The sequence below is a fragment of the Haliotis rubra genome, unplaced genomic scaffold, assembly GCF_003918875.1.
Source record: "Haliotis rubra isolate DU_JTF1 unplaced genomic scaffold, ASM391887v1 Scf16, whole genome shotgun sequence".
NCBI classification, from domain to species: Eukaryota; Metazoa; Mollusca; class Gastropoda; order Lepetellida; family Haliotidae; genus Haliotis; species Haliotis rubra.
Genome location: NW_025765558.1, coordinates 1,398,645 through 1,520,540, shown reverse-complemented (window position 1 = coordinate 1,520,540; position 121,896 = coordinate 1,398,645). Strand labels below are relative to the sequence as shown.

Sequence of the window (121,896 nt, the reverse complement as noted above, 5' to 3'; positions counted from 1 at the left end):
CAAGGTTGTAATGTGGTAGTGTTCAGGGTGACATTTGATTTTACTGTTTTATGTATTTTTAAATATGATCTTAGTTTCTGGAACAAAAAGCTAGTGAGGTTGGTAGACAGGGAGAAGTCCTATACAGTATCTGGGCTGCAGATGGGGCAATGATGAGGAGCATAAACACGCCTTATTTGCTGTATTTATCATTAAATTTAATTTAATCTATAAAATAATAATAGCAATAACAAGAACAACGAACACGTCGACGAGGTCATCATCAATAATAATGCTCGTGCTGACAAACCCGCAGTGTAATTGTAAAAATAACTTCAAAGAAAAAAATACTATTATATATTTTCATGTTCACAGCAATCAAAAGCTTTGCAAATTATAGTCAGTCACGGGTAGTTTTATTAGAAAATAAAAAAAACAAAACACGTTTTCAGTACTAAGTAACGAGGAATGTTCGTGCTAAATCCATGGTCATACAGAATACTATTTGTACAGAATATGTTTGGTACAGCATTTTAGCAAGGTCTCTACTGATAGTTCAAAGCCTAAAGAAAATCAGACTATATTGTTCCCATAGATTCTTTCGAACCTAATATTGTTTCAAAGACGACAATACGTCACATTTGCACAGTGATGTGTTTTATCACGTATGAGTGGATGGTATATTACGGCCGGTGCTATCGTTCACCACAACATACCGGAGAAGATGAAGTTTCTCGTCGTGTGTGCTGTTGTGCTGACGTCGGCGTTGGTCCACGGGCAGGAGGCGGAGGAGGATGGTAAATAGGTTATTTATTTCGTATTTTAATATTCATATTTGTCGATGCATTGTGACAAATCTTCGGGGATTACATGTTATGTTAATTTCTCAATACTAAAACGAAAACCTTCAGTTGTTGGCGATCAACAGCATTTTATATTTGTTGTTTATGGTTTTAAATTTACTGTTCCTTTTCCACGGATTTTTATATTCTGATTTCATGTGTCATGAATGTATAATTTGTTTTACTCGCGATATGGCTGAAATGCTACCGATGTGACGAAAAATTCTAACTCACTCACTCACTAAAACGGTAAGCGCAGTTTGTACATTTTATCCCCAGTATATGTGCTTTCTATTGCAAAGTTTTCAGTACACTGAAATGATTGTATCAGTGTCTCTACGGGCATGGTCGGGGCATGGTGGCGAGCTGTCTAAGGCGCCAGGCTAGTGATCCAGTGATCTAGAGGTGCCGGGATCGAGCCCACCTGTGACCGGGTGTAAAAGCCTTGGAGTTAACTTTCTGTGCAGACTCTTTCAGTGTTGTCATATAGTGTACAGTACACAACCCTGTGCAGCTTAAAAGAACCCACGAATCCGTTGGTATATGACCAGATTGTGGCCACATGAATACGTGCAAACACCTAGTTGCGGGTTCAGCAACGTGCAGTAACACTTGGACAAAGTACTGTTTAATATGTGTCCCAGTCCACCCAGCTGTGAATGGGTACCTTGTAAGGATGGGAAAAGCTACATTAAATCGGTGCGCCTAGTGGCTGCAAGAGGTGTATGATTCCCAGGGAGTTGAGATTGATAATACAATGTGCCATTTGAGATTGACATCCAGTGATCGAGGGAAAAACAAAGCGCCTTTGAGCAGGTGATCTGGATATTGGCGCTATATAAATATACATAAATAAATGTATAATAAATATATAAAATACAATACGGTTCGTTTGTTAAGAGCTACATGTCAGTGAAACCATGTTTAGTAGTTTGGGCCGTATATCCGCTTGATCATTATCCTAATTTCACACCCATTTCGTGAGTGAGTATGGTTTTAGCAACATTCCAGCAATGTTACGGCAGGGGGCACAAGAAATTGGCTTCACACACAGTCGCCGCAGTTGACGCAATTCAGTGTGTAGAGTTGCGTCCCGTGAGCTCATAAGCGACCCACGATTTTGGGTTACGTTTCTAGGTAAGCCAACACAATACCTGTGTTTGCGGGTTTCACCAAAAATGACAATTGTTTGAGACCTGCATTACTCCAGGTTTTCGTCCCACATAAAGTTGACATGTCGTGATGTCACTACAGTGTTTAAAGCGGCGTTAAGCCCCGCTTTTCCGAATCTTTGGGACCCCAGGGCCCAATCCACAATGCGTTCATAGCGCTACGATATTCTTCAGCCTATGGTAAACTAGAGAGTTACGACAGGTCGTAACGTTACGGACGCTTGGTGGATCAGGGCCCGGTACGGGTTTTGTATGTTTCAGCAGTACTGTTTCCAGAGTCAGAAGACGATGATCTTGAACTGGAGAATCTGGAAGACAGGGTGGCAGCCCTCGAGGACAACAGTAAGTGAAACTGATATGTGTTCATTGTTACATATACCTGAGGGCAAAAGACTTTCCACAGGAGTCCCTGTTTGAGAATATGGCGAGTGAGTGAGTGAGTATGGTTTTAGCAACATTCCAGCAATGTTACGGCAGGGGCACAAGAAATGGGCTTCACACACAGTCGCCGCAGTTGACGCAATTCAGTGTGTAGAGTTGCGTCCCGTGAGCTCATAAGCGACCCACGATTTGGGGTTACGTTTCTTGGTAAACCAACTCAATACCTGTGTTTGCGGGTTTCACCAAAAAATGACAATTGTTTGAGACCTGCATTACTCCGGGTTTTCGTCCCACATAAAGTTGACATGTCGTGATGTCAGTACAGTGTTTAAAGCGGCATTAAGCCCCGCTTCTCCGAATTTTTGGGACCCCAGGGCCCAATCCACAAAGCGTTCATAGCACTACGATATTTTTCAGCCTATGGTAAACTAGAGAGAGTTACGACAGGTCGTAACGTTACGGACGCTTTGTGGATCGGGACCCTGTTTTGTATGTTTCAGCAGTATTGTTTCCAGAGTCAGAAGACAATGATCTTGAACTGGAGAACCTGGAAGACAGGGTGGCGGCCCTCGAGGAGAACAGTAAGTGAAACTGATATGTGTTCATTGTTACGTATACCTGAGGGCAAAGACTCCAGAGGAGTCCCTGTTTGAGAATATAGTGAGTGAGTGAGTGAGTGAGTATTGTTTTACGCCGCTTTTCGCAATATTCCAGCAATATCACGGCTGGGGACACCAGAAATGGGCCTCACACAATGTACATGTGGGGAATCGAACGCGGTCTTCAGCGTAACGAGCGAACGGTATAACCACTAGCTTACCCCACCTCCCGGTTGAAAATATAGAGGAAAAGCCCAAAGGTTAAACTTTTCTGTACCTTCCAGAACGGTGTCCAAATATAGCACAATTCTAAATATAGCACACCCCCACTGTACTATGTTACAAACTAGGAACATTGTTCCACATTGAACAACACTGTCTCACAAGTTTATTTTATACATTGTAATACCCGAGTTAGAATTGATCTTCAGTATCCCATGCTTGTCGTAAGAGGCGACTAACTGGATCGGGTGGTCAGGCTCGCTGACTTGGTTGACACATGTCATAGTATCCCGATTGCGTAAATCGATGCTCATGATGTTGATCACTGGGTTGTTTGGTCCAGACTCGGTTAGTTACATATGTCTGGAATATTAGTGAGTGCGGCGTAAAGCTAAACTTACTCACTCACTCACTTATATATTGTAGTGAGTGAATGAGTATTGTTTTGCGCCTAATGAATCGAACCCGGGGTTGCACTTTAACAACTAGACTTCCTTACAACCCTCACTTAAGTTAGTAATATGAATATGTTAGCCGAATGAATGATCTATCAATGCCCAAGTTTAATGCACATGTGCAGCGTATGTTTTATCACGTTGTGAGTGAATGCGTTTGGTTTTGCTTATATTTTATCGAACCGGGGTTGGGGTGTGCCGAACGGAAGCCTTAACCACTAGGATATCCTAAAACCCTAAGTATGCTCAGTGTACTCATTATGAATTCAAGAACGAAGATTTAAAAATTAGTGCAACTTCCATTTTCAAGATCGTTAGGATGAGAAGGCCACAATAACTCGGTGCGCCTAGTGGCTGCAAGAGTTGTATGATCCCCAGGGAGTTGAGATTAATAACACGATGTGCCGTTGAGACTGACATCCGATGATCGAGGGAAAAAATACCAGCGCCTTGAGCAAGCACTAGTTGCCTGGATATGTGCGCTATATAAATATCATATAATAAAATAATATATGTACAGAATTATCCCTCTCCGGATTAAAGTATTGAAATTTAATTGCAGAATACTATAGTCTGTTTGCAGTGAAAACGTACCGATGAATTTCACTTTAAACAAAAAAGTAAATCAAATTAAGTGATAAAAACCAATAGTAGTGATTGGAATCTGTGATCGTTTGTTAAACAACTTTTATCCTAAGTGGAATAAAATTCTGAGATTTAAATGTTCAACTGGCAAGGTAAAATTATGAAGATCTGCAATCATAATTTCACTTAATTTGATTTACTTTTTTGTTTAAAGGGAAATTAATTGGTACGTTGTCACTGCAAACAGACTATAACTGAATAAGTAGGGTTAGCATGCATTCAGCATTATTCCTACCACAGCAGGACGGGTGACCAAAAATTAGTTTCACATGTTTTAACCATGCAGGGAATCGACACCGGGCGTTGGCGTGAAGAGCGTTACCACATGACTACACTTTAAACCTTAAAGTGTTATAGTTATGAACATTGTGAGAACACCATTCCTGTAACATATTTAGTGTTCTAATTTAGACACTATGTGTTCTGCCGCCAGAGCACTAGTGTTCCACTTACAGAACGCTCGTGTTCTAGATTTCAGAACACTATTTGTGTGTTCTGTATGTGTTCAACTCAGAACACCCCGGACGCTGTAACAGATTTAGAACGCCCTTTGAGTGTTCTGAGTGTTCTCAACTTCCACCAGCCTAACATGAACGAATAAAAACAACAATATGAAATGATTCAAAACTTTAGTTACACCTATACTGACTACGAAAACGAGTTATTGTTATCATCGTGGTCCTTGTGCAGCTCTAAACTTAAAAAAACCGACATGGATATAACATATTTACACATGTAAGCATGTTCTGTATGGTTTGCGTATGTTATAAATGTAAGTTATGTGTTCTGCGTATGCTCTAAGTGTGTGAATATATGTGCCCTTACTGGATTTATACCCAATCCTACTTACAGAATATTGAAATGTGTATAATATATATCCTAAGTAAGCTTAAAAAATGAGAAATAACAATGTTCCATTAAAATCTCCTCATCTAAAGCTGATTCCTCATAACTCGTTTTGCCTACCACAGTCACAGTGAATGAGATGTTGAGCGTGGAGGTCCCTTCCCTGGCGATGGAGGTCGAGAAGATGAACCATGCGCTGAAAAAGATGGATGACTACATTGACAAACTTTACAAGTACACCAAAGGAATCAAGAAGGAAATACAGGAAGGTTATGCATTTCATTTAAACTTTGACACTTCACTGAGTATGTATTTTAACAATGTTCAAGCAATGTTACAGAAACACCATATATGGGCTTCACACATTGTTTTCCATCAAGCCCAGGTCGTCGGCATGACGAGCAAACGCTTTAACAACTAGGTTGCCCGCTTCCTATGACGCTTAAACGACACATGAAGGGTTAAAGAATGTTTTGACAACGGATGCCAGGAACAACTCAATTCTTGTGTCTATCATATGAACCCGTGAAGATCCGGGTTAGAATTGATCTTCGGTAATCTATGTTTGTCGTAAGTGGCTACGTACGGGATCGGGTGGTCAGGCTCGCTGACTTGGTTGGCAGATGTCATCGTATCCCAATTGCGTAGATCAATGCTCACGAACGCTTTGACCACTAGGCTTCCCCGCCTTCCAATTATCATAAAGAGGTCACCACACTGAATGATGCCATCGTAACACCAATGTGGGGCGGGATTTTGAGGTCTAATATAACATCTTACTAACAAACAGTTCACGTTACAAGTTATATATAGAATACACGAGTCCTCTTGAGCCAGAGGGGTATCTGTCTTCAAATTTGGAATCACTGGATTGTCTGTACCAGATTCCACCGCCATACAGCTGGAATATTGCTGAGTGCAGCGTAAAAGTAAACTCACTCACTCACTCCATCATACGATGGGTTATGTTATCAATACAGTAAACCAATTCGATGAACATATTATTCTGATCACTGATCAACTAAACATGTAAATATATACGGGGTATATATATATACCGCCAAGCTGACGAAAATATGCACCTTTTTTGATGATGGCTAAAATGATACAAAATAGAGATGTATTTTCAATGGCGATACATTTGACGTGGGTTGACGTCTTGTTTTTCACCCTTTGCAATATTGTGACGATTGTTTTCAATCTTATAACGGTTTGATAACGTTAATGATTTGGTCACAATATGAATTTGTAATCTACCATACTTTTGAATACACAATGCCATTTAGAAAGTAGTCAAATGTAACATATGTTATATTTGAGATTACACTCTGTCAGTGGAAGCCGCGGTGGCTGAGCGGGTTAGGCGGTTGACTTTGCGTGCTGGCGATTAGGTGCCTGACTCTGGGGGTGTTGGTTGGAATCCTGGATGGGAATCAACCCAACAAAAGTACAAGAATCTGAGAAAGTGTAGTCCCAAATATAACATATGTTATGCCATACTGATGATACAATGTTGGCATACACTGCCAGTCAAAATAAGGTACACACCGAAATACATTTGGGTATTCGAGTGTATTATTGTCACGGTATGGAAACACTCAAATGATCATCTATGGATTGCTCCTTTCAAATATCAATAACTCCGTTTTGTATTGATTTCAGGCAAAGAAGACATAGCAAAATCAGTGAAAGCGAATCAGGACCGAATCGCCAAGCTTCCTAGACAGATAGAAGACCTGAAGAAGGACATAGAGAACAAGGGTAAATATGACAGTCTTTATCAACCCACAGGGGCTTGTAACGCTAAAAACTGCCACCAAGGTATATACTGTCACTGACGGGGTTTTAGTACTATATAAAAGGAAAGGGATGTAACGAGGTCAACACACCAGGTTCGTTTCAGGGCGAATTCAACAATGTTCACTGTATTTATCCCATTTAAAGTATGCACACATTTCAAGCCAATAGATTTACCAACAAAATGAGACATACAACACAAAAATCGAAGCAGTAGTTTGGGAGCTAGGGTCTTCGGAAGCTCGAAAAATCGTGATTTCTCGATTCCGAGCCAAATTCCTGCTCAGAATTTGTAGCGGTAACTCACCCATTTTCTTGTTTATTTCACAGTATACACAAACGACATGCACCAAAACATGTTGAACTGATGGCACCTGTCAGCGCGCTAGTCGCCATTCTTTCGAAGACACTTACATCTCACTCTCATAATGAGTTTACGTACATTTATTCATTTATTATAATTTTAGAGTATTATAACAAGGACATCAGATCAGTTTACGTACCTTTATTCAACGGAAACAGAATTGTGTCGTGCCCGTTCGCTATTGACGACCTATCCTTAACCTGCACTAAAAAGAGCAAGGGAGCTAATTGGCTAAAAATTAATTATGTCCCATCAAATCGCTGACTGTTTTCAGTGCGGGGCAGGTTAAGGCCAAGTTCGTCAATGGCGAACGGGCACGACACAATTCTGTTTCCGTTGAATAAATGTACGTAAACTGATCTGATGTCCTTGTTATAATACTCTAAAATCAACTTCCTCTTCTCTAAATCATCCATACTGAGGATCACTGAAAATGTTGTCTGCTAGCACGTAAACAAAGGGGGATAACTCGCCACAAACTAATGAAAAAGTATTAACGGAGTTGTCTTTCTTGAATGAAACCAAGCACTTGATAGCTGGTCAAGGTTGTTTATACTAGAAATCGAATTAAACATTTTCCTTAAATTCTCAATAATTTCTTGTCATACTATATATAGTATTAAGACCCCGTTAGTGACAGTATATACCTTGGTGGCAGTTTTTAGCCTGACAAGCCCCTGTGTATCTACCAAGTCTAATTATACTACGCTTTGTTTTCATATAAAATCTTTGAAGGGCATTTAGTTATGATACACACCAGTGGGAGAAGTTAGGGATCTCAAACCTCTTTATTATGGGGAACACACCATTTAAAAATATACTACTCACACTTTGCTAAGGATCACAAAAATCACAACTTTACTAAAACGTAGATATATTATTTTAAATTGTATCCATTTAAAACTGGATAAATAATGACATGGTAACCCCTCTTTAGGCAAACAGCCACTTTAATCTAACCTTATGCACTTGATACATGAGTAACCATAGAAATGGTTTTCATGGCACCAATCAACCATTTTGCAAATCATGGAACGAGTCATTGGCAAGTACACAACACCTGTCAATAGCAGGTATGGGTTCCACAAAATGAAATGACAAACTGAAACCTAGGATCCATGCTTACAATAAGCTTAGATATTTAAACCAACTTTGACCCCACATCATAGTTTTCTGTTGAATCCATGAGTTGATCCTTAGCAAAGTGTGAATAGTATATATGCGTATGTGTGGAAATGTACCTGATGAGGAGTTGGCTTATTGTAAGAGGCGACTAACAGGATCGGATGGTCAGGCTCGCTGACTTGGTTGACACATGTCATCGTATCCCAATTATGTAGATCGGTGCTCGTGATGTTGATCACTAGATTGTCTGGTCCAGGCTCGATTATTTACAGACCGCCGTCATATAGCTTGAATCTTGCTGAGTGCGGCTTTAAACAACAAATCAACAAACAACCTAATGTAACAACTGTTCCGACTGATTTCAGAGGACAAGCACTCGCCTGAGGAGACAGAGAAATACCTTCGCGGCCTATGGACAAACTGGAAGGAAGGGAAATTCGGAGTACCCGCAGAGCAGCCCAAAAAGGAGGAGCTGACGGAACAAGTGACATCTCCAGCGAAAAATGGTAAGGAGTCCTCTCCTGTGTCTTTGGGGATATACCTGTGAAGCTCCGGGTTAGAATTGGTCTTCTGCTTGTTGTAATAGGCGACTAACGGGATTGGGTGGTCAGGCTGGCTGACCTGGTTGACACATGTCATCGTATCCCAATTTCGGCGATTGATGCCCATGATGTTGATCACTGGATTGTCTGGTCCAGACCACCGCCATATAGCTGGAATATGGCTGAGTACGGTGTTGAACAACAAACAAACCAAAGCTTTGGGGATAAAACCGGGACACAGTTATAATCAATATATGATTACTATTATTTTGGTCTGATTGATATTATGCCTAATATCTTTCTCCTTATTTTATGCTGTTTTGTCGATACATCTTTGGTGTGTATGTTAATACATGTATGATCTATTCTGGAGAGGATCCAGTAATACAGATGTGCCTTTCCCTTAACCAGGCTGCCATATATATCTTCAACTCTCACAAATTGATAACACCCAATTCTATGCAAACACCTCATGTCATATACTCTTAAAAAAGGAACTTCATCTTCGATAGGAAGTATAAGCGTCAGCAAACTTTCCAAAGACAGACATCTTATGAACGCACTATCATTTCTCTTTATCGCCACCCCTAAACACAACGTATGGGGTGTCATTCTTGTTTTGACGGTTTTCAAGAAGGTCGATAAATCACTGTAGACCATTAATTTCGACAATTATCTTGAATCATACAGTTGTTAGTGTTTGTTTCTAGTCGGGTTTTTGTTTTGTTTGAAAATCCTACACATGCAAATTCCACGTCAAACACCAATCATCTTTCGAGAGCGATTACTGTACAAACAACTATGGTCATAAGGAAGTGCAAGTGGTGATGCACTCTCTAAACATTCATTATTAACATATCAACATTGATTGACTCCGCTATATTTCCCAATTTTTTTAATCGTAAATTAGCAATGAGTTCCCCTACTTTTTAAGAGTATTTTATACCTGCCAGAAAATCTGCAGAAAATCAGTCGAATGCCACACAATGTGCAGACTGTGTAGCTACAAGTATGGATAATCGCAAAAATAGTCCCAGACTAAAAGTATAAAGTGTATTTTTAACATTTGTAAAAACAATCTTTCACATAAGTCATCGCCTTGTCATCTGAGGCATCGCAATTCGCTGTGCAGAGTCGCCTCCCTTGGTCACGAGAGAAACCTATAATCGTAGATTCGACTCCCGGTGCACTATAAGTATGTTTCAAGATTTGCCAGCACCCAATCTGTGCTCATGGATTACATTAAAGTGGTAAACGTCTGATAGGCCGTCATATCATTATAAGATATTATTTAATGCGGCGTTTAACCTATAGGTACATTGCTCATTTTGAATATTGTTTTAAAAATGATTTTGCATATGTCCTCAAGAGTTTAAAATTTCAACAGTCAGAACAAATCAACAATTTACTGTCAAACATTAAGAGTGAGTTAGTGACTGAGTATGGTTTTACGCTGGTGTTAGCAATATTCCAGCAATATCACGGCAGGGGACACCAGAAATGGGCTTCACACATTGTACCCATGTTGGGAATCGAACACGGGTCTTCGGCGTGACGAGCGAACGCTTTAACCACTAGGCTGTCCTCCGCACCAACACCGAAGATAATCTGTTGACAAAATGCATGTTAAGACTGACACTATGTTACAAATGATATGGAATGATAAGTACAATGAACATAAAATAGACAAACAGACCACGTCAAAAGCTCCTTTGAGTTTCGGGCGGTGAACTGAAGATGGAGTATACAAATTCAGAATTAAATTTCAGCTTGGAGAGGACTTCGACACCACCAAAGAAGAGGCCACACTAGACATGTTGGTGGTCACAGTCGTCATGGTGGTGGTGGTGGTGGTGCTTTCGCCTGGACAGAGAACTGGTTAGCAAAGAAGAAACAAGAATGGCAGCAGAAGCACCAGGGTGAGAATAATATTACTCGCGATCATACACATTGGGTCTTGTGGCAGCAGAGGCCCCAAGGTGAGAATAATATTACTAGCGATTATAAACACTGGGTCCGTTCTGGCAGCAGAGGCACCAAGTTGAGAATAATATTACATGGAGGCTCATGAGAATCACATCATTCACATTGGGTCCGTTCTCGCAGCAGAGGCTCCAAGGTGAGAATACTATTACACGCGATCATTCACATTGGGTCCGTTCTCGCAGCAGAGGCTCCAAGGTGAGAATACTATTACACGCGATCATTCACATTGGGTCCGTTCTCGCAGCAGAGGCTCCAAGGTGAGAATACTATTACACGCGATCATTCACATTGGGTCCGTTCTCGCAGCAGAGGCTCCAAGGTGAGAATACTATTACACGCGATCATTCACATTGGGTCCATTCTCTTCGCAGCAGAGGCTCCAAGGTGAGAATACTATTACACGCGATCATTCACATTGGGTCCGTTCTCGCAGCAGAGGCTCCAAGGTTAGAATACTATTACACGCGATCATTCACATTGGGTCCGTTCGGGCAGCAGAGAATACTATTACATGCGATCATTCACATTGGGTCCGTTCTAAGCAGCAGAGGCTCCAAGGTGAGAATACTATTACACGCGATCATCCACATTAAAGTCGTTCTTCTCAGCAGAGGCTCCAAGGTGAGAATACATTCACATTGGGTCCGTTCGGCAGCAGAGGCAGAGAATAATATTACATGGATCATTCACATTTGGTCCGTTCGGGCAGCAGAGAATACTATTACATGGATCATTCACATTGGGTCTTGTGGCAGCAGAGGCAGCAAGGTGAGAATAATATTACATGGATCATTCATATTGGGTCTTGTGGCAGCAGAGGCAGCAAGGTGAGAATAATATTACATGGATCATTCACACTGGGTCCGTTCAGCAGTGAGAATACTATTACATGGATCATTCACATTGGGTCCGTTCTCTCAGCAGAGGCAGCAAGGTGAGAATAATATTACATGGATCATTCACACTGGGTCCGTTCTTGCAGCAGAGGCAGAGGTTAGAATACTATTACATGGATCATTCACACTGGGTCCGTTCGGGCAGCAGAGGCAGCAAGGTGAGAATAATATTACATGGATCATTCACATTGGGTCTTGTCGGGCAGAGACACCAGAGAATAATATTACACGCGATCATGGCCACATTTTGTCCGATCATTCACACTGGGTCCGTTCGGGTGGCAGCAGAGGCAGCAAAGGTGAGAATAATATTACATGGATCATTCATATTGGGTCTTGTGGCAGCAGAGGCAGCAAGGTGAGAATAATATTACATGGATCATTCACACTGGGTCCGTTCGGGCAGCAGAGGCAGCAAGGTGAGGCACCAAGGTATGAATCAGATTCGGCATGATCATGGATGGGTTTCTAGACACAGGTTGGCTGTGGCCTGAAAATATTCGTGTTGGGGTCTCAGCCAAAATACATTATTTCTCTCAGAGAAATGCTCACCCATTGGTTGTTGATTTTGTTTGTTTACAGCCGAACGCAGCAATATTTCAAGTAAATGACGGTCTGCAGTTAGTGAGTAGGTATGGGTTTACGACAATTTTAGCAATATTCCAGCAATATCACAGGAGACACCAGAAATGGGCTTCACTCATTGTACCTATGTTGGGAATCAAACCCGGGTCTTGACGAGCGGACGTTTTAACCACTAGGCTACCCACTGCCCCGACGGTCTATAAATATAAGATTCTGGCCTAGACATGTCAGTGAGAAACAGCATGAGCATTGTCCAATGCAATTGGAATATGTTTTTCAAAAGACAAATCTTGTGGATAGCAACTTCTATATTTGTTTACCACGACGTTTCGGGGCTAGTTCTTGCCCCTTCTTCAGGTAGTAAACAAATAAAGAAGTTGTTAAAATATCCATAAGATTTGTCAGTGCTGAGTAACGATGTATTTTTGTAATTTGGAAGTTTTTTGAAAGGGAAATAACTTTCGTTTAACTCTTCTTTTTGGAACAGAAAAACCTGAGACAGAAGACACGGGGAGCGCAGAGAGCGAACCGAGAATTGATAACACAAATGAAAGTGCAGGTATGTAAAATGGACAAATGTTTTTGTGCGCTCTTTTGTACGCTAAAATTGATCAGTAAGGAACAATGTTTCATACTCACGGCTCTACTCTGTCCCGCTCTACTACGAGCATGCCCCATTAAAGTGAGTGAGTGATCATGAAATCAGTTTTACGCAGCACTCAGCAATATTCCAGCTATATGGCGGCGGTCTGTAAATAATTGAGTCTGGACTAGACAATCCAATGATCAACAGCATGAGCATAGACATGCGCAAATGGAAACCGATGACGTGTGAACAAAGTCAGCGAGCCTGACCACCCAATCCCGTTAGTCGCCTTTTACAAGCATGGGCTACTGAAGATCAATATTCTAACCTGGACCTTCAGGGATATGCCTCTGCAAAACAATTTGCCTCGGAATGTAAGTATTTAAGCCTGACGCCATACAGCAGTACCAGTGGCATGCGACCTGTGAACAATTATGTCAGTATGGTCAATAGTCAATAAATTCAATACAGTCCCAAAATTCAATACAGTCAATAAATTCAATACAGACAGTACATTCAATACAGTCAGGACATCCAATACAGTCAGGACATTAAATACAGTCAATAAATTCAATACAGCCAATGCAGTCAAAACATTCGATACATTCTGGGTGAAACAGAAAATTGTTGTTAATTTTGAACAGTTGAAATTTTGGTATCAATGAACTATATATGAGGCGAAGTACCAACTGCTGAATACATACAAGCGAAAACACGCTAGCGTCTGAAGATCTGACCCGTGAAGATCCGGGTTAGAATTGGTCTTCAGCAACCCATGCCTGTCGTAAAATGCGACTAACGGGATCGGGTGGGTTAGGCTCGCTTACGAGGTTGACACATGTCATCGTATCCCAATTGTGAAGATCGATGCTCATGATGTTGGTCACTGGATTGTCTGGTCCAGACTCGATTACATCCAGACCGCCGTCATACAGCTGGAATATTGCTGAGTGCAGCGTTAAACAACAGCAACTACAACAACAGAAACGTGCACGGAACTGTCACTTACTTCTCATTTCAGATGAAGAACAGAACAAGCTAATATTCCGTTAGCAGACCAAAACAGACCAATGTAACGGTAGGATACCACAACAACAGTGTAATAATGAATTGAAACTGTCTTCTTCAAAATATAAACCGTCACGCCAGTGTCGACTATTCATCGAAATATACTGAGAGAAACAAATAAAGGATCACAGGAAAATGCAAGCTAGCGTTCCTTTAATAGTTTCCAGTTTTCATCACCAGCTTTGAATAGCGCTGTGGTGATGAAACCTGGAAAATAATAAAGGAACGCTTGAATTTTTCTGTGATCCTTTATTTGTTTCACTCAGTATATATTGTTTGTAAAAGTCAAAATAAAACACAACAGCAAAACAATTATGACCGGACCAGTGATGACACCACATGTTCCCGCAAAGGGAAGGAGTGAGTGGGTCGGGTTTTACTCCGCCTATAGCAGTAGTCCAGCAATATAACGACGGGACACCAGAAATGGACTTCACACATATGGAATCGAACCCGGGCATGACGAGCGAACGCTGTAACCTCAAGGCTACCTCGCCGCCCCGTTGCCGGTGGAGTTGAACAGAACATGGTTACTCATTTGGCAAACACCCGGTGTCATCACTAAAGTTTAGGCATCCGTTTATATAATTTTCACCAATAGTTTGTCTTTTACGACCAGTGGAATAAATTTCAGTCTGTAACCATAACTGATAATACTTGATAATATTTATTGGTCCCGATCCACAAAGCGGTCATAACGTTACGACCTGTCGTAGCTCTAGCGTTTACAAACGAATGTCGTAGCGCTACGTATGCCATGTGGATCTCCTGCCCCCCGTTCCACAAAGCGATTGTAAAGCTAAGGTGATCATTACTCCCACACGATCGCTTTGTGAAACGGGCGCCTTTATATCAACTCCCGGATGTTCAGACATTGCATCGCTTTGCATTTTTTCCTGTCTGTGTCAGGATGTTATGAGTGCTATGAATCCGTATGCATCTAAATATATTATGAAGCAAGTTTACACAGTGCCTCGCACTATATTGTTTTGTCTCTGTTTCAGCACGTTGCGTCCGCTGTGCATCAGAAAATAAATAAATGATGAAGCAAGTCTCATTGTTGTATTCTTGGTATTCGTGTTCCTGCTTTGTAAGGGAAACCTGATTACCTGATTATGTAGTGGCGTAGAGCTGTAATTCCACTCTGTATGCAGGAAGTCCAATTTCCCTTATCTCAAAACGAATGTTTAGATATTGCATTTAACACGGAAGTACATTTAGTGGACATTTAGTGTCTCGTATCGTTGTGTTTACATTTTAATATTAGGTTTGTTGGTTGTTTGTTTTTCAACGCCGCACTCAGCAACGTTCCAGCTATTTGGGGCGGTCTCTAAATAATCGGGTCTAATAATCGACCAGACAATCCTGTGATCAACATCATGAACATCGATTTTGGGATACGATGGCATGTGTCAACCGGTCAACCTGTTAGTCGACCGCCTCCGTGGTGTAGTGGTTAGAGCGTCCGCCCGGAGAGCGGAAGGTCGCGGGTTCGATCCCCGACCGCGTCATACCAAAAGACGTTAAAATATGGTACTTGTTGGTCCCTGCCTGGCGCTCGGCATTAATGGGTACAACAAGGACTGGTCGGCTCGGAGTCAGTATAATGTGTCTGAGTGGGGTATTCATGCTTCACTGCGGCATGGTATCTCAGTGAGCTAGCACTATAAAACCAGCTTCAGTCTGGGCTAGTACAAGCAGCCGCACATACACATACACACGCATGCACGTCGTCATATGAGCGAAATATTCTCAAGCACGACGTAAAACCCAATTTCACATCACATCACATCAACCTGTTAGTCGCCCCTTATTATGAGCACTGGATGCTGAAGACCGACTCCCCTGCTTGTGCACGGGTAATATTCTTCAAAACATAACAACCTCGTTCAGCTGTCTCAGATTTTGATCTTGCAAAAGGTCGAGCAGAATGGCAAAATGTTATTTATACAGGAAAAGAAATACATATCACACAACAAAAATAATTATTATTTCAAAGGGAATGTGTGTGAAGGTTATATGTATTGGGATAATTCCATAAACGCTAACATCCATCTGTATCGAACCTAATCCTCTCGTGTACTTATATAAGCGTTTACAGTGAGATAATATCAAAACCACATCAATTTCACAAATCACAGTTGAGTGATCACAAATTTGATTCGTAGCAGAATAACCGAACCCTAACACACTAACGCTGAACACGAACGGGTCATCGTGTTTTATTCCAAGAACGTATCGATTCAAATGAGTGATTATGGGTTTAAATAATGTTTTGCTTGAAATACTAAGCATTAACGCAAATACATGTGAATGGGTAAATACTAAAAGTTGGAAGAAGAAAACCTTCATGTGCAAACTGCGTTATGATGCGTACATCATTACACAGAGACCAGAATGATAACATATTACATATACAGGAACAGAAATACACATTAAAACACATTTCAAGTGAATATGTTTGAAGATTATTTCAATTGGAGTATATTTGTGCTCATCAACCTCCATCTGTATCGAACGTAAACATCTTACATAAGCTGACTGACTGACTGAGTTTTAGTTTTTACGCCGCTTTTAGCAATATTCCAGCAATATCACGGCGGGGGACACCAGAAATGGGCTTAACACATTGTGCCCATGTGGGGAATCGAACCCGGGTCTTCGGCGTGACGAGCCAACGCTTTAACCACTAGGCTACCCCACCGCCCTCTTACATAAGCCTTTACAGAGGGATAATATTTAAATCACATCGAAAAACCTCATGCATATTTCACGGCTGAGTGATCACTGACAGAATAACCAAACCCATAATCAATAATCAATAACCAATAATCAAACACGAGTGAGTCATCATTTGGTACTTACATAAGGTATCGATTCAACTTAGTGATTATGGGTTTGAATATGTTTTAAAAGAAGTTCCTAACAGTTGACTGAGTATGGTTTTACGCCGCTTTTAGCATTATTCCAGCAACATCACGGGGGAATAGAACCCCGGGTCTTCGGCGTGACGAGCCAACGCTTTAACCACTAGGCTACCCCACCGCCCTCTTACATAAGCCTTTACAGAGGGATAATATTTAAATCACATCGAAAAACCTCATGCATATTTCACGGCTGAGTGATCACTGACAGAATAACCAAACCCATAAACAATAATCAATAACCAATAATCAAACACGAGTGAGTCATCATTTGGTACTTACATAAGGTATCGATTCAACTTAGTGATTATGGGTTTGAATATGTTTTAAAAGAAGTTCCTAACAGTAATGACTGACTGAGTATGGTTTTACGCCGCTTTTAGCATTATTCCAGCAACATCACGGCGGGGGACACCAGAAATGGGCTTCACACATTGTACCCATGTGGGGATTCGAACCCGGGTCTTCGGCGTGACGAGCCAACGCTTTAACCACTAGGCTACCCCACCGCCCCCTAACAGTAATGAAAATATATGTTTATAGGTAAGCATAAAACAGTCAGCAGGTGAAACTCTTCATCAATGAACAAACAACGTCCGGATGAACATCATTACACATATATATACAAATATACATGTATGATTTCTTAATTACAATATTGACCATTCAGAACGTGACTGGCAACATCAAGATAAAATAACCCACATCTATTTTAAAACGTACAAAACGTGGCATGCCGATAGTGTCTTATTGTTATAGTCACGTGACTTAATAGGTACGTTGTGCAACGTAATGCTGTCATTAACTCTTTTGTACCACCAATAACACAGTCTGAACGGAACATCCAAATAGTTTCTATTAGGTAAGCCGTAAGCTGCACCTGCCAAAAATCTCTACGATTTTGGCATCACAGACACCTGGATGATTTAAATAAACGGGACCAAAATGTGATCTTTATGTTACAGTGAATATGTAAAGCCAGGGATTATGTTAGAGTATAATCCCTGAAGGTTTCTGTGATTATGTATAATGTCTGATTCACTGTATTTTCAGGGATTACACAATCACTGAATATAGACTAGAATTTTAGACATATTCCCTGAAATCTCTTTTTGTGTTGTTTAAGGTATATTTCTTCCAAAAAGATGTGGAATTAGACTTTTGTATTAAGCAGCATAGAGACGTTTCTTTGCTACAATGGTATCTTCATGCAACATAATAAAATTTATATATGATTGATATACATAGGGAAATGTATGATGGACATGTTCAGTGTATAATCACTGAGTGAATCAGACATTATACATAATCACTGAAAATTTCAGGGATTATGCATAATCCCTGGTTTTATATGTTCACTGTAACATGAATAGCTGAATCAGCGTGTACTAGTTGCAACGGGACGTAACTCCTCTTACAAAAAGCGGACGTCGACTACCCATCCAAAGACATTTTCACAATCTTGAATCTTCGTCATTTTTTTACCAATGATTACGCGGCATGTCAAAGCAATTGCTTGAGACTACATGAAAAATATTAATCTCATAATAGCAAAGAGGCAGTGACAAAACCGCAAGCTTTAATTATTTTGAGTTACCTATGCTTTGCATAATAATTAAGTAAGTTTTATTTTTTTATCAGAACATCAAATAGAGCAAGTGCAAAATCTTGTTTTTCATTTATCACCATGTTCTGTACGATCGTCAGCCTCACACACCTCAACTGGAGACACCTTGACCTTCTCCATCCTGGTCAACTCCTTAGCATCTGAGGTCCTGGAAGCGTACGAGTAGAACGTGACAAAGTTGTCCACCAACAGAGGAACTGTCAGAGCCAGGGTCATTATACCCATACACGCACACAACACGCCGACAAATCTGCCCTCGTGGTTAGAAGGTACCACGTCCCCATAGCCCACTGTTGTCATGGTGACCATAGCCCACCAGGCAGCAAACGGCAAATCTTCCATCTTGTCGGCGTTGACTGTGTACGCAAGAGTACCAAACACAATGGTATTGATGAAAATCAGAAGGATTATGAAACCAAACTCTTTGTAGGAAGTGAACACGGTGTATTTTAACACCTTAGCTCCTGTGATGTGTTTCGCAAGTCTGAAGAGTCTTAAGACTCTGACTATCTGGAACGCCCCGAGGTAGTCCATCGAGGTTTCCTTGAACTTTTCCGACCGCCTGAAATGATGAAATATCGAATCAGTGCAAGCAAATGCAACAGACAGAATGTCCACCCAGTTCATGATTGACTTGAAGAATCGGATGATGCTAGGGCACGTCAACAGTCTCAGGAGGAGCTCCAGCAAAAAGAACAATGTGAGTGATACCCCGATAATGTCGAATACCTCATTCTCTAAAAACACATTCGCAGGAAGTGTAAAGTTGTGCATGAGTTCCTTGGTAGTTTGATTGTGTTTTTCAAGGATTTCATTGACTTCAGCAGAACTGGAACTCGTCAGGACTCGTATCCGGTCTTCATGTTCTTGGAACTGAGAGCCGTAGTACTCCTTCCACAATTCAAGTGTCATGCCTTGCTTGAATGAATCCATGGACTGTAAAAACACCACCAGCACTGACAGGATCACCATCAGCGAGGACACGGCGAAATATATCTGAAAGTATCAAAGTGACTGTAACATCTATCTGTTAAAAGTGGTCGTGACATACTAACCGTAATGAACTCCTTTATCGTCGTTTTATCTTGAAAACATTGGAATTTGACTTCACGTTACAGTTAAAGAGTGAGTGAGTATTGTTTTAGGCCCCGTTGTAGTAATATTCCTAGAATATCAAGGCGGGGGACATCAGGAATGGGCTTCACACACTGAACCCATATGAGGAATCGAACCGGGGTCTTCAGTTTGGCGAGCGGACACATTAACCATTAAGCTATCTCACAGCCCATCTAGGTAGGGTTGTATAGATGCACGTCACCTTCTTTTAGGAGAACAGTCACAAGATGGCCCAGCTCGAGGTCTCGTAGGATAAAGCAAAGCGCAAAGAATACCCACTCGTGACCGTCAATGTGTGATTTCACGTAAAAATGTAACGATGAAATGTCGATTATATAATAATTTAATGAGACTGCCCAACACCTTGTCAGTGGATGTCCAGCGTTGGCACAGGCACAGTATCTTAAGCGACACAATGGCGTTGCTATGTCTATTTACTACCGTCTTCACCGTGCCTTTAGGTTTGACCCCAAGGTCCATCCATGGTACGACCCTGAATATGTTCAGGGCATCACGGAAAATGACAATTACAAAATTCGTTGGAAAAGACCCATATACAGCCTAAGACAAATCCTGCCTACAAACTTGGTCTTGTATTTTTTTAGGAAACCAGTGAATTTATTTCTATGATTTTCTTCCCCTTGTTAACAGCAATGTGATTGGAAAGGTTCAGGAAAAGCATAGAAATTGTTCTGGGTACGTATAGGTTAATCACCCATACAAACAGGCTAAAGCCCTCGCAGAGTTTATTTAAAAAACTACCGTAGTGAGGGTGATTAAACGGCTTACACCACGAGGGCATACTTATTTAATACGCGTGTAATGTATTAGGCATGATGACGATTATCAAAATAAGTACAATTGTTCTGTTTTTAGATAGAAATAATTGCCCGAGGGCAGCTAATCAGTTATGCTAATAAAACACTTCCAAGAACAATGGACATAACTTTCCCTAGTGGTTTAACCTTGGTCTAGGAGTCTCTATTCTTCAGAAATGTTCTTAGTGGGTTCGACTTGGTATTCACAGTCTGGGCTGCCCGCAGAGGGGCGAGGGCCCTGAGCTGATGATGAGCATAACGAGCCTGACTGTGCCAGGATCACCCGAACCCATTTTGTTGCAATTTATTTTAAATCTATAAATATAATAATAGTAACTAATGCTCCCGGTACATACCGAGAATAAAAAGTTAAGCGCCAGCTTATTTCAAAACTAAGATGTGAAGCTGTGGAAATGTTAGACTAACATAATTGGGAAGACCAATCCATATTTAGAGAAGGTTCATCTGGTAACTGATTTAGGGATATCATAAACATTTGTATTTACATTTAAAGGAAATATTGTTAAAGATATGATGGCACTGCTTTTTAAAGCAAAATAACTATTCCTATTCTGCTCATACAATAGTATTAAACGTAGGTTTCACTTGTCAAAAATGACAATCATGTGACCATATAACAGTCATTTCTGAGTTTCACTTTTCAAAAGAAGGTAACCTTTTTGAGGAAAGCAAAATGCATACATCCTGTTTATAGTAAAAGATAATTTCCATAATGGTTTTGTTTTTAAACTAAAAGTACTAAACCAAATTATGATAGTTGTTTTTTTTCTGAAAGATTTCCTATGAGACAACCTGTATTGGCAATATATACTTTTTATTCACAGTATACTATTTGCCAAATTTATGTGAGGTATATGTACAATAAGCTTTATATCTTACATCTATTGGTTTTTATAAGTGGTAGTATCTTAAAAGTCATGTCATCTTCATAGCATTGTGAAAATGTCTTACACGAGCAGGAATGGAAGAAAACGGGTGATCCAAGATACTCCAGATACGTCGCTTCGCGTTTGCAAAACGGGTTCCGGGTAACTGGCAACAGCTGCTAGCGTTGAAAGTGTCATTATCATCCTTCATTGACCTTTCGAAAGATTCTAAGTCCTTTTGAAGTTTGTTGAATTTGGTTAGGTTTCTTTTGCAACAAGGTTCAAGATCATTTGCAGCGAGACCCCAGAATTCCAGTTCTTCCTGTTAAATATAAAAAATACACAATCTGCTTTTTACATGTGTAGATGTGATTCATACATGTGAAAATACATCCTGAGTTGAATTTGTAACAAACGACATGTGTACAGTCTGACAAAGACGAACCTGCCCACAGACGAACACAACCCTTTTACTTCTCTGTACAGCCCAAAGACACAGAAAAACTGGTGCATGCAGGTGCCCTGTGTGATGGTACCTTAGAACAGACCTAAACGCACACGTGTACACGCTTCACTTCTCTGTACAGCCCAAAGATAAGATGGTACATGCAGGTGACTGGTTTGATGGTACCTTAGAACAGAACTAAATAGGGTTCACTTATCAGTACAGCCCAAAGACACAGAGAAGCTGGTGCATGAAGGTGCCCTGTGTAACGGTACCTTAGAACAGAGCTAAACACACGTACACGCGCTTCACGTATTTGTACAGCTCTGACACACTTAGAAGCTGGTACATTCCGGTGCCTGGTCTTATATATGGTACCAAAACAGATTTGAACAGACATGTACACACGCCTTCACTCAGACGTACACAACCCTTCCACCTACCTGTACAGCTCCGAGACACATAGAAGATGGTAGATGCAGGTGCCCTGTCTGATGGTATCCAAGGACGGACTTAAACACAGCTGCGGGTCTCTGGAAGAAAACCTCCTTCTGTGTAGATGACGTCAGTCGCCCTAGAGTAGAATCAGGGAACCTGGACAAAACATCTCGTCCGATCTCGAACCTACGTCCGCTCACGTTGACGGTGATAATGTCCGCCATGATTTGATGAACTGCACAGTCCTGCTCTATTTGCGTTTGTCCTTAGGGTTGATGGTTTCGAACACCTGTTCGTCTGGACAGAAACTCAATTCCTATAGATGGAACCCGCCACCAAGACTGGTTCCATGTGTGTATCAGTTTCTATTGACGATCGATCGTGACGCAGCAGAAATATAAAACAATCTAACTAAAATACTACTGTTCGATTACATTGTCATCTCGTCTTTCACTCACAAACACAGTACCAATTATTACAACGTTTGTCAGCATCGGATTATATACGGGCAAAGGCGGATGTTTCTCGTGGGTCCGTTGCCATCGGTTGAGGTTCTCTTCTGTTTACACTGACAAAACCGCTTGCTTTTGAACTGTGTCGTTTAATTATTGATGGGTTTAAGAAACTTCAGTATAATACCATTCAGTCTCTTTTCACGTCAATTGTTTTTGACGAAGTGCTACAGTGGATTCATAGTCAAAGACAGTGTTCAAAATGTATTAATAATTACCTTCGTTCTCATGTTGGCTTTTCAACAAAGAAAAATATTTCCGTGGTCGATAACTATTTAGCCTTGATGAAGTAGAATATCGATCACATTCTGTTAAGCATATACCGAGAATGTAACAAAGCGGAGACGTGACGACCCAGGTATCATGTGCTTAAATGATTTATAAATGAGGCCCGTGCGGATAGCAATACGAACAATGCAAAATAGAGCATAATGCTTCGTTAACAAGGTAATGCAATGTGTGTATTTTGACATAAGTACAAAGAGTGAGTGAGTGAGTATGGGTGAGTGAGTGAGTGGGTATGGGTGAGTGAGTGAGTGGAGTTATACGCCGCTTTTAGCACTATCGCAGAGGGGGACACCAAAAATAATCTTAACGCATTGTACCCGTCTTCAGCATGATAAGCGAATGCTTTAACCACATGGCTACCCACCGTCCTATTATCTACGGTTATAACGAACTCAAAGGGCCACTTGTCATAGTTCGTTTTAATCGTGGTTCGTTATACGGGATTCGACTAAATATTTATAAGTCCCAGAGACACCGAAGAAGTTCGTTATATCCCTCTGTTTGTTATTTCGATACGTTATGGATTTCGTTTCCTCGCTAATTAGCATTTGTGCTGTATGACGGCTGTCGACGGAGTGTCCAGTGATTGATATTTTGGTCAATGGACGAAGCCTTCACGTTACACACTCTTTCGAATACCTACGTCGCCTGATGCTCGTAAAATTCGAAATATATCCTTGAAGGTGCCTGTTCATTCACGTTTCAACATCATCAAAAATGTATTACGTATGAAGACCCAAGGCCCATATATATATTGTAAACAGGTATGAAGGCGTGAACGAAAAGAGGAAACAATTACTTAAAACTTCATAGCATCATCTTACACCCCCTGTGAAAAATATCAGTAACACACACACAAATATCAGTAACACATATATATATATATATATATATATATATATATATACATATATATATATATATATATATATATATATATATATATATATATATATATATATATATATAGCTGTACTGCAGCTTTTAGAATTTTAATACTTATTTCTATTCTAACTTTTCTCTCATTTTGTATGCATAATAGATAAAACGAGCTAGATTGTTTATGTCTTCAGTTTTGTGTGATGTGTTATATTTAGACTTGCGCTATATTTGGACAAGGTACACAATTTCCAAATAAGAACAAGGATAGGTTACACAAAAAAGTTGTTCTCAACCAGGGAGGCGGCCGCGGGATAGGCATGTGGTTAAAGAGTCCGCTCGTCACGCCGAAGACACGGGTTCGATTCCCCACATGGGTACTGTGTGTGAAACTCATTTCTGGTGTCCCCCGACGTGATATTGCTGAAATATTGCTAAAAGCAGCGTAAAACCAAATACTCCCGATCTTCATAACTAGAACTGCGTTGTGTTTAGCGAGAACAATTGTGTGGTGTGATGTTGAACAAGTGTTCTGTGCTTGGAAGCTGTTCGCCTCGAAGTTTCAATTATCGATGTCAGGCCAATTGCAAGGAATAATTAGTCTTTTTATTGCATCAATAGGAAGCTGGTGTGTATATATACCCCACTATATATAATATAGTCCAAAGTATTGTCGAAAATTTGAGAAATTGTGCCTTTTACTCTAAGAACCATGCATGACCAAGAGTACCTGGAACTCATAATAGTGGTTTATATTTGAATATCAAATGATCGTATTTTAATTAAATTAGTCCAAAAAGAACTACTGGTATATCAGTTATTGGTGTTGACAGAACGCATGCATTTCTCTCCTTAATAAACACATCCTACCTTCGGCAGCACTGAAATGTCCACTGTGTGTTTTACTAAAGCACTAATATCGCTTTAATGCTGTATGCCTGAATAAATAATGAACGACACAGACAAACACCGGAATTTTGACAATACGTATATGTCAGTTGTCGCAGCGTCGACTGTCTAGGAGGCAGACTCATGTTAACAGCCAACTAGCATCCACTGGTGATCAGTCTGCAACTATAAGTGATCACTGACACAGTTTCTATTCACGACTCATGTTCGACTATCAACTATTAAAAGTTTGTCGTTTTAGGTTAGGTGAGAACAAGATTGTGTAACGTTTGTTCGAGGGTAGTGTTCCTCATTATTTTGTTCATGATTAATGACACAAAGGAGACTGGCATCATGTCTATCTAGTTCATTTCCATTATGAAGTCACCTGGGACGAAAAGCTTTCATGAACTTGGTTTAAACATATTTTATTGTCCAAAAGACAACGGGATTAGGCACAAGTGCACCACTTATGATCGCCTTCTCCCTAAATACAATTAAACATATTACATAATACAATGTACAATTTACAGTGGAAGCTTGACATTGGGGAAGACATATGATTTCATGAACTTGTGCATGGTATGAATCTATGGTGCCTTACAAATTCATATTTCCGTTTCAGCTGTGAAGGTTTTGTCCTAAATTGTCCAGTTTCAAATGATATCGGTAAAATATAATGTGTGAATTTATTCCAAATCAATCATATTGAACACCCATTATGAAGATGAGTTAGGGATCGATTGCTGTTTTGAAAGCCGATTTTACGTACAGTTATTCATTTACTGTTAATCAATCAATAGATCAGGATTAGAATTAGCCTTCAGCAGCTTCAGCTTTCAAGTGTTTGTTGTTAGAAACGGTCAACGGGGTCGGTGGTCAGGCCAGCTGACTTGCTTGACACATGTCTTCATATCCCAGTTGCGTAGATCAATGTTCAGTCAATGATGATATCAATCATCGAATTGTTTGGTCCAGAGTCGACTAAAAAGACTGGGTGGAAGTCGCACTAACATGTTAGTGCATGTCATCATAACCCTGTAGATCGAAGCTAATTAAGTGTGTTGTCTGGTCTTGACATGAGGCTTTAAACAACAAACAACATACGATAAGGATGGGTAGCCGATGGCCATTTTCAACGTGAATGTTGACGGGTAAGCCTTATATTGAAACAGGCAGTGGTACACCAACAAACTGCCTTGTAGTGAGGCTTTAAAGAAAAAAGAAAGAAATAACATACGACAAAAATGGGTTGCCCAGGGCCAATTTTATCATGAATGTTGACGGGTAAGCCTTTTACTGAAACGGGCAGTGGTACACCAGCAAACTGCCTTGTAGTGAGGCTTTAAAGAAAAAAAAAATAACATAACAAATAACAATTTTATCATGAATGTTGACGGGTAAGCCTACTGGGTGGTACCCAGCAAACTGCCTTGTAGTGGTGGGCTTTAAAGAAAAGAAAGAAATAACATACGACAAATATTGGTAGCCCAGGACCAATTTTATCATGAATGTTGACGGGTAAGCCTTTTACTGAAACAAGCAATGAGACCCCAACAAACTGCCTTGTGGTGGAACAGACAATGTTAAATGATCATCACACATTCTGCATCAACACACATTCTGCATCAACACACATTCTGAGTGGCTGTTGGTGACTGTAGGGCACGGCAACCATTTTACAAATACATTATGTCGTCAGTGATTTGAGTGATCTAATTCATATACTTTTCATGCTGATTTGTCTTTTATAACCAGTGGAGTCTGTTTCTGTGGATGGTCGTGACAACGTATTCAACGTATGGAGTCAGATAGAACACAATCTACTGATGAGCATTGGTTTTGTTCATGGTAAATATGACACTTCCTTCCATCAGCGGCTGTAGCTTCTCACAGAAAAATCTCCTTCCTTCATCAGTCTTCAAAAAACGTCCAAACTTCAAAGGATGAAAGAAGTAATCGTCGGGTGTAAACAATTCCTGGAACCTGTACCTGTCCTCTCCAAATATCAACTTCCCAGGAATGTATTCAATATTCTCGCGACTATCCAATCCCTGCAGTATGGTAGGAATCCCCATTTCAACAATAACTCTGTGCTTCTTCAACAATGATGTGAGATACACAAACATCTCCTTCAGCCTATGGGGAACATAATAGAAGTCACATGTGGATCCAAACATCAGATCCAGTGATTTTCTGTTCCGAATATACATAGTGTAAAACCTATTAACCAGCTCAGCGCCTTCGGACCCTCTTTGAGATATGTCCTTCATTTCAAGAAGCATCTTCTCATAATGGTCCCTTCCTTCCACGTCCTTCCACCACCGCCAGGGAGTGATCAACACAGACCTGTTATATGGACTCAGTATACTACTAAACCATGCATTTTCTCGTGGCAGCTTATGGAGGTTCCATATTTGTAGAAAAGTGTCATCACCAATATGAAGATACCCTTTGACTCGGTAGTTTATCTTCATAGCATAGGAAACACAGTCGTACAAGAAATGCCATCCATCAAGTAGCCCTTCTAAATGGGATACTTCCTTACTGCTGGATCCAAGAAACGCGCCCATACTCGGACCACAGAAGAGTATATTGGGGAAGTATCTCCTATACACCGACTCTACGATCCATGTAGTCCAGTAAAGTTTCGGGTAGTTTATCTCCACAATCAGCAGCACATCGGTGAACAAGTACTTCGCGGGAGATCTGCTTCTCAGCGCTTCTTTAACCTCATCAGCTTCTGGGCAGACGGGCTTGTTGTCCCAGGGTGGCTTTGCTACCACGGACATTGACGTCAGATTGTATATCTTATGATTGTGTTGACTCGGGGTAAAGTACATCTTGGTACAGTTCATACCTTTAGAAAAGTGTTTCCCATCACTGAAATCCATTCGTCGAGTATCACGGAGGAGATTCATTAAGCGTAAATCATTTATCCATGTTTCCACCGCAGCAACGTTAGTTTTAGGTATGGAATGTTTATCCACAATAAACCGTACAAGACTATCGAAACATTCCAGTAAAGTTTTAGAGGAATCACATTTCCACTTCTGTAATTCCTTCACTAACATATTGACAGTATTCGATACTAATTTGTCTCTATTTTCAATCTTAAACCCTGGACTACTATTTCGCATTGCCGTAACTCCCATACTGCCAATATAATTACCAGTCTCCCATAGCAGCCTCTGAGACAAATAGCCTCGAATCACACCATCCAATACTGAATCTCCTGAAGACGGAAGAAGCATTAGCCAGAACGCTTTACGAGTAAAAAGTGTATTACCGGATGTGACTACAGAAAATCTTCCCGGAGGGAAAAATGCAGGGGGTGCCATTGCATCGAACTGAAGATCCAGAGTCTTTTCTCTGCTGATTTTTAGTACTTTTTGTCTCTGTTCATGGTAAAGAGGCGTTTCCCCACTAGCGATGCCTTGTTGTATTGGAGGTGTGGGGACGTAGCACAGATCAAACCGTTTAGATTGTGCCTCCTTAACAGATGTAGGAAATCCCATTGGATGCAAATACGGTTGACCAAAATGTTTGTAGTGGTGGAATGTGGTGTTGCCAGCATAGATAAGGCCATGAGTATGATCACTGTAGATGAAGTTGTCCATTGGAACAATGGGTTTGACGCCATATTCCAAATCGTAGATAACCTCCGCCGATTTCGACATTGCATAGAGGTAGGCTAGGTTCTTCAAGGGGTAGCCGTTTTCTCCGACGTGCTTCAATGAGGCGAACGGTAATGACTTGATATTTCCGGGGTGAACGTAGGTGCACCTTGGTTTCCTGAAATGGAAACCGGAAAATAACAACCAGAAAACCTGTATTAAAGCGTTACGGAAATTGCTCTCTTTTCACCAAGTGAGTGAGTTTAGTTTTACGCCGCACTCAGCATAGTCCAGCTATATGGCGGCGGTCTGTAAATAATCGAGTGTGGACCAGACAAACCAGTGATCAACAGGATGAGCATCTATCTATGCCATTGGGATACGATGACATGTGTCAACCAAGTCAGCGAGCCTGGCCGCCCGATCCCGTTTGTCAAGCATGGGTTACTGAAGATCAATTCTAACCCGAATATAAAAAACTAATTCAGGAAACAATTATTAAGAAGTCATTCTGTTTATGCATCTTAGCATAGAGTGAGTGAGTGAGTATGATTTTACGCCATTAGGATACCCAACCACCCTAGTAAAGTGTGAGTTAGGGACTGAATTGGAATCCCGTGACGTCTGTTTCAGCTAACACGGGATCTAATGGTCAGGCTGGATGACCTGGTTGATGATTGTCAGTTGAGTAGATCGTATTCTGACGTTAATCACTGGATTGTCTGGTTGGAATGATCACTTGGCTGAACGTACGTTTCTTAAACATTGCGTGATGTCATTTTCCTTTGTACAATCTATTGATAGTATTTTATTCCAAATAATATAATATTTTGTCTTGTCCTGAGTATTGTCTTTCATTTTGTCTGCAGAATGTGAATATCGGGACTGAAGAGTATATATAGCTACTAACACATGTTGAATAGCATAAATGTCCATTTTGTATTCCTTGAGTTGATGCTTCTAATCACAGACAGATCCAAAATACATGGTCCCTGTTTCACAATAGTGTACTTTTCAAATGCAAAAGATTCACATTATGAAGCGACAAATCTTTCAAACGACGGCACCCAACGTGTCTGGCCTGTAAGAGCCATGAAAGATCTGTTTTCCCGAGTGAGCGGGCATCCCATAGTGAACTACTTGAAAGAAATTGATATCAAAAATTGTAACCATATAATGTGTATGACAAACTCCTTGCTTTTAAATTTCTTACTATGACTTTTATGTTCGTAAATAATAATTTAATGAATATATATATGTATTTTAAGAAACTCCTTTATACTGTGTACTGAAAATGTGTATGTGTGCAGATGTGGTCTCGTCGCTATATGGCTGAAGTAATGCTGATGCGGTGTAAACTTTTAACTCACTCACTCACAAAAGTGGGCCTGAAGAAAGCCATTTGACGTACACCGTAAACGAGTACATGGCTGAAATCTATTTCAACCATTTTACAACATAAATAATCACACCATTTGGCGCAATATAACACCGTAATTGTCTGAATCAAACCCACACAACGCCTCGTACTCGACACCTCCCTGCCTCAGCGGAATATCGAGTCCGACGTTCAACATTACTTACCGGCAACCATCCAGGTATCGCTGGGTACCTGATACCACTATATTCCAGCCTGTGACGTCATCAAGGTAAGACACGTTGGTCTGATGGACAGAGTCGACAGACAGAACAATCCATCGGCCACTGTTACGGGTGGAAGAAGAACACGTGTTTAGACAATAATTATATGGTAATCATACAGTTCAACCTCTACACTTATTTTACATGAGAACCTAGTAATACCGGACGTGTCGTAAAAAGTTATATTTTGCAGGTTTGATTAGTTCATGATTTTCGAAGATTTAAGTAATCACGGTTTTCGCTTTTTAGTATAATCGCGCCCATAATGCCTTGTGTACAAATACGTAAACTTCATTGTATATATAAGTATTATGATACATAAACGCATGTTCGCAGTGAGCTCAAAATATGTAGCAAAACACAACCACGTGCTCAAGGTGAACAGAGTGTTTAGATCAGTCAGGAGGCATACGTGAATTGAAGGTTTCAAGTCTCTCTCTATCAGTATCAGTGTGGAAATCTCTCTCTCCCTCCCTCTCTCAATCTCCCTTTCTATCCCCATTCCTCTCTCTATCCCTCTCTCTATTCATGTCTATCCCTCTCTCTCCTCTACCCCTCTCTTTTAACCCTCTCTGTCCCTCTCTTTCTACCTCTCTCTCTATCCCTCTCTCTCTATCCCTCTCTCTCTATCCCTCTCTCTCTCTCTCTCTCTCTCTGTCTCTGTAAATGCATATAGATTTGGGCGGCTTCATGGTCAACTATGCTGTTAACAAACTGCTGGTACTGTCGATGGCAAATAGCGGTTATTCAACCGGGCATATGTCTAATACTCATATCTTTATTTCAGTCTTTAAAATAATCTGACCATATTTACCCCTTGCTTCTGAATCGGGTATGCCTGCGGTTTACATAGGGCCGTGCCAAGTCGGTATCTCGAAAGAGTAGTTTGTAGTTCCAGCTGACCATGATAAACAGGAGAGTGACGCCCGTGACCAGCAGAGCAAAGAACAACCTCTTCTTTCTCATAGTGAACAAGACCTGGAATTAAAATACACAGCAATAAACCAAAATGTGGAGGGAAGATCAGACAAGCAGACAGACAGGCAGTTTTTTCTTTAATTATCGCCCCACGGTCCATGCTACAAGCATAAGACGATGAAAACTTTTGGTGCGCATATAAAATGCAGCTATAACTAAAGGGACATAACTCGAGGACATCCAGCCATTGTAAAATATTCATATCGTACAGAACAGAGCGTTTATCCATATTGTGCAGAACAGTGCCGTTCTCCATATTGTGTAGACAGAGCGTTTATCCATATTGAATAGAACAAAGGGTTTGTCCATATTGTACAAAAAAAAGTGTTTCTAAAACATATTTCTAAAATGGCTGACACCTGTAAGACTCTTCTGCACAATCTATTTGTACTAGCAACGACGCAAATTATATTCTTCCTTTTGTCCATTTTGTTGATAAACGGATCTGTGTACTTGTTTCTTAGTTCTTAATACATAATGTAGGGGCGGTGGGGTAGCCTAGTGGTTAAAGCGTTCGCTCGTCACGCCGAAGACCCGGGTTCTATTCCCCACATGGGTACAATGTGTAAAGCCCATTTCTGGTATCCATACAGTACAGAACACAGCATTTATACACATTGTACAGAACAGAGCGTTTATCAATTTTGTACAAAACAAAGCATTCGTTTCAAAGTAAATTTCTAAGATGTCTGACACCTTTAAGAAAGCAACGTAGACTCCCCCCGTACGATCTATTTGTACTAGCAACGACGCAAATTATATTCTGTGTACTTGTATCTTAGCTCTTAATACATGTTGTAGGGTTGGTGGGGTAGCCTAGTGGTTAAAGCGTTCGCTCGTCACGCCGAAGACCCGGGTTCTATTCCCCACATGGGTACAATGTAAAGCCCATTTCTGGTATCCATACAGTACAGAGCACAGCATTTATCCACATTGTACAGAACAGAGCGTTTATCAATTTTGTACAAAACAAAGCATTCGTTTCAAAGTAAATTTCTAAGATGTCTGACACCTTTAGGAAAGCAACGTAGACTCCCCCTGTACGATCTATTTGTACTAGCAACGACGCAAATTATATTCTGTGTACTTGTATCTTAGCTCTTAATACATGTTGTAGGGGCGGTGGGGTAGCCTAGTGGCTAAAGCGTTCGCTCGTCACGCCGAAGACCCGGGTTCTATTCCCCACATGGGTACAATGTGTAAAGCCCATTTCTGGTATCCATACAGTACAGAACACAGCATTTAACCACATTGTACAGAACAGAGCGTTTATCAATTTTGTACAAAACAAAGCATTCGTTTCAAAGTAAATTTCTAAGATGTCTGACACCTTTAAGAAAGCAACGTAGACTCCCCCCGTACGATCTATTTGTACTAGCAACGACGCAAATTATATTCTGTGTACTTGTATCTTAGCTCTTAATACATGTTGTAGGGGCGGTGGGGTAGCCTAGTGGTTAAAGCGTTCGCTCGTCACGCCGAAGACCCGGGTTCTATTCCCCACATGGGTACAATGTGTAAAGCCCATTTCTGGTATCCATACAGTACAGAACACAGCATTTATCCACATTGTACAGAACAGAGCGTTTATCAATTTTGTACAAAACAAAGCATTCGTTTCAAAGTAAATTTCTAAGATGTCTGACACCTTTAAGAAAGCAACGTAGACTCCCCCCGTACGATCTATTTGTACTAGCAACGACGCAAATTATATTCTGTGTACTTGTATCTTAGCTCTTAATACATGTTGTAGGGGCGGTGGGGTAGCCTAGTGGTTAAAGCGTTCGCTCGTCACGCCGAAGACCCGGTATCTATTCCCCACATGGGTACAATGTGTAAAGCCCATTTCTGGTATCCATACAGTACAGAACACCGCATTTATCCACATTGTACAGAACAGAGCGTTTATCAATTTTGTACAAAACAAAGCATTCGTTTCAAAGTAAATTTCTAAGATGTCTGACACCTTTAAGAAAGCAACGTAGACTCCCCCCGTACGATCTATTTGTACTAGCAACGACGCAAATTATATTCTGTGTACTTGTATCTTAGCTCTTAATATATGTTGTAGGGGCGGCGGCGTAGCCTAGTGGTTAAAGCGTTCGCTCGTCCCGTCGAAGACCCGGGTTCGATTCAAATGATACATGAATTAATTTTCCATTTTACTTCAATCAAATCTTTTCCATGTAACTTACAGTAGGAACTGCTCGTGTGGTGAAATTGACATGAACTTTCAACATGCATGCAAATGATACAACAGCAATTTCATGCAATTCAACAATTCAACGATATAAAATGTACTTGCATAGACAGGGAGAGATAACGTGCTACATTTTAATGCTTGTAGTTGACAAGGTATTGAAAGGCATTTAGAAGTTGGACGAACATGAATACATGACACGTTTTATGGATACAAAGTTTTTATTATTTTCTCACGACGTTTCAGGGCTATTTCTTGCTCCACATTCCCCATTCACCTGATAAAAGAGCAAGAATTAGCTCTGAAACGTCGTGAGAAAATAATTAAAACTTGGTATCCATAAGACGTGTCAAGTTATTTGAGAAGGTTGAGAAGAATGAGAAGGCTGGTGACGGATAAAGGCCAGGTTTGTTTCAGAGTATCAGACAGTCTCAGATCACAGATATCAATGGAGTACCTGCAGTCGCTGATATAGTAAGCAAGGGAGAAAACAGCTATTTTAATGTAAGCAGCCCGTATCATATTCCACACTTCTGATCCATCACAAAGCACAAGCAAGTTCAGAGTTTTTGAAAACGTCACTTTGTTCGTATTAAGATTAACCCTCATTCTAGTTCGTTCACACAATAATTCTACAGCACGACAGTATCATTTTCTCCGGGGCTGTGTTTGCAACACCTGACACATGATCTGTAAACTTCAAGGCAAATAGAGGGTCCATACTGATACAGAATGAACACCCCCTCGGCGAGTTTCTTCATCAGTTTTAATTACTCGTTTTACATTTATATCTGTGATATCCTAGTTTTTTACTGTCTTTCGTTGACAGGATTTTATACTCTATCTTTAATTGTTAATATATATGTTGTTTTAGTCACAATATGGCTGAAATATTGCCAAAGTGACTTTAAATTTTAACTCACTCACTCACCAGTTTTAATAATCTTGGTAATAGCTGAGGACTCAAGACACAACCCTGTCGTGTACCAGTACTCCTGTTGAATGTTGATGCAATGTCTACTGTTGGACTAACACATGATGTAAGCTAATTGTGTATTCGGCATTGTCGAAGTTAATGACAAATTGAAGCATACGAGTTTATAGATACTAGCTTAATTATGGTGTGAGAATATTCGTCGAAACGAGGCAAATACAATGATAATGAAGTTGCTGTCAGTAAAGTCGCACCGGGTGCAGACATTGTACCCATGAGGGGAATCGAACCCAGGTCTTCAGCGTAACGAGCGGACGCTTTTACCCTTCGGCTATCCCACTGCCCCATGTTTGTCTAAAGACAGAAATAACTGTGTTCTTCATAAAGGAACACATATTACAAAGAGGCTGCAATTTCAAATTTGCATTTTGTCAGTAATCCATTAGAATTGCAAACACGAAATACCGCCTTGAATGAAATATGAAAACTAGCATCATGTTTTGTACATACGTCTTTCAGCAGGAGGTATTGTCATGTACAAGCTTTTAGCTCTGTCTCTGCAAGTGTATTGACAGCCTCGGTAAGGTTCAGTAAGGTCGGTGACAATTTTTGTCTCTCCCGTTTATACCGCAAACTGGGTCATGAATGAGACTTTGTTGCAGTGAATACCCAAGCCCTCCTATCATGAGTTGTATGCTTGGTTGAGGCCCCGACCGAGTATACGTCAGAAGGAATACACCTTATTATGAACATGTTGTTTTAAGGGATATTCCAGTCACCAGACTCAATGGTGAGCATTAATTAGTGAGAACAATAACCGACTACAAGATGAATTAAAATTATTTGTACGGGAAACAACAGAAGACTAACCGAAATCCAAGTGGTTGCCATCTGCAATTACGTAAAGCAGTTTGTCATGCTGTAGTGATCCTTGAAACACAACATTAACACTTTATCCTCTGAAGTAGTGAAACCCCATCACTAAAAGTGAATTGTGTTAAACGACACGACGGGTAGTATTTAACATTCACTTGCTTACGACACGTCTCCATAGTGATAGAGGAAATCTTAATCCGGCTTAATTATAAAACCTCCTATAAGTACTTGATTTTCTTTTACGATCGGGTTTTTCACAACGCGCTCAGCAAAATTACAGCTATATGGTGGAGACCTGTAAACACTCGAGTCTGTTCCAAACAGTTCGGGGAGATGGGATAGCCTAGTGGTTAAAACCTTCGCTCGTCACGCCGAAGACCCGAGTTCGTTTTTCCACATGGGTACAATGTGTGAAGTCCATTTCTTGTGTTGTACCATTCGACAACTGGTTCTCCGGTATTTTTCAAACGTACACACACACACACCGATGACAACACATACAGACACGGAAATAATTCAATATTCATCTTCTATATATAGAACAAGACTCTATTCCAAGCATGCTCAGTGCGCGTGACATTTTACAACATAAACGGATGAGTGTGCATTTAAATGTTGTCCGCGTTAAAGGTTATAGTTATTTACTTTATTTAGCGTCCTACGCACAACTAAGGTATTTCGGCGACGGGGTAGTATACTTATTGAGAAATGATGGGGAACAATAAATAGAAATTTTGAAAGAATTGTGTTACTACCCCCCAAAACATAGAAACGTAGTATTAAGGACAATTTAAATGGAAGTCCGAATTAAAATAGTAAGGAAAAATATGAAATAAGTAAAGAGTAATAGAGATTTGGAATTTAATATAGATGTAGTATAATAAATGGTTATTGTTATTGTTTGAGGACAGGAACTTGTTAGTATGTTTATAAACATATTTATTTAGTGAATAATGATGAACATATAATAGGTTAAAAAATGAAGTTAAAAAGAGAAAGGTGATTTGAAAATTTAAAAGAACATATATACATATTTGTCACAATTTTTAAAATGATAAAAAGTGGAATTATTGTATTATTGTTTGTGTTGCTAGATGTTTGGTATAGTTTTGTATGAATGAGATATTTAAAGAGTGGTTTAGTTAATTTGGGGTTTGTTAGAATGTGCTTGAGATCAGTAGAGTTAGCATTATTGAGGTACTGTTTTAAAGCATTGGTAAATGGGGTTCTTTGTTTATTATATTTTGAGCAGTAAAAGATAGTGTGGGCTATTGTTTCAGAAATTTGGCAAGTGATATGTGTGAGATTGAGAAAACGTTTTGCTAAAAAATAACGCGTGTAAAGTTTTCAAAACAACCGGGCAATTGCTCTTTGCCCTTTACTCTCTACTCCCCTAATGGTAACCCCCCATTACCCCTACATGCCACTACCCCTACAGCTTATAACAACATAGTTTACGGTCTGTTGCACTGTTAATCCACTGCCTGTTACCTATTCCACACAATGGACTAATCCACATAAGAGACATAACAACGCACAACTAAAAGGTTGAGAGAATGATTTTAATGAAAAGTGATCATCATTTGTCATCATCAAGATTTTAATAAGAATTAACAATAATTCGTCATCATGATTCTTTGATGGCCATTAACAATTAATTGTTAACATTCAATGTTAACATAGTCATTTGTGTCAAGTGTTTCAGTCTATGAACATTCAGTGTTTCAATCTATCCCAGCTTAAGCAGATAGCCGACGGCGTCCAAGAACTGAAGAGGTGATTTCTGTCCAAGCTCAAGCTGCTCCTTGAGTCTACACAGGCGATTGTCAATCCCCCTGAAGACTCGCTTTCTGCTTCTTGTCGCAGCACCAAAGTCTATTTGTGAAATCTTCACCCTCTCATCATTGGTCAGGTTGGTGAGCTCGGCGTTGTACATGGTGCGCATCTGCGTTGACTCCTTCCTGGCTCTCTTCCTCAGGTTGCTGACAAACCGGACCTTCTGACTATCCTCTGGTGGGTGATTATGTTCTGTCGTATTCCTTACAACATTGCCAACAGTTGTGAATCTTCCTCTGCATGTTGACTGAACACACTTCTAGTGTACACAAGACTGTCTCTCGACATTCTTAGTGTGAAGATAACCGTCAAATAGGACTTGGGGGCTACCTCTCCGTGACATAACAAACTCAACATTACGCAGACCGGCCATGTTGATGCCATGTTAGTTTGTTGTCAACAGCTATATACTATACCGAACTATCTCAATTTACTTTCTCGTCTCACCTTCTCATTTCCCTCCACTTCTCAATAATGCTGTGTAATTTTTATCATGGCACTAAAACAACTTAATTTCAACATTTAACAACCTACACATTATCCAATTTGTAAAATTGTTCTACTCACTAGAGGTTTATCTTTCATCATGAAAATAAATCAACTTTTAGCTAATCCCAAATTTCCTTGACACAAAACACTAAAGAACAGTTTAATCCCTCCCTTGATCTCATCTGTATACTCTATGCACTAATCTCTCTTTGGGTCAGTTCATTATGCCAGACAGGTAAATGCCGTGTGTTGTTTTAACTAATTGTAGGGGTACTGGGCTGTAGGGGTAGTGGCATGTAGGGGTTATGGGATACAACCCCCCTAATCCCATTGTAGGCATTGGTGCACACGAATTGAAACGGTTTATCCTCACTTTTGCCACCAGGCCACCAAGGATCAACATGGATAAGTATTAACAATGTTTATACAAGCACAGGGGTGGTGTCAAAATCTCACTAATTGGTGAACATATTTCACTTTGCAATTAGTGTCATCAGAGACCATATAATATTATATGGTCTCTGGTGTCATGACCTGAGATATGTTAACTAACTTGGTGAATATGAAAATAATCAAATGAAAGAATTGATATTATTGAATTGTTCAATTGGTGATTAGCTATATTAAATATATTATAGCTGTGTTTATGTATTGAACATATATACAGTCCACTTGTTAGTCTCACAGTCCCTGAACCACATTATTTTCCCTACTTGTGCACAGCTTCTGCTCTTGAAGAGACAAATCAAGCAAACTCTCGGGGAAATGTTCCTCCTGAATGTTATGGTGTATAAAATATTGTTTTATTTCCTGACTTGGGTCCACAGGGTCATTCTCACTTACCTACCACCCTAAAGTTATGATAAGGGATTAAATAGGATTAGTGTACACGGGTTAGTGATTACACTGCTCATCGTGAAATTTGGTCCTGGTGGGTGACACTAATTAGTCTCATCCAGGTGAACGGTGTTCACCGTTCATGAACTGAGGTTATTGACTTGTTGTTGTTGCTGATTTTTAAATTTAAAAAATCACAAATCATGTAGAAGGATGGCACAGGAAACTGTCAACCATAGTCGAGAATAACCTCAACATCTTCAAAATCATTGACTTCCCAAAGAGAGAGCAATCCTATGTTGAGGCCTCATGTATGCAGTTAAGGGGCGGCGCAAAACCTCCACGCAAGAAGAGGAAATATGTACATATGAATGCACGATTGTGCAGTTTTTGGCTGGCAACATGAATGTGTATGCATATTGTGACGCATTTTTTAATTTAACTGGGTATTGAATTGTATGAATTTTTTCGAAATGTATGAAATGTGTGAAATGTATGAAATGTATGAAATGTATGAAATGTGTGAAATGTATGAAATGTATGAAATGTATGAAATGTATAAATGAATTGTATATTTGTGCAGCATTGAACACACAAATAAATTGATTTTCTACATGTATTTGTCACACCTTATGAGAATCACAAATGATGGAGGGGACCTTATTTCACGGGGAGCAATAATGGAGGGGACCTTATTTCACGGGGAGCAAAAACTAAGAGACATCTATCGTGTAGCAGCTTATTCTGCTTCAGTGATTTGCCCACCTAGAACAATAGGTGGTGGGTAAACGAGAAGACGCCAGTCCACACATGGCAGCTCCATAGTTAGTGTGGTTTAGGGAATATTTTTTCATTCCTGATATAGGATTACTGTGTGAAACGCTGTTGTGTTTAGATTGTCTCACTTTATCTAACCGCTCAACAGTAAAAGTCAGTGTCAACATATGGAAAGAACCTATTTGTGAACAGGTCACATGTTCAATCTGATTGATTTGATCAAGGCATTACTATCGATCCTTTGTTCATATGCCAGGATTTGTTTTATAAACCAATATATTTGTTTGTTTTGTGCTAGCAAATTAAACACAGTGAATATAAACAGAAATGAAGATATCGAGAAAGCCATAAAAGTAGGACTTGGGAAACCTGAATCACTGGTCTCCCTGGCGCTCCTTTTCAATTTATATGAGTTTGTTTGTTACTATTAAAATTATATATACATTCAGAGGCAAAGGGTTAGTCTAATCTCTGGTCTCCCTGGCGCTCCTTTTCAATTTATATTGGTTCATTTGTTACTATCAAAATTATACATACATTCAAAGACAAAGCGTTAGTGTATGCGCTTGTGTGCGGGTAGTTATATCGCTGTCACAACAAACGTTGTAGCCACTATTCCCTGTACCCTGAACAGTGTTGATGTGAACAATAACTGCAGGAGATTATAATCGCCACATGTATTAACTGTAGGACACGACCAAGCCCCATGAAAGTCTCGGGAGTAACGCTTGCTGGGCGACAAAACCCACATGTTGAATGAAATATGACAACCCACTAATCAATAAAATATACGGCGAAGTCAAGTGTACGGTTCCGAGATTATCATGGATAATAAATGAAACATTGGTGACAAAAAGCAGTGTACGAAATATGGCCCTTCCGACCGCCCGAGACGGCCTAGATTTCTGACGGACGGTCTAAATTTACAGCTAGGCAGCCCGATGGTCTGGTAAATTTTTTAGATGTTCCATACATCTGAATAAATTCACCATATTTGGTCTGCTTCTTTGAGTGGCATTTTAGAAGTTGGGAAGTACAATATAGAACAAACTTTATGGATAACAACTTCTTTTAATAGGTGAGTGCAACACTCACCTATTAAAAGAAGTTGTTATCCATAAAGTTGTTCTATATTATATTTGATCTGGTTAAATCCATTTGGGGCTGGTAACATTTAGAAGTAGCCAGCCCTGATGTCTGGCTGGATTGTGGGCTTATTTCATACACTGCAAAAAGTGTTCACCTGAAAGATCAGGGGAACCTAATGGTGTAAGCACCCCACCACCCGGAACTGTACCAGCATTGCATTGCGTCAGATATCAGATCAGTTTGAGTTCGACTGATTTGTGATATGTGAGTGAATATAGTTTTACGCCGCTTTAAACAATACTCTAGTAATATCACGGCGGTGGACAACAGAAATGGGCTTTAAACAATTTTCATTGTACCCATGTGTGGAATCGAACCCTTGTCTTCGGTGTGACGAGCGAACGCTTTAACCACTGGGCTACCCCACCGCCCCTTGTGATTTACACGCAGTGATTATTTGGTTAGCACGAATGATTTGGTTAACCCGAAAATAAATTATGTAGACGCTGGTGTGAACTGAAAATGTAGTGCAGCTGTTGTAAATATTGTGCTTTGTACGTGTTGTGGAGTGTGGACGCTGTGAATGTGAAGATTGTGCTTTGTACATGTTGTGGATACTGTGCTTTGTACGTGTTGTGAAATGTGGATACTGTGCTTTGTACGTGTAGTGAAATGTGAATACTGTGCTTTGTACGTGTTGTGAAATGTGAATACTGTGCTTTGTACGTGTTGTGAAATGTGAAGATTGTGCTTTGTACATGTTGTTGAGTGTGGATGTTGTGAAATGTGAATACCGTGTTTTGCACGTGCAGCAAAATGTGAATACTGTGCTTTGTTCGTTTTGCGAAATGTGAAGATTGTGCTTTGTACGTGCAGCAAAATGTGAATACTGTGCTTTGTACGTGCAGCAAAATGTGAATACTGTGCTTTGTACGTGTTGTGAAATGTGAATACTGTGCTTTGTACGTGCAGTAAAATCTGAATACTGTGCTTTGTTCGTTAAGTGAATTGTGAATATTGTGCTTTGTACGTGCAGTGAAATGTGAATACTGTGCTTTGTACGTGCAGTGAAATGTGAATACTGTGTTTTGTACGTGTAGTGAAATGTGAAGATTGTGCTTTGTACGTGTTGTGAAATGTGAAGATTGTGCTTTGTACGTGCAGTGAAATGTGAATACTGTGCTTTGTACGTGTAGTGAAATGTGAAGATTGTGCTTTGTACGTGCTGTGAAATGTGAATACTGTGCTTTGTACGTGTAGTGAAATGTGAATACTGTGCTTTGTACGTCTAGTGAAATGTGCATACTGTGCTTTGTACGTATTGTTGAGTGTGGATGTTGTGAAATGTTAACATTGTACTTTGTGAGTTTTGTGGAGTGTGTGTGCTTTGAACAGTGGATTTTGTGCTTCGTAGATGCTATGAAGAGAAGGTGTTGTGTCTTATTTATGTACTAAGTGGATGTTCTGTAAAGTAGATGGTGTTGAGTGTGGGTGTTCTGTAAAGTAGATGGTGCTGAGTGTGGATGTTCTGTAAAGTAGATGGTGTTGAGTGTGGATGTTCTGTAAAGTAGATGGTGCTGAGTGTGGGTGTTCTGTAAAGTAGATGGTGTTGAGTGTGGATGTTCTGTAAAGTAGATGGTGTTGAGTGTGGATGTTCTGTAAAGTAGATGGTGTTGAGTGTGGATGCCATGCACAGAGGCTGTTGTGGAGTATGGAGATTTGCATTGTAGATGTTGTGGAAAGTGGACGTTGTGTTGAAGATGTTGTTAAGTGTGGACGTTGTGAACTGTGTATCTACTTTGTAGATGTTATGACGTTGGTCTCTGTCTGGCGCTCGACATTAATGGGTACAACAAGGACTGGTCAGCTCGGAGTCAGTATATGAGCGAAATATTCTCAAGTGCGACGTTAAACCCCATGTCACCTCACCCTGTAGATGTTATGGAGTGTGTGTACGGTGTAGAGTAGATGTTTTGTGGTGTGTAGTTGGATGTTTTGTGATGTACGGTTGGGACGCTTTGTAGTGTGGATAGTGTGTGGTATGGGTTGCGAGTACTGTCGACAGAGTGTATTGTTCTGGGGAGTGCATTGCCAAATACTGGATGATGATGGTTATGGAGGATGCCTGTACAATTGTATAGTGTAGTGTCTGTTCGTTTGAACTCTATGCCATCACCATCCTCGACAAGCAAGCCACTGAAACCCCTTATATCTCCTGCATCGATGCAGAAATGAACCCTCTGAATATGAAATAATTCATTTTTGGAAAATATGAAACAATCCAGAACAATCACAGCAAACGTTTCCCCCTTCAATAATACAAAAGTAAATATTTGGCACAATGTGTGAAGCCTATTTTTGGTGCTCCTCGCCGTGATATTGCTGTAATATTCTTAAAATCTAAAAATTACTCATTCACTCATATATATTCAGATCGTATGTTGGCAACACAGGTGCGAGACTAGGTATAAAGCGGTCAAACCTGTTTCTCCACGCATGTCATTAATCTGTTGAGTATCCTGAAAGGAGAACTAAATCCAGTTTTATACCCCGACTACTCGTCAACGAATCTTTTGATTGACTATAATCACCTGATGACTATTTGGAGATTTAACATGCGCTTTCCGACATTTAGTGTTTGATCGAAAGAGGGTTTATTTGACCGAAACATATGGCAAACCTGAAGGTGGCGCGCGTTAGGGTTGCATAAATAAATTGGTATTAATTTTGAATTTTGAATTTGCTATAAATGAACTTGGTTTGTTAGGTACTTGTTTTGTTTGTTTTTATGTTTTGTTTTTGAATGATTTTATGCTAGCACTGGATGGTTATGTGGGATTATAGACAACCTTGACGGTTAGGTTTGATAAGAAATATACCTGAGACTTTGAAGGTTTTGGGTGTTATTTAGTGGGCTTAGGAGCGTTTGTGGATTTAAGTGTGTGATCTAATTATTTATTGACATTAAATAAATTGATTGTTGTTTAACGCCGCTCTCAGCAATATTCCAGCTGTATGGCGGCAGTCTGTAAATAATCGAATCTTGACCAGAGTCCAAAGATCAATTTCATGAGCTTTGATCTACGCAACTGGGATACGATTACATATATACGACAGCCTGACAACCCGATGCCGTTAGTCGCCTCTCACGACAAGCATGGCTGTTGAAGACCAGATCTAACCGGATCTTAACGGATGGACCATCTTAAATGAAACTTCCATGGTTTATGGATCTATATTACCATGGTTTAGTGTCCAAAAAGTATACGAGTCCCGCACTAAGATTCGAACCACGGACCTTCTGATACGAAATCGGACGCATCGTCCACAAGACCAAATAGGTTAATCCGCCAGCTAACTGACAAGCTGAGGTTATCATCCGTGGGATGACTCAGCCCACCGCTATATAGCGAGTATATCGTTCGTACTTAGACCTATGCAATGAAAAGAGCATTGAGCATGACTTAGGTGGGCGTGACTTTTACGCATGTGTGCACAATACAGACACAACATTCAAACTACATGTACATGAATATTATTTAGATCCCATATAGACCCTGTATGTAAAACACATCGGCGATGAGGCAGACAGGACGACAATTTGTTTCTCAGTGTAAAGGTACAATAATACTGAGATTTATTCAGTAACTCTGAGGTTTATCCAAGAATATTGCTTTAAGAAACTAATTTAAACTTTGTAATTAATGTGTGTAGACTTGGTCTCGTCGCTATATGGCTGAAGTAATGCCAAAGTAGCCTAGTTGTTAAAGTGTTCGCTCGTCACGCCGAAGGTCCGGGTTCGATTCCCTACATCGGTACAATGTGTGAAGCCCATTTCTGGTGTCCTCCGCTGTGATATTGCTGGAATATTGCTAAAAGCAGCGTAAAACTAAACTCACTCACGCACAGCCTTTAAACGTGTCTGCCTGTTGGTCAGTTTTGTCACAGCTGGACACACGGCGCACGCTTAACGCCCGAGGTTAATCCTTACGACAAGCTAACCAGGTGGGGGTTCACAGGGTACGAGCCTCCGCCCTTCTTTAATTACACATTACTACCTCGTAGATTGGAGATAACGTTGTACGTGTAATAACACACATGCTATGGTCTCGTTCATGTGATATATATATATATAGGTTGTAGTTCCTTCGCAGAATATACGTGAACACAGGGACATAGAGAGAGTGAGTCTAAGTTAATTATACTTTATAAGATATAAAATACCTTTTCCTACTTAAAATACTATTATTTATTTTTATTTTATTATTTTTTTATTTGTTCCCATGGTTACAAAGTCAACAACAAACTTAAGGTATACGGTAGCAACAGATACAGGAAAAGTGAAGACACATTGCTGTAAAGATGTGATCATAATTATTTGCTAAATATTGGGATGAGTGAATTCCATTTAAGATTGAATTTTTCAATTTCATTGTTTCTCTTTGAAATAATTTTTCTACAGAAAATATCTCATTTAATACCTTTTTTATAATTAATGAATTTTTAAACTGATTTTTATATATTACATAAATTGAGATGTTGTTTGGCAGAGATAATGAATTGATTTAGTAATACATCATTATGCAATGACCAAACCAAATCAAATGTTTTGTAATGTTTATTTGTCGTGGTAAATAGTTATTAATCTAGAGTTCTAGATCATTCCAGAATTTCATGCTTTCACAACATTCCCAATAAACATGACAAATGCTCTCAGAAACATCATTGCAAAAACTACACATATCATTGTCAATCAGGATCTTTTTCGATAATTCTTTCTTTTTTAATATAAATAACTCTTTTCAAAAATCTGTATTGAAATCAATAAGTTTAACATCTTCCAATCCATGTCTACAGAAATTAATTTTTTGTGCCAATCAAATTCACAATCATTGCATATCATTTCCCATTTAGTACAAATCTCAAGTTTATCATTTTTGGAAATCAGCTTGTCATAAAATATTCTTGAACATTTGAAGAGCTTTAATATATTTCTTTGGTAAACATTGATGTATTAATTGTAGGAATGAATGATATCAGGTAAGATGTGAAGTAGATAGTTATATGATGTCTTTCAGTGGCATTTAGAAGTTGTACATTGATGTCCAAGATATTTTTGATGGATTAAACTTCTTTTGAAACGTTGTGAGAGAAATTTTTGTATTTGGACATATCTTTTATTTTGTATTTTATCTTTAACTTATCAAAAGGCATAAATCCATGTTCATCACATAAATCCTTTACTGTCAATAAACCCTTATCCGCCCAATGTTTAATAACATGGCAAGGGCTTTTATAATTATGATTGAGCCATAATGGTTCTGCAAGAATGTAATCATTATTGTCGGAATCAGCATTAAACCTTTTGCAATAATTGTTTCATGCTTTTAACAAATCTTTCCAATAAGGGTTTTCAATGATGAGTATTTTGTCAGTTAATTATACTTTATAAAATATAAAATACTTTTTCCTATGAAATACACGAATCGAGGGTCTTTTGACAGGGGTGCTCAAATTAGCGAGGAGCTTTTGTCCAAAGGGTTTTTTGGCCGAGGGGTTTTGGTACCAAGGGGCTTTTGTCCTGGGGGGCTTTTGGCCGATACCCGAGAGAGTACCCCATACTGTATTTCCTCTTGAGAGTCCACACTACAGTATAGAGTATTACCGTAATATCATCATCATGATCATCATTTTATTCATCATTTTATTCACTCATTAACGCCACCAACGGTGGTACATGAGCATACATATATATATTAACATATGATTAAAAGACACAAGATGGCTATATGCATTGATATTTGTGTACACGTATATAGAATAGTCCCTTATTCATATAGAGTATATAAAAACTGTACATACATACATGATTATAATATATTAAAAGAAAAGTCTTGATGGACATAATTAGCAACTTTTTAAGATGACGTTTATAAATTTGGATAGGTTTTTCAATTCTCTACGTTTGTCTTTTTGTTAACATTAGTCTTTTAAATTTTATCAAATTTGGCCAGACATAATAATAACTATATATTAATCAGCTGCACCCGCTGTTGATGAAGAGCCTCGCACTTCAGTAAGTAGTGAAGCTATCCACCAACAGCAAGTGAGTTACACAACTGACAGCCACGTTCTTTCCTTGGAATTGCTAGATATCGGCCTGTTTCAATCGCATCTTATGATGATTTAGTCTGAAGCGTAGAATTGGAATATACATTGATTTAGGAAGGTAGAGGTAGTTTTCCAAATGTGGCTTTTCCTTTAAAAGTATGTAGCATACGCCTTTTGAACTTGCATTATTTCAAATAGTTATCAAATAGTAAAGGTCGTATACCAATTAGTCGAATTTCTAATTTCAGAGTAGTAAAATGCAGTCGACGAATGAACATTGTGATCTTAGCTATTAATTAGTTAATTAGACATTGGAACATACCAAAAAGGACGCAAGGAGTGCTGGGACTCTATTTACATTTTGTATACCGGCCAAAATTTTGCAGTGAACGAATAAGCGTTGGGTGTGGGACTCTCTTTATTTACATTTTGTACTGTCTTCTCTTTGCGTACATCTACACATATAAATTATAAGCACCTCTCGTGGATGGCCCTCAAGCTGCGTTCTCTTCACTTCTGTGACAGACTGTTCCCTCTTGGTCAGGGTGATTATGATCGTACATTTTTTTATTACTTGTTCATGTTGTCATAGGGAATGCCTTACATCTTATCCAATGTATTGCTCAAACCCCACAATGCACCGTCATGCCATAAAAGAACAAAAAGATGGGCTCTCCAGAAACAGGTCGAACTTCTTATCCAGGGAATATATTTTCCTAATGTTGCACACCTACCAAATGAAACGTTAGCTTCTATTCATCAGAGGAAAGAATATGTAAGCTGTGTATCTTATCTGTGAGTGTGACCAAACGGGATCTTCTCTCGCGACTTTGCCACCATCTATTGTTCACACTGTGTGATGCGGTCAAGCTATATAATTGGCATTACTATGGAAGTCACCAGGGTTGGTTGATCTCAACACTTTATGCAAATATCCACAACATTAACCGAATCACCCATAATATCAAGTTGGTCCACAACATTAACCGAATCCCACTAATATCAAGTTACATGCCTTTTCATCCAGTATCAATATATGTTCAAAACATAAAGACAGCTATAATATTACTGTTTAAGATTTAATAATATTTCAATTTATTAACACATTTACTGATTCACGTATATATCAATTCACATGCGTACAAGATGGGACACAGAGTCTGTATACTAAATTGGAGTTTTCACACCAGCCAGAAGAGAATCTTCCCGTTGGAGGCGTTGATTTAATTGTCTGTACTTGGAGGCTGCCATTTGGCAATGAAGCAACATATCTCAGGTCATAACACTAATTGCAAAATGAAATACGTTCACCAATTAGTGGGATTTTGACACCACCCCTGTGCTTGTATAAACATTGCTAACACTAATCCATGTTAATCCTTGGTGGCCTTGTGGCAAAGTGATGACAAAACGAGCAAACATTCTTTCAGAGTCTGCCTGAGCGTGAACGAAGCTGAACATGTCAGGAGCGCAACACTGTGTTATCATCCATGAAACTAGGTCGTGACAGGGGCTATTGTACCCACCAACTACCTACCCCACACCCCATAAACAGAACGTCCACAGTAGATGCCCACGGTATTGGGGTCAATTGCTGTTGTGGTGGACCTCGCTTCGTATCTGACAGACATAACTACAAACAGTGTTATTTTGGGTGGTTTTCTGCTACGTCATCAAGACATGTTTCTATCTGTAACGGTGATGGAGGCCGTGTTTGGGAGAGGGTGTGACGGGAACACATGGTTTCTGGCATTTTAGTGACAAATAGTTTGTTTTCTTTTAACTATATCGTGGTGGAAGTTGTCGCAATACGTTCATCGTGTTAAAAAGTAAATTTTAAGAACATTCATCATCTTATCGGAATGTTAATTCGAATTTTACACATTCGCAGTGGACCATGTCGAGTGTTGATTGCAACGCTATTCATTATTCAACAGAGCATGTGCATATAATATATGAACGAAATGGAGTGGATTGGCAAACAAGTCTGAGGCTTTATATCAATGCCTTTCCACATGGTGTAGAAAATACAATTAGGGTACACTACATATTTCAATATATTGAGACAAATATACACGACAAACATAAAACATAAATTATAGAGCATGGAAGACGCTAGAATAACGAGCCGATGTCTAGTGACAGTGTCAGTAAAATGGCGAGTTCTTGTCAGTGAGTGACAGTAAAAAACGTAAATGACAGTGTCAGTGTTGGAAATCCTCCTCCCCTCTCTATCTCTCTCACCCTCCCCCCTCCCATCCGCTCTCTCTCTCTCCCTCTCTCTCTCTCTCTCTCACACACACACACACACACAAGGATTAAATGAATGTTTACTTACTTAAATCCACGTTATCCCCCTCCACGTCCAACGAAATACGTGATTACCGACAATCCTCAGTAGTCATGTAGTCAGTAGCTACCTGTGTGAGGAACGTACACAGCTCATACGGGCCGCTCCTACAGATAGGTTTGCCCAGGTGTTTCCACAGCTACCTCTGATTATATAGTATTACCCAGATGACTGCAAATGCTGTATGGGGTATGCTTCGTGTATAGCGCTGCATTATGGTATCGTTTCCTTTCACGCGGTGTATATAGTCACTCAGGAACGTGGTTAAGCTGGTTGGTTGGCTTTTCTGTTTGATACTAATAGTCCAGCTATGGGTCTAGTCTAGACCAGACAAATGGTGGTTTAGGGTTACTGGGATGGGAAACGGGTGTTGTCAATGAAGAAAGGGCGGGACAGAACTGAACTTTTAATACTCTCATCCCGGGACAATCGTCACCACTCGCCCCTTTCCGTAACCTCGCTATTCGGCTTGTCCCGGAATAACACGAGTTGGTCACGAATGATCCCGGGATACTCTGCGTGAGTGAGTATGTTTTTAGGCCGCTTTTGGCATTATTCCAGCAATATCTTAGCAAGGAGTGGATATATTATTATGTTCGCTTGTATTTATCACGGAACGATATATATCGCCATCAAACGTGTGTGTGTATATGTGTGTAATTTGTGTGTACACGGCCACTAATTAATGAAGTTGTGAGGTTGTATCATTATAGAAAGGTATATTAGTCAATAAAATAAACTCCGTATACCCAGATAACAGACTTAAATCACTAGCTTAAATAATAACGCTATTTTTTTTATTTCCAATATTGATTTTTGTTTTTTACTTTGAAATTGTGTAACAATATTGATTTTTGTCTTTTACTGTCAGATTGTGTAACGCGGCACTCTGCTTTTCTGGGTTGGGGAAGGAGGGGGAGGGGGGGTGTCAATTCTTGCCCACAGTCCACATGGGTCATATGCTTGCTAGTTAAAGATGGGATAAATGCATATAATTATTCACATGCCATATTCCTTTAATATGACATGTAAATAAGTCTATGCATTCGATGCAGATATTTGTTTTCATTGAACGGGGCTTTGAAACATGTACAGTAGTATGTCCGGAGAAATGACCTCAGTGGTTCGAAGAACAATTTCGTTCCTTCGTTGAACACATTATCTGATGTCTGTTCGGCTTATTGCTGACCAACGTGCCATTCGTCACTTACACTGATAACAATCGGCCTGGGTCCACCATGCTTATCGTAAGAGGCCACTAACGGAATCGGGTGGTCAGGCTCGCTGGCTTGGTTGACACATGTCATCAATTCCCAATTGCGCAGATCGATGCTCATGCTGTTGATAACTGGATTGTCTGGTCCAGACTCAATTATTTACAGACCGCCGCCATATAGCTGGAATATTACTGAGAGCGGCGTAAAACTAAACTCACTCACTCACTCACTCATCTAAATTTTGCAGTATCCACTGTCAACAACGATCAACGGAAGGTTCGAACCTGAGCACACACCATGTCTTTGAACCTGGGGTCAAATCATGAGGTGGAGCTAATACCACGAACAGATACTGGATAAAAACAATGTCTGATGTTTCATTTCAGCTAAACCAAATCACCCTGAAACACTGGCAAAGGCCGAGCATCCCATTCGAACAGAGAACGTTTTCCTTTCCTTTTTCCATTTCGCCTCCCGGATCAAAGGGAGGTAACTGTGACGTGAGGCCAAATGAAAATCACGAGAGAAGAACACAACGGAATCCGAAGGCACACCTGAAATAGTTACCTTGGCAATAAGCATTCTTACCCCCGCCCTTCAGTGCTATGAAATAGTAAGCATGACATTTACTTGATTTTATGGAAAGGAAAGAACAATCATAAACATAATCTTAACAACGAGTGGATATATTATTATGTTCGCTTGTATTTATCACGGAACGATGGCAAAGGCCGAGCATCCCATTCGAACAGAGAACGTTTTCCTTTCCTTTTTCCATTTCGCCTCCCGGATCAAAGGGAGGTAACTGTGACGTGAGGCCAAATGAAAATCACGAGAGAAGAACACAACGGAATCCGAAGGCACACCTGAAATAGTTACCTTGGCAATATGCATTCTTACCCCGCCCTTCAGTGCTATGAAATAGTAAGCATGACATTTACTTGATTTTATGGAAAGGAAAGAACAATCATAAACAAATAACAGAAACCATATTTTGTCATAGTTTAAACTATAAAACAACCAGATCAAAACGAAAGTAAAACGTCAAACGTTCTTTGAAGTGCATTTCCGCCCACGATCACATCAAAGTGGCAGTTGTGTTCCATGTTTGTGCTCTTTAGGTAACGAGGAATTGAGTTTTTATTCTTCAGAAAACTTGTAATGACATAGTTTGTTGCTGTAGTGACATATCTCTTACTGATGCATGTTTATGACAAATTACCATCGCTGAGGTACCTCAAATACTATCTAAGCTACTAAGCTTTGCAACCTATTAGGTTTACACGACAAAAATGGCTTGCTACGTGCCTGGCATAACGTGCTCGTCATAAGGCAGCAATAAACACCGCCGAATTGTGAGTGAGTGAGTTTAGTTTTAGGCCGCTTTTAGCGACATTCCAGCAATATCACGGCGGGGCTATTCCACCACCCTTCAACCAAATAGAATAAAGGACCTGAAAATCTGACGTCGGACGCATATAATTGCTTACAAATTGATGGTTCATTGTGCGAGACCGCCTCCGTGGTGTAGTGGTTAGAGCGTCCGCCCGGAGAGCGGAAGGTCGCGGGTTCGATCCCCGACCGCGTCATACCAAAAGACGTTAAAATATGGTACTTGTTGGTCCCTGCCTGGCGCTCGGCATTAATGGGTACAACAAGGACTGGTCGGCTCGGAGTCAGTATAATGTGTCTGAGTGGGTTATTCATGCTTCACTGCGGCATGGTATCTCAGTGGGCTAGCACTATAAAACCAGCTTAAGTCTGGGCTAGTACAAGCAGCCGCACATACCACATACATATACATGCACGTCGTCATATGAGCGAAATATTCTCAAGCACGACGATAAACCCAATTTCACCTCACCTCACCTCATTGTACGAATGTAATCGGAGTAGTTGTTTGACATTCAACCCACACTAAGGGAAGTTTCTAAAGTTTTCGTTTTCTCTTTTTGCTCTTTTTAGGTGGTAATGTTATCATTATCGTATTTTTCGAATCAAAGACAAATGATGTCCAATGTAAGTCTTTCTCGACTTGTACCATATGTCCCCGAGTTGGTTTCTGCGAACAGTTGACTTGGCGGTGCATGTGTTGTTGATGGGAGGGGAAGGGTACGTTCATCTTTCCTTTTCGCTAGCGACATGTATCATCAAGCGGAATAAAAAAGTTGACTGGTTTTGTTCATGCATATTTTCTTTTAATGTTTATTGAAAATGGTTTGTCACTTTTATTTTTGTTATTAAAGATAGGGAAACATCTGGTTGTCTTATTGAAATGATTAATCATTATGGAGACATACACTAAATTAAATTATACGAATCAATCATACACAGGCTTAAGGTCATCAGGCCACGGGGTCATTTGCGTCTTACAGTTCGGTATTTCATAGTTGTGACAGAGGTACAGACAAGCTGCGTATCTGCGTAAATTACGCAAATAATTATTTGAAAACTCAATTCCTATTAAGTGATTGCGTACAAGTACGCTTGACGTTTTGTAAATACTCAATGAATTTGATCTTACAAGCGTACACACAAAAATGGATAAAATAACTGAGGTATATTGTGAGGTTCTATTTCAGCATATGAACATGGCAACTTGCAGTCTTTCTTATGTTTTCTCATATTAGAGATCAAACATAATTAACAAACACCTCAAACAAAATTTGAACTTCATTATATTTTAACAGTAAATGGGAAATGGCAAAATACCCAACTGAGTTTGAGTGAGGTGGGTACAATTCATTTGGTTTCTCCAAGAAAAATTAGGATACCCAACTGAGATGAACACAAGCGAGTACATCACTCAATGACCCAAAACGTTATCTGTAGCTCTGGTTGTGGACAAGCCCGATATTAAAACATCCTGAAGCGCCAGTAAAATACGTATATCGTTCCCAGACACGCGAACAATCTCCACACTACAGCTTATGTTCTATTATCTTTCCTGTACACCCCGGGGAATTGAGAATGAAATTCTAGTGCACACTGATCTATTTACCGTGATGATGATGATGATGATGATGATGGTGATGTAGCTCGATTCCTAGTCATACTGAAGGACGTTAAAAGGGCATTTGTTGGTGCCGTATTTGCGCTCAGTATTAAGGGGACAAAACCAAGCCTGGGTGCCAATCCACAAACCGTTCGTAATGTTACGAACTACCGTAACTGTATAGTTTGTCCCAGCTTACGAATGACGTTTAGCTACGAACGCCGTGTGGATCAGCTCGGAGCCGGTACTCTTTGTGTGATCATGATTTGCGACTGATTTCCATGTCCAAATGCATCATGGTATCTAAGCGGGGTAGTGCATTAAAACTCTTCATTAGTCAGGACAGACAGTCACGCTCACACACATGAAATCAACGATGAGAGGAGATAGACTATGGTATGAAATATCTCATTAAATAAGTATACATGAGTGAGATCAAATTAGTTCATTACCGGAGGCTGACTGACTGAGTTTTAGTTTTACGCCGCTTTTAGCAATATTCCAGCAATATCACGGCGGGGGACACAAGAAATGGGCTTCACACATTGTGCCCATGTAGGGAATCGAACCCGGGTCTTCGGCGTGACGAGCCAACGCCTTAACCACTAGGCTACCCCACCGCCCCTACCGGATATGAAGAAGACATACGACAGATGAAACACAAAAGACGACTACTTTCTATAACTGAAACAGCATTGGTCAGTTAAATTGGCTAGTTTCACTGACGATTAAAACAGTAGTATGACATAAGTTAGATAATGAAGCTACTACTCAAGAGAAAATGGTTCAGATGACGATGTTAGCGAGTAAATGAGTGAATGTTATTTTAATCCGCATGAATGAAATTTGGAACGGAGTTTGTTCGTTGTTTAACGCAGTGATCAGTGAAGTTACGGCTGTCAGAAAGACTATCCAGTGATTGACATCATGAGCGTAGATCAAAAGGATTAAGTCTGACATCCTGGACCTAAATTTTCGAAACATTCGTAGCCCCACGACCTTCATATGCCCATTCTTAACACATTGGCTACGATCAAAGTATAGAAGTTTTGGATCTACAAACGTTTCGAAAATCTAGGCCCTGGCCGCTTTAGTATCCTCGTACAAGAATTGATAGCAGAAAAACGAAACCATTCTAACCTGGATTTTCACGGCACGGCGACCAGTAACCAACGGAGACTGGTCTTGTCGAACTAAGGTTTGACAGCAAGAGCAAAGGTGAACACAATCGGGGTACATTAACGCACACTAATCAAGGTCGTATCGTCATTTATGTCATATATTCTGTTCAATACACTTCTAAAAGGTCTTCTGGGGACCGAAGTCGACCATCAGCAAATACATTTGTCAAATTATATAAGATTTCCGTCTCCTGCAGCTCAAACGTGATTGTGTGATTGTGGAAATCTTGCAAAGTAAACAACAGTTATGACGTGTAATTAAAATTAGTGAATTCTGTGGCTACCCTGACATTTACGTTTTGTAGAATAAGGAACCCTCAATAAACACTCTAGAAATATTAATTCAAACTTAAATGGATTTTCTGATATTGTGCTAGTTCATTCTACTCTCAAAGGGTCCTTAATTGCGTTTCGATCTTTCGGCGAAATTTCAAGATTTCAGCACCCCGTGCTTTTGATGTTAAGTTCATTTTTTAGGAACTGACCGTATGGTGTTTGCTTTAGATAATTTTGGAACTTTTCGATTGATATAAAAATTGAATCTTGGTGATAATTTTGACGCTATGGCCATCATGTTTCGATTTGTACGATAGTAGTTTAAGGATATATGTAATGTGTGTGCGTGCATGTATGAATGCGTGAGTGAGTGTGTAGGTGCTTGCGAGCTTGTTGTCCTGCGTGATGGTTAATGCTGCAATTAGATATACCCCAGCTACCTCCGTCGTAACGTAGTAGAGTCTGGGCCAGACAAACAGATGATTCTTATGATAAGCACTGTCCAAAGCCCTCAGGGTATCAACTAGTCACTGATCCTGACCAGATGACTTCCTACAATACTGGTAGTAATGGGTGACGTTCTATTAATAATTAGAAAGCCAAGGGATGCTATATAATTTTGCAAAGCATATATGGCGTTCATAATTGTTTTCGTCAACGTTATTTGTGCGAACTTGCGTCGATTACGCTACTATTTAACTTTGTTTATTCCTCACATGTTAAGATGAGACGTTTGTTTGTTGTTTAACGCTGCACTCAGCAAGGGTTAAGCTATATGGCGGCGGTTTGTAAATATTCGAGTCTGGACCAGACAACCCTGTGATCTACAACATGAGAATCGATCTTTGCAAATGGGACACAATGACATGTGTCAACCAAGTCAGCGAGCCTGACCACCCGATCCTGTTAGTCGCCTCTTACTGAAACAAGTCTAACCCGGATCAAAACAGCGTGTTCTAAGACCTATGCAAATTTGCATTATCCCAACTTACTCAGCGCTTCAACGGAATAGGGGCGGTGGGGTAGTCTAGTGGTTAAAGCGTTGGCTCGTCACGCTGAAGACCCGGGTTCGAATCCCCACATGGGTACAATGAGTGAAGCCCATTTCTGGTGTCCCCCGCCGTGATATTGCTGGAATATTGCTAAAAGCGGCGTAAAACCAAACTCAGTCAATCAGTCAGTCAACGGAATAAGCATCTCGCCATCAACGGTTAACAAAAAGTTTTGAAGCGAAACTCTTGTAAGTTGTACATGGTTCCTAAGGCATTCTCACAAAAAAAGGCAGTTTACTCATCTGGAATAAAAGATAATGGAATTCTACTCGAGGTACGGAATCGAACTTTGAAATATTCTTTCTGCTCAATTTCAAAGAAAAGGAAAGAGCAACATATAATTTTCTTGCCATTCAAGTTTGTTTCATCTGTTCAGAGATTCGTGAGTATTTCTTTCTGTAATTGGCATCGCACAGATGTCGTCAGCAACTGAACGAACAGGAAATGAATAAGACATTACGTTGAAGGAGAACATAGGAATTTTCACGTTCTTCATCTGGAAAATCGTGTGCTTCTGGAGACACTTATGTCGCACATTTTAAAAGAAACACAAATGTGTGTTCCATTTAAATTAACAACGTCAGGATCAACACGTTGGAAGTTCCTATATGCACGAATCATTTAAAAAACACGGCTTCTGTTTTACAGAAGGAACTTGTTGCAGAAGTACCAACATAATTGTGAAACTGCAAAAAATAACGGTGGGAAATAGGGCACGAGGCTTGAAGTGATTGTGTATATTTGTTCGTTGTTTAACGCCGAACTCATAAGTTTTTCAGCTATATTACGGCACGTAAGTGTCCACCCATCCCGATCGTCGCCTCTTACTACAAGATGACAAATTCGATCACGGCTCTACTTGAAAAGGACATTAAAGTTCACAAACTATTGTGCAGACATATCCACAAACTTGGATCTTTGTGCAAATATGCGCAATACAATCCTTCTATAACCACGGATAATCTCTTCTAAAGGCAGAGTTCATTGTAGGATTCCGACTGTACAATAGATTTGTGTCTGTGAATCTTTTCCGAAAGAATAAGATATGGAACTGATAAACGCATGACCAAGACATGAACATAATAATTAATTTGCAAGTCTAATGTTTATCTGATGTAACACACACACACACACACACACACACACACACACACACACGCACGCACGCATGCACGCACGCACCCCCCCACACACACGTATGGGAATCGGAAATGAAAGAAATAGTGTGCTGGTAGGTAAAACAGCTGTCGATAAAAAACCTTAGAGTAAATAGTGCATGTTGTAGGAAAAATTAGGGTCAAGAAAAATGTGCTGAATGAATTGCCTACAATAGTATAAAAATATGTATGTGAGGCAATGGGCTTCAAACACGAGTGAACATTGTGATTGTTTCCCTCAACTACTGAAGATACAAAGTATGATTTTACACGTTCTGTATTAGGAGCACAGCTAGTTTATGTGAATAATGAATAATGAATACAAACTCTCCCTTGTTAAACTAAAGACCAGCCAATATTTCTCTGAAGATTTTCAGTGCCACGGTAACAAAAGGAATTACAAACATGTATATAGTTCATTAAATTCAGTTGTCTATGTCTATCACATGGTCACTGTACAAACAAGAGTCGCCCAAAAGACTCAAACGGGGGTACTCGAACTTTTAATGCTGTCAAGCAATTTAATTTCTACAAATCAAGAAATCAAGTGAGGTGAGAGAGCCATAACATAAACTATCATATGGGACTGCTAAAAACTTGAAGTAACATATTCTCTTTTTAATCAAGATAATCTAACCCTTGTGTCAGAGTGGAAGATTGCCCTACCAGTTTACCTTGAAATGTCTTCACGCTCTGTGAGGGACATCTGCAACTAAAGACTGATCAGATGCTCTATGTGTCAGGAGAAGGCACTCATTGGCACAAGTCTCCAAGAGGATGCAATAATCCAGAAGGACTGCGTCTGGCAGTCAGGCATCGAAGTTCAGAGCTTTTCTGTACAAATTGGTGTGACAGCAACCAGGCTATGGCGAGTTCCTCTGTGAATACTGCCAGAACCTTCGCGACAGGCTGAAAGAAGAAGGAAGAAGTCATCAGCTTGGATCCAATGATCACCCTCCTCTTGATTAGTTTGCTGAAACCTGCAGCATCTTCTTGGCGAACATGTCCATCACGACGACAGAGATGTTTACGAGGCTGCTGATGCAGCAAAAAGAGAAGAACAACTCTCTTATCACCAAATGTGCTTGCTAAGAATTAGTCAAGGCGTACAAGACATACACAAAATAAGAATGGCCCTAATGGATACAATCCACTTATCTTTTCATTCTAACTCAGGAAAGTATTTCATCATAGAAAGGGACCCGTGAAGGTCCGGGTTAGAATATTGATCTTCAGTAACAGGCGACTATCGGAATCGGGTGGTCAGGCTCGCTGACTTGGTTGACACATGTCATCGGTTCCCAATTGCGCCGATCGATGTTCATGATGTTGATCACTGGATTGTCTGGTCCAGACTCCATTATTTACAGACCGCCGCCATATAGCTGGAATATTTCTGAGTGGGGCGTAAAACTAAACCCACTCACTCACTCATCATAGAGAGGAGGACTAACTGGAAATCTTTAGCTTCAAAATGCTACACAGTGACAAGGCACCAATGAGACCTATAATGAAAAATGCAGGTCAACCTCGAGCTACATCAGAAAATGTTTAGACTCCGACTTCTTGACAATATAGTGTTCAAAAGAAAACAAAGTGGAAATTCACACAGGTCAGTTCAATGGCCCCTAGTATGGTGATCGGCCTTCAGTTGCTGGTGATCTATAGCCCGTTTTATATTGTATTGTTGTCTATAGTGATATATTTTATGATAGCGCACTAGTTTTTAAATTAGGAGCTGTGCTATTCTAGTAGTTTTACTGTCCTTCGATGGCAGGTTTTTATTTTCTCAATTTATTGTTTTTTATATTGATATGAATTACATTGTTCTCGTCACGATATGGCTGAAATCACTCACTCACTCACTCCTCCTGCAGAGTTCCACAATGTGCCTACAATCGGATTTAACACAATTGGTCTGGAAGAACTGACTGAACTTGTATCCTTGTAGAACTAATGTTTTAGTTCAATTCTGCATGTAAACGAACGCATGTAAATATTGTCCTCTTCCGTTTCTCAGAAGATTCGGAGGTTAAGAGTTGCCACACGACTAACAGAAACACTTTTGAAATCAACTGCTGTAGAAATTCGAATAAATATCGTTGTGTAATTCAATTTAAGGTACAAAAAGTATCATAAATTTAAATATAACATTACCAAATCCTGTTTGTGATCATTCATATAGTGTTGACAGCGAGCTTGAATTTTACCCCCAACAGGATAATGTTTCGACAGGTAACTGAGAGTGATTGACGTTTTATATCCTGCAACTGATCTCATATTAATGATATGCGATTATTCAAACCTGAAGTAAAGAGTTTTCACTTTATCAGACAAACCAGTATCAGGCGAATTGATGTCACCCACTTTATGTGAAGACGTAATAGAGATGAAAAAGGTTGGCAATGGACAGCAAAACTCGTCAGATGATTAATCAGTATGACCTGTTATGGATGTCGTGTCTTGTTATTCTTTAGCGCCTTTGTGGAGTTGGTAATTGCATTAAGTGATAGCAGAGTGATCGATGAAAAACACAGACCACCACTAGCCGTGCTTAAAGTCTTGGATCATAGTATTCGTGGTGTGTCAGGTTGATTTGGGATGAAATTCCTATGTGATGCAGGTCTTGGCCCATGGACCGGAGGGTTATATCAGTGGAGGGCATCTGTAGTTGCAGCACCGGCTTCCTCAAAAGACTTCAAAAGTAACTTAATATTTTTCCGAAATGATATCCAAACCCTCAACAGCTATTATACGCATTCAAATGAAGTTTATTCTTAAAGCAACAATAAACTCACCAACCACAGTTCAACACTAAATGTCACCTGGTATGAGTATAAGTGAATGAGTGAGTATGTTTTTACGCCGCTTTTAGCAATAATATCACAGCGTGGGACACCAGAAATGGGCTTCACACATTGGACCCAGCGGGGAGGACTCATCATTTACGACAGTAGTCCCATTTAAAAATCCTGACAGGGTATGAAGCACAAACTGTAACATACAATTCTGAGTGGATGCTATTAATCAGAGGCCTCCGTTGTCAATGTGATTGAAGCGGACACAGAAGCTACCCATCCATATGCTGTATTATTGTCCACGAGAATGAAACAAGTTAGCTTACTGTGCGATGTCGACTTAATAACTTCTGCTGTGTTTGGCAAGCAGTAAAACACCATTTCCATTATAACCAAAAAGAACTGAGTAAAACTTAACATAGTTAGGATTCATACATATCCGAAACGGAAATTAGCATATGTGAATCATTAATGACTCATTAAGGTATCCGTAAAACAGAATTATGGGTTGTTTTATGCGACCCATGTCCATCGTCACAAAGACACCTCTGCTAAAAGCCGAATCGATTGTACGACCCCGTCTGTAGTAAACGCATGTGGTTTTGAGTCACGTGATTATACCAGGTGTTTACGAAAAGGAGAGTGAATTTTGTCCAAATACTGTAAATTAAGTATTGATGCGAAATTATGTTTTCAGTCATAATGGTATAGGTTCTGGTAAATCAAAGCAGCTGCAAGGGCTGTAGACAATAAACGCTGACTTTACTCTCTGTGACTAAATCATTGAGACAGTTCAGTGATGATATGATTGCAGCTGTGAATCAATCATGCCTAATCGGATGTGTCAGTAAAGACTGACTGACTGACTGAGTTTGGTTTTACGCCGCTTTTAGCAATATTCCAGCAACATCACGGCGGGAGACACCAGAAATGGGCTTCACACATTGTACCCATGTGGGGATTCGAACCCGGGTCTTCGGTGTGACGAGCCAACGCTTTAACCACTAGGCTACCCTACCGCCCCGTGTCAGTAAAGAAGAGGCGAACGTCATTGAAAGCAGAAGATACCTTTCTAGCTGCTTTTTCACAGAAATAAATTCAGACGTTAACAGAATGCTTTGTTTCTCTGGCTTCTGTTGCACGTCAGAGACGGACAACTTGTCCTGGTGATTCTGAAAGGAAAAACGGAACAATGTCATTTTCTCGCAACAAATCTCTTTTCCGCCTATGTCAGACAGCTTTCCAAAGATTACAGAGGCCTGGTAATGCTGCTCATTAATTGTCGAGAAACAAGTTGCTGAGCTGACTCAATGTTTTGTGGATATAACTCTAAAGTATCTGGTAATGTCTGCAGCACACATATACAGGAATTACGCCATTTCTTGTAAGTGAAAATTTGAGTGAATGAGTGTGTGAGTTAAATTATTACGTCACTTCAGCAATATTTGAACCATATCGTGACGACAGAAATGTGAGACCTAGAACGTACATGATGATTTGGAGATTTAACGTGCCCTTTCCGACATAATGCATATTTCGCACACGGACTAGAAAGTACCAATCAAACCATGTTATATACGAGCGCTGTTCTCTTTTCCCAAAGGTATGTAGAATGACCAAGTAATCGGTTGTTTGTTTGCCGTCTAGCCCCGGATGAAGCAAAACTCCTGACACACAACAATAATGTGTGTAAACAATGTCTGTAGCAGACAATAAAGTCGTATTAAGAAGCGACTATGCCAACAGGTTCACCGAGCAAGTGGTGAAAGAGTCAAGCACATTTAACCTGCTGTGAAAGTTTGTATTAGTTGAAGAAAGCCAAACACGCGAGATGTCGATAATGCCCTCGGGAAGCCTTCGTCTCTCATTGACCCAGTGTAGCCAGACTCCCCTGTCGGACTTAATGGTTATTCACGACAACTCTACTTCAGTCTCTCCGAACACATGCATTGCTAATCAGCAGAACACGGCCATCCTTGAGTACATAGTATCAGAAGACATAGGCAGCCTGAAGTCCCATTTTCGTGTTAGTCTGATGTCCAATCACACTGGGTCATCAGTCTTTGTTGTATTATAACTTACTCAGCAATATTCCAAGTCTATGACGGCGGTGTGCCCATAGTCTGAACAAGAGTCTCCCGTGGTTGACGTGATGATTACCGTCCCATGACATCTGAGTACGATGACACGAAATTCAAGTAGGTCGCGCATGCTGACCGCTTGACCCATCAAGTCCTCAACAGCTTAGGTTGCTGGGGACCAATCCTTTGACCCCATGGGGTTTTCCTAACTGAAGGGAACATTCTTGCTTCTTCTCTAAGTGCTCTATTTAGATCCTTGCCACAATCAATTCAGAAAAAGTCACCTTCTTTTCACATCTGTGCTTTCGGAATTGCGTCTGTAAGAATGCTTACCTTCATTGTCACTATTTCTGGGTTTAGTGGGAATTATTAAATATTTTCTTTGTAATGTATTAAGTAACGTACATAATTCACTCATTCTGTATGCAGGGCGGTGGGGGTAGTCTTGTGCTTAAATCGTTCCCTCGTCATGCCAAAGACCCTCCACATGGGTACAATTTATGGTGTCGCCCGCCGTGATGTTGCTGGAATGCGACGTCCAGCGCCGTCACTAAGCCGTTTGTGATGACTTTAACCATTAAGAGGCATGTTGGATGCGATTTGTATGAGTAGAATCAAGACCACTGTGTTCTACCCTGGGGTCATATTCACTTATTTACATAAACTTTTCAAACGTACAGAATAAAACTCAAATCTAAACGAATCGTTTGAAACCTTGAGTTCTTTCAACAGACTATCACAAGATAATTTCCAGAAGATGTTTTTGTCTGTTGATAGTATGTAAATTACTCAGTGTGTCAGAAATCGACACACAGAATCCCTTCTTTCAGTAACCTTTCAGACGAAATCTGCTTTTCTCTACGATGTAAGGTGATGGGGGGTTAAACGTCGTTTTTACAATTCTTGAACAGCGTGTGTGAGGCTGCTTGTACTTAGTCTAGACTTAAGTTACGTCGGTTTTGAAGTCCACTAAAATACCATGCGGTAGTTTAAAATTGATATCCCATTTAGACATAGTATACTGACTTAAAGCTGACCAGTTCTTGTGTTTTGTTCCCTTTATTCTAACGGCAGGCAGGGCAACAACAAAAAGCATCTGTTACCGTCTTCCGGTATGACGAGGTCAGGAGATCGATTCACCTTACGCGCTCGAAGAATTACAGAAGGACAGACCTCCTTCGTGTAATTTTGATGAAGGAGATACCTCGATGTACTCAAAAAAGATGAAGAGAGCGAGACCGTGGCTGGTTGGAGTGACTCTTGGAAGGTATACAATACAATGGTCAGGACCTTCTGTGTAGATAAAAGAATTCCTTGCATTATACGACAAGACAAAATCTAACATCTTGCTGTTTCGTAGAGAGCGAGTACGTCACATCGTGTTTCTGAATATTCCATCAAATTCACGACGGGGTACACTGGTTTCACACTGGAACCAAACCCGGACTTTCAGCTGAGAAGAATGACAGAAAGGTTGTAAATGATATTTATTATCTTAAAATCAGCGAGTGTGTGGGGGGGGGGGGCTGTTGTAGCCAAGCGGTTAAAGCGTTCACTCGTCCCGCCGAAGTGAGTGAGTGAGTTAAAATTTATAGTCACATCGGCAAGGTAGATCACCATATTAGGGACCATGGGGACTTACAGTACATTTGCTTCCTGCATGGGCCCTAGCTGGATTTACATCATCCCTTCAGCTGTCAGCATTTACACATATTCTACGATTAAAAAATGAAAGTTTAAATTTACCTTGAATGTTCTGGGACTTACGTACCCTCTCAGGAGGACCGTCACGCCGAAGACCCATGTTCAATTCCCCACATGGGTACAATGTGTGAAGCCAATTTCTGGTGTCCCCAGCCGTGATATTGCTGGATTATTGCAAAAATCGGCGTAAAACTTAACTCACTCACTTACTCATGTAAGCGATAGTAGGCTGCGTTAAAACATTCGTATATCATTTATATAAAGACGTCGCAAAATATGCTTGTATTGTTCTTGCACCATCGAGCGCTTGGACAAATGCCTCTTGTTTGTACAGTTTTGTTTAAATCTGTGAAGGTTCTAATATGAACCATCTTGACTAGTGAATTAAATAATGATGTCTTAGATATTTCCCCACAATTTTCAGAGGTACGGACACAGGTACGAAAATGACAAATAATCTTAATCTGGTCTTTCGAAGCCAAAGGTCATCGGCTTCTGGCAAGCAACTCTGCATGGCGGATTGTGGCCTTCCCGACGACAACCTCCTTTGTCCACATTAAGAGTGATCAAGCTAAATTGCATTGCTTAACACACTTAGTGACTGATGCCCTAGGAAACCTTAGGTCTGTTATAACGTCGATCTATTTCTTTAAGCCTATCTATTATATGGGACATCCAGACCGTATGACCTGTTGTATAATGTCAATGACATTACCAAAGACTAATGAGTCTACCACTTTGACAGTCTTCCGTCGTAAATCATGCACACTTGTTACCGGAGCTGGTCGTTTTAATGCTGGAACTTTCTTATGAATCCAACCAAATGAACTCCTGATTGATTAAAGTAACGTCACAGGTTACTGACCTGGTGAACTAAATAGGGTGTTATTTCTAACCGCCTGGCTGAAACACAGTTCTATACGACTTTACTGTCACATGCACCACTGACACAATCTTGGATTGTTAAAACTTAATGTTAGTTTCAGATGAAATACGGATGTACATTTTCGTCTAAAAACGTTTTTGTTTGTGTTATTACGATGCACTTCGGATATAGTTAGTGTGCATTGTTGGATGGTTGTAGATTTATAGTTAAGTGCCGTTGTAAAGTTCTCTGCCAATCAATTTAAAAAAATTATTATTGACCCAATCACATGGCTGAAAGATTCTATTTCACTGATAAATTACCGATAAAACTCTAAATTCTCCAATGATATTTTGATCAATGCTGATCAAACCACATGGTTAAAAAGGATATTTCACCTATAAAATCATCGACTAACCCAATTTCTGAAAATATTTTGATCAAGGCCTCACTAAAACGTTCCAAAAGGTTCATGGAAGACACGTGAAGGATATATTCAAATTTGCCTCTTTGTGTTGGTTCTGACCATACTTGACCAACGCAATTTGTCCACGAAGCTATGGTTTCTGAAAAATATATTAACTGTGCTCCTAACAGAGGCAACGTTTTTACTTCCAGCAACAAAGAGTGACTGTCTATCATGTCTATATCTATATTGATGTTGATTACTACAGTAATCCATGCTTGTCAGAGGAGACTAATTGGGTCGGGTGGTCAGGCGCGCTTATACATGTCATCGCAGTTGCGCCTGCGATGTTCATACTGATGACTACTAGCTTGTCTGATCCAGGTTCAACTATTTACCACCGTCATGAAGCCAAAAAATGTCTGAGTGCGGCGTTAAACAAGCACCAAACAAACAAACAACAACAAAACAGTGATCATGCATCATCGGTATCTCTGTAGTGGAAACATGAGCTCCATCCCCTCCAACATTTAAACCAAAGACTACTGTATTAAGCATGAAATACAAATGGACATTTTAAACATGATATTTTGATCAAAATAGATTTAGGTTGAACCAATGCCTTGATCATACTTCAAATGAGCAGATCCAAACGAATAATCGATAATGGGTCTGAGATAAAACGGTTTAGACTTATATTTCGGTCTGCTCTCAAACCCAGTTGTCTGATATTCATGTGACCGAAGCCAAGAAAGACACGTTTACTGCAGATCAAGTATCTCACTGCCGTGTTTCAAGAACTGGTATTTACATCTCTACGTCTGTAATTATGTTTATGGGCCTAGCATGCCTATATAGTTTTAAAGAGATTGATTTTAGCTCTTTTACGAGCATCAAAGATCAAAGTAGAGGAAACATATATGAATCCATGTCGCTTACGTCTCAGAGAAAAATAGGTTTTGATTCTCTGTAAGACTGAAAACATGCATTATTCATATTGAAAGGATGTTAAAAACGATGTTTGTCTTGTCGTAAATGTACGTATATGTTCATGACAGGCAGTGAGCGTTTCTGCATTTCTGATTTATAACATGATTTAGAATCTTGTTATTGACATCTCCGTATTTATCAGCAAAGTTTTAGAATAAAACTATGAACCCGATGTAAAGCCGGTGACACTAAAGGCTATTTGAGAAAGTAAACGAGTCGGATTTGACATGTAAGCATTAGAGAGTGTCTGCGGTCGGTGGCCGGACGTTCTGCCGTAGGTGGGAACGGCTATTCTCCTACCCCTCATTTGCTGTATCGTATTCAAATGCCTCGCATTTTAAAAAAAAAGTAGTGGCCGATGCCGATGCTAGTGTCCAAAATAGAGTTCGTCATTATGGTTTCTAAGAAAAACACATATCAGGAACTCAAAGATTCCCATGGTAGAACAACCTGGTTCCATCTAAAAATTGGTTATAGATGACACAGGTAACAATGTGAGCGATCTTCGGTCGGGCAATCTGTCACTTCTTGAAGGGGGGGGGGGGGGAGGGGGATCTTGCAGGCAGATAATCAAACCTAAAATTATAGCAAGCACAAGCTGTACAAACCCAAGCACATGATTTCATTTTTGCAGTCGCAAGCCTCCCATTCGCCACAAGCAGCATGTCAACACCTCTGGGTGATGGCGTTAAAATGTCTCTTTTCTAAGATACTTTAGAGCATGTACATACCATTCGAGTTTCACGGACTCTCACACTTTACTTACAGCAGTGATTTATAATCAAGGCCTTGTCATCACCTGCCTGGTAAAGTCTTTCCTGAACTTATATGGCAGACACTGAGGTAAATGTACTAAGCATTACAATCCGCTTGCCAGATGCAATGACATTAACGAAGGCTTTCCAAACCTTTCCAGTCTTTTGCATTAACTTGTCTGTTTAAAGCTGTGTGTGGGTGCTGGACATACTCTTTTCGCAAACATGTATTGTCATCATGCATTTTCAATGATAAATTCATAACATCTTCATGACTTTCTGGGCCAGGGATTTGATTGGGCTTTAAATAAAATATACCGGTCAGACCGCAGGCTACATTCAATGCGGGGTAGATCAAGGCCAAGGGCGTCAATGGCGAACGGGTATCCGACTGAGATGAATAATTGTAGCTTCCGAAGATCATAGCTCACAAAGTATTTTTTCCATTTTCATGATTTATGTCTCATTTTGTAGGTAAATATCTTGGCATGAAATGCATGTATTATAGGGATATATACAGTTACTATTACTGCATTCGTCTTGTAACGACCATCGCTACCACAAGGGCCAGTAACAAAACTACCATCAAGGTATACATTGTTACAGAGAGGGTTTTAGTATCGACACGTACCAAAACAATAATGATCCACAGACGGGTGAACTAAAACATTCATGTTATGAATTAGTCGCATTTATTTGAATGCACATAAATATATATTCATTAAGTGTATAAAGACCCGAGGTAACCCTATGGAAAAGGAACGTATACCTCACATGGCAGTTTGGATGAGAAACGAAGCGAGAGCTAATCAAGTTGCAATATTATCCCAAATGATTTAACCCATGCACGACAGTTTGGTCCAAAGGTTGTGTTTCTACGTCACAAACTCTACTAGCATCGATCATTCACAGAAAATATTTGGTAATTGGCATGACTTAATTGGTCAGTCTCTGAGCAGTGTCCAACGTGTCTTGTTAGAAGTGATACAGTTATGCCGAATAATGTATTTGTGTCACTGGACAACATCAGTATACCACAAGGATTAAATTATGTCGACGGGTTCAGAACCATGTCTAGAAACTACAGTTTGTCATAACAAGGTTTGACTGTAAGTGCCTTTCTGATAAATGTTCGAATAGATCACCGACACAAGTATTCATCGTTGAAATAACCTACTCGGTGTATTGTCATACTATTAAGACATATAACTTCATCACTTGACGTTTTTCTGGGATCATCAGTATATAGCAGCGTATAGCTGAGATGGTGGTCACATGACACACAATAGCCAAGCATAGTTTGAATCTGTCTTTAACGACATGCACAGTTCAGCTCGGCGTTCAAGTGACTCTCTCTCTATATATAGGTTGCTATTGATTTTGTAATAATGCATTCCTGTTCCATATCATTCGGAACCGAGCGAAAAGTTTAATCACTGTGTATTCTAATACGTTTTTATATAGATATGTAGTTTCCTCAACGATACGTCCAGTGATTCCATAACGTTCCTTATACTATAGGTTCCTTTATTGGTGAACAACTGACTTACCTTTGCACGTGTTTGTGATGGAGGCCAACGGTGAGTCAGGATACAATCATATTTTCGAGAACACCTTGTATCAGTATTATTTGGCAGTCACGGACATGTGCTTATTACAACCTGAATTGTACAATTGTACATAAACATGAACTCACACTTGTTACACAAATGGGTGAGTGAACATGTGTAAAGGCCGCTTTCAACAGCATCATAATGTCTTACCGTTTACATTATCTGAAATTGCTAGCATCTTAAAAACAATAAAAAAATAAAAACGTGCTGAAATTCCATTATCCTTGCCAAGGCAATTTGCAATTTCTAAAAAAAGTGTTCCCATTCCTTGTAATATGTTAATAATATTAAAGACAGTGACTACAGATTATACGTTCATCAAATACTACACTAAGGGACCGTTCATAATTTATGGTTAGGGGAGTGATGATGATTGTTATGGAGCATGTACAGTGTGAATGACCCCCTTCAAAATTTATGTACAAAATAAGTAACCCCTGCATGTCATGTACAAAATCAATGACCCCTCCCTTCCCATACTTTCTAAGCATAATATTAAACATATTTTATGTACAGAATTGCTGACCCCCCTTGTACGTGTGTACAAACTTGTTGACCCCCCCTAGCTCCCAAGAACAAAATGGGCGACCCCCTTAAAACCATCATCATCATCACACACACACACACACACACCCCGCTAGCCATAAATTATGAATGGTCCCTAACACAGGTGCTTGAAACACGCGGTCCAATTCCAACATCCTCAACGGTCCACATAAATACTCCGATCTGTGATAATACAACTCTACACCTCAGATGTTTACAAACTGAATACTGTCATGTTGCACTGAATAATTGGTAGTAGGTGACAGATCAAACTGTTATTAGTTTACCGGAATGACTAAGTATCACCTGAGACTCCAGGCCTAGATTTATACCATGCAATGATATATGGCAAGACACGCAGTTCATAACGTGGGCCAAACTGTGTGGGAGAAACGAAATTACAGGATTTGAGAATAGTCCCTTCTTAATGAAGGATGTAAAGGGAGTTGATGTACGTACTGTATGTAGTGACATAACAACAGTATTGGTTTAAAAATCTTTCCATTTTTCTTCTTTCTTATAAATCAACATAAAATGTGCTTTGTAATAATGAAGTACTAAAGCCAGTATATAGTTATTTCCTTCTCATTGTGTACACATTTTCCATTTCAATGTCAAATATGTTCTCATCACGATATGGCTGAAATATTGCCGATGTGACGTTAAATATTAACTCACTCACTCACTCCTTCTCATTGTCTACAGCTAATATGACATGAAACTCGGTGATGTGCTCTTATGAGAATGGAAAGGGTATTTACACCACACCAGAAACATTTCTTAATTGAGTTTAATTTAATGTAATTTAACAGAATATGGAATATCTTCCGGGATTCTTTGCAAACTGACACTGTAGTCCCATTACACTGAACATCGATGTTTATAAGGATGATTTGACAGACGCCTCTGTTCTGTTAAATGTCAGCCACGTACTTTAGACGGACACAGGAATAATAATCAGGCGATTTGTTAATGTCTCAGTAGATTCAGATCTGATTGGAGGCATTATGGCGTCCTCCAGAAATTATCAACAACATCTCCACCCTTAGTTCTATGCATCTGTGTGGTGGGGTAGTCTAGTGGTCAAAGTGTTAGCTCGTCACGTCGAAGCCCCGGGTTCGATTCCCCACATGGCTACAATGTGTGAAGCCCATTTCTGATGTCCCCCGCCGTGATATTACTGGAATATTGCTAAAAGCGACGTAAATTCCAACTCACTCTCAATGTTTTGGTTTGGTTGTTTAACGCCAAACTCAGCAATATTCCAGCTATATGGCGGCGGTCTGTAGATAATCGAGTCTGGACCAGACAATCTAGTGATCAACATCATGAGCATCGACCAACGCAATTGGGATACGATGACACGTCAGCCAAGTCAGCGATCCTGACCACCCGATCCCGTTAGTCGCCTCCTATGACAAGCATGGGTTGCTGAACACCTGTTCTGACCCGGATCTTCACGGGTGTACATTCGCAATGTATCTCTCCCAATCCCATCAGTGTTAGCAAGGGGCGTTGGCTGAAACTGTCTACCGTTAACACTTTACATGTAACAAGTGCAATATTATCGATGGTTACAGTCTATATCACTTATAACCAAATTCACAACCAGACAGCATATTCTCTGTTGAATATAAAAATGGACAAAACTGGCTGCTGCGTTAACATGCAGTATCCCCACTGAGATTATATGTATAACGATCAACGAAATAATACAATTAAGCAAACCACTGAATCTGGCCACCCATCTCATCAGTCGCCTCGGTGGACAAGCATTGGTTGCTGCCGTCCAATTTTATCCCAGGCCCACCAGGGGTTTCAGTGGGAGGATCAGGCTGGGAGAGTGACTGTAGGGTTATTTTTCGTCAGAGTCAGATCATTATTTCATCAGTGTTGTTATGACTACTCCGACCAATAGCACAGTGTATGTTTCACTGCCTTTGGTATCCTGTTGTTCTTGGTTTGTTCTTTAAGTGTTTTACGCCGCACACAGCAATTGTCCATCAGTATGATGGTTATCTGTAAATAATCGAGTCTGGACAGACACTTCTATGATTGACATCATCGTCTTCGATCTTTGGTATCTTAAAGGTCACATGCAACCAAAAATCAAACATAATTAAAACCCAGTTATCACTTATTAATGACATATAATATACATTGCTGGTTATGAAAAAAACATATAAACAAAATTATAAGCGTAGAATCGCAAATCAAAAGTGCAATATTTGAACAATAAAATAGTTGTCACTAGGGGTGTCAGTGAAACTTGGGTCTAACAGAACATTCAAGGTTATCGCACTTATAATACGACATGCTTTCAAGAAACCAGTGACCATAACGTTAACCAGGACTGCTGTACACGAAACACATCTGAGTCCTTGTGTGTGGCTCGATGACCGTTTCAAAGACAACGACCTTTGGAGCTAATGATGATCAATCAGGACAACGACCTTTGCAGCTAATGACGATCAATCAGATCATCTACTCAGGATACTTTGACACCTGCAGTACTCACGAACCCTATAGATCGTATTAGGACATTCAGAACTAATCTCAACACAAAGTGGAGCAGGTTCATAACGCTTATCGCTCATTGCCACTAAGACAGGGAGATACCACCAGATGGTCATTTCGTCAGTACATCTTAGCGCTTATATTCGCAGTCAAATAAGTGTAGGGTCAACATTACGGGTAACACTTACCTTTGGTGACCCAGAGGTTGCAGCACTTACGACTTTAATTTGTTGTCCCTCCAGTACGTCCTGTCATGACAATATATTTATCAATAATTTGTCTTATGTATAGTTGTGGCGGTGGAGTAGCCTAGTGGTTAAAGCGTTGGCTCGTCACGCCGAAGTCCCGGGTTCGAATCACCACATGGGTACAATGTGTGAACCCCATTTCTGGTGTCCCCCCCACCGTGATGTTGCTGGAATATTGCTAAAAGCGGCGTAAAACCAAAACTCAGTCAGTCAGCCTTATGTATACTTAACATGTTTTATATTAATGCTGAATTTTAATTTTAGTTAAAGAATGTTGCTTGAGATTTAGGTAATCAGTAGTTTGCTGTACATAAAACAATCCCATGCAAGAAGATAGATGCTTATGTGATGAAGTTGTTAATTAAACCACGTTTGTAATTAAATGTGATCAGTTGTATAACATGAATATTGTTCCTACGTGACTCTCAGATTTTAAGGGAGAGCGGAAGGTCGCGGGTTCGAGCCCCGACCGCGTCATACCAAAAGACCTGAAAATATGCTACTTGTTGGTCCCTGTCTGGCGCTCGGCATTAATGGGTACATCAAGGACTGGTCGGCTCGGAGTCAGTATAATGTGTCTGAGTGGGGTATTCATGCTTCACTGCGGCATGGTATCTCAGTGGGCTAGCATTATAAAAAACCAGTTTAAGTCTGGGCTAGTACAAGCAGCCGCACCTACACATACACACGCATGCACGTCGTCATATGAGCGAAATATTCTCAAGCACGACGTAAAACCCAATTTCACCTCACCTCACCTCAGCTTTTAAGAAAAATAACCCTTGTTATTTGGCTAATGACAACTGAACTCAGGTGGTTTATCAGTCGAGCACGAATCCTGCTACTTCTGCCTTGACAGAAACTATCCTCAAGGCTGTAGTAACAACTTAAAATGTCTTCCACTGCCGTTATCGAGAAGCGCAAGTGCACATTGGTCATTTTCTGAGTTGTATTTTCATTTTCAATGGTAACACGAGACGATAACGACCACAACTCAAGACACTCAGATTATTCCATAGAGAATGCGATATTGTCAAATCAAATGAAAACGAATGTCAAGGAGTCATTGAATTACACATGACTCAAACAGGCTAACGCGGTATTATTTCGCCGCTTCCGACAAGCATGCCATTGGGTTGATGAAGACCAGTTCCAACCCGGTTCTTCACTGGTGTCATGTGAAATAGCCTAGTTTGTTCCTTTAGTCGTTTTATCATTAATGACGATTCCTTCACCTCGGCATGAATCTTGTGCCCATGTCGGTGTTGAAGAACTATGTTCGCTTGGAGAATATATCGATGTTCGTCCGCCCGGAGAGCGGAAGGTCGCGGGTTCGATCCCCGACCGCGTCATACCAACAGACGTGGTAGGGTCGAATAAAAGTGTCGGCTCGGACAGTATAATGTGTCTGACTAATGCCATATGCTTACTGGGCTTACAAGCAGCCGCACATCACGTTTCTTCATATGATCGACGTTCAACCCAATTTCACCTTTCTAATGCCACGTCTTTGATCATTATTGCTACGTCACATTCACTGTGTACTCATGTGTACCAGTACTGCGTTCATGACGTATTAGTGTAGTGTCAATTATTCCTTCTCAATTATTGACAAGTTGATGTGTAATCCATTAATTGTACGAGTGGATTTTGGGTATACCCTATTACTTTATCTTCATTGGTAACAATGTTAATATATTATATCTCGTCTTCTGTGTGTTTTGTCTGGAACCAGAGACAAATCCAAACGTAAGTGATCTCGATAACACTATCAATCAATGTTAACGCTATGCAGACGCAATTTATCAGACGTGGGTTTACGTAACTGTTGCTTCAAGCTAATATGTCCAATGATGGAATGTTGGCGAGCATTATAACATTTTTCTCATGGGTTCGTCTCCATTATGTTTTCTTGGTCGTTCTGGAAATGTTGTACACGTAGCATATGGATTTACATATGCCGTCGTGTCTGCACATTACTCACCCTGACACAAGATATAGATCTAACGGAGTATGTTACCATATTTTTATCACTCCAGTCTATATGTCTACGGCCAGCATCAAGTTTAGCTATTAAAGTTTAGCTGACACATCGCATTACAAATCATTCCTTCACCATCTGGGTCGGTGGGGTACCCTTGCGGTCAAAGCGTTCGTTCGTCAAGCCGAAAATACGGGTTCGATTCCCCACATGTGTACAATGTGTGAAGCCCATTTCTGGTGTCCCCAGCGGTGATATTGTTGTAATATTGCTAAAAGCGGCGTAAATTAAACTCACCAAATCCTTCACTTTCCAAAAGAGCATGGAACAAGCATGGCATTTCACATGGGACATGTTATTGTATCAGCCTGATTTGTAATGGTAATGTATACATTGCTCTGATGTTGTGTTGAATATCAGCACTGAAGTTGTTTGTTTCGTATAATGGAGGTAATGACGAAATAAAAGACCGTGGCAGCCTTTCACACGAACGAACTACTAACGTCAATGCATGAAGTCTTCTTTGGCATCTCAAAGACGCTACAGCACCTGTAGTCAAGGACGATTGTCAAATGATGCCAGTGACGTGCACGAGTCGTTTTGGCTCCTTCGGGACCAACTAACAACTAATCTTATTCTGAATGACCCACCCTTTCTTGTAAACGAAATGTCACTCACACTTTTGAATTTTGTCATCTTTTGATGTTTCCTTTTTCAAATGTTGTATGAACTACGACAACATGATATCTGCAGATTAACAGTTTGTGCAACGTGCTACATGTATGCTCACTAGGCGTGTGAATGAAACAGGTATGAAAGTCGGTTTTCGGTAACATTGTACAAATTCTGTACATTGGTACTCAATATCTGTGAGAAAAAACAGGAATCTGCATTTGGAATCGGTAGATCTTTGTTTTCAGCAAAACAATATATGAGCAGCTCAGTTGAGGTACATCAATACATATGCCCTTATGACTATTAAAAATCTATACAAAATATCACATCGAACATTTCTGCTGTTTTCTTGGAAGAACCAATATCCTTTGATTACGTTCCCGTCAACTCTGCAGTCTGGTGAACGCCGTATGAATGTGGAGTAGGAGACCACTGGCTATCGCTGACCTCATTGTGCAACACTTCAGCCAAATGTCAGTACTTAGGGTTATTTGGAGATGTTGACAAAGCCTTTTATGCTCAATGTACATGTCACATATGACTGTGAAACTGTGAATATATTTAATATGTTGATATTTTTAGACATAGGTCCCTTAAAACTATAATCTGTTTAAGAAACTAAGATTAGTATATATTTGCATGTATAGCAGACAGAAATTTCACAATTTCAAATTACAACACTCTCTTCCAGTTTCCGTGATTTTTGTTGCTGTCTTTTTTGTCACTTGCCATCATGAGTGAATAAATATTATTACACATTGCTAATGCCCTCATGGCTAACATAAAATATCACATTGAACACTGCTGCTGTTTTCTTGGAAGAGCCAATATCCTTTGATTACGTTCCCGTCAACTCTTCAGTCCGGTGGACGCCGTATGAATGTGAGCGTATTCATCGTGGATCCGACAGCACAACCTTTGTGAAATTGTTCCTGCAGGAAGAACCCTTCAGCCAAATGCCAGTGCTTGGGGTTATATCAAAGATGTTGACAAAGGCTTTTATGCTATGACTGTGAAGCTGTGAAGTTTCTAGTACATTGTGATTTGTAGACGTAAGCTGAACCGAAAAAGAATCCATTTAAACTAATTCATACGTTGAAGGAACTAAGTATATGTATCGCCGGTTTTCAATGAAATTTCACAATTTCAAAATACAACACTTTCATGAAGTTTCCATGTTTTGTTTGTCACTTGTCATATTGAGTGAGTGAGTAAATGAGTTGGGTTTTATGCCACTTTTATTAATATTCCAGTAATATCGCGGTGAGGGACACCGTAAATATGTTTGACACATTGTACCCATGTGGGGAATTAAAGCCAGGTCTTCAGCTTGACGGGTGCTACGTTTGGGGCAGGATACGCTCACCTTTTATCCCACTTAGCATCATCACTATTTCAAACTGGCTCATAAACACATGATCTGTCATCTTATCTCATGATGTCAATCACTGGATTGTCTGGTTCAGAGAAGATTTCTTTACAGACCACCGACATAGTGCTGTTATGGTGTAGTGTGCATTTCTTGTCGTGAATACCCAAAACTGTTGTTAAAAAATAAGAACCCCCTCAGTATTTTTTTTTGTCCTTTAAGAATGAAGTGCCATTACCGGTATGAATATTTGCGTCTATTCATTGACACGACTGTTTTAGTTCAATTTAAATAAAAGTTTCTCGGCCCAATGAACGTTATGACAATGTCAACCTGTCACATTTCAAGTTAAACTCTAAATTAATTGTGGGCGTGAAAAGACAAGGTGTTTGACATATCAACGATCCATTACAAGTAATGATAATGGGAAAGTTTATGACAACCCCCATTTGTAATCGAGAGGCTAAAGTAATAATTGTTTCTCTATAAGGCAGGGAAGTGTCTATAAAACAAGATCACCCTCGATATGATTGTTCTTGCGATAAGGTCAGAGTGAAAAGAGATATCAAACAGGGTGATTTTATCAAGAATATGAAACCTTTCCAGAAGAAGCTTGAACGATTTCTTCACAAATACATTATCTTTTGATTGTCTAACCAAATATCAAAATTCACTTGGCTTGGCGATGGTTGTTATCAGTTTGCACTTTCATGACCAAAACTTTCCATTCTAAACGTCAGCTTCGGAGATTAATCAGTGTCTGATTTCCCCTGAAACAGATTTCAAGGAACTTTCATAACCTAGAACAGAAAAGAAGATAATAAGAACGCATTGAGCACAGCATGTGTTACCTTGTTATATCAAAACGAGATTATGTGATCACTGTCAAAGATAATGTGTTTGACATGAAACACAAGACGTGTTCGCTTGTATTGATGGTATTTTGTAATAATATACCATCTGGCTGGAAGGAATCGTAGTTGTATTGTCATGTGATATTGAGCAGGTAATAATGCGTCTTATAGAAATGTATGTGGGTGGTTAACCATTGCCAAAAGTCACAGATTCGACCCGAGTATATTTCTATCATACGAGAGAGAGTGTCTGCACCATAACCATTTTCTTGGGTTTCACCTAAATGGCATACGTCATGGACATGCATTCCGTCACGCTTTCTACCAACATGGAGCTCCGACCCTGTCATGCCAATGAACAATTAGAGAGTTAACGTTCTGCAATGCAGATGACGCAAATCTGCCCAGTTGTATGTAGAACCAGTAAGTGGGTGAGTGCATTATTGAGTGTGTGACTGCCTCGCTTAATAGAAATCGTATCACCGTTCACAATTGTTCACATGATAGATGGCTTTTTCTTTTTTGGACGGGAGACCTGTCAAATGTCCGCGACGACCCTCTTTCCAAGTTTAGGCGGTATGCAGCTACAAATTAACTTACTTGCAGGGTCCAGTATCAAGAATTAATTTGTCAGTCGGTTCCATATAAATAACAAGACCACACTGTAGCAAAGTAATTCAGATTGAGCAGAAATCATGTAATCTCCTATGCCTGCAGAATATCAATAGTCAAGGTCGCAAATAGACTTCCTACAAAGAGTTACGTAAACCAGAGTTTTATGTCAGTGTCACCCTGACCTCTGTCATGTCCTTCATGTGAATGACGATTGTCATACGTTATTTGATTGAATGGTTTGGGGATATCATCATGCAAAGGATCCATCTCAGCTACAAGAAGGATAACGCTATTCTTCAGGGCATTCTCATTTGCAGAGGTCTATTTAACAAGCCTCCGCCGTTAATGTGAGAGCACGGCATTCTGCCAGTGATTATGCATTGACAACAGCGGTATCTTAGAGCAGCAATCTGGGAAATTACTTAGGTACCTATTACATACATCCAATGATCGAGTGACTTACGAATGATGACTTGCACCTAATCACCATTGTGTGTATTAACCATCAACCATTCCTGCAATAGGTTGTGAAACGTAATCTTTGGCTGTGTTGAAAATACATTGCTTCAGTGAAGACTGGGCGTACGAAATGTATCCGAAGTCATGTGACCATGTTCGAAATAATGTAAATTCAGGCCCAAAAGGCCAGCTTAATAAATTTCATAGATAAGAGTTCTAAGATACCCATAATTTTCAAACACTTCAAATCAAATGAAGAACAAATACCTCAGATCCAATGCAGTATACGTTAGCGTCGCTAACATTTTCAAACAAAATACACCGAGAGGTATTATTTCTTTTTCTCACTTGTTTACTTTTATATTCTGTAACAGTTAATGTGAAAGGTTCCTTAACTAGGACATCGTTGATTGATGTCGAAGGTAGCACACTTGACGTCACTGTGATGCACACATTGTCCTGTATTGAGCACACACTCAAGACGGGCGGCGGGGTAGCCTAGTGGTTAAAGCGTTCGCTCGTCACGCCGAAGACCCGAGTTCGATTCCCCACATGGGTACAATGTGTTAAGCCCATTTCTGGTGTCCCCTGCCGTGATATTGCTGGAATATTGCTAAAAGCGGCGTAAAACTAAACTCACTCACACTCAAGACATGCCTCCATCTCAAAACACCTACTAGTATTTTATGGACATACACTGCCGTCATCATTTCCTCAGCGTCACGCTGAAGGCCCGGGTTCGAATCCCCACATGGATACAATGCGTGAAGCCCATATCCGCCGTGATATTGATGGAATATTGCTAAATGCGGCGTAACAGTACACACACTCACTCACTCACACTCTACAAATGTTTAACACCAATTATTTCCAACGCGAATGATCCACGCCATCGTTTGTGTCAAATTCAAAGAGTTGCATCTGAACCGTGCGATTCTCTGCTCCAGTATACTGGAATCAGTAGTGTTCAGCGGAATAGGTTCCCACAGAAGGGAATGACCTTTCTAGCTGTGTCAACAACCTTGGGGTAATCGCTGAAGATAAAAAACAAACATTAGGGCTTCTTACTTAGCGTCCTACTTCAAGTTAAACTCTAAATTGCATTGAAAGCGTAAAAATACAAGACGTGTGTTGTGTTATCAGTCCATTAGTATTAGTAGGGATGAGAAACTTGATTCCGACTCTCATTTGTAACTGAGAGCATAAGTAAGAATTGTTTCTCTGTGGGGCATAAAACTGCCAATAAAACAAGATAGCGCTTGATAAGATGGCTCTTGCGAGTGAAAAGGTATCCAAGAAATGTTTTACCTTCATGTTAACAGATATGAAAGGACAAGTTCGCTTGCTATGATACAGAAATGGTTTCGAGTGTGTGTTTTTCTCATTCTAGCTTGAACCTGATTTCATAAGAAGTATCGGAAATTAGTTTAGATTGTTAAAAAATGAGCAAACAATTACAAACTGTATCATAATGGCATTTCTCTGCAACCCTGGGATCGACAGCGAAGACATCAATATTGAATAGCAATTTCTAGCTTGTTTTGTTCATCTTTAATCACCATTGAGTATATCCATTTCTTTTGCACTGCCATTTATCAGTCGCAAGTGTGTCTCGTGGGGCACTACCAAGCAAGGTGCCCTTTTCAGGTGTTACAGATTAAGATCTGTATTACTGCGCCTTACGGACCAATAGTGTAAATTCTAGACGTCAGCATCAGGGATTAATCAGTCTCGAATATCTACCAAAACAGATTATATAGGACGTGAAAGGAGGACTAGAGAAGAAAATGCTAACAGATCACGCAGGTCGTGTACCATCGCGTTATATCAAAACCAGATTACGTGATCACCGTCAAAGACAATGTATGTGTCATGAAACACAAGACTGGTACTCTTGTGTCGATGATATTTTGTAACAATGTGACGTATGGCAGCGTTGAAAGAAACATGGTTTCATGTTGACCAGGTATAAGAAATATTAAGGTCTTATAGGAAATCCATAGTCTTAGGTAACAATCAGCATGCTATGTCACCATAGAAACCCAAAGGCATCAGCGCCTGTTATTCACTTGCAACCAAAACCTTTTTGCAGTAAATTGTCTCTCTGTCGGATGCAGAATTTTTGTTAGCAGAAACTCAAAAGTGATGTGGACCTACACATTTGTTGAAATCCACAAGTATAGGTATTTTGCTGACAAATCGATTCGAACCGGGATTCGAAGCTACACTCTCAGGATGTTTACATGGCTATCGACAAGAGGACAGGCTGGTCACATGCGCACACTAGGACGATGTGGCACACGCTGATGACATTAACATTGTGGACGCCAAATGAATTAATGCATTGTACAGTCAGTCGAAGTCATATTTATGACATCACCGGAATGTCAATCAAACTCTGAAAACTAATTCACTAATTGTTCACTAAGCATTTCCTCGCCGATGATGGCGGAATCTCAAGCCAAGGTCGCACAGAGCCTTGCAACCTGAAGTGATGCAATTCGGTGTTTTTATGTCAGAGTCACACTGTCTCCGCGTTGCCCTTTAAGTGAATGACAATAACAATTATTTGTTGTTTGGTTGGGTTGGATTTGGGCAATTGTCAAGTTCTATCTATTTGAGCTTTTATAACAGAAACGCTATTATTTTCCAGGGCATTGCCAATTGCAGACGCCCTTGATCTGCTTACAGGCCTACTTCGTCGGATTGTTAATGGTAGATCTCGATCTCCTGCAAATGATAATGCCCTGATAACAGCGTTACCCAAGAACATCAATCTAAGAACTTACTTCAGTATCATTTCAACACATCGGAAGATCGGGCAAAAAGTCAGTACTTACCATCACGAGCACTAATTCCCGCAACAGTTTGTGAAACAGTTAACTATGGCTGGGCAAAAATATTTGGTTCAATGACGACTGGAGTAGGAAATGTATATGCACCAATATGACCTCTATAAATGGTCTTCAAAGACAAGACGTCTGAGATACCAACTAGGAGTTTTCAACTATGTTAATTTGTTTTGGGGTATTTTCATTATCAATTTAAAAAGTTAAATCAAATTACAGTTTTAAATTATATATTCGTTGTGTGCTTGACAATTTTGTTTATTCATATTGTTGCTAACTTATCGTATTTTCAACTGAAAATCAAACATACCATAATATCAACTGAGAGGTGAGGTCTCTTCTGCTGCTCCAAGTATTTTCTCTGAGTGTAAATATGAAAGGTTCTGAAGAAGTAGCTGCTTGACTGATGTTGAAAGCTGATTTGCGTGTCGCCATTGTGACGTACACATTGACCTGTATTGAACACACTCAAGGTTCAACTGTCAATTAAATGACACCTACCTCTATCATCATCAGTCCTCAGCGACTGAACCACGGGATATCAAACGTCAGGAAGACTTCCCGTCACACTGACAGCTCATCGTGCATGTAAAAAGTAGTTTTTGCATTACAAAAACACACCACATGCCAAAGACCTTAACACCTACCATCGTCATCTTGTCCGTCAGGGAATGAACTACAGGATATAAGACGTCACATTTCAGGAAGAAGTACAGTCCCATCTTCATTGTGTCATGTAAAAAGTAGGTTTCATGGATTACAAAGCACACCACATACCAAAGACCTTTAGGGCGGCATGTGTTGAGCACAGTACCGGACTGCTAATGTAGCATAACATGAAATATATGTCGATGATGTAGCCATGTGGTTATTGCTTATATTTGTCCGAAAGCTTTACAAATGATTTGATGGCGCTTTAACACGAGAAACAATGCAAAAACATGCGGTGAAAGAAACTAATTTAGGTTAACGGACCAAGGTTAAACATATCCATCAGCAATAAGGCTTATCATGTATTACGTCAGATTGAAAGGATGACTGTAAAAAGGAATATAATATACATCCTACTTTCACAGATGTAGAATCTGCTGCGGTCTAAAACGTGACGTCGACGCCGTCACCAGTTCTTGTACTTGAAGAAGTAGGACTTTAAGTTGATCTTGCATATTACTTCACATAATAACAGCAGCGGATGGAAGTTCATTAAATTGTTTTGTTCGGTTCTGGATAAAAGACGTTTTTGCTTATAATCGAAATCCAAGAAGAGCCATTCTTTGACGTTTAAAGCTGGCCACTATAATTATGGAATCAACGAAATAACACCTGGGACTTTCGTTAGCACTGGCATAAAAAGCGCTCCCCTGACTGTGCACAAATTATAGAAGTCAAAAAGCACTGACTGAGGTATTTTATCACTTCACAGGGCCATCTGTGGTCGGAATGAGCAATCTTTTGCTTGATTAAACACACATTATAGAATTTACTCTCAATTTACTCTGGAGACTTTGTAATCGAAGTTGTTATGTAGTATTATACATCAGAATCTGTCTATTACGGACTAACCTGGGAAAGACTCATTTGTCCGGATTGTAAAGCAGTCCGGATTAGACAACTTCTTTCCGTTACCGTATACACTGCCACGAAGACTTACTATTGTTAAGGACAGCAATAACTTGAATCGGTTTTTTTGTTTTTTATTTATTATGTATTGGAAAAAGTCTTCATTGCTTCATAATACAATCTTCAGTCATTAAGCATTGTCAACAGAAGTAACAAAGATGTTTATTCAACAGAATGTTATTTTAGTCAGCTACGTTCGGATTACAAAGCATTGTTCTCATTGCAAGTTGATTATCGGGACTATTATTTCAGTCAGCTGCGACCGGATAACAAAGCATTGTTCTCATAGCAAGTTGATTATTGGGACTGCTATTTTAGTCAGTAATCCTTAATTGAGAGAGTCCGGATTATAAAGTAGCTTTAATGATAAACTAAGAACAATTTTGCCGGGACTAAGAGAGTAGTCCGGATTACAAAGAGTCCGGATTTGACAGATTCCAGTGTACTACAGACCAGTGTTGACGTCATAATGTTTTTGACGTTAAACGTCAGAGCACTATGACGCTATGTGACACAAAAATCAGAAACCAGACTTGTCCTAGTTGTTTCAAACTATAATGATGCAAAATTGTTGACGATATCATGGTGCCTAACATGACACACGTGTAATCGTTATGAGAGGAAACATGTTCTTATTTTTTTGAGTGTCAAGCACTTATGATCAGACATTGTAATGAACATCTCAACGTATTTCAAAACGGCATGTACATTTAATTCACACAGATTAAGGGACTTAAACGTCCCCCAATGCCCAATTCATTCATTCGTTAATATGTTCCTTAGCTAGGGTTATCATCTCTCTTATCGTTATTAATGGAGTTAATGAATCTGAACTCCCCAGAATAATCACTACCAGATTTTTTTAAATGTAGAAGGTTCTACTCACATCATAGAGGAAATGATGTAGTACCAAGATCACCAAAATGCGTGCAACTTTATATGGTCAGACCGTAATAGTATTGCCAGTGACAATGTGAACAGGGGAGATAACCTTTCAGTATTACGTGATCAGCAAGTGGTGGTTCCTCGCTGCCGAAAGCGTTTCATGTGGTCATGTCAAGGTTACTCTCCAACTAACCGTTAAATCAAATACTGTTATTTTCCAAAGCCAAAGAATATATAGTTTCGTACGATCGTTTCAAAGCGTTACATTTGGTCTGTGTGATTGACCTGCACTAAATTATTGAAATCAATAGTGTTCAGGGGGAAGAGTGTTTCAGCAGAGGTCATTGACCTTTCCGCTGTGCCAACTACCGTCTGGTAATAGTTGTGCGCATTGACAAAAGCCTGTGTCCGTTCATTGCTTTGTGTTTGTATACGTATACGTTCACGAAGCAAACCAATTTACATTATGGAAAACTGATCTGCAAATTACATGTCCAGGGGACGTACAGTACTTTTGCTACCTGCATGGACCGTAACTGGATTTAGACCATCACTTCAATTGTGAGCGATTATAGAAAAACATTAGCCATCAGTTAACATAACACATATTCTACGATTAATAATCGTGGTCGGCATAGAATTACTCTGAAAGTTTTGGGACGCATGTATCTTATCATAAGACAATAGAAATACCTGATTTATAATTAAGGTGAAAGGTTCAACACTGTGAATGTACCCTCTTTTAGCACATGATTGAACTCGTTAGAACTCATAGTTGGCAACGTCGAGGAAAGTTGTTGGATGGATGACCCTGTTCGCAGTTAGTAGCCTTGGTAAGGTGACTGTTCAAAATATGTAGCTTGTCAACCAGAAGTAAATGGGTACCAACAGGATGAATCGTGATTGTACTTCTACCACCTCATGGGCAGCTTGCATTAGATACTCTGGAAGGAGTTGAGAATACAAATTGAGTGCAAACTGATCCTTGGACGGGGGTAATAGGACTGTATACTTTTGTTCCTTGCTTAGTTTTACGCCTTTTCATGCATTAATATTTTGATCTAACATTGGGCGTTTCTCATGGTGAATCAATAATTCATAATTATTGCACTATATATATTGGACGTGTGGTTCTCATGTTTTCACTTACGTAAGTCCCAAAATGTTCAAAGTCAATTTAAACTTACCAGGATTTTTAAACGTAGTTTTCTTGTTCTTTTAATTTGGGCTCACATTTCTTACAATCGCCAGCAGATGAAGGGATGGTGTAAATCCAACTAGGGTCCCTAGAATGGTGATCTACCTTCAGTTGTTGGCGATCTATAGCCTGTTTTTATATTATATTGTCCAAATAGTGCTATAAGTTTTAACTTTCCACGCTAGTTTTAATTTTAATTGTGATATTCTAGTTGTTTGACTGTCCTTTGCTGACAGGCTTTAATAATCTACACTTTCCATTTCAATGTCAAATATGTTCTCGTCACGATATGGCTGAAATAGTGCCGATGTGACGTTAAATATTAACTCACTCACTCACTCACTCAGGTATTCACTAAATTCATGAATAGTTAATCATCAAAATCTACGCAGTACCCACAGTCGTATGACTCAGTCAATAAAAGAACCAATGTGTGGCAAACGACATGAAAAGATGTACATGTCCTGTCTGGTAATTGGAAATGAGGGGATGAAAAACAAATACTAACTCTAAGTCCGTATTTTGATGTGAAAATGTGGATTTTTGTGTATTTGTGAACTCTATTTAACAAACTCTAAAAAAATGTGAATTGGAGTGTTAATGATGTACCCTTGGTAACAAAAAAAATATTAAAAAATGAACTCTAAGTCAGTATGCTGTATCTCAATGCACTATCCATTAAACACCGGCATTGGGACAGTGTATTATAACCAGGATTAGGCCAGAAACATAGGAGAAGCCACATGCATACACACACGCACATACATATATCGACATGCACGTGGTTGTTTAAGAGTAGTAACCTCATCAGAAGTTTAGAAGCTCTATAATCCAGCCGAAGATCCATGCGTGCAGCTGAAACAATGCCTCTCGTTTGAACATCTTGTAAACAGCAGCTGCAGCAACCACGCATCTCTCCACTAGCATCATCAGCAGAGGATACAGAAAATGTGTTACAAATGGCCTATCGATCGATCTTAATGCTGTTATGGCACCTGAACTACTTATCTAGTTACTTTTATGTTGAACTCATGAGGAGATTCTGGCGTTTTATTGTCTTTTCTTTATTGGAAAACATATACTTCCATCACTGAATTGCCAACAATATTGATGCGATGTTCGAACGCTATAAAGTGAGTGCCACTGGTGTTAAACATGGAAGTTGTTAAAACTGGAGTCTTTTAGCTCTGAAAAGCGTTATCTATTATAATATTGATCACGTTTAAGTCACAGCGTTTGTTATCAGAACATTGCAAAATGTGTCAAAAAGCACAATATCCTCTCCAATGATCAATATGTTCTCAACTATGACAGTCTATATGTTTCTGCAATCAAAACAACAAATGCACTTTATGCACAAGGTGTAAATGTAAAATCCATAACCTGCGTCAGATAATGCATTTATGACAGGGCCGAGGTGTGAAGGCAGTCTGCTAGGAAAGATGTCCTGAGGGGATGGATTGTTCATGGTTTCATGAAAGGATAATCATCGTTATTCGACATAAACGTTAACACCAGAGACTCGGTCATCAATATAGACAAACTTTATGGATAACAACTTCTTTATTTCCTCATTTTCATGAGTTTCGATACAGATTCGTGAACCCTTGTACAGGAATGACAACGGTACAAGAAAATGTATTGAAACGTCGCAGTCACGAAATGAAGAAGTTGTAATCCATAAAGTTTTTAAAATTAACTTCTAAAATGCCAATCAAAGAAGTAAATCGGTTATGTAAAGGGACTACACGTGGTATAAGGAGCCAAAGTAGTGTTTAATACTTTATGATCACTGAAAATCTGCTATGCCACCATATCTTTACAATCCATGAGTCTGATCTAGCTCCATTGATTTTTCTGATCCCATGACGAAATCTCCAATCAGACCCTATACCGACATTTACGACAGCCAAGAAAAGGACAAACAGACAACTCATGACCTGGGAACGATGACACACAAGAATCCAGTCAAATCTAACATGACTTGTAAAACCTAATCTGTGATGTATTAGTTTGGAAGATTATTGATGGTGTATCATAAGTTGCAAGAAAAACGATCATCAATTAAACTGGCTCTCAATAATGAATGAAGGAGGAGTCTATTATTGCACTCAAAACTTATTTCGGGTACGATGTGCAGGAAAGGAATCACCCAGTCAAGATGATCTATATACACAACACCAGTAGGGCTCTCACGAGTCCAAAATTTGGGACTCGAGTACTCGAGGTGTCAGACCCGACTCGGACCCGAGTACCCGACAATTTGGATGCTTATCTGAAACCAACATTCAAGCATACACGTAGCTGTTCCAACGTCCAATCTACGAATAATGCAAAATGTATATGGGAACCCATATAATTTTTATTATTGCAAACAGAATGTGAAGGCAACGTAAGTGTCACTGTGACCCAGTTCTACTCGATCAATTATGTGATAAATATTCATGAGCTGGGCCGGTGATACCTTATTACGCCTGTCAATGCTGTAATATGATTGGATGTGTCCGGGAAAAGAAACCAATCAATGTACTTCTCTGTTCTTTTGGTTTTAAGTTTGACTGCGCTTTCAAGATTATCTAATATTAATATGTCGTTGCAGTTATGACATATTAGCAACTTTTAAACATTCACCTAGACGATAAGTCACATAATCAATTAACCTTAATCACTGTTAAAATGCGGCAAAACACGTTCCACAGCTGGAACATACATAGATAAGCATTCATTAATTGGTGCTGCATTAGATACTAGTATCTTGTAAAGATGGATCGACTATGGAACTTAAAGAATATGTAAAACAGGATTGATGTTTATTTGACACTTCTTATATTGAAAACATTTTGGTTTCAAACTAAAGACCAACCATTTATTGATTAACACTACACTGTATTTCTTTTTCCGAAACTCTGCTGAACGGAGATCACGTTAATGGTATTCATTGTGATTAAAACTTTCACTATTAAGGATATAGGTATCCAAGTGTGAATGTTATTTTGAATGCGTATGTATGACTGTGTTGATTGTTGAATATGTAACACTGAAATACGCTGGATAAGAACGACTGCATATCTATCACGTGGTCCTATGAGCGAAATATTCTCAAGAACGACGTTAAACCCAATTTCACCTCACCTCCATACTGAATTACTTGTGAGTCAAATACACTTCAATAATCAATTAACAAGGGATTTATCTAAGTGTGTATTTCCTCGCAGTATTTCTTCTCAGCTCCTTTTATCACATTCTGTTTCAGTTTCAACAATTCATCGCGGATCTAATCCTAGCTCCGACCACGACATCGTTATGCTTATTCGAATCAGAATGAAACCACAACTGACAGAATGTTTTCCTGGGTAATTCGACAGGAAAAGGGAAGACGTGATTTTCCCATTTGTTTGAGAAGCACGCGACAAGGCGGGTTCAGTAGTTTTGCGTCAATTAGTAAACAGCTTTAAACCTGTTTGGATGGATATTCCCAGCGCTGTGGTATTCAAACCCAAGTCAAGCCTATAGAATGAGTCCGGTGTACAAATAATACAAAAACTGAGAACTGATACTCTTGATGATGCATCATGCTGGTCCTTGAAGTTAGTTCAGTTTCAACTCAACCGTGACCATTTCTGGTAATAGGAACCCAGGTTTGGGAGTGATATTCTTGATATCATCAAATTAACAAATTGTATTAACTGCTGTCATTTGTGCACGACTGCTCGAGTTACAAAAGAAGCGCATTTCAATGCACAGATATAGTCAGTTGATGCAGTGTTTATGTTCCATTAACCTAATCTGTTTTCTGGGTCATTGTTTAAAAGACAAATCCTATCAACAGACTTGTATTACATGCCTCGCTGAATCTTTGTCATATTGTACTCCATCATCCCAATCCGGTGCGATGCTCAGGTTTGAAGACCGCCTCCGTGGTGTAGTGGTTAGAGCGTCCGCCCGGAGAGCGGAAGGTCGCGAGTTCGATCCCCGACCGCGTCATACCAAAAGACGTTAAAATATGGTACTTGTTGGTCCCTGTCTGGCGCTCGCCATTAATGGGTACAACAAGGACTGGTCGGCTCGGAGTCAGTATAATGTGTCTGAGTGGGGTATTTCTGCTTCACTGCGGCATGGTATCTCAGTGGGCTAGCACTATAAAACCAGCTTAAGTCTGGGCTAGTACAAGCAGTCACACATACACATACACACACATGCACGCGCATGCACGTCGTATGAGCGAAATATTCTCAAGCACGACGTTAAACCCAATTTCACCTCACCTCAGGTTTGAAGTCTCGTCCTGCAAGGCCTTCAGAGATTACGCGGTCATGAATCCTTCTGTTGTTGCCTGTCCGGTTGCTGGTCGTTATCTTTCATTACCAAAAACATCATTACAACTAGGGAGAATAATTTGCTCGAGCCAGCCGCCATGCGATCATTGCACTTTACTGTATGGTATGTAGCACCAAGTGGGAACGGCTCTGAAAACTGCTCTCACAAGAGCAATAATTTGGCACTTGAAACAGAAAAGGGTATAAGAGGACTTTGTGGCGGTAACATTTCATTGTCCATGGTAAACAAACTGTGGTTTATTGGATCGTTTAGGATCGTTGAACCTGTATTTGCTGAACAGGGAAACGTAGATGTAATGCTTGTATGAATGAATCTACAGGTTTAACGCACCTGTAATTAATACTCCAGCAACAACACTTCGGCAAAAACCAGAAATTGGATTCATTCGTTGTACCCAAGCGGGAAATCAAACTCGGAGCTTCGACTTGATGAGACAACGCTTTATCCACTTGGACACAAAAACATCAGCTGTTCGTGTCCCCATGGGCTCGTTCGACAACAAATACATTTTCAGTGTAGACAGAAAACTGACAGGAAGGTTAGTTTCATGCTAGTTAACAACACCATATTGACCACTATGCTGGTAGTCAGACAGTAAACACTTCGGTGTACCAGGGAGGTGCTTCGATAAACTATTCTGTCTGCAAAATAGATTAAGCTGTCCAAAACGCAAGATTAACCCCTGAAAGAGATCATTAGGACCTGTATCAGTTTGCAGTAAGCAGACAATCCCACACAAAGCGATATTGGAACATGACAGCAGATCATCCATCAGGTGGTGGGACAGTGAAATGAGGTTCAACGACATTGCACGTAAATAATCCGCGTCTGTGTCACAGAGAGTATTATGTTCAGCTAAGGTTGCTGTTTAACGCCCTTTGGGGTGAAGGATACGGAAGGACGTATAGTCAGACAGACAGATTCCCTACTTCGACTGGCCGGGTTTTATAATGTTGATGAGATACCATGCCATAGTTTAACATGGATACTCCAGGCCTCTCAGAATCAGATCAATGACACTGACCTGAGCAGCCTTTGGTGCATCCCGTTATTGCCAAGTACCAGGTACGGATCAACAAGTACTATCTTTTACCCTTTGTTTTAAACCCGGCGAGGGAACAGAACCACCCGGCAGGCTCTTTATTCACAACACCGTGGTGACGCATTCATGAGAAGCGTCATCATGTGCACAAAGACATAAATAGTAACGAACATGTCAGATATAGTCTGAGCTTCTAGTCATGTCATGTGAAGGGCTTATACACCTTCGTACATCTAATCCTGAGTAACGTATAATTATGTCTGCCTGCTCCACGAACATTTGAAAAGTTTTAGTTGAAGATTTGCTAAATATCGTTGTAGGCACTATTCATGCAGACATATGGAAACCTAAAGTTGAGTAGATCTCATAAAATGACTGATGAAAAAACATTCATGAGAAAATTCGTTCCCTTGTCAAAAGTGAGTGAGTTGGGGTAACGACTTGACGATATTTCAGTTACTTCAAGTCGGGTCTACGTGAGAAGACCTCGAGGTGATGCAAATTTCAGAGGTCTAATCCTTTAGTGAAACTCGCAGGATGGGTAAAAAGTACTGACAAGCCTTAAGGTGTAATCTGTACCAACCAGGATTCGAACCCGTAATTTTAGGGTTCTGGCGTGCTCAAGAGACTGAATTGAGACTCGAATAGCAGCGCCTCAGACAACTGAGCTACGGGGCTCTCAATGAAAAAGCTGATATGACGACGTGCCAGAGAAATCGTTCCTCGACTTATATGACATCTCATTTAAAACTAACTCTGGACTGCATGTACCGCCTGGTGTGGAAAGTTTCAGGCTTTTTCCCACTAAGGATCAAATCAAATTTGGATCATATATCTTCCTCAGGAAATGACAGGATGTTCTCTAGCGGAACTGTAACGTTAGATATTAACTCACTCACTCACTCTAGCGGAACTAGGTTTAACCTGGCAACAATACATCTTGATTAATCTGTGGAAAGTGTATTCTAACAGTGGACTATATCGTCATATTAATACGTGTGCTACTTTTAAAAAAACTCATCCCGATCGATCTATCAGTTGTGGTAATGGATAATTAAAACAGGATTGACGAAATTAAAAGCACCACATTGTGGAAACAGTGACTTAAGGTCTTAATTACCACAGCTTGACATTCAGTTTTAAGACTGCAATCGTCATCGTATTTGGCCTTCATAACATAATATGATATAGTCTCGAGCGAAAATGGTAGCAATTCAAACATTAGCATAGTTAATGATAGCAAAGCTGACTAGAAACATACGCCGGAACACTGTAATGTAAAAATCACAGCTATGATAGACGTATGAACTACATCAGCATTGAATAAGCAAGTCTTGTTTGTTCCATATTTAGCCACCATCAAACATAGGGAGTTGAATGACACTTTCCCTGCGATGGTTCCAAACAAGCCATAAAACATAAACGTATTGTCAGTGTAGTGGAATATGCAATCAGTAAGACATTTGCTTTTTTAACCACCTTGTGTCAATCTGTTATCAACATATGTACACTCGTTCCACAATCATGGCCCAAATGATGCTCATGATGTTGATCAATGGATTGATTGGTCCAGACTCCATTATTTACAGACCGCCGCCATATACTAGCTGGAATATTGCTAATGCGGCGTAAAACTAAACCCACTCACTCACTGCACAATCATGGAACGATGATGCTTCAGTATTGTTTTGAACGTATGGCTACTCCGACCAGATTGAATTTCAACATACATAATCCATTGTCGGCCCATCTGGAACAGCCATTTTGTACGAAATCGGACAGAGACAACACAAATTGTTTGGAACAGCCATTTACGAATCGGACACCCGGTGTCTTCATAGCAGAAATTAGTAGACTGCCGTATTGACCATTTACGGTTTTATAGATTAGCAATTGATCTCAGCACTGATTCAGTTTAAATAAAACAGGAACTGTTTGCTTTACAGGAAACAGGAAGAATGTAGCATGTGATTCTTACATATCATTAATACTGTTGCCACATTATATTCAACAGTACAGATTTCACAGGGCGATGTCTGCAATGTCAGTAACGAGAGCAATTAGGGCGTCTAGCCATGCACAAATGCAAACGAATGTGGCAAGTTGAGTGTATTGAACGGCACCCGGCGACTAGTGTAGTACATAGAGTCACTAAGGCATGGATTACTTGAGAGCGTCGGACAGTTAATCTGTCTGCTAATCTAACGCTAAATTATCTTTATGAGCCTGTCGTGAAAGATCGTGACAGAGACCGGAACCCATGGCAGCAGCCTGCTTTTCTTAACCCCCAAACCTGACGTCGTTTCTGTTGTGTTTACACAGATTTGTGACGATGTGTATGTAGTGGTGGGAGTAATTATAATGATATGGCATACCACTTCAAGGGCACCATGAACCAGCGAGAATGTTTTGTTTTGTCCTCAACAAATGAGGCTTATCAATCATAATTACGAGTATAGAAGAACTTTCAGGATGGTCTTACAATTGGCTTGCCAGTGCAAGTGTTTGTTATGTGTGCCATCAGTGGAGCAGGATCCACAGACTGACCATGTATGGCATAACCTTCATGAAACAATTGACGTTGGCTGTCTTTTAAATCTCCATATTCATAGAATGCTCGATTTTCCCTCCAAACTTGTGAAATGAAGAGATCAAATGATACAATAAGGGCCTATCACTTATAATCGAAGTGTCGTCGTTCAAAGACTGAGATCTCACATTTTATGCTATCAATTTTAACAAATAGGAAAAGTGCATTTAGTGATTTGAGCTTCTGAATGTTTCGGGCCAGGTCAATAATTTCCACTTCCACGTACTATTGAGGATTGAAAGTTGCTCAACCGTAAATAAATAATAATAATAATTTTACTTCACACTCATGCCACCTTCGGCAGATATTCTAGCTAGTTTCATGTCTGAAACTAAGACATCCTACCTCTGTACTTAGCGCTTATCCACAAAGGCAACGAGCAACAAATGAGCAGGTGAACTAACCTGAACCGTGTATTGATCAGAGCCCAATGGCTGGCTGGGTCAGGCATATTTCTAATCAATACGTTCCGCCACTGCCTATAAAAAGACATGCCATTCTTCTGAAAACATTTCAATTATCGCAGGAAGATAACCGCCATGTTGCAACTGTGGCTGCATCCACGCCGAACACTCTCCAGGCTGACCTGACAACCATTAGTGTCATCAAGCGGACAGTTTACATTGTCTCGTGTAAAGGCCTCGTTACGGACGATATGATTATAAAACCAATTTAATGCTGATGGAACTTAAGACGCTGTCGTGTTTCCTGCCTAGCGAACGAAAAATGATGCAAATACTCTTGTGTCAAACTCTTCGGAAGAACATTATTTCACGCGGAACTCTAACATGACACCAAATTAAAGCGTTTTTAATTCTATATTTATGACCACAAACATCATGTGAGGAATCCTGCCACTTGAATATCATCGGCATTAATTACAAAAAAACATGTTTATCTGAGTTGGCGTTGATTATTCAACCCATAGAAACAATTGCATTAGTATAACAGGGTATTTTTAACTCATCAGAAACCAAACCTTGGTCCATTATCTGTTACCCTCAGCAGGATCTTTTACGAATCCGAGATGGACTGTTGCTATTTCTGGGGTGGTTTGTTTTCAAAGCATAAATATTCTTATCCGGGATCCCATTCAATGTATCAATGGCTTTAAACAAATCACATTTACCCCTACTCGGTTTTCAATGGCACATAAATGTATTTTCTTATCATGTGGTGGTGATGGCAGATAAACCCAGTATCCGTCTATCATTACGAAATCTTATATTGATAGTCTTTGGGATACTAGACAATGGCTTATCGGAGGTGTACAAAGTAATCGGTGATTCGTGCTAACATATTCTGTTATACAAGACGTGTACTGAGACACAAACGAGACATTATGTCAAAGACATGAAGGGGAAATTGACTTCTGGTCTCCTTTGTGGTATAAATAGCGTCTTCATGACGCATGCTTCAATCTGGTAATAACTGTAAGATCACGTCAGGAACACAAGGCGCACGTCTCACTGGTTCTATACGTCTAAATCCACTGAAACATCAAAGCAGTGTTTGAGGAAAATATCAGTGAGAAACACAGACAAAGGATTGATTAGGTTTCAGGGCATTATGCCATACGCTCCAAGCTTTTTGCTGTAAATTGTTTTGTTTTGAAATGAAGTATTTTCAAGATGTATTCTGGTAACAAGTAGAGCAATCATTGTCACAATCTCCGGCATGTCACTATCTGCTTCCTCGTGTGCGGAATGAACCTATGTTCAATATCAAGTAAGGCAGGTCAGCTTCAAGATGGCAATAGTGTCGAACTAATGGTAGATGCAACGTGCAATTTACAGCTCCTGTCAGTGTCCGATTGATCGACATATTGGAGCATAAACAACCAATGGCGAGATGATTGCTCATGATACTGATCACTGGATGTTCTGGTCCAGATTCGATTGTTTACAAACCGCCGTCGTATGGCAAAACTATTGATGTTTGTTGCGGTAGAAAACGTACTACACTACCACTGCGTTTTTAAAGAGTAGATGTGTGTTGGTGACTACGACAGAAAAAAAACCTAGTCGCAATACCTGGCTTCAACACCGAATTTGAGTGATGAAATCCCGATAATTTGCCTCACGCGTATCGACGTTTTACAGGACGATAATCGTATGTGACGAAACAACAAATTCGGGAATGACTAGAGCATGTCGAAATTTTACTTCATTTCTCATATAAGACAAAATATTATGGTTGTCAACTTCTTCTATATTGTATATACAACGTTTCAGGGCTTGTCCTTGCCCCTTCGTCAGGTGAAGGGTCAAGGAAAAGTCCAGAAAAGTTGTGTATACATTGAAGAAGAAGTAGACATCCATAATATTTTGTCTTATACTAGAACACCAACTTCTATATGCTTCTCAAGAACCTTCATTTCTCATCATTTTACACATAGACTCAGCGGTGCTACAGCAGATTATCCACGGATATTTGCGAATCGTCCATGTGACAAATTAGTGTTATAACCTGCGCCGTTTGCATAAGCCTAGTGTAAAATCCCATAACCTTTTAACAAATTTGATGACAAATATAACAGCATTGTGCGTGATATTTAAAGAATAATGTATTGTCCGGGGAGGAACAGAGACATAATGTGACCTAGTTTGTATATATTTCCCACTTCACTTCACAATCACGCCATAGGCAATTGGCAAATCTGTCATACAGACCCTGAAACATATATACTCAATGTAGCCCATTGTCTTACGATGGGCTTCTGAAGGCCAATAATAACCCGGATCTTCACGGGTAAAATTGACAGTGAACATATCACATAATGTATATAAAATCTTCTCATGAGCTGCATGTCCATGATTTCAGCAGTTCCCATCGTGCAATATATCTTAGAGACTCAAAGTCCAGAGAGCCTCCTGTGCAGTAAACGTGCGTTCTGAGCATCTACTCAAAGACTTTGCAATGTGATAATACACTATTGATCGACATCAACCAAAGATTCGCACCATACTTTGAACCTTTGGGACTTCTCACTCAGACACTCAGACACTCAGACCCTCTTCCCCTGTGACGTGCTGACCAGATACATATACATAAACCCTTTGATCGCAAACTGTTGATGGCCGCATGAGCCTCTTGATTCCCTGAACAAGTATTCAGTTTAGACAGCAAATCGCTCTTCTGGAGCGGAATACATCAACAAAGACCTAAAGGTCTCAGTGGAACATGAATAGCATTGCTTGGAAAACGTAAATTGTCAATTTTCCGAAAGCTCATCCATCAATATATATATAGGAATGAGTAGTAACATGTTACTGCAACTATGCTAATCAATCCATCTCTTACATGACCAGCGTGAACAGACAAGATTCCAACTAAGCATTGTACTAAACTAACGAAGACGGATTTGCCCATCATTGTCGAGAGATTTCTTCATGCTCCCTGAGATGTGATACAAATTACAAGTACCTTAGCAAATGAGCTGCCTGCCACTCGTCTCGTTTCAAGGATACATATATCATAATACATTATATGAATGATCAGCACACTACATCATCTTAATGAATGAGTGAGTATGATTTTACGCCGCTTTTAGCAATATTCCAGCAATATCACAGCGGGGTACACCAGGAATGGGGTTCACACAATGTACCCATGTGGGTATCGAACCCGGGATTTCGGCGTAAGGAGCGAATGCTTTCATGAAGGAACTGAATACAAAATGAAAAAGGACACACTTGAGTTTTACAAGTAACGTTGCAAGTAACGTCACATCACGCAGTATTTGACACCAGTACAGGCCTTGAAAGCTGTTTGGTTTCTACAAGACGACGACTAGCCAATCAAATCTCGAGATTTAATGATAACAAGGGTCAAAACAGATCGAAGATCAAAATACTCGCCAAAGCTCCTCCCCAATACGATGACAAAATCTAATTCTGATCATAGCTCAGAATGCTTGTGTGTCGAGCTCCTACCTATATCAAACTGTTGTGATAACATACTGCTCTGTGCGCAGTAAGGTCTCGACGCCAGCAAAGGCAGCACTATTGTCTAGTTATCGTTGACAAGGTCCTTGCAAGGACTATCGCAATCTGTGGGTGATCGGTTTTCGTTGGTCATTCGCTTGTCACTTTTGGCAGTGATTTATTTGTATTGGTCAGGGGGGTATCTCATCATTAACACAGTTTGAGAAGTATTGTAGCCTAAGACATGTGTAGCCCTGATTTCCACCGTATCACAGACGTCGTAACATCAAGGAGAACGTCCTTCAGATCTCGGTGAGGACATTGAACCTTTAACTCTACTTTGAATGGTGTTCCTGATATATCACAGCGTTAAAGAGTGATGTGGGCGGACAACCCGAAGTGCAGGTCACATTTACAACTTTGGTGAGACCAAGGGGCACGTACATGGTGCCGACATACCCGGTGACATATTCAGGCGGAACCGGCATTCGAAACTACAGTCTGATGTTTCGGACGTGTTCAAGTGATCCAATCCTGTAGATTCGCCGTAGCCAAATGAAGGCCGCCTGGAATCGAAATGATTATTTTCCTCTTGAATTTTATGACATAATACCCACATTTTGTTTCATTTCTTGAGTCCTGTGTCTTCAAACGCGTTGTTTATATCCGTCCATTACTTCTTCGAGTTCAATACATACACTCCAAATGCACTTAAAGTCTAGAATGACTACATATAATGTATTCCATACCCATTTCACAATAACGGCTGTGTTAAGTTACTGTTAAACGTCACTTTCCTAAACTTTCGCAATGAGGTTACCGCCACCGCGGAGTATTACTCCGGGTAAGGGACATATCATACATGTGTACGTGAGATCGCATTCCTCCGCCTGACGTCATCAATCAAGTGCCAGATTCTAGACACGAAAGGAAAGACAAAACACCCAGAATAATATTTCATACAAAACAACTTCCTAATTATAGATCTTGTGAAAATGGGAATACTTATGACCAAAGTAATGCCTAACTTTAGATATTTACGAAATGATCAGAGTACTGCCGAACATTGGAAAAAGTAGTTCTGGCAGCCGTGTCATGCAGAAATTAGAGTGAAATACGGAAGATTAAATAAGTGTGTGAGTGAAGTAAATCTAGTTGTGCCCCTTTTTTCGCAGCACCTCAGTCTACGTGTCGCCAAAATCTGAGACGCCTAAAAATTGAATTTCATGAATATTGTTAAATGGCAAAGAAAAACATTAACCACGGCTATGGATTGTCACGTGTAATCGAATGTTAAACTGTACCACAACATCACTATGATATATCCTATCTAATGAAAAGACACGCTGGTAGTAATGTAACATAAATAATTATGACAGCGTCGCCACAACCAAGAACCCAAGGACTTGCTTTAATCTTCCCTATCATTTCCTGTGCCAAACATGCTTCAAGATCACGAAGTCCATTTGACATGTCTGATCTGTGTCTACATAGTTAATAAAGAGAAGAATTGCATGTCGGTAAGACATTAAAGATGACCATATCACGATGAGATCAATGTCAGTTCTGAAGCAAACATCTTTGATCGAGGACAAATGACGATTGCTGATGAATCATATCAATCATCCTTCAGTGCATCTGTCCCCGTTCCAGTTTACACACGACATCAAGTCATATTCTAATTTCCGCGATTGTATGGAAAACATGCCGGGGTCAAATTAACATTATAAAGCTGTATTTTGTGTATCCTGGAAACTAATTCTTCAAACATGAACATTGAAAGAGAGTGCGGAAAACAGTGAGTTAGTGAGTTTAGTTTTACGCCGATTTTAGCAACATTCCATCAATATCATGGCAGGGTACACCAGAAATGGACTTCAAACAGTGTACGCATGTGAGGAATCGAACCCGGGTATTCGGCGTGACGAGCGAACGCTTTAACCACTAGGCTACCCCACCTGTCCCGTAAATGAGTGAGCTGGGATTAGTTGTGAACAGTATCCACACGTTATATCACAACGTTTCGGTTTAATATGACAGGAAAGCCAGTCGTGGTGCATGTTTCAAACATTTTCCACGTTTGTCAAAACAACGACCACGAGTATAGGGCCGACAAACCTAGAAACACACCCGTGAAGAACGGGGGTTCAAACCCCAAACATAGGTTCCTGGGGTGACCAAGGGACGCAACGCTATACAGCGAAGTGTAGCACTGTAGACGTCTGGGCGACCCTTACCCTCGCAGTTAGAATATAACACAATCCGTTTTTTTGTTCAAATATACGCGTCATTCATATCACTTCAAAACAGAAAATGTATCATTGAAAGACTACCCGTTATAAAGATCTGAGTCGGCGTTGATTGGCGGCCATTTTGTTGAGTTCAGAAAAGTTCTTAAGTGTCTGAGAGTGCTATATGAGGACTCATAACTTTCTGCTGACTTTAAGAGTGATCTGTTTGATTGGCATTTTAAAAGTTGATGGATAATAGAAAAGTATAATACTTTATGGATAACAACTTCTAATCTTTATTTGTTATGATGCGACGTTTCGGTATAGCTTCTTATACCGTTGTCAAGCAAGAGTAAAGTAATACAGCACAGAACCGACTTATATACATGTAACAGGGGTTAAAGGTCACATGCAACGTAAAACACAACTTTGCAGATTCTGATACCTTTCGGTATGGACCTACCGAAACAAAGCGTCAAAAATGCAAATTCAACTTATAAAGTTGAAAAATAACGCGATGAAAAAAAAAGCGCGAAATCGGAGTTCAAACGTTTCACTAATTTTCCCCAGACTTTTCTGGGGAAAACGGGTTTCAACAGCTGGGCTGCGCTCATAGCACGTGCGCAGTGAAATAGGTTCGCGCAACTTGGAAGCGGGCTGTCTGGTGAATACTCGGTGAAGGCTTAGGTGTGAGCTATTTTCATAATGTTTTGTTGATATCTCACAGGCGCGAGCTTTTTATATGTTATGACAGTAAATTAACTGTTTATATAATTTCATTTGTCTATTTCACCACACGTTCTTCTTACGGAGTCGCTTTCTCAGTTCGATACTTAAAAGCAATGTCATTATTTAGCGTTGACACAATTTCTAACTGTGATATAGATATGTCGCTGTCACAGACTAAACTCAATGTCTTGTTTTATTGACACCTGTGTGTCTGCCTGCCTGTCTGCTAACAACAATATTCAATACACAACCGCGATCACTGACCACATGCAATTTGAACTTAACACCAATCAGGCTATACACCATAAACAAAACGCATTGATTTATGGCCCAAGTTCGGTCTCTGTCACATTATGTAATTACACAGACAGGCAGGTGTGATACTTGAACACATGACATGTTATGATGTCTGTTGATTGCAAAATGTTATACACAAAAAATGAGTATGTATTTACAAAACCCAACATCTCTATATATACACACACAATGAGCCTCGAAGGCAGCATCTGCTAATGAACCAGCCGTTACACTTGAGTGCACACCCACCCGCCTGACTGGGTTCGGTATCCCGGCTGCTTGCTCTCGAGGGAGGTAAACCCAAGTACAAAATATTGCACTTTGATTTGCGATTATACGCTTATAATTTTGTTTATTTGTTTTTTCATAATCAGCAAATGTATATTATATGTCATGAAGAAGAATAATTGTGTATACATAATTATGGGGTAGATAATGGTTACAATATAATTAAGGACGACAATGTTGAGGAGTGCAGAACAAAGGTATACAAAGCAGATGGGGTAGGTGATAATACAATAACAATGGGAGGAAGCCAATGGAGGAGGCAGAACAAGGTATACATAGCAGATGGGGTAGGTAATAATACAATAACAATGGGAGGAAGCCAATGTTGAGGAGGCAGAACAAGGTATACATAGCAGATGGGGTAGGTAATAATACAATAACAATGGGAGGAAAGCCAATGTTGAGGAGGCAGAACAAGGTATACATAGCAGATGGGGTAGGTAATAATACAATAACAATGGGAGGAAGCCAATGTTGAGGAGGCAGAACAAGGTATACATAGCAGATGGGGTAGGTAATAATACAATAACAATGGGAGGAAGCCAATGTTGAGGAGGCAGAACAAGGTATACATAGCAGATGGGGTAGGTAATAATACAATAACAATGGGAGGAAGCCAATGTTGAGGAGGCAGAACAAGGTATACATAGCAGATGGGGTAGGTAATAATACAATAACAATGGGAGGAAGCCAATGTTGAGGAGGCAGAACAAGGTATACATAGCAGATGGGGTAGGTAATAATACAATAACAATGGGAGGAAGCCAATGTTGAGGAGGCAGAACAAGGTATACATAGCAGATGGGGTAGGTAATAATACAATAACAATGGGAGGAAGCCAATGTTGAGGAGGCAGAACAAGGTATACATAGCAGATGGGGTAGGTAATGATACAATAACAATGGGAGGAAGCCAATGTTGAGGAGGCAGAACAAGGTATACATAGCAGATGGGGTAGGTAATGATACAATAACAATGGGAGGAAGCCAATGTTGAGGAGGCAGAACAAGGTATACATAGCAGATGGGGTAGGTAATAATACAATAACAATGGGAGGAAGCCAATGTTGAGGAGGCAGAACAAGGTATACATAGCAGATGGGGTAGGTAATAATACAATAACAATGGGAGGAAGCCAATGTTGAGGAGGCAGAACAAGGTATACATAGCAGATGGGGTAGGTAATAATACAATAACAATGGGAGGAAGCCAATGTTGAGGAGGCAGAACAAGGTATACATAGCAGATGGGGTAGGTAATAATACAATAACAATGGGAGGAAGCCAATGTTGAGGAGGCAGAACAAGGTATACATAGCAGATGGGGTAGGTAATAATAATAACAATGGGAGGAAGCCAATGTTGAGGAGGCAGAACAAGGTATACATAGCAGATGGGGTAGGTAATGATACAATAACAATGGGAGGAAGCCAATGTTGAGGAGGCAGAACAAAGGTATACATAGCAGATGGGGTAGGTAATGATACAATAACAATGGGAGGAAGCCAATGTTGAGGAGGCAGAACAAGGTATACATAGCAGATGGGGTAGGTAATGATACAATAACAATGGGAGGAAGCCAATGTTGAGGAGGCAGAACAAGGTATACATAGCAGATGGGGTAGGTAATGATACAATAACAATGGGAGGAAGCCAATGTTGAGGAGGCAGAACAAGGTATACATAGCAGATGGGGTAGGTAATGATACAATAACAATGGGAGGAAGCCAATGTTGAGGAGGCAGAACAAGGTATACATAGCAGATGGGGTAGGTAATGATACAATAACAATGGGAGGAAGCCAATGTTGAGGAGGCAGAACAAAGGTATACATAGCAGATGGGGTAGGTAATGATACAATAACAATGGGAGGAAGCCAATGTTGAGGAGGCAGAACAAGGTATACATAGCAGATGGGGTAGGTAATGATACAATAACAATGGGAGGAAGCCAATGTTGAGGAGGCAGAACAAGGTATACATAGCAGATGGGGTAGGTAATGATACAATAACAATGGGAGGAAGCCAATGTTGAGGAGAGGCAGAACAAGGTATACATAGCAGATGGGGTAGGTAATGATACAATAACAATGGGAGGAAGCCAATGTTGAGGAGGCAGAACAAAGGTATACATAGCAGATGGGGTAGGTAATGATACAATAACAATGGGAGGAAGCCAATGTTGAGGAGGCAGAACAAGGTATACATAGCAGATGGGGTAGGTAATGATACAATAACAATGGGAGGAAGCCAATGTTGAGGAGGCAGAACAAAGGTATACATAGCAGATGGGGTAGGTAATAATACAATAACAATGGGAGGAAGCCAATGTTGAGGAGGCAGAACAAGGTATACATAGCAGATGGGGTAGGTAATGATACAATAACAATGGGAGGAAGCCAATGTTGAGGAGGCAGAACAAGGTATACATAGCAGATGGGGTAGGTAATAATACAATAACAATGGGAGGAAGCCAATGTTGAGGAGGCAGAACAAGGTATACATATGCAGATGGGGTAGGTAATGATACAATAACAATGGGAGGAAGCCAATGTTGAGGAGGCAGAACAAGGTATACATAGCAGATGGGGTAGGTAATAATACAATAACAATGGGAGGAAGCCAATGTTGAGGAGGCAGAACAAGGTATACATAGCAGATGGGGTAGGTAATAATACAATAACAATGGGAGGAAGCCAATGTTGAGGAGGCAGAACAAGGTATACATAGCAGATGGGGTAGGTAATGATACAATAACAATGGGAGGAAGCCAATGTTGAGGAGGCAGAACAAGGTATACATAGCAGATGGGGTAGGTAATGATACAATAACAATGGGAGGGAAGCCAATGTTGAGGAGGCAGAACAAGGTATACATAGCAGATGGGGTAGGTAATAATACAATAACAATGGGAGGAAGCCAATGTTGAGGAGGCAGAACAAGGTATACATAGCAGATGGGGTAGGTAATGATACAATAACAATGGGAGGAAGCCAATGTTGAGGAGGCAGAACAAGGTATACATAGCAGATGGGGTAGGTAATGATACAATAACAATGGGAGGAAGCCAATGTTGAGGAGGCAGAACAAGGTATACATAGCAGATGGGGTAGGTAATAATACAATAACAATGGGAGGAAGCCAATGTTGAGGAGGCAGAACAAGGTATACATAGCAGATGGGGTAGGTAATGACACAATAACAATGGGAGGAAGCCAATGTTGAGGAGGCAGAACAAGGTATACATAGCAGATGGGGTAGAGTAATAATACAATAACAATGGGAGGATAGCAGATGGGGTAGGTAATGATACAATAACAATGGGAGGAAGCCAATGTTGAGGAGGCAGAACAAGGTATACATAGTCAGATGGGATTTGTTTAGGCAATTGATTATGTGCTGGATAGTGCTCTGTTTCTTGGTTGTTTTGTTCCTGTTCATTGTTTATGGCGAGTTTCACCAACATGGCACCAACTGGCACCAATTATAGTATCCATATGGGGAATCGAACCCACGTCATCGGCGTGACAGGCGAGCGCTTTAACCACAAGGCTACCCACTGCCCCTGCCTAACTTCAGATGTACGTCACGTGTGGTGTTTATTTGGATGTGTGTGATACAAGAGACTTTAATAGAAAGTCTGGCTGCACAGACATGACCGAACACATACGTGCGTGTCTGCTACTAGACCGACACAGGTCTTTCAGCCTAAAACAGAACCTAATTGCTGAGGTCTGCATTTGGACTGGCATTTGCATGAACAGATATATTGATCTCTGACGTACGTTATTGGTAGTCTGTCTCCTTCCTTCTCGACGTTGACAACAGAGAGAGTGGAAACCAAGTGTATAGACTATTAAAGAACGCAGCCAGAACCCATGCTCTCTGTAATACTAATGCAAGCTGTGAGAAAGCGTTGAAGTTTCACGAGGTTGAGGGTTTGCGAACCCATATTCTCACTTTTCAGCAGAGTCTTGAGCACCTTCTTTCCTACGCTCCAGTACAACCTTTTATACCGACGTTTCCACGCGTACATGCAGTCCTGCGTGTCTGTATTATCACGGTGCCATACACCCTTGTGTGGCAACATATCCACGCTTCCGTGTAGCTCTGTGAGCCAAGATTTCCACTCTCCCCTGTAACCTTGTGTGTTAAAATGCCATACATCGGAGCGAATGTTAAATAATGACCCATGACTTGCTACGAGGTATTGCGTGCAATTAGACAAGGCGACATTGGTAACAAACAACATCTATCTTCTTCTAACGTAAATTTATTGAATGAACTGTCGAAAAACTAACACATGAATTACATTCATTATTTATGGTGCCATTTCCAAAATTGACTTGGACCAGTTTTTATGTGTTCCCACCTGATTCCTTGCAGAGATTCTCTGTGATTATGGAAACGGTTTAGTCACTTATATCTAATGCTATCAATATAAGTGATATCAGCTGAACTTGTTCCTTGATCTGAAGATATTTCATTCATTCATTTCTTGCTTTGATGGGGCAATGGGGTAGCCTAGTGGTTAAAGCGTTCGCTCATCACGCCGAAGATCCGGGTTCGATTCCCCACATGGGTAAAATGTCTGCAGTCTGTGGGAAGAACCTAAACGGTCTCAACGCAAAGAAATTTTACGACGTGAATTAATGGTTTTGAATCAGAATCTGTGTATAAGGTGCGTCTGTGGAGTGCAATTATGAACGACTTAAAGCCGAACCATACATGAGGAGATGACGGATTACATTATATTAGTATCTTCTCATGTGTGCGTAGGTATGAATTGTTTAATGTGGGTGCGCACAGTATGTCAGTTTAAATTGTTGTTGGAGACAAACAAAAGATAACACAGGTCTTAGACATCCCGAAAATTCACAATAATGTGTTCTGTCAAACCTTACAGGATAATGGCGAATCTGGGATTCGAACCCGGGATTAACGATTAATTCTGCAATTATGTCATACAGCATTATTCTATTTTGAACTAAACATTTTGTTTGTTTGTTGTTGAACGCCGCGCAATATTCCAGCTGTATGGTGGCGGTCTCTAAATCATCCAGTCTAGACCAGACAATCAAGTGATCGACATCATGAGCATCGACTCTACACATCCGATAACAGGTGTCAGCCAAGTCAGCGATCCTGACCACCCAATCATGTCAGTCGCCTCTTGCGACGTCAACAAGCATGAGTTACTGAATACCAATTCTAACCCGTATCTTCACTGGTCCTGAACTTAGCAAAATAAACCTTCTCCTGAATAGCAACTGTTACAACACAAACTATTCAAATGATTTGATTATACCCCTATCAATCAAATTCAAACTTCCGACCGGAAACCGTATAACCAATCAAGGCGCTTCTCTCCTTTGATGACTAATAACTTCTCATTTGATTGAAAGCATCCCGGGAACATTGAATATCTGAATCTGAGGTCAGCTTGCAATGTCATACCAGGGCTTATCCCAGTGGGAGTAGTGTTTGAGTGCTGTTACTATTTATGAAACCTGTTGAGATCGTTTGAGGGATTTGCCGACACATATGTATCGATTTCATGAGATGTATAGATACAGAGGCACTTCTCTCCCCAAGAGAGTGTATTGATATGCCGTATTCCGCCGCTAGGGACGATTATGTTTTCATTTAGGGTCACTATCATGAGATGAAGTGATTCACGCAGATAAAACATTCTTCTTTTGGAAGTATTGACATTGGTCATAATGCACTCCTCCGTGATATCGGTTATAATATATTCATTTCCTTTGAGAATGTAGTTAAGCTAGGGAGATATGACCCTCTTGGAACAATGGCACCAGGTTAAGATGAATCGTCATTGACATATTCGGGTTAATCGTTCATTATAAGGGCAGATGTATTCCCTCGATCCAGGCAGTTGTCGTTGAATAATCTAGTGATTTGTAACGGTGAATTATATCTGATATCTTATTGTATGGTTGTGATAAGACCCAGCCGAGCTGATTTAGTTGTATGGTGATATATGGTCCTGTGTGCAGCCCACAGGTCGCAAATCAGGCGACGATGAGCGAAGGTGGTCGTGGAGTGTAGGTGGATGGGTAAAGCTTGAATCCGAGTTTCTGAAACTTCGGTAAGGGCTGGCCCAGTACATAAGCGCATGTTGTCTCTCGTTAAATAAGCGGCCCAGTTCACAGAAACGCACTTAAGTATTTTACATGAATTAACCAAGTTTAAACCAAGCTGACTTTCTTCGAAGTGTCCGTCTGTTCACACAAACTAGGTAAGGTATTTTACATGGATTAACCATGGCTTCGGCCAAGCTCAAATCCCACGTCTCAGCTAAGACAGTATAAAATAGCTTAACATGGTGTATAACATACACAACATTAAATCACGTAAATGCCTTTACAGTCGCTAATAGTTATGACGTTTGACTGACACTATTCCCTCGTAATTGAGGAGGTAAATTATTTTAGCCTCATATTTGTCCGTCATTAGATCTTTCCATTCAACAAATTAAATACTCAAAGGGGAAGTGCATGAAGGCTTGATGAAAATTGTTTCGAATTCCAAGTGTGTGTGTGTGTGTGTGTGTGTGTGAGAGAGAGAGAGAGAGAGAATCAGAGAGAGACAGAGAGGAGAGAGAGAGAGAGAGAGAGATAGAGATATATATACATGTATATTATCAGCAGATAACCTCTTAGTCTAATTAATTATAAGTTGCAAATGTCTTTGACAGAGCCTGTGATGCATCACAGCATTCCTGACAAAACAGTATGACCTGAGTTTTTTTCTGTCCTCTATAAATAACAGATTTCATTATTCAAAACATTTAGAATCAGTAGCATATCTTAATTCCTCAAGGACAGCCAGGCAGGCGGCCATGGCATATTCATCATTCCAAGGTGAGCTGTCTGTCTTCGGACGACGACATCGCGTAGTAGTGGCCGCAGTTTAATGTTCAAATTAAAACGTTTCACGAAACAAACACATTTAATGATACCTCTGTGGGCCTAAAACTGTCACTATGTGATATGTTACCCGTGAAGATCCGTTTTTAGAACTAGTCTTCAGTAACCCATGCTTGTCGTAAGAGGCGACTAACGGGGATCGAGTGGTCAGGCTCGCTGACTTGGTTGACACATGTCATTGTATCCCGATTGCGTAGATCGATGCTCACAGTGTTGGTCACTGGATCTTCTGGTCCAGACTACATTACGTACAGGCCGCCTCCATACAGCTGGAATATGTTTGAGTGCGACGTTAAACAACAAACAGAATGGCAAAATTTATGATGCAAGGTACACCTTGTAAATTTGTCTGAATGTGTGAATTTCCAAGCACATGGATTCATTTATTTTAATGATACAGATGTATGGAAATTTAAATATGTAACACAAATTATGCCTATAATTTTGCATTACATTTGTGCTATTTGCCGTGTGTGCTGGTAATGAATGTAGGACATGATCACGTTGCTGGGTGGGTCAAATATTGGAATTACAATAATCACGTCTTCACCACACGAACAGTTATTGATTTGTGTGCATAACGTCCCCCACACATCCGGGTTCCTGTCCTTTATGAATAGAAGGCATGAAGCAGGTTTGTTCCTAATATTCATCGACAATCTAGTACAATCTGAGTGATGTTTAACGTTGTAATCATGTTGTGTCCCAGTAGTGAATAATCGAGTGTGTTCAGAACGGACCAATGATTGACCGAGGCACTGTCGCATGTGACACAGGGAAATGATGATAGTGTTAAATTGGTTGGTTGGTTTGTTTAACGAGGCAGTCAACAATATTCCATCTATATGGGGGCGGTCTGTAAATAATCGAATCTGAACCAGACAATCCAGTGATGAACAGCATGAGCTTCGATCTACGCAATTGGGATACGATGGTACATGTATGTGTCAACCAGGTCAGCGAGGCTGACCACCCGATCCCGACAAGCATGGGTTACTGAAGATCAATTCTTACGCGGATCTTCACGGGTTGATAGTATTAAGAGTTGGGAGCAGACAAACCAGTGATTGGTATTGTCAGCATCGGGGTACAATTACACGTCATCAACCAGGCCACCGAGCAAGACCAACCGATTCATTCCGTCCCTCCAATTCTTTTCCACACGGAACAGTTATATACCCCATAGCCCTAATCATTTGTTGCGGGCATGATCAGGTTAATTAAACAATGATGAACACAAGATAAACAACCATTAATATTGTCCTAATGACGTCTTTATGGGGTCATCAATTTACTGGCATGATATGACAAATCATTTTGTAGCCTTATACCACGTTTTTTCGCAGTGAAATACACTTGCCTCAATTGCAATTTCGTCCCCTTCAATCTTCAACGCCAAATATGTGCTCGCTCGTTGTGTGGGATAACCCTGCCCAGAATTATACAACGCTAACGCTTCAGAAAATCCAATCTCGGTGATCCACCGGAACGTATTTCTTTGGGCATAAAAGACAAAATATAGGGGAACTAGGAATGACTGATAAATCACTGAAACTCAGGGACTGTCGAGTATTAGAGTACTTAAGGTGTGACGCCGTAGTCACAAGCTCGATTATCAACATGGGTACAATGCAAGAAGCTCATTTCTGGCCTCACCCTCTGTGGTACTGTTTGAATACTCCTAAAAGCCGCGATGAACCTCAGTTGTTCACTCACTTAAAGTCAGTGATCACACAAGGTGTTCGCGAAAAGGTCAAACTTTCCCGGCCCAACCGGTAGCATCAACCACTTACTTATGCGTCTATCCAAAACCTATAGGTATCAGATCACATTGAACGATGGTACAATGACAACAGTGTCGACAAGCCCTGACATCCACTGCACCGGCGGAGACAAGAAACCGTATAGAAGAGTCTGAGATTAGGACAACACCATTCCATTTTACATTTACCCAGTCTGGCCAGGAAATGGCCTGAGGACAGTCGTCTAAAATCACCAAATAGCAGCCAGGAAAGATCAGCATCATCTCCGGATCCATCACATCAACGTCCTCTGTAATGTCTGCAACATCAATGTGGCACCGTATCCGAATTCTTGGAATAGAAACAAAGATAAAGTCCACGACCCAGACATGGGATACTACAATGTGGCGTGTGTTCTACGGCGCCATTACCATGTGATTTTACCAAATGGACGCCTTTGTACAAAGCAACCTTAGCCCTGACACTGTCGTAAATTCATGTTAAGGTATGGGAGTTACCATCACCTTAGTGCGCAGATCCCTTGTACAACGGCAGCCTGTATCTTTATCACCCACGTAATAGTGTAACCCGCAGAACAGTACAACAGACTCCCGAGTAAAGACGTGCTTCTTATCTCCGAGGGCTATAACTAGAAATGTAACTGTGATTAAATAGCTTCGTTTCGCCTTTTAATGTCGTTCCGTTACGAGAATGATGTACAGTATGTTCTAGTAACATAACCTAAATTGAATAGACACAACGGGTTGATCCTATCAATATAATCGGATCTGATCAGTTCGCATCGAGAGGTGTTTTCTGTGTTTTCCAGTGCAAGCGTCATTTGAACTCGATGGCTATATCAAATCGGAAATAGATTGTGTCATATAAAACACATTTAAACTGTATTTAAAAGTCATGAAAATTCTAATTCAAAACAAAAGACATACGTTGAATTGGAAGTGCTGTTTTATTTTCATAATTGTAAATTCGCCTTTCTGAATCATACCAGCAAGTATTGTTTATGTGATTTTGTTGGAGCACGCACACAGCGCCTGGCTATAATATGTAGGACCAGTGTTAATGTCCCTTACTGTGTACTGTGTTTGCAGTGTAAGCATCAGTTGAACTATATCCAATCGGAAATAGATTGTGTCATCCAATCACACAGTTAAACTGTATTTATAATTCAAGATATGTTTTATTTCAAAACAAAACGTCAAAGACAAAAACCTTTTTTGGACATGCTTTGAATAGGAAATGCCGTTCAATTTTCGTGATTTTGAATTTGCCTTTCTGCATCAACTTTGTACCAACAAGTATTGTCTATGTCATTTTGTTGGAGCACGCACACAACCTCGGGCTGTAATATGTAGGACCAGTGTTAATGTCCCTTATATAAACATGGCGTCCTCCAGGCTGAAGGCACCGAACTCTTGACAGAAGCATAATCAGATAGGACAGAATCATACAGACAGTCGCTGTAATGTTAACTTTGATCTACTCTCTGGCACAGACCTGTCTCCTACACATACCCACGGGAGCCAATGTCGTTATCCTACCGGCGATATCAAAGGAGAGATATTATTTTCATGTAAGTTTTGTAACAAACATAATGTCAAGGTCCCTTTTTATAATTAACCTATGCTCGTGGAGAATGTTTGTAATGGTTTAATCAGGGGAAAATACAACGTTATCACAAGTCCCCGATTCCAATGATTACGTTCTGATTCTATGTATAGTGTGATGTTATAATACTGCTGGACGTGTCTGAGTCATGTGATACCGCATACGCCTATATCGACGGGACCCTCCTTTCCCCTTCCCCAACCCACTCTGACAGAAACAATCGACCAAGTGTTTTTTCTTGGAATGGGTACGCCTCTTGTACCATATGCTTGTCGACTGAAATAGAAATTCTATGGACGTATATTAGTGTCACAATCTAAAAATGCTGACATCTACGTAGACGATACTTAAAGTTAGGTATATGATATTACACTCCACTTTGGAGAATGTATTATGTAAGTATCACCTTCGTAGATGCAATTCAAGTATAATAGATGATGCAAACATTTAGATTGTGGCACTAATATGCTTCCATTAATATTTGATTATTTGTTGGTTGGAAAGTTGCTTCATGTAGTTATATTCCCACGATATGAGATATATTAATGCTTACATCTACTGTGTATGTACACGATACTTAAATCTATGTAAATGACAATCTACACTGGAGAAGGTATTATGGAAGTATGATCCGCACAGATGATAACAAAAAGTCGTTTGAGGCACCGGTATTCTTCCATGATACATTTCATTAACCTTTGACTAGCTGTTGTTTGGTAGTTTGGCTGGTTACTAAATGTAGTAACATTGCAACAATATGCCTGAACCGTCCTGTAATCAAATTGGATCTATACTGGGGTCGGATAAGTCCCAGCGATCTGCGCTTGTCGAGAAGGCAAATATAAGTGGATTGGGTGTACAGGCTTGGTGATTTGGTTGGCGTGTCGGCCTAATCCGACGGCGAGGCACGTTTCATCAACCACATGGATGTCTAATCCAAACCCGCTACTCAATAACTGGACAGTGGGATACCAGCGACAATGATCCCTTTGCAAAAAGAGATCCTGGTGAGTGAGTCAGGAAGATTTGACGCTGCTTTGTACACTGCGTAGCTATTTACGGCGTGTCAGCAAAAATGTGGAACCACCCATTATAACATTGACAATCGTAGGTGTTAACACTTCGGTGAACCAAAATATTCCAGCAATAAACGGCGGGGACACCAGACCCTTCACTTGTGCTGGTAAACGAGCCAACAATAACCACTAGGCACCCATGACCTGAGGATACTTGAACAGCTAATGACTGCAACTCCGAAAACATAACATGGACTAGAAGGTTAAATATCAGACAATACCAATAATAACGTTAGGTTATCTAAACCAATATCAGACACCTTAATAAACGTGCAGAGCAAAACTATACCCATCTGACGTCAATTCCATATTGATTGAACAAAATATGTCATTCATTTCTTTAGCAATAATGGTTTGTAAAGGATAACGTCAGTCAATCTTATACATTCTGCCATCATATGCGAGGTGAATGTAAAAAGTAGGGTGACACTGACAGATTTGCCAATAACCAAGTCTGATAGGAGATCATCTTACAAAATATTTGTTGTCAAACACGCAATCACTGCTGCCAGTGTCACGCTGGTGTTGATGCGCTAACCCACTGATACTATACAGCAGATGTAAATGAATTGGTTGGAAAACGACGTTTCGAGTTGAAGGTCCTACATAGTTGTGTTTCAATACGAAGGACTAGTAACCATATTGAGAAAAGTATTTGTCAAGAGAAACTCACAAAAGCGGATTCGAACATTTTAGTCTGGTCTTCTGTATAGATCAGATCCAATAATCAAAAATAACACAAACAGTCTTCCAATCAACTTTTTTACAATATGATTGTCCTATTCTTGAATACCAGCCAACAATTAGGGGGCTTATCATATATGTTCTCCACTGGAAGAGTTGATGTACTTGTTTTCCAAATATTTTAGGTGCTGGAACATGCCCCCAAACCTGCAGTACTTGGTGGAGTATGCAGTCTTTTCACATGTTCAACGCAAGAGAATACTGTGTCGAATATGTACCGAAACAGACACTATACAGCGCGAGAGGGCAAAAAGGTGATGAAGATTTATATATTTGGATAAATTGAATTACATTATCTCTTGACACATTATAAAAGGTAAGTGAAAGTGAGTAATGGTCACAGAAGTGATACCATGTGCTGTCTTGTCATGGTTACAATTGGCGCGTCATGCACGTATGAAAATGCACATATTTTACAAAAAATAATGTTATGTATTTTTATAAAATATACAGACCTTACAGTGAATGTGAACTTAAATTGAACTTCTCGTTGTCCAATGTTCTAAACCTACAAAATGATTTTATCATGCTCACTACTGTTTATACTAAAACAACCTCTCTCGACAAAAGCGTAAACAGTGTACTATAAGTCACCCACAACAATGTGTCATTGGTAAAAAAGCAAATCTAAACCACGTGTCATCTAAACAAACAAATGTTAACAAAGTATTTCAAGTGAACAAACACGTTTAACCAACGTGTCACATATAAAAGAACAAATGAAAATAACATGAAGATATGCATGCGAAAATGTGACAATGTAAACAAGCATTCGTCAACCATTTCTTGTAAATATACTAGCAATTGTAAACACCAGATGCCAACACTGTTATCAAGCAAGTGATGAAAAATCACTGATCCTGGTATCACGAATAACGATCCCTGACGTACGATCGCCCACTTGCAATCATCTAGGTCACCGAGCCTGCTTACCAGATGCGAAAAGTAGCCTTGCTAGACTAACACCGTTTTCTGGGGACAAGCAATCTCCATGGGTTTTAATGACTATATATTCAAACAAGAGTACACTAATGAGATACATATTTGCGTTTACGCCTATACAATAAGTTCATCGTTTACAGTAAACGTTCTTACTCTAATGTGGAGGCTTGAAACGTGTCTCGGTTAAACATTCTATCCAGTCATACAACTGTGTTTATAGTCGCCAAACAAACTGCACATCCTGCCAATTTTGCAGTTTACAGTAAATTCACACCAGTCACGACCCTTGACGACAAGCGTGCCTGGAATTGTGTTCGCGGCATAGACAGTTAGACAAACTGCTTTGAGCATAAGATATATTCCTGGAATGAAAATATTGGATCTGTGATCAGGAGCATTGGTCAAGGCGTCTAGAATAAATTGCTTTTCCTTTCCTCCATCTTGCGGCCATCACAAGACCGACCCCTAACCAACGAGGTTCTGAGTCTGTTTTTCCGTGGGTTTATTAAGGCGATGGTAAATGAGAAGTGGCGTTTGCAGACCAGTCAGTATATCATCCTTTCTTAAGCAAAACAACGGGGAGTTGATTATTACCCACAGTAGGAGCCTATCGATGTGACACCCAAGCCCAAACGGTGTATTTCAATGCTTTATCTTGCATTCAGTTCGTATGTTGAAGACGTCCGTTTTTCACTTTGTCACGTCGCTGTCTGCTCTTTAAACAAATCCCTGAATGGATGCTCTGACAGACTAATTACTACTCGGAGGTTAATAACAGGTTTTGGTTGGGTTGTAAGAAGTCGTCAGATTGCTTACTTATCGGGATGAAAAGGTAATTAAAGAGCTTGTTGTTAGAACAGCCGTGATCTGCTGGTACAACTTTCAGCATCACATGCAAATACAAGCATTCACGATACTACTTGTGTCAACACCATCGCAATACTATCCTCTATTGAGGCAAAACACCAGTATGTTGATATATAGTTAAGGTCATATTTGCACACAAACAGTGCATGACTGAACAAAAGAAAACGAACTAGCTTAACATCAAGCTATTTTCTATGAAATGAACACATGTTACAGAAAGATACTGTTCCTAAATAATGTTCATAAGATATAATAAAACGGAGTCCAGAGACTTTTTCAATTTTAGAACTGAAACTGTTGTCTAGACTTGCCACATATTCTTGGTTTGCATGGGCTATATTGGGTAAATATTTGTTTCAGGGTCTGTTTGACAGAGTAAAAAGGAAGTAAATTCACTCTGAAGTATCGTGGTGATGGTTTCATTTCGTAAACATTTGCTTGTTTAGGTATGGCACGCTAATTACGTTTGCTGGTTTTACCTATGGCAAATGGCTTACGATTGTTCGTTTACATATGTCAAATGTCTTGCTTTTCATGGTTTTTCATATGATATATGGTTTGATTTTGGTGGTTTTATGAAAGGCACGGTTTAAATTTACTTGTTTGCTATGTTTACCAATTGCTTATCTATCTATAACAAATTGTTTACAGATGCTAGAAGCAATACTAGAATCTACTTGACATCTGAAGTCTTCTATTGTCTGTTTATATTATTCAAGTGCCTACACGAAGACTGTGATCGGTTTACCGACATGGTTTCCAGGCCTGTTTTCATAAACATATTTCATAGCATGGTTGAGGTTTGAGCAATTCTCATGAAACACCATATTCAAAATAGCTATCAATTCTCTATTCTTAATTTTCTTTGTTACTTTTGTTTGCATGTAGTGTACGAACTTGTTCTTTAATTGCTTGTTCTCAATGCTACATTTTGGCTGGTTTTCTATCATATGACATCTGTTGTATATCAATTCTTTTACGTATGACACGTGTTTGACACTTGTCAGTTTACATTTGTACATATGATGCTATGTTTTCATTTGTTAACATAATTATGTCGCATACTTTTGTTCATGATATGGCACTTAGTATATATTTGGGGGGTTACACAGCGTACATTCTTCAAGCTTTTGTCAAGAAAAATTGGTTTCGTATAAACAGTAGTGAGCACGATAAAATCAGTATTTTGAAGGTTTAAGACATTGGATAATGAACAGTTCAATTAAACTTTACATGTCATGTATCTGAAATATATTGCTGTAAGGTCTGTACATTTCACAAAAATACATATTTTAACCTCCCTCTTCGTAGAAGCCCTAAGCACGCACTGCTCCTTGCGAAATGAATTATCTAAACTATTATAAGTGATTTGTCTTACATGCAAGACTTGTCAAATGACAAGATAGCCCATACTATCACTGCTGTGACCGTCACTCACTTTCACTTACTTTTTTAATGTGTCAATACATGCTTACCGCTTTTCTGTTTCCTGTGGATAGTCCTGTGGATATTCGAGACTCTGGCTTTGAACATTTCTGCCTTTGAAAATTTGAATAGATAGTCATGCTTGATCTAACTTCAAGTACTGCATGTTTAGAGGCATGTCTTCCAACACCTATAATATTATATCGACTCTTACAATGGAGTACTTGCATTAAGCCCCATGTTTCTTAGACTTCTGATTATTGGATTTTCCTGCTCAGCAGAAAGACGGTCACACGACTGATCTTTACGAAAGACCAGTCTTAAATATGTGTCATATGGTTCCGCTTTTGGGTATTTCTCTTCACAAATACTTTTCTCAACATGGATTACTAGTCCTTCGTATTGAAACACAACTATATATTTTCTATATTGGATCTATGCAAAGTTTCAGCCCGAAACGTCATTTTCAATAATCCAATTCATTCGCTGTATAGTACCAATGAGTTAGTTCATCAACACATGCGTAGCACTGGCAGCAGTGATGGCGTGTTTGACAAAAATATTTTGAAAGATGATCTTCTGTCAGACTTGGTTATCGGGAAATCTGTCAATGTCACCCTATTTTTTACACTCACCTCGCATATGATAAAAGAATGCATAACATTGACTGACGTTATCCTTTACAAGCCATTACTGCAAAACAAATGAATGACAGATTTTGTTCGATCAATATGGAATTGACGTCAGAGGGGTATAGTTTTGTGTCTGCGCGTTTATTAAGGTGACTGATACTGATTTTGTCCATGTTATGTTTTCGGAGTTACTGTCCTTAGCTGTTCAAGGATCCTCATGTCATAGTTTCTAATTGTTGATATGCCATGATTGTCCTTGATGTGGCACACGTTTTCGTATGGGTTCACAAAAGTGGCAACGTCTACTATTGTAAAGTTACAATGGGTAGTTCCACATTTTAGCTGATACGCCGTGAACAACTACTGTACAAAGCAGCGTCAAATCTACCTGACTCACACAACCGACGGTGTCGCATTCAAGATGAAAGATCTCCAGTCCTTATAGGAACATTTGGATGCATGTTCACTCTGTTTGCATAGGGAGCAATGTTGCTTGTGTCACAAGTGACTGAGTAGCGAGTTTGGATTAGACATCTATGTGGTTGATGTGCCTCGCTGTCGGGCTACGTGGACTCGCCAATCAAGACCACCCGATCCATTGATAGTTGCCTTCTTGACTAGCACAGGTCGCTGGGTCTTATTCAAATCCAGAATAGGCCCGCTATGATTACATACAGGTCACTACAGGTTATTCATACCATTCGGATATTATAACATTAAGCAACTAACCTCACTACCATCGATTAAATATTAAAAGGTTAATGAAATGTATGGAAGCGTAGTAGTGCCACAATCAAATGTATCATCTACGTTGATTATACTTGCATCTACGCAGATCATTCTTACATAATACCTAACTAGTACATTACTATGTCAAGTACGTAAATATAAATATCAATATCATCAACGTAGATATAAGTATTAAAACATTTTTAGATTGTGCAAAAATATGCTTCCATAGAAATCTGTATTTTATTCTAGTTATTACGACAAGCATACGATACAGGAGGCCTTAACATTCTAGACAAAAAGCACCTGGTGGACTGTTTCTGTCATAATGGGTTGGGGAAGGGGAAAGGAGTGTCCCGTCGATGAAGGCGTATGCGGTATCACATGACTCAGACACGTCCAGCAGTATCATAACATCACACTATACTACTACACTATACTATACATTATGTATTTTCCAAATAAAACCATCACAAACATTCTCCACGAACATAGGTAAATTATATATGGGACCTTGACATTATGTTTATTAGAAAACTTACATGAAAATAATATCTCTCCTTTGATATCGCCGGTATGATAACGACATTGGCTCCCGTGGGTATGTGTAGGAGACTAGTCCGTGCCAGAGAGTATATCAAAGTTAATATTTATGAGCATTTTCAAGAAGATAAGGATCTCCGCTATTACCAAGGACATTACTAAGATGTGTCATTGGCTTTATGAACGTAGAATTTGTGGTTAAGTGTAATACCATTGTCCGTTGTTATTGCCTTGGAATAATGTGTGTTTTTTAGCCCTTTGATGTTATAGATGGAGTTCTAGCAGCAAACAAACATGTAGATAAATTAATATTTCCTTACATTTCGTTCTCTCTGAACATAGAATTAAAGATGCAAACAAAGCTTTAAAGGTATTCGCAGTTCATAATTCCCCTGGTTTGAAACCTTTGGGAAAGTACTTCAAAAAAGCATTAACATGCATTCTCCCATGTTCTGTTGAATCCACATTGATTTGTTTTCTGTAAACCTGTTATGTTTCCAGGATTGTCATCACCACGCCCGTGCTCGTAGGTTTCACCGAAATGGTAAACGTCTTACTCCTTTTGCTTATTGAGCTGTCAGGATGTGACATGAGTGAAATACGTAAGACCAAGTCACTCCGTCAATCTTTGATTTCTGGGGACTGACTGAAGAACATAGATTTTAAAAGAATCCAAAATTTCACGACTTTGGCATAATACTTCATTGCAGCGTTCTTCCCAGCCGTCATCAGTGTGGAGGAAGACCTGACAGAGCAAATAGTGTCTATGAAGTACAGTTTGTATGGAGAAAAACGTTTATGCTGCCCAAATGGCTTAGCTTGAAAAGTCCTTCTTGCATCGAAGCACAACAGGACAATTTAGTCCTATTCAGATCACCTAATTAGCAGTCGGAAGAGTTAACGTAATTTCTTGAAGTACTGCATGAACTGAAGCGACGTTGACATAATTCTTGAGTGCCGTGTTCTCCATCAACGTAATAGCGGTGATGTTGTCGAGTGGTAAAAGCGTTTGCCGGTACGTTTTGAGACATGTATTAAAGCCACTTGGCCCATTCTTTGAAGACCTCAGTAGCAATCCAAATTATCCTTGCAATAAGGTTGAAAGTGAGGTAACCGTGTCGTGGGATGCCGAAATTAACCTCAGCTGTACTGGTGACTTATGACCGTCGAGACCGCCTCCGTGGTGTAGTGGTTAGAGTGGTTAAAATATGGTACTTGTTGGTCCCTGCCTGGCGCTCGGCATTAATGGTACAACAAGGACTGGTCGGCTCGGAGTCAGTATACTGTATCTGATTGGGGTATTCATGCTTCACTGCGGCATGGTATCTCAGTGGGCTAGCACTATAAAACCAGCTTAAGCCTGGGCTAGTACAAGCAGCCGCACATACACATACACATGCATGCACGTCGTCATATGAGCGAAATCTTCTCAAGCACGACGTTAAACCCAACTTCACTTCATATAAATATCTTCATAACAAAGACGAGAAATTGATAAGTTAACTCACCAATAACGTAGACCGATGTCATACATTTTATTTCAGTCAGTGTACTGTACGAGCCGAACTTGCACAGGTTTGACAATGTGATAAAACTTATGCTTCACGGATACGACTAATGAGGAAAGATGCTGATAGTTCAGTGTGTACCCAGAGAACAAATGAAATGCGTAAAGTCATTGCGTATCTTCTCCTGTGTTGTTTGCTATATTGTTTTGTTTTATCAAACACTCGAGCGCCACAAAATGGATTTCATGTGATATTTATCGCATTACCCACCAATACTACTGGAATGCTTTTCAGAATCAAGTTAGACGCGTCGGGTTCCTTTCCTTACATTTGTACTGTCCAGGGAATGTCGCAACTGTTTATGCGTTGATTGAATAAATAATTCACACATTTTCGAACCACTGTTTGTGTTTCTTGGAACATATTCCACACGGTGCCCTCACTCCATATTGCAGGGCACCGTGAGTCAGCCATGCCGAGATCCAAGAATTAGTAAAAGTCATTTATCTTGATTCAGTGTTTTTTTCTCCAATCATACACTAACATGACGTAGGGATGCAATAAGTACCAGCAAAAATCACCTTACTGACATCTGAACTTGCACTGGATACAGTCAAATGAGGGTGTGAGCTTTAACGCTGCTTTAAGATGTATTTAAGTGAAAGCGTGTCGAAGTGGGAGGACTGAGTGAGTGAGTTCAGTTTTAGCAATATTCCAGCAATATCACAGTGGGAGACACCAGAAATGGGCTTCACACATTGCACCCATGTGGGGAATCGAACCCGGATCTTCGGCGTGACGAGGGAACGCTTTAACATCTAGGCTACCCAGCGCCCCTGAAGTGGTAGGAGAGCACGAAGTTTATCCGTCCTTTCTTTAACGCCACATTCAGTCATATTCCAGCTATATGGCGGCGGTCTGTAAATAATCTTGAACAGACAATCCAGTGAACAACAGCATGAGCTTCTGTCTACGCAGTTTGGATACGATGACATGTTTCATCCGTTAGTCGCCTCTTACGACAAGCATGGGCTTCTGAAGACCAATTCTAACCCTGATCGTCACAGGTAACACGGCAGAGTGGGTCGAAGAGCACGAAGTGACCCAGCTTTTAGATGTAGAAGCGTTGGGGAATCACATGAGTAGGGTACGAAGAGGACAAATCAAGAACCATCACTTGGGATTTTCGATTCGAACCCACGATCACTGGATTCCAGGTCAGATTCCCTGTTCCAATGTCATCAGAGTGCCAATGTGCGCAGAGCCAATATCAAATACTTTAAAGATAAACATCATGCCTAGAATTACCATATTAGGACACAACCTTAATCGACCTGATTCCTGTTTTTGTTTAAGTCAATGAATAATTCAAAAGCAGCGTAAATGTTAACGGAAGGTCGATCGATTGAAATTAAAAAAACAATTAACGAAGAATCATGCTCCTTGAAGTACTTCTTTGAACAACATCAAGAGTAACTAATTTAAGGAAGATCACTTAGGCTCATTATCGCAAAGTTCTTTGAAAAACAAGTCAAAGACCTACCACACGACTGATATTGATGTATTTTGAGGGTGCTGGTCGGAAAGTAGTTAATCGGCATGGCATGCAGAAACAAAGAGTTCTAAATCGTCTTATTTATTCCATTTTGTGTGAATGAAACGGAAAATCAGACCCGATAACCACCATCAAGATAAGAGATGAGAGAACCTGTATGAGCTTGCCATGCCGCTGTTGCTTGGGAGGAGTACCGTTCTACGGCGTCACGAGGGGATTAGTGGGTACGGTTGAACGCCACTTTTGGCAATATTCCCGCTATATCACAACTGCATGGGGTACTCCATAAATTATCTTTATAAATTGCAACCTTACGAGGAGACAAACCCACGTCTTCAGTGTCAAGAGCGAACGCGTTAACCACTGGCCTACCCCATCGCTCCTACAAACTTCGTCGATAATTTCATGTGACAATTCAGTTAAGGTGTATGTATTGGACATATTACCATAATGTTGTTAGATGTCCAATTATATTTCTAACGAAACCCACAAGTTAAAAAAGAATTGTTGGAAAATTTCCTACAATGAAACTGTGAAATGACTACCATGCTGACTCCATGGAGTCCCAACGGTATAAGAGAATAGAGTAGGGGAAGTAAGCGCTTGTGGCATGAATATGCTGCTGCTCTCGTTCACTGTGGACACACATTGTTTTTTATCCAATACATCATGTAATGGATATATTCGAATAATTGTCATAAACATGCTATAGGTGTGTTAATTATTTAAAACCAATATTTATTCAGACAGATTTTTGCTTTATTGCACATGACTTGTGTTGGCTATTGTGTTGGCTATTGTAATGTGATACTGTGTTGTCGGCGTGCTGATGTCTTTTGTCAACGGTTTCTTGTCTAGTTTGATCATAAATGGCGGATGGTACCAGATATTTTTAATTTCTTCTCGATCACCTGGTGTGACCGCTGATTTTCAGTGACACATTTTCAACTTCTTTTACTTTGTACGACAAATGGAATATGTTTTTAAAGACAGGTTTAGAGTTACTTCCATTCCATAAAGAAATAACACAAATGGTATCCAATTTACAAAGTGCTTACGTCATTAGAGACTATTATCATTTAGTGCAAGAATGAGACAAAAGCCGGAAGCCTGATTTTCCATGGCATTGGCACACTGCTCGTGACTCTGCAAGAGGAAATTGAATCTCTCGTCTGCATAAGATGCTGATTCGGAAAACGATGTTTTATGTTAAATGGGAACGTTAACAGTAGCGGCAAGCATATTGATTTCTTCCGACGTTTAATATGATACTTGTGAATTAACGCGAAATGCATTTAACATGACCGGTATTGGAAGTCAAGCCAAACATGATATATATTTTGTGACAGGATTTGTTGCCATTCGGTTATAATGCCCAACCTTTCTGACGGGGCAGACTAATGATCAAGTGTGAGGTGAGGTGAGGTGAGGTGAGGTGAAATTGGGTTTAACGTCGTGCTTGAGAATATTTCGCTCATATGACGACGTGCATGCGTGTGTATGTGTATGTGCGGCTGCTTGTACTAGCCCAGACTTAAGCTGGTTTTATAGTGCTAGCCCACTGAGATGCCATGCCGCAGTGAAGCATGAATACCCCACTCAGACACATTATACTGACTCCGAGCCGACCAGTCCTTGTTGTACCCATTAATGCCGAGCGCCAGGCAGGGACCAACAAGTACCATATTTTAACGTCTTTTGGTATGACGCGGTCGGGGATCGAACCCGCGACCTTCCGCTCTCCGGGCGGACGCTCTAACCACTACACCACGGAGGCGGCAATGATCAAGTGTGGCGTATAGAACAGCCACTGCATTCGATTACCATGACTGATTGGGTAGGCAATCCGCTATTATGATATACATTAATATCTGTTTGCAAGTCATAGTGTCTACATTTTGAATTTTTAGGTACAATTTAGCGTCATACGACCCTTGATCTAAAGTTATTGCTCTAGCTCCTCCCACTTCAGGGAGCCTAGTAGTTAAAGTGTTCGCTCGTCACACCGAAGACCCGCTCGATTCCCCACATGGGTACAATGTGTGAAGCCAGTTTCTGGTGTTCCCCGCCGCGACATTGCTGGAATATTGCTAAAACTAAACTCAGTCACTCATCGTCATGGGGGAATAAGTTTGATTTTACTGCGATTTTGGACAGTCAGGTAATTGTGTTTCAGCTTTATTTGGGCCAATAATTAATGCATACATAAATTTGAACCCATAATATAATCTTTCTGGGACGCTTAACCGGTACAACCGGCGCGTCACACTAATGATCAAGCCTTGACCCTGTGGTTCTGCTGCTGTTCGTTGTGTACAGAAACAATTCTAAGCGTAATTTCAAACACGTCAGCTGTAGCGCCAAACATAGTACATGTACTATACATTATTATATGATATTTATATAGCGCACATATCCAGGCAACTAGTGCTTGCTCAAGGCGCTGGTATTTTTTCCCTCAATCATTGGATGTCAGTCTCAACGGCACATCGTGTTATCAATCTCAACTCCCTGGGGAGCATACAACTCTTGCAGCCACTAGGCGCACCAAGTTATTGTGGCCTTC

At 40.1% G+C, this 121,896-nt stretch overlaps 3 protein-coding genes across 6 annotated transcripts; 1 reads left to right on the top strand and 2 right to left on the bottom strand.

Annotated features, from left to right (window-relative positions):
- Nucleotides 1–703: 703 nt before the first annotated feature.
- LOC124271316 lies at nucleotides 704–15,142 on the top strand. The gene is made up of 9 exons (XM_046706412.1): nucleotides 704–776; nucleotides 2,255–2,335; nucleotides 5,267–5,410; nucleotides 6,804–6,902; nucleotides 8,793–8,933; nucleotides 10,739–10,888; nucleotides 12,924–12,995; nucleotides 14,044–14,121; nucleotides 15,095–15,142. Exons 1-8 carry the CDS (start codon nucleotides 704–706, stop codon nucleotides 14,073–14,075), a joined length of 792 nt encoding a protein of 263 aa, XP_046562368.1. The 3' UTR covers nucleotides 14,076–14,121; nucleotides 15,095–15,142.
- A 2,390-nt stretch (nucleotides 15,143–17,532) lies between these two features.
- On the bottom strand, nucleotides 17,533–22,930 carry LOC124271379 (potassium voltage-gated channel protein egl-36-like). 2 transcript variants are annotated; one of them, XM_046706515.1, is made up of 3 exons: nucleotides 22,351–22,930; nucleotides 21,548–21,784; nucleotides 17,533–19,637 (listed from the first exon to the last, which is right to left on the bottom strand). In XM_046706515.1, the coding sequence occupies exons 1-3, from the start codon at nucleotides 22,567–22,569 to the stop codon at nucleotides 18,690–18,692; spliced, it is 1,404 nt and encodes a 467-aa protein (XP_046562471.1). In that variant the 5' UTR covers nucleotides 22,570–22,930; the 3' UTR covers nucleotides 17,533–18,689. The 2 variants fall into 2 exon arrangements, with proteins under 2 accessions (XP_046562471.1, XP_046562472.1); XM_046706516.1 differs by lacking the exon at nucleotides 21,548–21,784.
- A 3,610-nt stretch (nucleotides 22,931–26,540) lies between these two features.
- On the bottom strand, nucleotides 26,541–48,954 carry LOC124271378 (probable glycosyltransferase STELLO1). 3 transcript variants are annotated; one of them, XM_046706514.1, is made up of 4 exons: nucleotides 48,632–48,954; nucleotides 30,985–31,146; nucleotides 30,114–30,233; nucleotides 26,541–28,707 (listed from the first exon to the last, which is right to left on the bottom strand). In XM_046706514.1, exons 2-4 carry the CDS (start codon nucleotides 31,134–31,136, stop codon nucleotides 26,736–26,738), a joined length of 2,244 nt encoding a protein of 747 aa, XP_046562470.1. In that variant the 5' UTR covers nucleotides 31,137–31,146; nucleotides 48,632–48,954; the 3' UTR covers nucleotides 26,541–26,735. The 3 variants fall into 3 exon arrangements, with proteins under 3 accessions (XP_046562470.1, XP_046562468.1, XP_046562469.1); XM_046706512.1 differs by having other exon boundaries at nucleotides 30,985–31,148; nucleotides 48,636–48,954; XM_046706513.1 differs by lacking the exon at nucleotides 48,632–48,954 and adding an exon at nucleotides 34,793–34,895 and having other exon boundaries at nucleotides 30,985–31,148.
- Nucleotides 48,955–121,896: the final 72,942 nt, after the last annotated feature.

Coding starts and splice junctions, on each gene's coding strand:
- LOC124271378 (XM_046706514.1), bottom strand. CDS start 31,136: ATGAGAAAGAAGAGGTTGTTCTTTGCTCTGCTGGTCACGGGCGTCACT. Junction 30,234..30,984: donor ACCCGATTCAGAAGCAAGGG/GTAAATATGGTC, acceptor CACCCGTAACAG/TGGCCGATGGATTGTTCTGT. Junction 28,708..30,113: donor CGATACCTGGATGGTTGCCG/GTAAGTAATGTT, acceptor TTTCCATTTCAG/GAAACCAAGGTGCACCTACG.
- LOC124271379 (XM_046706515.1), bottom strand. CDS start 22,569: ATGGCGGACATTATCACCGTCAACGTGAGCGGACGTAGGTTCGAGATC. Junction 21,785..22,350: donor TGTGTCTCGGAGCTGTACAG/GTAGGTGGAAGG, acceptor TATATTTAACAG/GAAGAACTGGAATTCTGGGG. Junction 19,638..21,547: donor TTTCTTCCATTCCTGCTCGT/GTAAGACATTTT, acceptor TGATACTTTCAG/ATATATTTCGCCGTGTCCTC.
- LOC124271316 (XM_046706412.1), top strand. CDS start 704: ATGAAGTTTCTCGTCGTGTGTGCTGTTGTGCTGACGTCGGCGTTGGTC. Junction 777..2,254: donor GCAGGAGGCGGAGGAGGATG/GTAAATAGGTTA, acceptor TGTATGTTTCAG/CAGTACTGTTTCCAGAGTCA. Junction 6,903..8,792: donor GAAGGACATAGAGAACAAGG/GTAAATATGACA, acceptor GACTGATTTCAG/AGGACAAGCACTCGCCTGAG.